A 144,179-nucleotide genomic window follows, 5' to 3' on the forward strand; every position below is an offset into this window, starting at 1 on the left:
GAATGAATTTATATTACATTGGAATACTTTTGGAGGCTTATAGTCAATATTTTGTAAAGTGTGCATAGGCTGATATCCTAATGTGACAACCATTTGAAATGGCTCAAGTGTGAGTAAATGATGACAGAACTTTAATTTTGGGGTGAAATGTTTCTGCTAAATATTTAAAAACACATCTCCTAATTTGTTTTCTGATGCAGTCTATTGTGCTTGCAGCTGGTTTTTAATGCAATAACGCATCTATGTGAACACCTCCTAAATCTTGCGAATGGAAATATAACGTCCCATGCGCTTAGGCCATGCTTATGTGGTTATTTCGATAATTGATACTTCAGACCCTGTGCTCTCAGGTGGCTGTATGTCATTTCTCCCATGGCATGCAGTCAGCCAATCAGACGAGAGTATGCGTGTGCCTGCGTGGCTGCAATCCTCTCAACAAACTCAGTATCACAGACTGGAGGGGAGGTGTATGTTTGCTACCACGTTACTTTACTAGGCATATACACACAATGCCATGTGTAAAAACTGAATTTACAGGCAGTAGTAGAGTGCATGTAAAGGCCATCATGACGGATTATCAGGACCTTCTGCAAACCATCAAAAGTTTGCAGCACTCCAGACTGAGCTACATAGAGCTTCTTCAAGAGGAGGTGAAGAGAAACCAAAATGTGAGTTATCTACTGATGGCTCATTCATCTCAAACCTGGCATCTTCATAAGATTATTTGGGATTTCTGTTGCTCGAAGAGTTATAAGGAGAGGTTAGAAATAAACATTTATATCTTTACTCATGTTGTCTAAGTAATATGTATACGTTATGTTAGAAAATATAACAAAAATATTAGATCTAGGGCTATTTTGATAATCAAAAGTAAAAGTTGATTATCATCGGATAAAAGTGAGATTTTAAGCAGTTTACGGAAAAAACCTTGTTACTTCACATCTGTGTAGGCCTCCCCTTCAAATGTGTAAATATAAAATATCAAATTTGGATATAACCTCTACATAGTGTACACTTCCAGTCAAAAGTTTGGAATAATTAAGAGCAATTAAGTTTTTATTTTATTTTATTCTTTTGAAATGAGTTTTTAATGCTCACTTAAGTTACATTTATTTGATCAAAAATACAGTAAAAACAGCAATATTGCAAAATATTATCACAATTTAAAAGAACCAATTTCTGTCCAATATATTTTAAAACACAATTTATTCCTGTGATGGAAAAGCAGAATTTTCAGCAGCAATCTTTATGCTTGAAATATTTTTAATCTTGGTGCTGCAAACATTTTTTGCTGCATTAATATTTTTGTGGAAACTGGCAAGTTTAGGGTAAGCTTGATTGAGTTATTAAAATGAAATGAAAACTTTTTTCAGCACAAACATATAAAATTGATTAAAACAGACAGTAATTTATAATTTTTTTAAAACCGATTTTAAATGCAACATTTTCAAATATATTAAAACAGAAATGAGTTCTTTTAGGTAAAAGGTATACTGTAACAACTGTAACATTTTCACTTTATCACTTGTATAGAGACCTAGTGAGAAGATCAAATCTGAAGAGGACAGTGATGACTCTTCTAGACCTGCCACCTCGGCCCATCACGTCGGAGCACAGATTGACCGGTTCACAGCACCCTACTCCGTTCCTCAAACCCTCACAGTGTCTCCGAGTCTGGGTGGGCAACCGCTGTCACCAGAGCTGGCGGTGGTGAGTCGTGGAACATGACCCTGTCACTTGACCCTCTCTCGCTTGCCTCCCATGTGTCTCATAACAGACTTGATCTGTGTGTGTATATGTGTGCCCCGGAGACAAAAGACAGCATATGGACTCATCATTTATTTATTAGAACTTTAAGCAATAGATCAGGTTAGTCCCATATAGTCATAACTACTGTTAAATCCACTAAATGGGTGAAAAAATCCACCAGAATGTCATAGGGAAAAAAGTTAAATATAATGATACAATAATAAGATTGCAAACCTACATTTCAGTGTTGTTAGCTGGATCTGGGTGTTGATTTTTATTGTAAACAAATAAAAAATACCCCCCCCCCATGATTTCCCACATTTATTATTATTTTGACATATTGTATTTTGCTTTGTCACTCATACAGAGTTTAAGAAATATTTTATTTGGGAACACGTTCCATATATTCAACTATGAGTGGAAGAAATCATTCTTCAAGTTTCGGGAGCCTTTCTCTGACATGGCATATGCTCTGGAGACCGAGAGGGTGGTGAGTATAAGAAAACTTCTCATTAACAGCCATCGTTTATTGTCATAGTTTTGGGTATAAACCCTTGAAAATTGGATTTTGTGACATTTTCTAAAACATTAAACATGAAAAAAAATCATTTAAATTACTGAGACAAATGTGCAACTTTCTTGTTTATGCATAAGTGAAGGGAATGTGTATATCTTAAGAAATGACAAATGTAAAATAAATGCAATACATCATGAAATGAAATTGGAGATCTTATAACGGAAATGGTAAAAAGAATATGTGGTGATACGTTTGCACTAATATACAGGGCCCTGCACAACGTGAGGAAGAAAAAAATATATATATTGTTGTTGCTACGAATTAGTTAAATTAATTCCCCGGTGACTTATTAATGTGTTGAAATTAGTTTAAAAATTGTGGCCTCATTGTAGTAATTTTTCCCCCCTCCTTTTAATTGGTAAATCATTGGCAATCGTGACATGTACAGGGCTCCATACTAATATATTATAAAAAAAAAATGCAAAAATCATATTTGAAATTAATTATGTGCTTAAGCTTCATTGTACAGAAACTGTGGTGGTTGTGAGTTACTTGTTGTTTGAACTGCTAACAAAGAACAGGCCAGAAACACTGACAACAAAGTAACAACCACATAATGATTTAGGGATGCTGTTTTTCTGAGTTGGTCAATTCTGTACTTAGTTCTTTGAAGGTCAGAATCCTTGTCATTCTGAAACTGAGGGCATAGCTCACTCAAAAATGAACATTTTATTATTCACTCACCCTTGTCATTTCAAAACCACCTTATGTCCCATGAAGCATAAAAGGACAAACTAGTTGACATTCTCATCTTGAATTCAAAACTGGCATATCATAACTTTTTTGGGGGTGAATTACCTTAATTACCGTATCCTTGAATCAATTTGATTTGTTATTGCATTCTTAACACTTTAACAGATTTAACAGTTCTGAAAATGCCTGCTTTTAGAGGAATTGGAAAAATCCTTCTAGTGAAGCACAAACTTGAGACAGTTGACCTTATGTTTGATCACGTTAATAAAGTTACTTCCCCTTTGCCAGAACTGCAAATTATATAAGTGAAGAAGGATTGTGTTACAAGCTTTAGTAGATAACTTCTCGTGCGTCTTTTTCGTAGAAGCCATGACTTCAGATTGATTAGCCTGACACCATTGTCTGAACACTGCATCACTCCCGCCACCTCATTATTGTGTAATGAGCTTGAAATGTTGGCCGTTTTCTTAACCACAGATCATTGGTACGCTTAAACTAAGGCAGCTAAGCGAATATGCTTCCCATTATCTTCAGGTAGTGAAGTGTGGGGCATGTCATTAGCTAATTACACTGGCATTAGGATAGAAAGCACAATTATATTAAGAGCACTCCAGAAACTGATTCAAAGTAAACTTTCTCCACCAAATGATTTCCACTCATATAATAACAAAATTAATGTCAAATCTATCATGCATGGATTATGAATAGTTCATAAACTGAACACTTTGTGCTGGATTCCATTAAAACTGTTATTTGATTTGATTTGATTTTTGTTTCACCTCTGATACTTTAGAAAAGGCAAACAATTGGCAAGTGGAATTTGCATGCCATTGCATTTCCCTGGACATGCAACAGGGTGTATAAAGAAATGGCTTGCTCCACTCATTCAAATTTGTTTTGTCAAATTTATCGCACACTCTCTCACACAAGTGGGTGCTCAAGGGTCTCACCTCTGTCATGGTAATGATGGTGGAGAGAGCGCTGCACATTCACTCCCCCCACTGACAATCCCTGACCAACCTGGGACTCGAACCCGCAACCTTTGGATTACAAGTCCTATACATTAGGCCACGACTGCCCCCTCCCCTCCCCAAAATTACTGCTTCCTAATTTACTGATAGATTTACGCTGGAAGGGAGGACTCTGGCACTGACATAGCCATAATGGAGAGGTCTCAGATGTGATATCATCCAGGATGCCCCTTTACCAAAAAGTGAGAGCAGTGAGGGAATTTGCTGCCCAATAATAATGTTTAAAATTGGGAAGGCGCAGAATCGTCTTTTTAAAGATGTAATTTCGTCAGTGTAATTATGGATGCAGTTGACACCTCTCTTTACTACCAGGCTCATTTCTCATTGTATGCCCCTTTTCAGGTGAGCCTTTGTATGTGCTGATTCCCTCTTGGAAATCTCATACAATCTATTTTCCACTGCTCAGTTTCCCTGTCGGTAAACCTTCCCTTGGGCAGGGCCTCGCTCTGCCAATAGTCACTGTGGGTGTGAGTTTTTCCCTTCTTATGCAGACCCCGCCACAGAGACTGCTTTCTGTATGTGGCACGTCCCACTAGGTAAGTCCATGTACGTATTCTCCCCTTGTCAATCTTCAGGTAGGATGTGCTCTCTGCAGTGTCCTTTTTTCTGTATAGTAAAAAAGAACACTTTCCACAGTAAAAACTCAGAAAAGATCAAGAAATAGCTGAAGTGGCCTATTCCCATTGTAAGCACAGTCCTTACCACCCCATCATGATACAGGGGACTATGGCAGCTTACTTAGTCATTGAGAAAGTTATGTCGTGGTCTAATATTGGGCACACAGCAGCCTGCCTGCATCTGCTCCACCAAACCTCATAACACAGTTCAGCTGGTTGGGTCATTTAGTATAGGGATCCCTAGTCAATGTCAAGTGAGCAGCAGATAGGGAATATCTTGGTTACTACTGTCACCTCCGTTCCCTGATGGAGGGAACCAGACTTGGTGTCCCTCCTTTCACAACACAGAACAACCCACTGAAATGACTGGGACACCGTCTCGGCTCCTCAGCACAAACCTAAATGACTGGAGCACGGCATCACCTTTTATATATACAGGTCCTTTTAAAAAAATTAGCATATTGTGATAAAGTTCATTATTTTCTGTAATGTACTGATAAACATTAGACTTTCATATATTTTAGATTCATTACAACACAACTGAAGTAGTTCAAGCCTTTTATTGTTTTAATATTGATGATTTTGGCATACAGCTCATGAAAACCCAAAATTCCTATCTCAAAAAATTTGCATATTTCATCCGACCAATAAAAGAAAAGTGTTTTTAATACAAAAAAAGTCAACCTTCAAATAATTATGTTCAGTTATGCACTCAATACTTGGTCGGGAATCCTTTTGCAGAAATGACTGCTTCAATGCGGCGTGGCATGGAGGCAATCAGCCTGTGGCACTGCTGAGGTGTTATGGAGGCCCAGGATGCTTCGATAGCGGCCTTAAGCTCATCCAGAGTGTTGGGTCTTGCGTCTCTCAACTTTCTCTTCACAATATCCCACAGATTCTCTATGGGGTTCAGGTCAGGAGAGTTGGCAGGCCAATTGAGCACAGTAATACCATGATCAGTAAACCATTTACCAGTGGGTTTGGCACTGTGAGCAGGTGCCAGGTCGTGCTGAAAAATGAAATCTTCATCTCCATAAAGCTTTTCAGCAGATGGAAGCATGAAGTGCTCCAAAATCTCCTGATAGCTAGCTGTATTGACCCTGCCCTTGATAAAACACCAGCATCACTGACTGTGGGTACTTGACACTGGACTTCAGGCATTTTGGCATTTCCCTCTCCCCAGTCTTCCTCCAGACTCTGGCACCTTGATTTCCGAATGACATGCAAAATTTGCTTTCATCCGAAAAAAGTACTTTGGACCACTGAGCAACAGTCCAGTGCTGCTTCTCTGTAGCCCAGGTCAGGCGCTTCTGCCGCTGTTTCTGGTTCAAAAGTGGCTTGACCTGGGGAATGCGGCACCTGTAGCCCATTTCCTGCACACGCCTGTACACGGTGGCTCTGGATGTTTCTACTCCAGACTCAGTCCACTGCTTCCGCAGGTCCCCCAAGGTCTGGAATCGGTCCTTCTCCACAATCTTCCTCAGGGTCCGGTCACCTCTTCTCGTTGTGCTGCGTTTTCTGCCACACTTTTTCCTTCCCACAGACTTCCCACTGAGGTGCCTTGATACAGCACTCTGGGAACAGCCTATTCGTTCAGAAATGTCTTTCTGTGTCTTACCCTCTTGCTTGAGGGTGTCAATGATGGCCTTCTGGACAGCAGTCAGGTCGGCAGTCTTACCCATGATTGCGGTTTTGAGTAATGAACCAGGCTGGGAGTTTTTAAAAGCCTCAGGAATCTTTTGCAGGTGTTTAGAGTTAATTAGTTGATTCAGATGATTAGGTTAATAGCTCGTTTAGAGAACCTTTTCATGATATGCTAATTTTTTGAGATAGGAATTTTGGGTTTTCATGAGCTGTATGACAAAATCATCAATATTAAAACAATAAAAGGCTTGAACTACTTCAGTTGTGTTGTAATGAATCTAAAATATATGAAAGTCTAATGTTTATCAGTACATTACAGAAAATAATGAACTTTATCACAATATGCTAATTTTTTGAAAAGGACCTGTATATATATGGGTGAGTGGCATGCAAATACCACTTGGCAAGTTCTCATCTGTCTTTTCTGAAGGTTTTTGAGGTTCCCAATTGCAGTCCCTAGTGTCACTCCATCAGAGAACAGAGGTTACAGTAGTAATAACCAAGACGATTGGTTATAGTGTCTTCAGTGGAACATGATTTTCCTTCAGAAATCATTCTAATATGCTGATTTGGTATTTCTTATTATAAACAATTTTTAAAAAACCGTTCCGTTTTAGTTAGCAAAAAACTTCAGCGATTTAAGTCTCTGATTTAATGAATGGTTCCTTTTAAATACACAAAACCTTCTGGCACACATTGTTTTAATCATAGCTTTTGGATTAATCATATTCACATTTGTTGTGTTTCATCATTAACATGGAAGTCCTGAATTCTGAAATGGGAGTTAAAGTGAAAGTATATTGTCATGTGGAATTTTTGAGAGAAATGCCTGACAAATGCAAGCTCAAACAGTGTTTCTCTTTCTGTTCTCTTGCAGGGAGGAGCCTGTGCTATTCAGATGGTGGTTCAGGCTTATATTATTAAATATTTGCTCTTCAACCGACCAATGAACTCAGAGTGCACAATGCAAAGGTGATTAATTAATACATTTTTGTATATGTGTATGGGATATAACCATGGCAGAGTGGAAGATTTAAGATTTTCAGCCAGTATTAACTTTTACATTTCTATCAGAACATTTAGGGTTGGGGTAGGAGTGGGGTTAAGGGCTCCAAAATATTGCTATTTCTATAATCTAATGTAAAATTAATAATGTATAATGATAATATACATACAGTATATTGCAGTTGAAATCCCTTGTGTCATTCAAATGAAAGATTTTTGAGGTTTCGACTGGATGGTCTGAACTGAAATGAGAATGTTGTCCACTGTTTCACAGCTCAGACAGACTCTTTCTTTCTCTCGTTCTCAGTATGATGACGGTAGGGGAGAAGGAGCAGAGGAAGGCGCTGGCAGCCGCTCTAACTGACATCTTGTGGACAGCTGGTGAGGAGCAGACAGCCTCCGTCTGTTTGGTCACGTCAGAGCGCTGTTTCACCCCCCACATGGACTACAAACTGGACAACTTCACAGAGAGGGTACATGCAGTTTATGAGAACATGTTAACATGCAGCTAAAACATGTTGTAATTGTTTAATGTCTTTCTTTTTTAATTCCACAGTTGCAGCTTTTCACTTTTAAAAAGAAAGACGATGTTAGATCATTTATATGTGAGCACATCCAATGTGTAGGTACATTTAAAAACACAAATTATATATTATTAGGAAAATCTGTGCCATATATTATATTATAAGACCACGATAATTCTACTTGAAATATACTTTCTTTTACTTGCTCAGATGTTTGTAAGAATGAAATACTGGCTGTATAAAACTGCATTTGTGTTGCATTAACTTTCACCTGAATGTGTGTAGTTTAAGGAAGAAGGAAGCCATGGAATCATACTTTTTCTGTATAGCCTTATCTTCTCCAGGACTATTGACAGGTAGGGTGACAGGTTGTCTTGAAAGAAAGTAGCACTTCTATTCTGCATGGAAGCATTAAATTGAGCAAAAGTGACAGTAAAACATTTCCACTGTTCCAAAAAATTATATACACTATATTGCCAAAAGTATTGGCACCCCCTTCTATTGAACATGTTTGACTACTTTAGTAATTTCTATGAGTACAAATCTTAATGTTAAAGCATATAATGATATTCTAGGGAATTGTGTGCTTCTGATTTTATAGCAACAGTTTGGACAGAACCCTTTTCTATTCTAACATGACAGTGTCTCTTTGTATAAGACACGGTTCAGAAAGACATGATTGATTGAGTCAATGTGGAAGAACTTGACTGATCTGCAGAAAGACAAGTCCTGATCCCAGCTGAACACCTCTGGTGTAACTTTATATGCAGAGCTTGAGCCGAAAACTCATCACCAAACACCAATGACTTGTATAGACACTATAAGGACAAACGTTTTGGGACACCCGCTTCTTTAGAACAGAAAAGGGCACTACTGTGGCAACAAAGATGGAAACATAGTTCATGTATTTAAAAACTGTATTTCCATCTCTGTTGCAACAGTTTTGGACGTGTCTGAAATGACAGTACTCTTATGTACAAGTCATTGGTGTTTGGTGATGAGTTTTTGGCTCAAGGTCTGCATATAAAGTCACACCAGAGGTGTTCAGCTGGGATCAGGACTTGTCTTTCTGCAGACCAGTCAAGTTCTTCCACACTGACTCAATCAATCATGTCTTTCTGAACCGTGTCTTATACACAGAGACACTGTCATGTTAGAATAGAAAAGGGTTCTGTCCAAACTGTTGCTATAACATTAGAAGCACACAATTCCCTAGAATATCATTATATGCTTTAACATTAATATTTGTACTCATAGAAATGACTAAAGTAGTCAAACATGTTCATTAGAAGGGGGGTGCCAATACTTTTGGCAATATAGGGTGAGTGTATATATATATATATATATATATATATATATATAATCTGAGGGATTATGTATAATATACTAATTCTGCTTTGCCATGACAGGAATAAACTACATGTTTAAATATATTAAAAAAGTTCATTAAAATTTTAATTTAATTGTAATTAAATAGTACTACTTTTTCTGGACAAAAAATGCAAACAAACATTAAAAATGTTACCAACTGGATCTGCCATAAGAATAAATAAAGATAATTTGTGTATTGTAAATGAATTAAATGAGTGACTGAATTACTGAATTAAGTCTCTAAATTTGTAGGATACGGGCAGACTTCGACTGTACCACCACTCATCTTTTGCATGTCAGCTTGGGGAACTTTGTTTGTCGACAGGTAAGGAAGGTTGTTTGAGGGTTTTTTGTTCATGTGACTTGTTAGTGTCTGATTGTGTCAGATTATCTCTACATTCATTAGGCTTTATTAAACCTGCTGTTGACCGGCCGTGCGACCCCTCATGTCTTCAATGGTACATCACTGAGCGATGAGCAAGATGAAGCACTCGCCCAGCCTCTCCACGGGGTCCTGACTCGCAGTCATGTCGGATATCTGCTCTGGAACAGAGAACAAGTCCACCATGCACAGCTCCCCCTGGTACTGCACTCATCCTGTGTGTTTTCTGGGGGTTTGGTCTTTCTCTGTGTCACTTTCTCAGAAAATTGTACAGTAGGTCAACAAGCAACAAATGAGTAAACACTGTAAAAACAAGATACTTGAGCCACCACTTGTGAGATTGTTATACTGATTTGGAGAATCTCTAGGCACTGAGAGAGAGAGAGAGAGAGAGAGAGAGAGAGAGAGAAAGAGACTATTTTCATATTACTTTATTTTAAAAGGTTATGACATTTCAGTTCTCAGAAACATGCGTTCTGTGTCCTCACATTCTTCTGAATTTGTTCTATAGACTGGTCCTCGTGCGAATCTGTGTCTGTTCCCTAAAATGGTTCCCTAGAGGTTCTCCAAAGTATTCTGCTAATAGATCAGCGACAAGCCTTGTTAAAAATTTAGGATAATTTTTTGAAGGGTACTTTTGAAAATAATATAATGACTAATGATTTCAGACACTTAATTGAATGTAAATTGCAATGAAATGCAAATATATTATAGTTAAAATTTTTATTAAATGCATTTATATAGTTGAGTGCTTTTTGACCCATTTAAGTAGCTTTTTCTTTTTCACAAAGGAAACAAAAGTGTCAATGATAAAAAGGAAACACACTCACACAACATATTAAAATTCTATATGAAAATTATACAATTTGTAGAAATATATTTATACCATTACAATAAATGACTCTAAAAATGTCACGTCGTGTAACCAGCAAGTAAACTTAACATATTTTTTCACTCATTGAATATATGACTGTACACAAATTAATCATAATTTTAAAAAAATGTTGTAAAATATTTTTTAAAGGTAGGCCTATAGAGTATTTTTCGTTTTACAAATATCTGAAATTATGTATTCACACTTCACACCTGATATATAACTGATATATTACACTCTGTACTATACTTCCCTTGTTATAAAAACGTCAAACGGCGTTATTGACCTTCACACAACGTTATGAGGGGTCCTTTCTTTGTTGTAATTTCCTTTTTTTAATGTTTTTTTCCTGCATGTTGTTGCTTTATGTGATTTGTTCTAAGCTAATAATGAATAATAATTAGTTACATTTATATAGCGCTTTTCTGGGTACTTAAAGCGCTTTACATGTGAGGGGGATCTCCTCAACCACCACCAATGTGCAGCATCCACCTGGATGATGCGACGGCAGCCATGAACGCCCACCACACACCAGCTTACTGGTGGAGAGGAGAAAGAGTGATGAAGCCAATGGGGATGTATGGGGATGATTAGGAGTCCATGATGGTCAGAGGCCAATGGGCAAATTTGGCCAGGATGCGGGGTAACACCCCTACTCTTTTTCGAAGGACATCCTGGGATTTTTAATGACCACAGAGAGTCAGGATCTCGGTTTAACATCTCAGCCGAAGGATGGTGCTTTTTACAGTATAGTGTCCCCGTCACTATACTGGGGTGTTAGGACCCACATAGACCACAGGGTGAGCACCCCCTGCTGGCCTCCCTAACACCTCTTCCAGCAGCAACCTAGTTTTTTCCAGGAGGTCTCCCATCCAGGTACTGACCAGGCTCAACCCTGCTTAGCTTCAGTGGGCAACCGGTCTTGAGCTACAGGGTGATATGGCTGCTGGTCTAATGGCTAATACCCAGAGTGAATTAATGCTTTTCATTTTGTAAGTCTTTCCTTAAAGTGTGCTGCTGTATCTACTCCCACTTCGTCAGCTTCTTAGCTTCTGTATTACAACACTCTAGTCTATTATATTTTGAACACATCCATGTTGAGTTGATCCTTTTTTCCTAAGGTGGGCAGTATGCTGAAAACCCCCAAGCTGCCTATCTGGGTGTGCAATATCAATGGCACCTACAGTGTTTTGTTCAGCCCAAACCGTTCGCTGCTCTCTGACTGGAAGATGGAGCATCTTTTCCAGCTTTACTTCTACAATGGCCAACCAACTCAGCTCAACACAACAACGCTCACCATAGGTACAGACATTAGCTTCTGCCTATGCCTGTTGCCGCCTGCCTGGTATAATCGTGTGAACCAGACATTTTACAATAATTGGGGAAGTCGTGGCCTAATGGCTAGAGAGTCGGACTCGTAATCGAAAGGTTGTGGGTTCGAGTCCCCGGCCGGCAGGGATTGTAGATGGGGGGAGTGAATGTCCAGCGCTCTCTCCACCCTCAATACCACGACTGAGGTGCCCTTGAGCAAGGCACCGAACCCCCAATTGCTCCCCGGGCGCCGCAGCATGGCTGCCCACTGCTCCGGGTGTGTGTTCACGGTGTGTGTGTGTGTGTGTGTGTGCATTTGTTCACTACTCACTGCTGTGTGTGTGCACTTGGATGGGTTAAACGCAGAGCACCAATTTCGAGTATGGGTCACCATACTTGACAATACGTCACGACTTTCACGACTTTCACATTTCAAATGTATATATTGTATTGCTCTTTTGTATTTCAGATACACATTCCCATCACTGGGAGGCTGAAAATAATGATATTCAAGGAGACCCAGAAAAAAAGTTTCCGTCTGTAGAGATGACCATTAGGACCAAGTGGGAGGGTTCTGTTATTGACTGGAATGGGACAGTGCCTTTTTTCTGAAGAGGTTTAAAGCAGGTCACCTGATTTGTAGCATACCTCTCCTGGCCTGCAATAAAGAATATGTTATAGACATATATTGGTTTTGATTTGTGCTTAATTTTTGACTTTCATTTTGGCTGGCAAACCTTAATGACATTACCTTTCACAACCTGCCCATTTGACCATTTCAGCATCTGAGCATTGAACAAAAGTGAAAACCTAAAATATGTAACATGGCAAAAAAAGCCAAAGTCTTTTTTTGACAGTTAGAAATATAATCAAACCTGGTTTACACATGTCCTGCAGATGTTTAAGTCTATTCTAGTGCTATATAATTTAGCCTCTATACTGTTTTTGTCTTTCTATTTAGATCCGATACGGGTTCAGATTGCTAGTATCAAGTCTCAAGACTTAATCGCTTAAGTCTCAAGTCATGATGGAAAAACCTGATGTCTCAAGTTACAGGGTTTAATCAATTTAAGTCAAGATCGTTATTCAAAGCCTTGCAGTCTTTGATTCCTATCTGGTATAAATCATGTATGTAGTATTTTATCTTTATATTTTATTTTAATTACTGCTGCATGCCAGTATTATTAACTAAAGAAAGGCAATACGTTACAATAAGGTTCTGTAGGTTAACCTTTTTACAGCATTTATTGTCTCGATTTATGTTAATAAATAAGTGATATTATTCATTCTGAATTTGTTATATCATCGTAAATAACTGAAATCGTAATTAACTGTGAAGCATCACAAACATAAGTATGTAAAAATGTAAATTAACCAATAATTAAATAAAATTGTTCATGGTTATTTCATTGTTACTTTTCATTAACTAATGTTAACAGAGCCATGATGTAAAGTGTCAGCTAAATAACTATCTAATAAAAAACAAAATGTATTTTTGAATGTTTATAGACTGGTCTCATGACTGTGATATTTGGTGTTTGTGAGAATGGGAAAACAAAAGATGGTAAACTTATTTTTATAGTTCAGAATTAAAAATCATCTTGTGAATTTAGTGAGTTATGGACTACAGAATAATTACAGAGTAAAGCAGAATGAAGACTGCATAGATATTAAGGATAATCCAATATTAAGAACTTTATAAGTATCAGTATTGTATAATTGTTGAGGAATCTAACAGGTGTTCAGTGTAGAAAAAATGGATTACTGCTGATTTGATCAGATTTTCTGAATCTGATAAAACAACAGAGGGCCTAAGACAGAGCCTTGTGGTGCTTCACTTCCATTTGACCTGAAATATAAGAAAACAAATAGTCAAAATGTGCTGTAAAGGTTATTTTATGTTGTTTATTATCAAAGGCTAAATTGACATAATAGGATATACACTTTTATGACAGAATTATAGCGCATTATAGAAAAGAAATAGCAAAAAATATTATTTTATATACTGAGATACAGGTGTATAAATACAATATTACCAATAAGAACTTATAAACTTAACGTGTCTTTCTAAAGAAGGTCGACCTTATCAGTTAACAATAGCATCTAACATTCTGAACATATGTGTAGTCCCTTTACAGATTTTCTCTTTTGGATGTGCAATAAAATGATACATAAAAGGCTCTTTTTCAATACCCGTTGATATGTAATTTCAGAATGGATAGTCAAAACAGATCTGTACTTATGTTAGGCAACAGCATTTCAATATTATAATATTCAAGATGTAAAACCTTGACCTATAAGAGCCAGAACAAACAAAGTATTAAAAAAAAAAAAACCTGCTTCTTAAGTGCCGATGTCATGCTCAGTGGCTCTATCATGGCAGTCGAATCACAGTTTCTTTTACATTAATCTCTGTGCTAACGGATTAGTAACAAAAGCTCTAACTGAAATCTCACAGCATTTGAATGATAACTGGTATGGATTTGGGGGCAGTGTGTGGTGGAATTAAAACACTGAAGCCATGAACATTAAACTGTACAACATGTTAGTAGATGGTATGAAGAATCAACCGAACAATATAATGGAACATATTATACATTTGTTTTCCACACAAATAGAGGGATAATACAATAATAAAATTAACAGACCTTTCACGTCAGGCTCCTAATACAGTCAGTTCAAACTAAATATCTCATGCTTTGAGTCTATTTTATGAATGTCCACCTAGAATTTCCTCCAGGTTGATGTCTTTCATCCAGTCATCATTGCCTGAACCTGATTTAAGCAAGGAGTCGATGAAATCTGAGTCTGCATTTATTCCTGGTACCGTGTTGTCATCCTCTGGTAAGAAATCAAAGGTCAGCCGGCCTGCCCGGTTGTTCTGATAAGTTGCTGGGCTTTGGCTCATCTCTCCAAATGTGGTCGGACAACCCTGCTGTTCGGGGGATGACTGTGTCAGGCAAGTCACCCCAGGAAGAGGGGGTATCCTAGGCTGACTGGCTCTGGGAGCAGAGCTTCTGATTGCAGGGTTTATGGGTAGCAGACTAGAATGAGGTGCCACCTGGTTAGGTGGACAAATAGACCTCGGAGGAAAATGACTTTGGGGCATCACTGTATTGGGGAGCCTTTTGACATCTAGTCCTGTTGGAGCTCCGCTCTGTTTGGCGCTGTTTGCCCAGTTCAAAGCAGTGTCCATCCTGCTGGTATTGGTGCTCATGTCACCCAATCTTTGCCCCAGTAGGGAATCTTGACTGATGCTCGTCCTCACATGCTGAGTGCTCAATTGAAAAGTGGCACTCTGATTGTTTGTCCCATGGAACTGAGGCTTATTTTGCTGAAGCCCCATTCGGATCAGGCTACTGGGTTGCTGTCGGAGCTGGTTTGCGCAAACTTGAGCACCTGTGGGTCCTGAATTACGGTCTTGTCCAAGAGGAAACCTTCTCTCTCCTGAGGTGGGCACCATCTTGGTACCCTGTCCATTAGGCAGGTGGCATGACAAGGGTTGGATGTCACTTTGATCTGACCCATTGCCTGTTGCATATGCATAAAAATGATCTGTGATGTAAAATACTGATTTACCAAGCAGTAGCGTACTGATAATGACTAATATCTAAGTCAAGATTTGGTGTGGTTTCTTAAAGGAGTCATATGATGCGATTTCATGTTTGCTTTGCCTTTCGAATGTTACAAACCGTTCGTGCATATATAAGATCCGTAAAGTCGAAAGATTAAAGTCTCAAACCCAAAGAGATATTCTTTCTAAAAGTTACGACTCATCCACACCTTCCTAAAATGCCTCATTCAAACACGCCCCCACAAATCTACATCACTATGTGCGACGATTTGCATAACACCGCGCTAATGTATACGCAAAGTAAGGCGGCATCATTTTTATTCTCGCTGTAGTATAGATGCCGCTGTTGCCATGTCGTGGAGATGCCGTGTCTTTCCAAATATGGTAAGGGGCGTAACATTTCCGTCACGCACTTGAGGTATTCGGCCAATCACAACGCACTGGACAGCTGGCCAATCAGAGCTCACCTCACTTTTCAGAATAATGAGTTTTGTAAAAATTGATGCGTTTCAGATAGGTGGGGCAGAGAGGAGCACCAATATATGGAAAATAATGTTTTTTGAAGCTTAAACCACGTGAACACATTGCATTAAACCAAATACACAAAATAATGTTCTTTTTAGCAACATCATATGACCCCTTTAATCCAAACCTAGGTTCAATTAACCGTACCATAACATCAGTGCGAGTATAATTCATTCACTTCATTAAATATAGTTCAATCATGACAACTCTGAATAGTTTTAGCATGTTGATGGATTTAACAACGTTAATGTATTTCAGGGGTTCTCAGCTCTGGTCCTCTAGGTCCATTTTCCTGCAGAGTTTAGTGCCAGCCCTAATCGATCACACATGAACAAGCTAATCGGGGCCTTCAGTATTACTAGAAAGTTACTGGCAGGCCAGTTTGATCAAGGTTGGAGCTAAACTCTGCAGGAAAGTGAACACTGAGGGCCAGAGTTGAGAACACCTGATCTATTTTGTCTTAGCAGACTAGATCTACTACGCATCCTGCTGCTGCTAAGCCAGTATGGACTTGCTGTAGACAGGTGGTTCCGGAGGGTTTTAGAGGAATTCTGATAGTGTGCTGCAGGAAGAGCTTATGGTGAACACTCAACATTTTATATTTTACATTATATTTTAAATTTAAATGTTGTGCAAGAAATCTCATTGGCTGCAGAATCAGTAGAGGCCAATCAGCATGTGTAGTAAATGATGTGATTGAACAGATAGCATGTGAAGGTCCTATTAAAACGTGCCATTTAGAGTTTCATGACTGAACTAGATATTACATTCCCATATTATAGGACACTGAAAATACATTCCACACCTGCATATAAGCTTGGCTGTTGAGCTCCAACTCCATTGCGTGGTTGTTTGTAGTCTGGTGGAGGCCGTGTTAGATGACGACTGAACTGATCCTGTGTGCTCAGTTTCTCCTGAAACATGTACAGCAAAAGCACATTGTTTAGTAGTTTTGGAATAAAAGTTCCATAGATTACAACTGGCCAAAATGTGAGTGGTCAATCACAGGGGTGCCGCTATGCTATGCTATCAATCAATCAATCAATAAAAGCAGGGTCCAGTGGTAACCTACTTTGTATAATCTGACATACATGTAGGGTATCTTGTAACGCAATGCTAAATGAACAGTGGAAGAGATTCAATAGAGTTTTGTGGCCATGACTTTAAGGTATGTGCCCATGCAGAAATTTACTTTATTGAAAAATAAACTTACCCTGAGTAAAATGTGTGACACTTAAGTAGATTAAAGATAATTCTCTTTCTGTGAGCAATAAAATTCATTTACCTCTCAGAAAACATTTATAAAACCACCATATTTAGGCATGAAGAAACGGCAGCACTCACTGTATCAGGGATGATGAGCTGCGGTTGACCCAGTGGTCTTTGAAGGTTCTGGTCTTGGCCGGGGTTCTTCTGCTGAGAACTGAGAACCGAAGGCCTCTGCTGTTGGGTCTGGCCTGTTACATCTACAGGACGCCCATTCGCTGGTAAACGAGGTCCTGGCGACATTCCCTACAAATGCAAAGTGTGTTATTATTATAACTCGCATTTAAATGGCACATCAATAATTGTCAGACCAGCTACTGCATTACATCCTGCTGTGATTGAACGATCAGTCCACTAGAGGGCAAGCTTTGTTTACAGTGAATCTGATGTTACACAGTCCCTATTCACATGTGACTTCCTGTGCGTGGTGATAGGGATTTTCCATAGCCTTTCCCACACTGTTCTATCACTTAGAGAAAACACATCCATGGCTATATCCATAATGGGGATGTAATGGTACCTAAGGGAGAACAAATTAGTCCAAAATTCTCAAAACATCCTGCCATTTTAATATGCCTGCAGTGACACTGTAAATAAATGCTTGCTCTAATATTATTTAGAAAGCACTGTCTTACAGACTGCTGTTTAAACGCTCCCAATCACTTTAGCTTTACATGCATTTATTAGAAACCCTAGTCAATGAGGCTCTCTTTTTTTTTTTTTTGCATACAGTAGCACGGGTTTTACTGTGTGACCGATAGCCGCGCTCAAGCCCTGCTACACTCTTATGAGACTGATCCTATGGGGCGCAACCCAATTGCTGCCAGCAAAGGACAGATTTATTCAGCCACAGGGCAGAGGCACGCAATAACAGAATCTCATAGGCCTATTTATCCCATTTTTTGCACTTTTCCTGAAATGCACTCTTATTCAGGCTGTGATATTTCATGTTAGTTGCTCCTTTAAAACACTGATTACATGGCTGTGCGCTGCTATTTTCGCCATAAAGAACTTAACTTGCATGACAGCCGGACATAATTATCATCAATTATTAAAAAAGACACAGTTATCAGTTTCAAGTTAGTCACGTACTAACTATTCACTTTAAATCAAAGTATGGTTACACTTTATTTTAAGGTGTCCTTGTTACAGTTTAAATATACATTTGAGTACGGAGTAATATTAATTAATTACATGTACTTTAAGGTTAGGATTAATGTTTGTCTTAGGGTTAATTGCATGTAATTATGCATAATTTATTGTTATTACAATAAGTACATACAATAAGGACACCTAAAAATAAAGTGTATTACCCAAAGTTATACTGTTTGCATTACTATATAACGAGGTCTGAACAGAGTGCAGAATTTTTTTGGTGCACAATTTGAAATTGCATTAATTAAACTAAACCACAACGCAGTTACACACATGCACTCCTGTATACACTGATATGAAGAAATAAAAAAAATAATCAAAAGAGCAATTATACTTGCAACAAATTCATTTGGAGAAAGCATTTACTTCATGCCCAAAATGAGCCTAAAATGCAAAATAAAATACCTAATTAGACATACTAAAAATCCAATGCCTACTAAGTCTTTTTGGTCTATTATACGGATAAAATTGTCCATATCTGCCTGAGTTGTTTACTTGAAACGGCTGAGTATTCTCCAAAACAGAGAGCGCAGGTAAGTTCCAAACAAAATGCATGTCAAAAACTCATATTTGTGAGGTGGTGTTATCCAGACGTCCTTTAAACTTCTTAATTTTGCCAATTTTCTGTAACCATTAAACAATAGTTCACCTCAGAATTTATTTCTCGTCATGACATTCCTTAATTGCATTCCTGCAGCTCAAACAGTAGAGCATACATTATATAATACATTAACTGATAAAATGTATATCTTAAATGCATAGCAAGTTGCTTTAGATGAAATGTAAAATGTCAAAAATAAACTCCAAACCTGTATGCCACTGTTCCATGAAAAGCAAAACGAGATGCTTAATTCAAATCCAAAAAACATGATAGAAGTATCACATCAGACCAAACTACATGCCTCTCATAGCCCTGCAGTATCTTTGAGTGAAGCACAGACTGAAAAGTTAGTAATTTTTAGCTGAGAACCCACCATAGGTCTCATTTATGCTCACATATAATGCAAATATGTTCCAATTTGCTTTGGTAGGAATGCAAGACTATTACAAGAATTATAGTAATAACTCACATAGCTTCAGTAAAGTGAAGTACTGCTAAACAAGCCTGAACCTGAGAAACGGCTCACGCGCCCTGATCTCGCATGAGCGTCAAATCTTGCAAAACAGCAGAGGATGTAGGCTTCTGTCCTCAGCAAACTCTGTTTGAGAACATGTCAACCTGGATGGCCAAACACACACTGTGTATACATTGTCAATCACAGTGTTGACACGAAACATTTCCCAGGGCAGAAAGGATTTGACTGAAACCCCACTGTGTTACGCGAGGCTATTAATTTGAGAACAGATGTCTTTAGGAGAGAAACTCCTTCTAAAGCCCCACTCGAGAGGTCCAGAAAGGAAAACACTCAAAAGAACTGCTCTGTCATGGGAGGAATTCCACAGCCAACCACAGAGAAGCAGCCATACGAGAGCATGTAACACTGAAACCGTATCTCAAGAAAGTGTTCTCTTAGTGGAGCTCTAGATGCCTCATTCCCTGATGGATCAGCTCTGGGACGTCTGATAATTAATGAGAGGGCGAGTGAGCTCTGTCTGGACCGCTGATAAGCTCTTTTCACCATGCAAAGATCAATCTCTTCCTGAGACTATTACTATTTAAAAAAAGGAATGTGACAGTAAGAAAACACTTTTGAAGAGGACAGGAAGGTGGTTAGAAATGTGGCATTGTAAATGGTTGACAAGGTGTTGATATTCAGTTGCTAATGTGCTCTATAGTTTGTTTTTTCAACGTGAATATCAGAAAGTCAAACTCCTTATAAAAAATTGCACATTGCACAATAGATACCGGATGAGTTATGCATCTAAATAAAATATAATCCTTATGTACAGTATAAGGGTGAGCAGTGACCAATTAAAGTGAACATTATAAAGAAAATAAATTAATTTAAAAAAAAAAAAAAATTAAAAACCTAGTAATACTGTACATATTCTAAGAAATGTTCTCTTTCTATGCCTGTTAGTATCAGGGTTGTTATTATTAGTCAATTAAAACTTAAACTACGGACATTTTTGTTGTCATTTGAAATAAAATAAATGTTGAAGTATTAAAAAAAAAAACATTTTAATAAAAAAATAAATAAAGACATGTGTAGAAATGACAAAAACACCAACAAAAGTGATAATTCAAATGAACACTGAAACTATAAAAATATCCATCAATTCAAAAAATAATTAAAACTATAATAGTTCTTCAATGATACTATATAATAAGTTTACATGTATAAAAACATTTCTTTTTCCAATTGTATAAATACTTTAAATCCCCTTTTTTTTTTTTTGAGAGAATTGCACAATTTTACAGTCTGAACTAACCTTGCTTTTTCATAAAAGGTCAAATAACATGATGTTTTAAGAGACATACTGCACTGAACTTGACACACAGTCAAGCTCTATATGATATAATTTCCCTTTTTTCATGTTGGTCACACCACATGACCTTTGGCAGGCAAAAGTTGTTCTAATAAACTGTGAAGAAAGAAATAATGATTATGACAAACTGCTTAAGGTTATCATTAATCATGATTTGTTTTCTTCATTATGATATCATACAGTCGTACCAACCTGACATTTTTGACTCTATACCCCCAAAAATTAATTTTAAACATACGAGTAATAGAAGAGGCTCTCAGGTCAATGTGTGTATGAATTGTGTATTTACTTTGTTGTTCAAATTTACTGATAGGCCAAAAAATAGCATCACATTATTGTCCCATTACGCATGAGTGGTGCTCGCTAAGGCTCTTAAAGAAAAAATGCCACATATTTGAATAACGTAAAGCCTCATCACATTCCACACATGCTATCATGGTTAAAGTTTGGGTCACACTGTTGTAAAATTCTCTGGTGATGATGAAAGTACGGAAAAAAGAGGTTATTCACTTCTGTTCAGGTCTATTCATTACGTCTGAAGTCGCTCCACTAGGCGATACCGTGAGAAATTCAGACCATTCTCATAAGTTGTGACCACAAAGCCAGATTGTGTTCACATTTGAGTGAAATCGGCTGCCTCAGTCAAACCCTTTGTTATGTGGGGGAGCTAAAGCCTCGTTAGTGTGGCCGTCTCTGTAATCCACTCTTTGTGATCCTGATGTGTCATAAAGCTGTTTTCCATCTCTCTTTCCCTCCTCGTTCTTCACCAGTGCATCGTTAAATGAATACCACATGTGTCCGCCGAGTCCATAAAGGAGAGATGTGATTTAGGCTCCCATTCCACCAGCATTACAAGCAGTTGACAGGAATCCAGGCCCGGGCCCCGCTGCTCTCTCACAGCACTTCCTGCCGACTGGAGGCAAGGCGCCCTCCCCAGGGAGCAGCCCGGCATCTGGACTTGGCCCCATATCGTTTTCCCAGGAAACATGCACTCTTCGTAGCATGGCTACAACAGCCTGGCACTCTACAGCAACCCCCACAAACCAACTCATTCCCACTCACAGTAATGAAGAGGCTACGAGAAGCTACGAGCACCACAGAACACAAACCTGAGCCTCATACTCTCATTTTCCTTCCATATTATATATATATATATATATATATATATATATATATATATATATATATATATATATATATATATATATATATATATATATATTAATAAAAATGATAAAAATGAACACTTTAATACCTGACATAAAAATATAGAAAATATATAATAAATAAATTACATCTTTTTTTTGAACAGAACAGTTTACTAAACAAACAAAATTAAAAAAAAAGTTTGAGTATCATATTTCATACATCAGGATTGTATGGCTCATATAGCGTGATATAAGAGAATATTGGGCTGATACTCGAAAATGAAAAAAAAAAATTATTTGTAAATCTTTTAATGCAAACTGATTCAATTCTTATAACAGTATATCAGAATATGTACATAAAATGCATACAGCTGTTGGTCTATATCTCCCAATAATGCGTCTTGGTAAGATGATATTTAAATGCTTATTTTTGTGATCTCTGTAGTTTCAAAACATATAATGCAATGTAATACAAAATTGATGGATCATTTAATGCTCAAATTTTGATGTATACTAAAATGTTTATCTTCAAATTAAATTTTCATCTTGAAATATTATTAATAATACAGAAGTTATTCTAATATTGATTTTTTTTTTTGAGTAGAAAAAAATTTGAAATAAAGCAACTTGAATATTTCATACTCAATATTTGGTAATAATATAGCATAAGACAATAAGACATTTTTGTAGGCCAGACATTTTTGACCAGAAAAACACACAAGTAACAAAATGGGGGGATAAAAAGTACAAAAAGTATTTATTTTTTTTTGTCATACCCTTTGTGAGCATAGTCTGTTTTAGTCCAGTGCTATAACACCAGCACTTTCCAAAAAATTATATCTGTTGAAAATGAACATGATGAAAATGAACACAACATAAAATTCAATCTTGGAAAAGGAAATTTCAAAAAAATATAAAAAAAAATCAGCTGAGCTGCTGCCTTAAAACTTGATTTGTATAAGTCATTTCAACTTAAATTACACTGAACTGACAAATCAACCTGAGATATATATATATATATTTTTTTTTTTTTTTTTTTACAGTGTATGCACTGTTCCCTTCATTTAAATCAGCTGTGAGTAGAGTCTCCTGTAGGGAGCGCTCTTTGTGAGATGCACAGCATTGCTGCCTATGTAAGGAGTGTTTTAGTTCAGGCACTTAAGTGCTTCCATTACTGCCTAATGCATTTATAGTTGTTGCTATGTAGGCAGTGAGTATCTAGGCAGTTCGCTAGGTTTTGGAGCACAGCTACAGTCTCACTTCAGAGCCAGAAATACTTGAATTGCTTCTCCAGATACTGACTAGTCTGTGTAACAGCACTTTAATCAGAAAGTATCAGACGCTGCTTGAAGTTTTTGGGGCACGCGGGTCTCTCAATGTGATATTACACTTGTCTGAGGGTTTTGTTTTTGTCTCAAGTAGTGCATGCAGTACATTTTTTTTTTCTCCACATGCAATAAAATAGATTTCCACTCGACAGTCTGTGATATCGCAGATACCCGGTTTGCCATACTTAGGCTGACAACTGATCAGCAGGCTGTGAGAACAAGAAAACAAGAAACAGACTCCACAATCTGGTCTCTTTACATGCATTGTGTGCATTGCACCCAGTGGGAGAACATTTAGCTTGAACAAAAGTTCTCGAGGGCTCCGGTGGGATCACGGCACCATTTCGGAACCTTTATTTCCATTGCATTACTAATTCAGTTCACTGTGGGAAGACTGTCCATTGCCTATTTTTCTCCCTGTTGGAACAGACATTCTGGCTTCATTTCCACTAGTGCAGCATATTTAACCCCATCAATGCTGAATTATCTCTACAATCCCAAACCGCTCTACCACATGTCAAGTTTTTATTTGAATATATTAATTATGAAACCAATTTACTGTAGAATGCAGTGGTGGTCAGTACCTGCACAACTCATAGTTGTAAAACTTTTCTTTTAGAACTTTTTCTTAGTTGCAAGGTGGTGTATATATAGGTAACACTTTAGAATAGGGACCAGTTTTCACTATTAACTAGTTGCTTATTAGCATGCCTATTATTAACATACTTGCTGTTTATTAGTGCTTATAATGCACATATTCTGCATGACCATATTCTACATATCCCTAATTCTACCCAATACCTAAACTTAACAACTACCGTTCTATTAATAAGCAGCAAATTAGGAATATATTTAGGCAAAGGTTGTAGTTAAGGGTTTGTTAATACCGAGAATTGGACCTTAAAGCGTGACCATAAAATATGAAGTAGCTTACATGTAGTGTGCTAATTCTGCTCTGTAGCTTGTAATTAGAAGGAGTATACTTTAGCATATTATTAAAAGGAGTAATTATTACAGAATTTAAAAAAAAATGAAACCTGTATGTCACATATTTAAATATATTTGTAACTACACATTTTTAATGAAAAGTTACAATTACTTCATTATTAGTATATTTAAAATGTATTGAAGGGAACCTATTATGCCTCTTTTTACAAGACGTAATATTGGTCTTTGGTGTCCCCAGAATGTGCCTGTGAAGTTTCAGCTCAAAATATCTTGAAAATGTCATTTTTGGGGCGTGTCTAAAAAAAGAGCTGTTTTGGTGTGTATCCCTTTAAATGTAAATGAGCTGCATATTCCTACCCTGTCTTTAGAAGAGGCTGTAGCATATATAATAATAGCCGATAGAAGCAACATAAATGAGAGCATGAGAACCGGTGTTCAGCCAAACATATGGGAAGCCAAACACACCAAAAATGGGACAAAACAGTGCGATGTTACAGACCCGTCATAGGCGCGGCTCATTGGACCGAGCTGTGTGACAGACTCGACAGCTCAGGGAGGACTTGTTTGCTAGCGCTACTGAATGGACAGTGCGACACGAACTAATCTCACCAGCACGATACCAATGAATTAAAATACTTTGATAACGAATAATAAATAAAATAAATAAGAAAAATCTAATTTACACTTTAAAGTAGTCGGCACGGATAGCCTTGTGGGCAGCGCGCAGATATACACTGCTGTTGTGCTACAGGCGTCCTGAGTTCGAATCCTGACTCGAGGACCTTTCCCGATCCCGCCCCCTATCTCTCTCCCACTTTGCTCCCTGTCAGCTCTGATCTGTCCTATCTAGGGATGTAACGATTCACTCAACTTTGATTCGCGATTTTTTTTTTTTTTTTTTTTACAAAATTAAATTTAAGACAAATTATAAATTAAATGTGTCCTTTTATTATTGCTTGGACAAAATGCTGCATGTTTCGTTGTGAAATTGAAATATAACACTATAATAATATACTAATATAGCACTTGATATAGCACTTGCATATCATTGCTCTTTTGTTGGTTTTGATTGCTTCTATTGTCCTCAAGTCGCTTTGGATAAAAGTGTCTGCTAAATAACAAAATGTAAATATAATGTAAATGTAAATAACAAAAATAAACTGAAATTTTAAAACAAGGCCCAAATCAAATAAATAAGTAACAAAAATAAATCTCTTTTTTTGTGTGCTCTTTCCATTTAAAATTCGAGGTAACCACTGCATTTTAATCATCATCCAAACAAAGATGCTGCATACATGCAACATGAGCAGTTTTTAATCTAAATTAGATTGTATAATTTCGAAATTTGAAGCAAAAACAGAATGGTCTGACTTCAAACTATACACAAATATCTGCATGAAACAGAAACAGCAGACAAGCTGAATGCGACGCAGATTCACTCTCTGCCAGCAGGTGGCGCTTTAAGCGTTTCCTTTAAGCGTTTGCATTATACAGAGGTAAGATGAAAAGAAAAGAAAACATACCATATAAACTTTTCTTAAGATAGTAATTTCCCCTCAGACATACATTCATATAAACTCCTACCCCCTAATGGATCGCGATTTGTTTAGCATCACAACCGATTTGAATCGTCACATATTTGAATCGATTTTCAACCGGCTCGCGGTTAATCGTTGCATCCCTAGTCCTATCATAACAAAGGTGAAAATGCCAAAATAAATCTTAAAAAAACAACAACAAACAAACTTTAAAAGTGAAGCATTTAATTCAACACCACAAAGTGTACTTTTAAAATTGTACTTAAATTTGACTCTTTAAATACACTTAAGTGACCATTTAGTTCATTAATATTACATCAACTGCAAGCACCTTTTTAATATATATATATATATATATATATATATATATATATATATATATATATATATATATATATATACACACTTTTTAAGATTTGAAGTACACTAAACACAATTAAGTGCACTTTTTCACAATGAGCTACTCAATGATACAGTAGCTATCAGTTGTTAGACTAGTTGTTAGCTAAGTTAGCTACACTTTTTGAATAGCTTCCCCAACAATGTGAAGGTGTCTGGCGTCATAGTTCTGATATGCAAAAGATGAGCTGAGAATATCTATGAATATCTATCTGAGATAGCAGAATATATATGGTTGCGCCCACTGAAGCTAAGCAGGGTTGAGCCTGGTCAGTACCTGGATGGGAGACCTCCTGGGAAAACTAGGTTGTCCTTCGAAAAAGAGTAGGGGTGTTACCCCGGCATCCTGGCCAAATTCGCCCACTGGCCTCTGACCGTCATGGCCTCCTAATCATCCCCATACACTGATTGGCTTCATCACTCTGTCTCCTCTCCACCAGTAAGCTGGTGTGTGGTGGGCATTCTGGCACACTATGGCTGCCGTAGCATCATCCAGGTGGATGCTGCACACTGTTGGTGGTTGAGGAGATTCCCCCCTTGTATGAAAAGCACTTTGAGTGCCTTGAAAAGCGCTATATAAAATGTAACAAATTATTATTATTATTATTATTATTATAATAATATTGAACTAATTGTAAAACAAACATGCAAACAGTTTTAAACTATTGTGTAGGTCCACTGAGCAAGGTCCACTGAAAAAAAAGACCTAAACAACCCTAACAACTTTCCCATCAATGGCTGCAAAAAGAGCTATGTTCATGTAATTGAACTACATCTTTGTGTCAAAATCAAGCACGTGTTTCCATGCTCCCCTCCCTCTTCCAGAGAGCCTAAAGACGACGACTCTTGTGCGGTTCTCGTTATCGTTTCCCACAAAGAGAGTCAAGAGATACTGTTTGTATGAAACCCAGATGGGGGATGTTCTAAAGCTCCCAAATCATAACAAATCAGTGGTTCAACCTCCGGCACTGGGCTAAGCAGATTACTGTCATTTTTCCACAACTTGTCCCTTGCAGCTAACAACCTCCAATTAGCAAATCCCGCTGTGCGCATCTATGCCCTGACGGCGAGCGACTGTGACAGGCGGAGAAATTAGAAGTTTTGCATGTTAATCCACCATGCTCTAGCAAGTCGGGGCTACCGTCGAACTGCTTTGAGGGGATATACAAATTCAAGGCACCTCACCCCCGCCTAGACACAAAAAACAATCGTGAAAAACAAAAGGAAAAACAGGCCTACAGCAAAGTGCAGCGCCGTTGAGTTTAAAGTAGTTGGCAGACTGCTAACGGCTAACACAACAGGCTGACAGATGGAAAGAAAGCAGGGTGTGTGGTTTTGACACTACGACTCCATTGTGTCGAGAACAACCTGCTCTGCTCAGCAGAAATGTGACAGAGTGTTAAATGGAAAATGTAGCAAAGCTAATTATTGGACTCAATACTTGACATATCATGCAGTCTAACACAAAAGACAGTTAATGTCACACAGTGGGTCTCTTTCACTCACAACGGCACCAAACTTCTCACAATTTTATTTTTAAATTTAAAACAGAAACACAACCAGATGCTCCACCTGATGACATCCATAAAGATGTGCTTTGGCCTGAGAGTCCACTGAGAATATTAGATTTTTTTATTTGTGGTTTTATTTGGATGACCAAATTCAGAATGAAATGCAGATTTATTGGTGAATCAAGAAAATGTGAAAATGTCCGTACACATTTTATGCAGAAATCTGTGTATACACACAGTAGGGGTGTGAATCTTTAGGCAGACGAACAGATTTGATGCACGGTTCACAGGTTTTTGATTCAATTCAGGAATGATTTTTGTAAATTTAGAATTCAATCTGAATCACAATGAGATTTTTGAATCACAATATTGATTTGATTTTGTATTTTTAAGTGCATTTTGTAGAATTATGTAAAAGCTTCTGATTTGTCTTAGAAAAAGAAAAACAAAAGGTCAAAGAAGAGAAGAAATAATTGAATAAAGTCATTATTTTTGTTTTCTTTGTGCACAAAAAGTATTTTTGTAACATCTTAAAATTGCTGTTTAACCACTGATGTCACATGGATTACTTTAATGATGTCCTCCTTACTACGTTTCTGTGCATGCCTTGACCGTAGTAGTACCCTTGCTGTCTATGGAGGGACAGACATCTGTCAGATTTCATAAATATATATTTGTTTGTGCTCCGAAGATGAATGGAGGTCTTACATGTTTGGAACAACATGTATGTAATTAATGACAGAATTTTCATTTTTGCGTGAACTAACCCTTTACAGCTGTTTACTGCAGTGAGGTGTTCACACAATGCAAGTGTTTTATCTCAATGGAAACGGCCATGCAATGAATCATCAATGGTTTGTCTGCATTTGACTCAAGACTATAAAGCTATTGTGAAAGGGCTGACATTTGCTCATGTGATAGTCAGTGATCGTTATGTTTATATATTTTAAAATATTCAACAATTCTTCACTGAAGCGTATAGACTCATACGACTATTAGAATTTTACATTGATTCTTGACTGAAACAAATGATTTGCAATTCAACAATCCATGTTTCAAGAAAAATGCATGCATCGGCAGATTGTAAATCAATGCAACAAGGAAACAAGTGAATTATTACACCCCTAATGATTAGGGAATGCGACCTAGTGTCTTTCGGCTTTGAACCAAGATCACATCATACAGTTTGACAAGCAGCAACTGTTAAAAGGACCATAAACACATCGTCTTACCCGTCTCTGCTGTGCCATTTTGAAACTGATTCCAGCACCATGTTGAATGAGTGGAGGCCTTTGACTTAGAGGCTTTGTTTGTAGGCAAGCGGGTGGCTGCAGCTGGCAGTTCTGAAAGCGCATGCCCTGGCCTGCTGTAGATGGCTGCTGTTGCATGGTTGTTTTGTTTGGTGGAGCAGCCATGATTGGTATTTGTTGGCTCATGGTGGAAGGTGGTGCTTTAGGGCTGAAATGCAGCAGGGGCTTAGTGCTGAGAACCTTCGTGTCCCTGTGATGGGTTGGGTTGAATTCATTGGGTTTGAGAAAGCAGTTTGACATGCCTTTGGCCTGACCAGTACTCTGAGCGTTGAGTCTCTGCTGAGAAAGGGAAGCATTACCTGGAAGAGTCTCCTGACTGAAAGAGCCAGGAGTTTGGTGGACACCTAAGGCGGTAGACCAGTTCCTAACCCCTCCTGCTTGACTCTGCTGGTGGTTGTGGAGCATAGAGTTGGGCTGTTGTTGGTTCGCGGCCATTTGCTTTAGCTGCTCAGCATGTGACATCTCAGGCCATGCTGGAAGACCTCGAGAGGGACCGCCAGTTGGTACCTGAACATGGTGTCCTGAAGTGATGGGTGAGGTGGATAAACTTGTGTTGGCCATGGAGAAGGAAGGTCCAGCAGAGGCTGATCTTAGTTGTGGAGAGCTTCCAGTGGCCTGGCTAAAATCTGGTGAGTACTCTGTCTTGATCGGCTTATCCAGGTGAATACAAGGAGGAGCCGCCCCAGCTGAACTGGGTCGACCAAGATCCAGGCCGAAGTCATCATCTTGCTTTAGCATCTTCTCCAGCTCTAGATCATTGAGTGATGGCACGGTCTTGGTGAGCTCATCGAACAAATCCTGGAGCTCTGGGTCAATCTGTCCACTTACTTCATCTTTGAATTCAAACATCAACATGGCAGGATCTGTGGACGACTGGCCACAGGTCTGAATTTCAGTTGGTTCCTTCTTCATATCCCTTAGAGTTATGTTGAATAAATCACTGCTGATTCCGTGAGGCATCATGAAGGTGTCCTTTCTTCGAAGGATGTTACCTTGGGTGGCATCACCAACCAATCTTTGAGTCTGCCCTGAAGCCAAAGCACAGGAACCAGATCGAAAAGAGCTGGGATCCATGCGGAGGCGCTTAAAGTCGGACCCTGACGCCCCACAGGAGAGGCCATTCTGCTTGGATGTATATCCAGGAGACTGTGCTTCAATCTTTCTCCGCAGTCCCTGCTGAAAATGCAAAGAATGTAAAGTTAGTGAGGCATTTTATTGATCTCAACTTGTTTTACAAGTCAGGTGAAAAAAAATTCTAAGCAGACTGTTTGATTGACAATTAAAGGGATACTGCTCTACAGATTTGATCAAAAGAATTCTTCAAAAGCCTTACGCTAGCTTTCTACAGACAAAATTAACTAATGTTCTGCCCAACTGGGAGACAAGGGCACATAATGTAACAAGACCATCGCCATCTAATTAATGAACTGTTATTAAAATACTCTTTGATGTTTCAAACCAATTAAAACTATGATGGGAGTTCTAAATATTAGTGTATAAAAATGTGTTCTGTGGGTGATTTATCTCTATGAAAATTGATAGAGTTTTGGAATATACTCTTTAGCTTTGTTCAGATGTCCATTTTTGAATTTAAAACGAGACATTAGATTTAATATAGAAAGTTTATGATTTCCCACATGGCCCTAATAGGGGAATGTCTGCACATATAGGTCAAACTTATTAAGAATGCATGTGCTAGACATTTGGTTTAATTTTCTAATAATTCCATGCAAGTTGTGCACATAGAGCGTTCTCATGGATTTTTTTTTTTTTTGTTGCCAGATTCACAACAGGTGCTAACATGCATACATTTGTTGAAATCTAAGTTCATTTTAAATTAAGGAGCTCATGCCCACAGTTAGTAATAGTAATTTGCATAAAACATGCACAAACCATCTTCTGTACAGCCATTCATCATTCCCTGCAGGCACATTGCTCTCTAAAGATGTGCTTTTGGCCTGACAGCATGCATGGCAAGATCTCTGAGAAAAGCGAAGACTGCCAATCTTAAAACCAGCTGAAACACAATAAACCACTTTTATAGAAGCCTAGACTACGTGTGATCAGCTATATTTTTATGCAGCACCTGTCACAGCTATGATCTTTTTTGTTATTTGGAAAGACTTATTTTGGGGTCGCTTAGTTATTCTGTTAATTATGGGTTGTGTTAAGAAAAAATGTATATGCATGTTTCTAATTCCACCACGAGTGATTTCTACATTTGTCTTTCTTGGTTGGTTCTTTTCTTAACCTAATTTTACAATCTGCAAACTTGCTGATAAATCAATTTCTGTGGAAACTTTCACACATAGGTTTTATGCACACATACACTGCTACAGTTAATGAGACCCAGTCTTAATCATATCATGCATATCCCCCCATCTTCACTAATCCACCTGTTTTACTAGCAGCAGGCCTGTGCTCCCTAACAACATATTTTTTTTCTAAAAACTGTTGTCTCAAAACCTGGTATTAACTGTGTGGATAAATTTAGCCATTAGATTGATGTTGTTAGACAAAAGAAGGCTTTATCTGTGTCCCTCATTTGCATGAATTACATTTCCCACTGTTGGCTTGCTGTAAAGATAGCAACATTTTCCTTGTGTAAAACTGTTCCCTTTGTTCCTCAAGTCTTAATTTATGTAAATTGTGCTTGAACAATGACTCATAAATAACATTTAAAAAGCTGTATAGAGGCGAATGTAGACCAATACATGTATATAGAACTTTTATTTTAAAGATACAATATTAGTGTTAAAAATGTTTTATCAGGTAACTTTAAAATGTACCTCCCTAAAATAATTGACTGTACAGTATGCCGGTGTAGCCTAATGTAACAAGGAATATCCACATATATAAAAATAAACCGGACTACATTGTGTTACACCAACAAAGTAATTTCAGTTCAGGTAGAAACTGCTCCAACATCTGCACATTTTCAGTTTTACGATGAAGCATGATTAATGTAATTTAACAGACAGAATAATCATGAAGTAGCAGCAGCATTGCCTGCACATGGTTATGCATAGTTATTTAAACACCATCTGACATTATTGCCTACAGAGAGAGAGAAGTGACTTCATTATCAGCGCAGGGACGGGTGACTGTGGTGCAGTTTTCGCTGTAGCGGCAAATCAGAGGCATTTCCATTAACTGGAAATATTACTGGGCTGGGATGTTTTATGCCTTCGGGACTGGGAGTGATCACAGTTCTCCACACTCCACTCCCATCTCTGTGTCTCAGTAACCAGTATCATATTTAAATTAGCAATAAATGGCATGCTGACATCAGTATCAAATAGCTTTTCCACTGTCTGACTCAACCAGGTTACAGATAACATATAACATGCACTTGTGTATGTTCAAACAAGTTAACAGGGATAGAGCGAGATATGAATTAGGCTGGACATCAATGGGTGTGTGTGTGTGTATGTCAGCGCTTGTGTGTTGTTATGTGGTTCCTATTAGGTTTTTAAGCCGTTATGTGCACCCCAAGACCCCTCAAAAACAGTTATGGTTAAGATGGTCTCACCTCCCATTGATTGAACCATGTTGTTTTCCTCACATTTACACATATGCGAAGTGCACACTCGTCAAAAACACAGCTAATTGTTGACATGCAAAAATATAGAGAGTGAGATATATATTTAAATGGAATGAATGATAGATTATACTGCATGTTATCTTGCTTACTGTGCATAATAACAATCTATGTAAGTTCACATGTCATAATGACATGAAACTATGCTTACTGCTAAATAAATGTTGTCTCTTGCACATTTCACATCACTTTCAAATTGAGTGGCGCTAAAAGCATATAAAATTTTCCCCAAAACAGATGAATGTGAATTAACATTAGTTGTTGTATGTATTGTGGCAGTTCGGAAACTAAATGTCTGGCATCAAAAAAGATTAATGCTCTATTGCATTTGAAAATAATGTACCACATACACTAAACCTAACCAACAGCAAAAGCAAACGTGAGGTAAAAAATACATTTGCTCTTTTACTGTATGTTGTGACTTGCATCTCCCAGTTTATCGCAAGTGCATTTCTGCACCAGGTGAGATACATAGCAAGTTTACAATGTCAATATGTCTTATTTATCGAGCTGGTTATGTGATGCACTATAGTAAAAATTTTTTGAGGTCATTACATAGTATTGTGCAAGGAACCATGTGAAAATAAGTCTTCATTAATGAATCATGTCTCCTTGTAATCATAATTTGTGTAAAAAGGAATAAAAGTTGCTGGAGTTGTATTATTATTCCAGCTAGAAACTGCAGTGAATTGGAGTTTTGCAAAAATGTAGGTAGAGGCAGGCTTTTATAGTAATGCAAAATTGGGTTGTCAGCCATTGAATAACCAATACTGGTGGACCACTATATTTTTTCCACTTGTTTTATTTGTTGGCTAGTGCTTAGCAAAGTAATAGCACACTTCTCTACACAGTCTGAGCTATCATTCATCATTCACACACAGTGCAGGATAGATTACATGCAAATGTAATACTCAACCATAAGTAGGAGCAATACTGATGCTTGCTAAAATGATACAACACAGAACAGCACTTCACAATCAGCCAGGATTTTATGCAACATCAGTGAATCTTTCTATGCTTTTACAAAATCTTTGCCACCTCCTCCAACATTATTTATATTAGTGGATGAAACAGTATTGCAACACTCCAGAATCTTTCTTCATGTCCCTTTCTTCATGTAAACAGGCGATTATTTCCCAAGCTGAAATTTCATAAAGAAAGAGTGTTGTACAATTATAAATAAAACACAATGGAACAATGTTCTCTGTGCATCTCTCAATACCCCAAAGGCAAAGCCAAACATTAGCCAGTGAAGAACTGTGTCCCGTTTTAAAAGAAGACCCCAGTAACAGCCATGTGCATCACTACCTTTTACAGTCCCACGCTAGATTAAATAAGACATTTTTTATAAAATATTCACATGGTGACACAGATAACTGCCACCAACCAGATGCAGCATATTAAGGCAGAGAGGAACCTGATGTTTCTTGTCAGTATGCCAACCACATTTGAGACGGTCTGATAATACTAGCGTGTTCATTTTGGCGAGGGGCTGCAAAGAAACAGTGCCCTCTATTCATTGGAAATCCTCCTGACAGAGCTACAAGTGACCTGAAAATAGATTTTCTGATTAAGCTTTAATGAGCTCAGAAGCTCTGGATCACTTTGAAAGTGACTCCTGGAGGGAGGAGAAGAAACGGCTCTCAGCACAAACTGTGCGAAGGCTTAAAGGCATCACACGCGTGACATTGCTCTTGCTGACAAACGAACACAATGGCAGATTAATATTGTAAAGTAACATCACTCCATTGGGGCGCACAAGGAAGTGTGCTGTTGGCCACGCTCATATTAGACAAGAATCCTCTATCTTAAGAACAATGGAAATTAGTGACTATAAACCATTTCACAGTAGGCCACTAAAAATCATGAGCTGTTGGTTTAAAGCTTAAGTGCTAAAGCTTTTCGATATTTTTCTCATTTCCGTTTCAGAGTAAACACAATTGCGATTTTATATCTCCCAAATGCAAAATAATAACCCATTAATAATCAGATTAATAGCGCAATTGGACAGAAAAGGTTGGTTAAGAACCTGAAATAAGGTCTGGTTAACCCAAGCTCAGAATATTTCCATGTTTTATTAAAATAAAATAAAATACATCAGTAATACTTCACTTGTGATTTCTTTAAAGCTTTTACATGTCTTTATAAAGGCAAGTGGATAAAATAAAATGTATTATAGTGAATTCTCTTCAGTAATAGCAACCAGATTCTGTTGTAAAGATGTGGGCTTTCAAACATAATCACAGTGTACAGTATATGGCTACAAACTGGAGTCTAGAAACCTTTCATGCAACGAGCACCATGTGCATGTCTGCTGATAAAGCGTTAGTAATCCAGCGTGACCATTAATTTAAATGTTTTATGACAGCTCTTCAAAGGTTTTGCCCTGTTGCCACCATCCTCACTGAATTATAGTATGCCGCAGAGGTTCTGGTTCACTTCAGGATTAAGATTTACAATAAGCATCGATGCTGAACCAAACACACCAAAATTGCTTACCTTAAATGTAATAAAAAATGCGAAACATTAAAATTTTTGCAAAATTAAAAAATTAAAATTCTTCAACCATAAAGTTGATCCAAACCTGTATGACCAGTATGAACACACACACACTTACATGTGTGTGTGTGTGATTAAATGGTTAGCTGTATTTTATTAATAGCATTTAGCATTGTTTTCCCCTCTGTCTGCGGCCGTAACAGACCTGACCCATTTTTGGGCCACGACCCATCACTTGAGAAGCATTGGTGTAAAGCACATCTGTTATTATCTGCCTCAGAGTGCGGCTGTCACTGATGCTGCTGACCAAATACAGGAATCTTGTCCTGTGAGGTGACAGTGTGTGTGTGTGGTCTTAGCCACATGCGCTGCTAGCAAGAGGAGCAGCACTGATTTTCAGCGCGATTGATAGAGAGTAAGGGTGATCAAAACGAGAGGATGTGACAGTCCTGGAAGCAGCTGTCAGACCTGTGGCACATCCTACAGGCCCGGCTCTGTGTGTATTTGTCTTTGTGTCTGCCTGCCTGTGTATACATCAAAGAACACATATGAAAGAGTCACTGAATATACTGCATTACACTGAGGCTCAGCGTGTTCTGACCTCTTGCAAAACAACTAATATCACATCACTTTCATTAGTTATTTTTGTTACATTTTCTCACAAACAAACTAAATTCAAAAAATAATTTACTCCACTCAATTTAATTACGCATCACTTCCGTAGACAAAAGGCAAAGCAAGCATGTAATGTGATTAAAACAATAAAAACCCATTAGGCATTGGACATTTCAGTTAACTCTAAAACAAAACAAGGGTAAAACACCCTTTAGCAATACATTAAAAATCTTTCAGAGCCCTAAACCTAACCCAACCACACATCAAACACTATAGGAACCACCCAAAACACCACAGAAGCACACATCAATCTGCTAAAAACCACCCAGAACCTCCAAACAACCACTTAGCAAACTAGAATACATTTTAATTTAATTATAAATAAAATGGATTTAAATGTCTGAAAACACTGCATGTAGATCAAACGTAAGTGCATTCTTTTCAATTGTATTATTTCCATAAGTTTCTAATAATACTCTTTTTTTTAAAAATGCTAAAGTGTACTACTTTTTCAAAGGGATGTCACAAATTTAATTACTAGTGACCTAGTCTCGCGTAGCCAGACCTTTAGACTGACGGCTGAAGGTCTGGAATAGATGTCCGCTTTCATTGGCCAAGGCCCGCCCATGAGGCCGTTTGACCGACATGCTAAATGAAACGAACTATGATTGGTTGTTTGACGTCACGTTTCGGGGCATGGAAATGTCACCACAATAACAACTCCTACAACTAGTGAAACTCCCGGATATATTTTAAAGATTCTATGCCGCCAACTTTAAATATTTCACATACTTTCGAAAATCCAGCGTTCCGATAAGCGTTCGTCGTCACATTTATAAACACGACGGCTTTCTTCTTTCGTGAGGGGGTTTGGCGCCTCGGCATCTTTGTTTCCCGGCGGACCAAAAATAAACACGACACTCGCGTCTCCCGGAAATTCGGTTTAATTTAACCAGTCAGATGACGACTTCGACATTCTTGAAGTGTTTCCAGAAAAGTGTGCCATATGCATCAGACGTTTAGCCAATGTTCCATGGGCGTGACGTCTGAGGCTGAGACTACTAGTGACCTAGAAAAAGTGCAGAATGTGAAACATTTCTTTATTATTTTACATCTGTAAGTGTTCACTGCTACTAGACCATCGATTGTATTTAAAGAGACGGCTGCGGCCCGTTTGACAAACAGACTCAATATCTTTGTGTAAGAGTGTCTACGCTCTTCTGCTCTTTAATCTATTCTACAGACCCTTCAGGCATATTGTAATCCACTCCTGTGAGAATATGAAACCCTCTCAAATCCAACCAGGCAAAAAACATGCCCAAATTAAAAAAATAAAATAAAAATAAACACCACTATTGTGTTCCTAGGGAGACATAATATTTATACGGTTACACGGGATGCAGAGCACAGAGAGGTGGAATTTCAATCGCAGAGAAGCGAGAATTTGAATCCTTGAAACCCGTGTTTCATAGACCCAACTGCCTGCTACCTGTGCATGAGAACTAATTACATTCAGCCTCTGATGGGAGAGAGGAAATAAAAAAAGAAAAGAGGCAGAGAGCACTTATCACAGAGATAAACACGATAAAACCTATTAGACCAGCAGCTTTTGTCCCTGTGTGTGCTAATCGCTCCCTCAGTTAGTGAGCCTACACACAATGATTCAAGCACGGTGACATTCAAATGCCAGATGACAATGGCTCATAACTGTTGATATTAAGATGATTAATTCTGATTAGTGTTGGATCACAAAAAAGATTAGTGAAAATTGTTTTAGATGTTATTTTTCATTTGATTTTTATTTCTCTTCAAAGTCTTCATTCATTCCAGCGCTGAATGATTCTCTCATAGGATCAGATACACCGCTATTTGGGCTCATTTCGAATCAGAGTAACTTGCAGTGCTGCTCGAGACACAAACGGTTTCAGACAGTTCAGTCCGATTAGAAAAACTGGTTCATCTAGTTCACCAAAAATAACTGGATCAAAAGAATGATTCGTTTGAGAACCAGACATCACTCCAGACCGTTTGCCTGAGGCTCTGGATTACAGGTAATAAAGCTGTAAATAATATTTGGTTTATTGCAGAGACTGATCGTTTTGCTTCATAAGACCTCAATATATTGTCAGGAGCCACAGGTATTAAAGGGATAGTTCACTCAAAATTGAAAATTCTGTCATTAATTACTCACCCTCATGTCGTTCCAAACTCGTGAGACCTCTGTTCATCTTCGGAGCACAAATTAAGATATTTTCGATGGAATCTGAGAGCTCTCTGATCCTCCATAGACAGCAAGGGTCCTTACACGATCAAGGTCCAGAAAAGTACCAAGATGATCGACAAAGTAGTCCATGTGACCAGTCTGTAGTTTTACGAAGGCACGAGAATACTTTTTGCGCAAAGAAAACAAAAATGATGATTTTATTCCACATTTTCGATTTCAATTTTATTACACTACTTTGTCGATCATCTTGGTACTTTTCTGGACCTTGATCGTGTAAGGACCCTTGCTGTCTATGGGAGGGTCTGTGAGCTCTCAGATTCCATCACAAATATCTCCGAAGCTCCGAAGATGAACGGAGGTCTCACGGGTTTGGAACGACATGAGGGTGAGTAATTAATGACAGAATTTTCATTATTGGTTGAACTATCCCTTTCAATTTGTGTTCCTTGATATGCGTTTTTCTTATTTTTAAAAATGGGCAGCTGCTGACTTGCATTTATGAATCACCAGGGAGCACAGCTTCAGATAAACATGTTCTTTACTGTTCGACTAAAAAAAAAAAAAAAAAAAAAAAAAAAAAAAAAAAAAAAAGAAAAAGTCACCTACAGCTTGGATGGCCTGAGAATAAGTTAACAAATTTTCGTTTTTGGGTGAAATATTCTTTTATGACAAATTAGATGACAAAAATGTTGATTTTGAAGATGCATTGCTTAGCAGAAGCGATTCATACAAATAAATAAATAAACACAATGACGCAACAGAAGACCAAACATGGAATGCTGTAACAGACACCATGCTGTAGATTATGGTGCTAACAATGCCAACGTTAGTTAATCATTACACATTTGGCAGATGCTTAGTCTAAAGCAATACACATTGTATTTAAAGTATATATAGAATGAAGTATGTTTTAGATAATATGCTTTATCAGTTCATCCATTTTCAGGGAATTGAAGACATTATGACGTTGCTAGTACCATGCAGTACACTTTGTGTTATTGTCTAGGCCTAATTAAACTTTAAAGCAATTTCACGACACCAGGAATGCATGCAGATTCATTAAACTACAGACAGATATTGCAAAAAAATGTTAGTTCTGCTCACATTTCCTACCAGTGTCATTGATGCCACACTAAATGCATTTAGATAAAAAGAATCAGGCATGTCCACAAATGGACAGAAAAATGGTTCTCATGAAATCCAATAAAATTAAAGTAATCAGATCAGTGGGTGTTTTAGCCAGCATTCTCACCGCTTAATATCTCAGACAATCCACCAGACCAGAAGGAAGCAGTTTATAACCAGCGTCCAATGGGAATTCCTCAATCGTTTGCACTTTGTTTTTGATTAATATCTCAACAGATGTCTGTTTTACATCCTCTATAATGTGTTTAAATGACCTTAATGAAACACATCATTCCCTTTATGATATACAGATGACTGACCTTCAATTACAAAACAAGTAAGAACCAATCATGTTTGGCATTAAACGCAAGTGTTAAAATGCGCATTGATGAAATAGATAATGGCAAAATTGAGTTTCAGTGACAAACAACTTATATTTCTGATCTGTTCCTTGTAAAACGCTTTTGTATGGCTTCAGAAGATTTGGAATATAGTGCAGACGTCGTACAGGTATGTCTTTTTAGCATCACTTTCAATGTTCTTTCATTGTCTCTACAGTCTCAACAACCCATTTTAAGAGAGAGATATGAAAGAAAAAAAAAGTTTTCATTCCACTGGGAATGAGGATGAAGGAGTGATGAGGGAGGAGAACAGAGAACATTTATTCACAGTCTTTGTTGTTATTAAAGTCTGTATGCTGTTTGAGTTGCCATGGTGGAAATTACTAGTGGAGCTCACTGTTCTTGCCATCATTTTATGGCTCTGACAGATTGTCTTGAACCAAACATGTCCTCCAAACTATGTTGAAACATCATCAATCATTACTATCCTACTTGTAACCTGTAGAAAAGAAATATCACAAATGAGAATTCTTTAATATATCAAATGATCTCAGTCAGCATCGTAGAAACTACAGTAAACAGAGCAAATTCAGATTTCTGATGAAGTCCAGTTTTTCTCTTGAGAAAAAGTAATGCGTCTTCTTCAGAATTTCTGGAGAGGTGTGCTCAGATTTGCCAAGATACCAAAGTCAAAGAGTTCAATATGAACTCCAAATCATCTGGGATTGTATGTCCACTGTTGATTTTAAAGGGCCACACTCTTAAAAATAAGGTTCCAAAAAAAGAACATTTGAAAAATCTAAAGAAGTTTTATCCACTACAAAGAACATTTTGTGCGATAGAAAGGTCCCATGAATGTTTTTCATGGAACCGTAGATGCCAAAAAAAGAACCTTTATTTTGAAGGAACACCACTTTTTTTGGAAATAAGCTCATTTTACAACTCCCCGAGAGTTAAACAGTTGAGTTTTACCATTTTTGAATCCATTCAGCCGATCTCCGGGTCTGGCGGAGGCACTTTTAGCTTAGCATATATCATTGAATCTGATTAGACCATTAGCATTTAGTCATCAAAAATGACCAAAGAGTTTCAATAATTTTCCTATTTAAAGCTTGATTACTACTCCAGCGTAATAATCAAGGAACTTTCCTGCCATACTATGGGTGCAGCAGGCGCAGTGATATTCCGCAGCGCCTGAAAGTAGTCCCCAGGTAGGTAACTAGTTATGATATAGCTGAGGACTACTTTCAGGTGCTACGTAATATCATTGCGCCTGCTGCACTCATGGTACGGCAGCAAAGTTCCTTGATTATTACGCCAGAACGAGAGTATAGTTCCTAGTCATATCAGCCTAGAAAATCACAACTTTTCATTTTCCGTCAGTCTTAGTGCACGATATAACAGAAGAGTCAAGCTTTAAATATGCTAAAAATGCTAATGGTCTAATTAAATTCAATGATCTATGCTAAGATAAGCTAAAAGTGCTACCGCCAGACCCGGAGATCGGCTGAATGGATTAAAAAACGGTAAAACTCAACTGTTTAACTCTAGGGGAGTTGTAAATTGGGGAGTTGTTACTTTAAGAGTGTAAATAAAATTTGGGAATGGGAAGGAATCGTTCACACCATATTTGTGAACCACTTCACCAATAAGACATTGCTTCTTTTCACATGAACTTAGAAAAGCTAGAATGGTTGTCAAGTAATTAGCATTTTGCTCCATTCCTCTCAAAAATCATAAAATATGGGATACAGCACATAAATTAAATGATTTTATATTTTTCAAGGTTCATTATAATTGCATGGAAACAAATGTTCTCCTTTTGAGTTCTGTGGAAAAAGAGAACATAGCATGTTGAGGGTGAGTAAAATGACAGAATTTTCTTTTTTTGAGCCAAATATTCCTTTAACAGACTGTCGGATACAAGCGCGGATGATACAGATCTAGCACTGCTTTGCTTTGTGGGTGTCTGTGTATGTGTACGTGATTTCATGTCTACGATAAAACGATTTGATGTATGTACGTGTGCATACTAAATAAGAGAGATGCCTGCAGCGGCACACAAAAAGAGCAGAACGTTCTCTCTCAGAGATTGAGGCAGTTCCCTGGAGAGTAAAAGGGAGGAAAAGAATAGAAAGATCAGCAGCATATGAAAAAGGGAGAGGAGGAGAGAGATGAGAGGCATGCAGCTCCATCACAGAAGCCTCGGAGGAAAAAACGGAGAGCAAGAGAGACAGAAGGAGAGGGACGATCATACGGCTCTTCGAAGAAGTCAAGTATCCATTATGTTTACTATGGGCCATGTGTTATTAAACAGTAACTCACAGCATCTCATTTCCCCTGTCTGTCGACGGCTGTGCTGAATCGCACAAATGCACGGCGGCCCACTTCAGCAGACCCTCTGCGGCAAGAACCCAGAGATCCAGAGCTGAGCTGACTGCATTTACAAGTCAACAAAGCAATGTGTGTGTCCACAGCATCTCTTTTTTTCTGCACCTGACAGATTCGTAGTGTGGAAAAGAAGAAATTGTCAAATAATGTGTGCAGGGCTCATTGGGGTTCCCAGCACTAGCCTGCTCTGGGAATACGGCAATGATTTCAGGAAAAGTTTAACATTTTTGCTGTCATCTTGTCTTCAGTGTCTGCATTTTGTGCATGGGATTGAATGGGATTTCAAATGAATGATAAAATAGCATTAAAACTGTGATTTAAAATGTTTTTTCAAGTAAAACTTTTAATTTGACATTATTACATAGCGTATTTTGAAAGTATACTCCTGTTATAGTGCGTTTAGAAACATTAATGAAATTGTGCTCTTTTTAAATATATCCAGGTGTATCCAAGTACTGTTGTAATTTTTATTTTATTTCAATTTTTGTTGAATTAAACTGGCTAGCTCCACCCACAGTGAAATCATATAACTGTATGCTCCACATAACTGTATATATTAACCATCAAATGTTTTCTGAATGACTGATTTTGATGCCGCACGCAGTATTTCACAAAATTATGAAAAATGATGGATTATGGTCCATCAAGGCTACTTTCTTATATCTTCAATTTGTGGCTTAACATTTCACAACTGCAACTTAAACTGGGTCTTGATTGCGAAACAAGAAACAAAAACAAGAAATGACCTTTGTAAATATAAGAAATGAAACAGTTGTGAGAAATACAGTCGCAATTTACTGTAATCAATACTAAAAATATAATACTGAAAATGTGTATTCCCATAAATCCATACTTAACATCATTTTTATTTACTTGTATGAAACATATCCATGCATGCATTATAATACTAGTTCATTCACAGAGCACAGCAAGCTGAGATCTGAGTTTAATCCATACCAATTACTGAAAGTAAAGTTATCATGTAAAATTGTGGTACACAAAGGCAGTGTGTGTGACCTGAGGTGCTCTCTAAGAGCCACCAAGAGAAGCACACAACATTAACATGCCAAGACCCCACAGCAAGACAATGTCATGGCACCAGCCTCCCAAAAACCACACTCACACACACACTATAGTCACTAAGGAGTCCATCAAACATGACAGGCCGTCACATTCAATGACCATATCTGTACTGCTTTTTTATTATTATTATTTTTTATTTTTTTTTGCATGCCCTGGATATGACACTGTTGTCACCCTCGATCTTTACTTCACCTTCAACTCTAAGGACAGTCAATGAAAAATCCCTCCAGCACTGAACCACATATCCAAGCATCAGGTCACCATTGTGACTTGATGAAACATGTACAAAACAACAGTCACTTCACTATTTCTGAAAAAAATTAAAATAAATTGTGTGTGTGCATATATATATGTATATATATATATATATATATATATATATATATATAAGGGGTATAACGATACACGTATTGATCCATACGGTACGAGGCTTTCGGTTGGACTAATCCTATTACATTTGGAAAATATAAGAGCTTAAAGTGTGTGAAATATAGTTTTCTCAGTGCCACTGCGCTCCACAAGACAGCCTAAACGACATAGCAGGCAACGTGTTGCACCAGTGGTGTAGCGGACGGGCACACAGGGCAAGCGTTGCAAAAGCAGCTGTTTCTGCATAGTGAATTGACTGAGATTAAGACATTCACTGGCATAAATCTTGCACAACTTTTGCACGTTCATGGTTTAAAACTGAAATATTTCCAAGATTGTGACGTAATTACCCCGCCCCCATATCGAAAACGTACCGAACTGTGACTCCACTGTGTCATATTGAACCAAACATATATACATATACATATATATATGTACACATACAAGAAAAAACAACAAACATATTTATTGATTGATCTTTTTTTGTACTAAAAACGTTGAGATTCTTGTCCTTTGTATGTTTTCAGCAAACGGAGCAGTCCATCGTGTTACACCTGTTTCACACATACTCCGTTTGCAGTGTGTATGTGGTGCATATTTTTTTTCCACACCCATGTTAACAAATGAAGAGCAGGGCAATTCAATTAGCTTCATTTGAGGGCAGGATTATCGAATTGAAAATTTGAAGGGGGTCGGGGCCGTCCTGATCTCTTTCTGGGGGACCTATAAAATTAGAAATTAAATTTAAAATCTATAAAAAGGTTAACAGTGCTGTCTGTCAATCAATTAAAAAAAAAATTATCACATTTTTCTCTGTAATTAATCATGATTAATCGCATATTTATATTGTCGTAATTTCACATTGAACCTCCAAATTAATGGAGAAACAACAAAGATAGTATACTTTAAATAGGTTTTTAATGGCATCTTTTTTTTTACAAAGTAGCCTATTATTAATGAAGCATTAATACAAATACTGCTACTGGTGTCTCTATTAAATGCATTTTCCATCAATTTTACCTATTAATTATAGCCATTCAACATTACAATATAACTGAAAGCCATTATTTTTAACATTTAATAGGCTCTGAAATATGACGTGATTTTAAAACAATCTTCACATAAACTATAATTTGTATATGCATAAACTATACAGATTAATCTTTATAAAAAAAAAAAAAGATTTAAGCTACAAAAGTTAATCAGCGACTAGAGCAGTCTAGTGATTTCTATACTTCTTTTGTTCTTTGATCGATTTACATCAATGACAGACTTCAGCAGGTTTTACTTTAAAATCAGCACTGTCTCTTTTAAACCTGATGCGCATGACGCGGATCTGACACGTATCCTATTTTTTCCAAACTCTTTTCGGTCATTAAAGACTACGTTTACGAGGTAACTTGCCAAAACCGCGTATTTTGGCAATTGTGTGTTCCTTTTCGTCTGTTGGTGCGCTAAAGCGGCTGCGTCTGTGTACAGCCAAATGAGGCAAGCAACCTTTCAAAATATAGCCTACTTGGTATGTGTCGCCATATTCTCGGGTTATGAAGAATAAAGAAGAAAAAAGGTAATCTTCCGAAATGAAGCAGTAATATCTTCTCAGGAAAAAGTTATTAAAACCGACAAGCGGGCCATCACACTGCGCTGACCTTATCAGTCCGTTTGTATCTTATTTGATTCGCTCTTGTCGCTTATGAACAGCTATTATCACGACGATCTTGTCTTCAGAAAATATTATTTTATTCGCTTGTGTCAGAAACAGCGAATCTCTTTAAAAACTGGCTGTTGTTCTCACTACATTGCATTGTTATATTTCGTAAAAGTTTTACCCGCCAAATGGCGACTGTCACTGTAACATCTACTCGCCAACGCCGATTTTTACTCGCATTTGGCGCTTGGCGAGTGTTCATTTTAGGGCGTGTGTAACAGGGATGTGATGAGATCTCGGCTTATGGTAGAGAAATGAACATTCAATTCACGGGCAACAGCTCTGGTGGACATTCCTGCAGTCAGCATGCCAATTGCACGCTCCCTCAAAACTTGCGACATCTGTGACATTGTGCTGTGTGATAAAATTGCACATTTTAGAGTGACGTTTTATTGTGGCCAGCCTAAGGCACACCTGTGCAATAATCATGCTGTCTAATCAGCATCTCGATATGCCACACCTGTGAGGTGGATGGATTATCTCGTCAAAGGAGAAGTGCTCACTAACACAGATTTAGACAGATTTGTTAACAATATTTGAGAGAAATAGGCCTTTTGTGTACATATAAAAAGTCTTAGATCTTTGAGTTCAGCTCATGAAAAATGGGGGCAAAAACAAAATTGTTGAGTTTATAATTTTGTTCAGTGTATATACAGTACATATATACATATTGCGCTAACCTTTCATTGTCATAAAAAGACTTGATATTTTAAAAGACTTGTTGACCTTGATACACAGTCATGAGGGTGTGCAGAGGTCCTTTATGATATCACTTCCTGTTAAGGCTTTTTTTTAACTGCATCACTTGACTTTGTTCTTCATACCACATGCCTTTAATTTAGTGGGCAGTTGCTGAATATAGTTACTGAATAGAATTTGAACTAGATATAAACAACTACAGTCATGACCAAAATTATTGGCACCCTTGGTAAATATGAAGGCTCTGAAAAGAAGGCTGTGAAAATTAATCTGCATTGTTAATCCTTTTGATCATTTATTTTTTTAAAAATAACCCCACAAAAATCTAACCTTTCATTGGATAATAAGAATTTACAATGGGGGAAAATATCATGAAATAAATGTTTTTCTCTAATAAACACTGGCCACAATTAACGGCACCCTTTTATTCAATTCCTTTTGAAACCTCCATTTGCCAGTTTAACAGCTCTAAATTTTCTCCTATAATGCCTGATGAGGTTAGAGAACACCTGACAAGAGATCAGAGACCATTCCTTCATCCAGAATCACTCCAGATTCACAGCTCCATGACGGTGCTTCTTCTCTTCAGTTCACCTCACTCATTTTCTACAGGGTTCAGGTCAGAGGACTGGAATGGCCAGCAGAAGCTTGGTTTTGTGCTCAGTGACCCATTTTTATTTTATTTTTTTTAAGATTTTTGTTTGGATTATTGTCTGGTTGGAAGATCCAAACATGGTCCATTATAAGATTTCTAACAGAGTCAGTCACTTATTGATTTTTTATCTGTTGGTATTTGATAGAATCCATGATGCCATGTGTCTAAACAAGATGTCCAGGACCTCCAGCAGAAAATATAGGCCCACAACATCACAAATACAGCAGTATATTTCATTGTACACATGGGGTACTTTTTATCCCAGTGTGCACCAAACCCATCTTGAGTGTTTGCTGCTAAAAAGCTCATTTTTTAGTTTCATCTGAGCATAGAAGCCAGTCCCATTTGAAGTTCCAGTCATGTCTGATAACTGAATATGCTGGAATTTGTTTTTGGAGATAATTTTTCTTGAAACCCTCCCAAACAACATGTGGTGATGTAGGGGCTGTTTGACAAAATTTTTTTAAGGTTTTCTGACCCCGAGACTCAACTATTTTCTGCAATTCTCCAGCTGTGGTCTCCAGCCACTCAAACTCTCCTCCTCACCGTGCATTAGGACGATATAGACAGACGTCTGTAGGCAGTTTCATAACATTTTATGTTGATTGGAAATTCTTAATTATTGTCCTGATGGTGGAAATGCTCTAGCTCTTTTCTTAAAGCCACTTCACTAGTTTGTGAAGCTCAATTATCTTTTGCTGCACATTTGTAATATATTCTTTGTATTTTCACATTGTGATGGATGATTAAGGGAACTTGGGCTTTGTTGTCCCTCCTATTTATATTTCTGTGAAACAGGAAGCTATGGTTGGTATATTTCATGTTCATAATCACCCTGGAGTGCTCAAAGTTGTGAATATGAATGGGAATATACTTCAGAGATATTTTACTCATAAGAATTTCTAGGGGTACCAATAATTGTGTCCAATCTGTATTTGAGAAAAACATTTATTTCATAATGAGATTTTCCCTCATTTTCCATTGTTTTAGTTCAATGAAAGGTTAGATTTTTGTGATTTTTTTAAAATAAAAGATTAAAAGGATTAATAATGCAGGCTTATTTTCCGAGCCTTCTTTGATCATATTTATCATAGTGATATTTTTCATAGTGATTTGTTTTTTTTTCAAGAATTTAGTTTTTTTCTTCATTATGAACCTTTAAGCATTAAGACAGAGAGATTTGGGAATATATAAAAATGCTGGAATACAATAACTACTACAGCTTTGAAATTGAGTATCATTATTATTTCAGCTAGGTAACCCAAATCAAGCAAGTGCAAAAGCAATAAACGCTTGAATCTCCTAATGATGGATTTGTATCTTTGGTAAAAGAGATGCACTGATGTGAAATATAGGCGATGTGCTGCTCCACTGGCTGGAAAATGCTGCTGGGGAGGTGGGGGTGGTACAGGCTGCTTGACTGAGCTGTGCTGAACAAAAACCCTATGGTATCTCCTTCACAATGGCTGCTACAAAAGACCTCTGTTCTCCAGGTTCAGTGGGCATTTCCTGCCCTTGAGTGCTAGTTGGGTGTTTAATTTCATTGTTTCTATAACACACAACAGCCACCATCTTCTTTCTCGCTCGCTTTGCGAACCAGATTAGGAAGGAGCGGTCGAGAGAAAGACCTCCCACTAGCTCTCAGAGCTCTTCTCGACTGATGCTCTTGCAGTGATCTGTCAGGCAAGCACGGGATCCTTCCACTCGGGCTGAAAAGGTTTAATTTAGTGGCAGATCCGACACTGACGCTCATTTGCCTGAATGCACCTCAGCAGGCTTGAGAACAGAGTTTAATCTCGTCTGCAGTCTTGTTTCGCTCTCATTATCCAGCGCAGAGATGGTTCTGACAAATGTGTGAAAACCACATCAAACGTGGGCCTACCTACTAGGAAGTGCAGATACAGTACTGCTGTGTGCGTTTAGTCACGATTTGCCCATTTCAAAAGTTCCTGAAATTATACTAAGGTCACTAGGATATTGATAATAAGTTGCTAAGGTGTTCTGGGTGGTTGCTAGGTGGTTATTTACTGGCACAAGTCAAAAGAGTCCTATTGTAAGTCTATGGTTAGTCAAACAATACCCTATGAGTTGTTCAATGACTCATGCCGACACGCATCTAGAGATCAATGCAGATTACATTCTGTTTATTATACACCACATTACATCCGTCTTAACTAATTTGCATTGGTTGTCCAATAAGTACAATATATTAAGATTTATTTTAGTTTTTGAAGGTCTGAATGACTTAACCCAGGGGTCTTCAACCTTTTTTACACCATGGACCAGTTATGTTTTGGAAATATTCTTGCAGGGGGGGGGCAAGAAACAAGATTTCTTTTTTTTTTTAAAGAACCGTGAAGGGTTTTTGACAATTTAATGTGTAGCCTATGTATCTTAAATGCTGGAAACGGGAAAGAGGAATCACCTCAGTATTTCCACGCTGTCTGAAACACGTCTCTATACTTGTGCGCGCTTTGGCTGTGTGTGAGAACAGTGCATGGTTAACGAATTGAGTTCTCTTTCGTGTCTTGTGCTTTAAAATTGCTTGATAGTGTAAATTGGCAAATTAATCTCGAAATAACATGCGTGCCGAACAGTGGGGTCTGGTCTGTACGAATCACAGATCAACTGTGCTCCGTTTAACCTCTAATATAGACAGAGTTCAGAGCAATCTATCATATACTAATTTATCATCAAATCATCAAATTTTGAGAGAAGCCTATACGATTGATTGTAGCTCCATTGGTTTCAATGGGTCTACGATGTACTTAAGCTAATGATGCTTTTGGGAAACGCAACCCAGCTTGAGCTACTTATGCTTAAAGTCACATATTTTGAGTCATATATTTTACATTTCTTTAGTTATTCTATTGAATTACTAATTGTTATTATGTCCTACCTAATAATAATAAAAAAATAACAATATTATCAATTTGAGCTGCATTATGCGTGTAAAGGGAGTTATATCAATGCAATGTATAATATAATTAGCATTATTATCGCATTTAATAACAATAAATGAGCAACACAGAAATCTGCTGAATTTAATACTTGTTTTCTAAAAAATTCTGAAAACATAAAATATAAGCATTGGTTTATGCTGACAATTTCAGAGTGGCCAAATATCAGATGATTAACTGTACAGTATAAAGGATAAATTGGTCCATCATTTTTATGGACCCTAAATATTTAATGTATGTTCATAGGATTTCTTTACCTGCTTTATCATCCAATATACAAAAATCTAATAATACCACACTTAAGCTGTTGATTGAAGGTATCAATCATGTCAGGAGCACAATGACTAATATTAACACTATCAAAAACAGGGATGATACACTTTAGGTTCAAATATATACATTTAATATATTAAAATGCACCCTTTAGTGGTAAATAAGGTACAAAGGTGTACCTTTTGAAAGGGCACAATCTCAGTGACTGATTTTGTCCCTTTTTTCTCAGAGTGAAGTGTCTGCCTGAATCCCCAACCCTAAATATGAGCGATATTAGTGGTGATGCTAGGCTTAGGGAAGTCTTCTGGTAACTGAGTCGTGTACAGAAGAGTAGAGATGGGAGACAGGAGGAGAAAGAATCTGCTAGATGAGACAGTCTGAGCGTGTAGGAGGGGAAATGAAAATCATATTTTAAGCTGCACCCTGATAGGAAGTATAACAGATTACTCTACTAAAGCTCCAACCGACGGCTCATGCCATGCCAGCAGAGGTCAGTCTGTTAAGCTGCAGGAACAGCTGTGTTCAGTCTTTCAATAGTGAGAACTTGACGATAAACCAAATCTACTGCTGACCAGGCTCTAAATTGCACCACAGAACTGTAAATTACAAGCACAATAGAGGTGCTGTTATTCATCCCAGATCTCTTGCCCTGAAACACAGTGGTCTTAAAAAGTGGAAACTTTAACACAATACTACTAAACTAACACAATATCAAATTAAATGGCATCTGCAAACAAATGATGCAAGAACATCAACTAAAAAAAGTGATGTATTTTTTGTGTTTGTCTTCATTCTAAACACTATTTCTGTTGTTGCTGAATTCTTCCACCCCTTTATTATATTTTGCATCTTAATGTTTTGTTAAAAAGTGTGCTCATGCATCTTTTTAAATGCTTGATGTGGTATTTTTCTATCAAGTGCAATGGCATTTCAAGGGTGACATAAGCATTAACATACTATAAAGGAGCCATGTCACTGTCAATTAATGATTAAAAACAAACAAAACAAAAAAATGGTGCAGAAACTATTTTGTATCGACTTTCCCAAAACGTCAGTGGCCAAGTGGCCAGTCCACCTTCCTCTATCCATAAATGGTCATTTCCAGTTATGCACCTTCTCAGTAAAATGTCAAAGCCCACAGTCCCCCCCACCCCAGTCCCTTGCCACAGGAAACAGCCCATAAGCAGGGAACAAGTTGCCTTCCTGTTTTCAAAGACGACTCCTGTGGCATGCAGAGCTGTTTCCTGCTCTCTCTCTCTATCTCTCTCTCTCTCAACATCTGGCTCTCCCTCAACAGTACAGCTGCCTCATATGGCTCAGATAAGCCATGCTATTGACCACTAAATGATTTCAGGCATATAGCTTGGCCCAGCAGGATTGTGTGGGGAAAATCCTGATTGAGGTTTTTTTTTTTTGTCCTGTTGTGCTGATCCAGGACCAGCTTCCCCCATGTGAATGCAGTCAGAAACAAGAAAAAAAAGAAAAAACGCTGCATTGCTGATCTCAAACGAGCCACAAAAAGCTGTACAAAGTGCAGTATAAAGAGATGCACTTAACTAAATCTCATTAAGCAAACCTGATTTTTAAATATGCATAATATACATTGAAAAAAAAAATATATCAATATATATACATTTATTAGGCAATCACTTAAAAAATCCTAATAGTTCCAATTTCAAATAGTTCCAAAAGCTTGTAATCAATGTTTATTATGATTCTGCTCAAAGTGCCTGAAATGCATCCCTGAACGCTTCATTCAAATCAGTATGCAGTTAATCTCCCGTGGGAACATGGGACGCAGGGGTTAATTCTGGGCTCAGACACTATTGTTTATTTCTCTAAATCGAACAAGATCGCTTGTTCAACAAAACATCTTTTCATATCCAACAGGAGAACGATAGACAAGTTTGTGCGCTCAATGCAAAAAGCCTGAAAATTGAGAAACACTGTGCAAGCTATTTTTGGAATACACTCCTCTCCTGAGTCACCTCAGTGCGGATCTCAGCCGTAAAATCCTCTCCTGTGCTTTTCTTGCCTTCGCAACTAAAAATGCTTACTGTCATGAAACACAAAAGTCCACTGTTGCTGAAGCTTACAGTGGACTCAGCTCACCGTATGGTGTGGCTTCACTCCCAACCATTTTAAACAACATTCAAGCAGGTGACTGACTTTAGGACCGCACAACAATTCCTTCTATGCACCACATATGGGCTAAGAACCCCAACAAAGGAGCACATTATGAGATGATTTCACAATGCGAGAGAGAGGGAATGCAGTAGAAACTGAACTCTACTCAACTCCCACACACTTCTGACATTCCGACTAAGGCCTGTAGACCAATATTGGCAACGGCATGCACAAATCCAGGCTGAGGTCCCACAGCCAAGAACATGGGAAAATATAGGCACGCATACAAAACAATTTCTAACCTCACCATCTATCAACAAGCGGCCATTTACTGCGCTGCGCTCGGAGTGATAGTGTGTTTGGAGTGATTCAGTGGTTGTGACCCGCCATTGTTGTGGCTAGCAAATTGTTGGGTTTCTGGTGCTGTCACGCAGCCAAAACCTCTCTTTTTTGACAGCAAGTGTGAGAATTTAGCAGAGGACGGATTGGATGACACCAGAAAATATAGGGATTTATGAGTCCTAAACTCCATGTGTTTACCATTGAAGCTTGTGCAAAAGTGCAACACATTGGCAAATGTTCACACAAATCAGGGAGACTAAATCAGTGGAAATAGCATGCGGCTGAGGAATAACTTCAGTACGTTTTCAGTAGCATTAAAGTATTTCAGTTGTTTTCAAAACAGGTACTTTTAGAGGTCTTCATGGAGGACCCGAGACCCGTAAGGGTTCGTGTCTATTTTAAATGGTCAGCCGGGTCCGGGTCGGGTCCCAATCTATTACTTCGGGTCCTGGGTCTGTTTAACATTGTATGTAATACCCGAGTCGATCGGAGAATACCGCACCCGCCAGTGATCAGGGTCAGTCAGCATGCGTAACTTAAAGTTTGTAAAATTAGGATGAGAAAAATGTGAGCGGGAAATAAGGTGAAAAGGAAAAAAAAAAAAAAACACGTGTTACCTCAGCCGCCAGAAGCAGAGCGCGGGCAGAGTTAATGTAGTACTGCAAGCGGACAGCGATCATAGATTCCTTCATGAGTGATGTGAGAAAAAAAAAAGCTGAAACAAAACTGAAGATGTTATCGAAACCGCACGCAGTAGTGTAAAGCACTTCTTGTTCTGTGCGGGTTTTTTTGTGCAAAAAAATAATTGCTCCGATTCTACAACCAACAAAAAGTTATGTAGGTTAAACGCAACAGTCGAAGTTGACTCGAGAAAAAAAAAAAAAAATGCGAAGTTGCATTAGTCATCAGTCACCGACCGTGACAGCAAGTAGACTTTCGAGTAATGGTCAGGTCCGCGTCGGGTCCGGGTAGTACATTAAAAGCATTTCTCGGGTCTGCACGGGTTCGAGTCCCACTTTCAAATAAAATACGGGTCCGGGTAAGTTCCGTGCAGCAGATTTACGGGTCTCTTGGGGTTTGGTTATGAATTTTTGGACCCGTGAAGACCTCGACCTTGATGCCCTTAACATGCCTTATCGTCAAATTAAATTAAATATGACGACTCATTTCTGTCATCAAACACAAGAACAATATTGCTGTTGCATAAAGATGTCAATAAATCTGTCAAACTCAGTGGATCTAAGGATACCACACCTTCAAAAACTTTGTGTAGTCCTGCTAAAGATGTAAAGGAGGCCATTGATATGATTGTGCCAAGTTAGCCAATCACAGCAATGGGTGCTTTACTTCCATTTCTGCGACACCCCTTGAAATTAAGCATATTTTGAGATACTGGACTTTTGACTTTCATGAGCTGCGAGCTCTAATCATCAAAATTAAAACAAAAAAAAGTTTTGAAATGTTTTACTTTACTAGAATATATGACAGTTTCACTTTTTGAAATGTTACATAAAAAATGAACTTTGTTACAATATTCGATTTTTTGAGATGCATTTAAACATTTGTAATTACACATTTTGTAATATTGAAGCTGCAGTGCAGTACATGTAATTCTATACATTTACTAAGAATAATATGAAAATAATATGCTACAGTCAAAATTATAATCAAGTACTTTGTATGTGCTTTAGTATGTTAGTGAACACATCAAAATAACGTTACTTCTTTAAAGCATAAAAGACTAAAACGGAAATGTTATATTATCTATATTAATAAGATATACATCTATATTAACATAATGTAATATTATCTGCAAGTACACTTTTTTTTATTTTTTTTTTTTAAATATGCATTTCAGATTTGAAATACTCTATGAGTGCACATTCAGTTCACTTCATTTCACAGCTTAAGTTTCCAAGTAACTTCTCCAGCGCTGTTAGCATGCGTACTGAAGTTTAATCGCTGCACAGCTGCTGTCTCTTTACTGATAGCTGCACGGAGAGTTCAAGGTTGCAGCAAGTCTCCATATCAGCGCATGTTTGTACATGCGAGGCTGGTTGCGTGTGAGCTGTGTGTGAAGCAGCTTTCCAAAGTGGCTTTACACTGTACAGCTGAAAGAAAGGCAGAGAGAGAGAGAGAGAAAGCAAGGCAAGCGAGACAGGGAGTGGGGAAGAAGTCATGTGATCCTGCTGAAATCAATCTCCACTGTAACAGTCACTGCCCATTTTGTAAAGCAGCTTTTCCCTTCATTTTGTCCATATAGCCATTAATACATTAAAAAAGCTCAAAGGCATGAACATATCAGCCAGAGGTTTGATCATTGGAGAAAATGCACAGGATTTTTTCTTCTGAAACCTGAACATGCACACTATAATCAGCGTGGACCAGCTTGAATGTGATTAAAATAAGGCCTTGGACTTTTTGAGACATAATCGTGTAAACTTCATGACAAGCACGTTAATGTAAGCATGCACATTCAGAAGCGAGCGCTCATACAGTATGACACATTCATCTCTGGATTAGAGGCCTGAGGGAAGTATGCATGTGTTTTGCAGCAAAGACCCAACCACTTAAGGTACTTCCTATTTAATCACACTGGTTAGAATATATCCCACAAGGCCACAACCTTGACAGAAGCGCAGGGAATTGTCACGAACAGTCTATTAGCAGTGTGTCAGGATGGCTTCCTTATAGCTATTATGGAGCCCGGGGTAAAAATGACTGGTGATCCTAAAATCAGTCATTTCTTTGCAATACATTTAAATTTTTTACAATTTAGTTGTGTTAATAAGTAACATTCAAGATAATTAGATTCAGTTATTTGTATCAGTTATGTAGCACATCATACAACAAACTTGTAGCAGCCATTCAACTTCGGATCCTCTAAAGCATTAAGTTTTATGGATGATTCATATTCAGATTGTTGAATTTATTATTTATAAAGTCATGTAATGCAGAATTGCAGACATTTAAAGAACTATATGCCATCAACTCATTTTAGTATTTTGTTCTAAGTAGTAAGTAACTAGTAGTTCCACTATTACCTAGATCTCCTATCTGTAGTTTCTCTCTGTTTCAGCACACTGGATATGATGTGGAATAATTGCAGAATACAAAATGTTCCTTTTTTAAACATATAAAGCTGTCTTATTATTATTAAAATCATTGAATATTCTTAAAATGAATATCGGAGCAGTTGTGTTGTTTGTTTTTATGTAAACAAGAATCTAATTCTGAAGGCAACAGTTACAATGAGTAAAAAGACAGGGATTTATAATCAACATCATACAGTAATTGCAACTGGAACATTAAATATTTACAAATTCTGCTGAAAAATTCCACTTCAATAGCAGAAAATTAAATATTGATAAAGTCTAAATGACTTTTGCCTAACCTTAGTGTTGTTATTAGTTGTGAACACTTAAATGCTCTGAAATCATGGAAACCTGGTAATGATCCTCCACATTTACTGGCAATCTGTTATTTGAGAACACAGTTTCCTTTGCTAATCTTCTTTACCAGGCTGATCTCATTTGTATTTGCATACAAATATAGATATATATGCACACAGTATGCACATATATTTTGTGCGTTTGTTTGTTTGTGAATCCTCTGAAGACAGAACTGGATTTGGAACTAAAGCACCAACGGAGGTGACCGAGTTTCACACGCAAACCCACAGCGAGACTCTCATTTATCAATAAATGGACACTTTGTCCAAGAACCACTTTTTCATAAGAAAAAACAAATGTATTTAGAAATGAAATCCACATGGGACTAATAAAAATAAAGTCATTTGCACTCTCTGTATGGCTGAACTTAATCAGCATGAAATAGAAGCAGGAAATATAAGTGAAACACCATGGAAACCAAAATAAATTTGCTAACTGAGTCATATAAATATGCTGGTGTTAAACATTCAAGTAATCGTATTTATTAAAAAAATAATCAAACCAACCCTTGAATTTACAAAGATTCAAAAACCTTTATAATATCTCTAAAGTTGGACATAAATGCGTATGTAAAAAAAAAAAAAAAAAAAAAATTATATTTAGAAAACAATGGTTTTGACTGAAGTTTCCTCTGTTCACCAATAGGGCTGTGTATTGGCAAGAATCTGGTGATACGATACGCATCACGATACAGGGGTTGCGATACAATATATTGCGATACAGTAAGCAAGGCGATATATTTCTTATTTTAGGAATAGGATATATATTTTTTAGGAAAGCTGTCATTAAGAACACCCCACCATATGCAAACCTTAGCAATAAATAAATAAATAAAAATAGTTTAACCAGAACACACTGGGATCTGCATTTGCAATAATCAGTCCCTATAACATTCAACATTATTGAACCACTTTTTGTGCAGGACGAGTAAAGGGGGAAATATTCAAGTGCTTGCATGATTATTTAGTTAAATGTATGTATAAAATGTATTTTATAAAAATATAAAAATATATATTTATAGACTAAGTTTCACAGTTTAAGTTTACACTTGTGACATGCAATATCATAATTGAGCTGAACAAAAAATGACATCTGCTTAATATCAAAAGCTGCAGCTGCACGGCGACTCTACCGCCCGCCGCGGCCCGCGCAAAGGCTCTTCAACACGGGACGGCAGAACTGAGGTTGCGCTCGCGCCGTGGAATGACCCGGAGCGGACATTACCACAAAAACCCAAATGGCACCACACTTCAACTTTGTACATCGAAACGAGAACTGGAACAATTCTTTCATCCTCCATTACTGGCAGCGAACTATATTAACGCTAACATTAGTGGAGTGCCCTGATGCTAGTATTTCCTGTCACTGTTTAGGTTCAGAGATGAAGACTAGCGGTCGGGATATGAACTCAAAACGAAACAACTGCCATGAATCTTGTATGTTTTTTTTTTTTTAAATATCGATATTCCGTTTTAGAGAATTGATACAGTATCGCCAAACAAAATATTGCTCGATATTTTCTTACACCCCTATTCACCAGGGCTATGAAATATATGTAATTATTTGTGTCTTTGTTATTCAAACAAAAATTCTGTATTTGAGAGCAAAACTATTTTGTAATTAAAAAATAAAAAAAGTTAGCAAAAAATTATTTTTAAGGTTCAAAATGAAAGTAATTGAAAACAAAATAATTTGCAGTGCGTGTAAATCTTTAAAAAATATATATTTTTCTTTGTGCACTTCAAAAACTTTTCATCAATAATCCACAAATGTTGCTCTCTTTCCTGACTTCTTTTTTTGCGGGTCTAAAACTTTTGCTTGCGAGTGAAGCTGTGTGTCAGTGGGCGGTCTCTACGCACCAGGATGAAAGGCCCTTTTCTATTGGCCACTCTCGATTGAAGTGACAGGTTGACCACGCCCACTACGCTTTCCCGCCACGGACGCCAGTCTGACAGAAGAGCGCGCTTCTAGCAGCAATGGCCAACAACCGCTCCGTTACTGGGTAAATTAACTAATGTAACATCTTAAATTCAGTGACTAGTGAACTGAATTATTCTCTCTATACACACACACACACACACACACACACACAACAGCTAGCTAACCAAAGACTATAGAAACTTGTAGCTAAGGTACTGTTGTCTAATCAAATCTATTCAGCGGTATCACCAACTACAGACAGGCGTAGCTAACGTTATGTATTTAGGTGAGGGAGCATGAGAAGAGAGAATAATTCAGTTCACTAGTCACTGAATTTAAGATGTTAAATTAGTCAAAAAGATATTACTATAAAATTATTATTTTATAGGAAAATCATTTTCCCTTCCTAGCTTCTGTAAGCAGAAATCCAATCACATGCAGAGAGCGAGAGAGAGAGAGAGAGAGAGAGAGAGAGAGAGAGAGACCTACAGACAGACTAAAGAAACCTTCAGCAATTTTATGAAAATATTTGTTTGTGCACTTGAATGCTTGCCATGTGTGAACATGCTGTTGGTATATGGCACAAGCTTCTCTTTGTTGCCGGATGTGGGAAAAACATCCAATAGATGCTAAAATAAGAACAGGAAGGAAGAAGGGGGTGGAGTGGCAGCGGGGGAGGACGAGAGAGAGAGAGTGGGAGTGAGAGAGGAATGTTCCCTTTTCACTACATTCTCTCTCTCTCTCTCTCTCACACACACACACACACACACGAGTCTGTACAATCACTATGAGTGGAATGTAGCATTGCAGTTATTTACCGTACGAGCAGCGGATACAGGAGTTGGAAACTTTAACAAGCTTTATGATTAATTTAGCCATGGCTGAGCCTCACAGACAGACTCTTCGCACAGCCTCCTCCTCAGACATTTAAGAGGCCTGACAGATACTAGATAGAACAAGTTCTTCTTTTTGATGAGTCAACAAGTCAAACTGACACGGCGCTCCAGCCGAAGAAGCCCAGGGCAGAACACACTCGTTTATCACAGTGTATACACACTTCTGCTGCTGATCTCAGAACAGCACCAATACAGACTCAAACACAATGTACCTGGACAGGTTATAAATACGGAGTCATTAGTGCTGGATGGGAAAGTGTGGAGCAAGACTACACCCTTACAATGCTTTAAACTGGTGGTACTGTGGTAAGTGATATCACATGCCAATACCAAGGTATTTACCAAGGTTCCTCAAAGAATTATCATCTTATCCAAACACTATGGTATTACCATGGTAGTTTTCAGCTTTTATATAAAATAGGTTCATACCAAATAATATACCATGGGATATTGTTACTGCTGGTACTATTTAATACCTTGTAGTAGTACCTTATTGGTATAAGCAGTGCTATATCTCAAAATATATTATGGTAAGACCATGCTACTTTTTGTGAGCAAGTACATACGCACACAAAAAATGAACTGTTGTATTATTATGAAAATATTTTCCATGGGAAGAAACATAGTTTTGTATCTCATAGTATTTCATAGTTTTTGGAGACTGAAATGCATTAGATCATAATTATCATAATTAAACCGTAACAAAGTATATATAAAAAGTGCAATGGTATTTTTAAACATACATTATCGTTCAAAAATGAGCCTTTCATGCTCACCAAGGCGGCATTTATTTGATTAAAAATATAGTAAAAACATTAATATTGTGAAATATTTCAAATGAGCGTTTTCTATATGAATATATTGTAAAATGCCATTTAATCCTCCGATGCAAAGATGAATTTTTAGCATCATTAGACCATGGTACTTTTTTGTTTGCGTTTTAAAAAATACTCATACATCCCCTTACAATTCTATGGTTTTAAAAATTGTGCAATTTCATGGTATTTTAGACACAAAGAAGTCGTTTTTTATTTTATGTTTTGGACATGGTATCATGTTAATAAAATGGCAAATTAATTTTAGTAACATGGCTTTTCTCAAAGTATCACAGTTTTACCATGTGCTACCACTGCTGTACCATGGTACCATCGTAGTACTTTCAGGGGTAATAGCATAGTATTCATTGAAGATCCTACTGACATTTAAAAATGTCTTCGGTTACGTATGTAGCCCCAGTTCCTCGAAGGAATGAGACGCTGCGTCCAGAGACGCTTTGGGGAATGCCTTCAGCATGACCGGCTCTGAATACTAATGAAATCTGTCCAATGGATGTGAGGGACGTCACGGGCGAGGTGACGTAATGACCAGCTGATATAAAATCACATGCAGTGAAACCGGCGTCAGCTTCTAAAATGAAGCAAGCGCTGGCAGGGATGCCTGAAGTGTGGCCTCGCGACGCAGCGTCTCGTTCCTTCGAGGAACTGGGGTTACATACGTAACCTAAGACGTTCCTCTTCAGGAACTCGAGCTGCGTCCAGAGACGCTTTGGGGAGCGAGATAGCCACGGCACCATACTTCCCAATCCCTGCCCTGTATGTATCCGTACGGAGCACAACTAGGGCGAGAGAACGGAGGGCCTGGAGTGACTCGCACTGGACACATACGGTTAAGTTTTTGCTGGTCAGGCTCCCGAAAGGGAGGAGGACTAAAGGCCTGCAGTACGACAGGCTGTGGCGTAACCGAAGGAACTTTGGGGACATACCCTACACGAGGGTATAAAAAGGGTTTGGCCATACCAGGCGCAAAGTGGGTAGGGGCCACTGACAGGGCCTGCAGATCCCCAACTCTCTTCAGAGATGAGATCGCCAGAAGAAACACGGTCTTCAGGGTAAGGTGGCGATCTGAGATCTCCTCAATAGGCTCAAATGGAGGCCTACAGAGAGCATTCAACACCACAGCCAAGTCCCAAGGGGGGACACGGGACCATAGTGGAGGCCTTAGCCTCAGTGCACCATGGAGGAAATGCGTAACTAGGGGATGGCTGCCCACTGACTGTCCACCAAGAGAGGTGTGGTAGGCCGAAATCGGCGCCACATAAACCTTCAAGGTGGAGTGGGTTAACCTGTTAACCTTTGCCAGAGCGACGGTGCACTGAACGCTCTTTGTTTGCAAGTGTCATTGTTTTCTAATCAAATAAATGAAACGGGACAAAGTTAATCTTTACAAACTATATATCACATATATCTATATATCGGGGAGAACCCCTTGGTCTTGAGCCACCACTGTAGGGGTCTCATGTAGAGCAGGCCAATAGGTATCACGTTGGGAGCAGCTGCCATCAGACCCAGCAGGCTCTGAAACTGCTTGACAGTGAGTGACTGGCCTTCTTTCACCCTCTTTACTTTCGTGAGGATTGACTCGATCCGAGCAGGAGACATACGTGCCTGCATCGTGGTTGAATCCCACACCACCCCCAGATAAGTGGTCCTCTGTAATGGAGAAAGCACACTTTTCTTGGGGTTCAGTCTTAACCCCAACACTTTTATGTGAGCGAGAACAACATCTAGATGTTGAGTCGCCCTCCGCTCTGATTGAGCGAGAATCAACCAATCGTCGATGTAATTGAGTATGCGGACGCTCTGTAGCCGCAGCGGAGCTAACGCGGCGTCCACACACTTCGTAAAAGTGCGGGGTGAGAGTGCTAGGCCAAAGGGAAGTACCCGATATTGGTAAGCTTTGCCCCCGAAAGCAAACCTCAGGAACTTCCTGTGAGAGGGAAGGATGGAGACGTGGAAATATGCGCCTTTTAGATTGATCGCGACAAACCAGTCCTCAGACCTGATTTGAAACACGACCTGCTTGAGAGTAAGCATCTTGAACTTCAGTCTGCTGACTGAGCGGTTCAACTGCAGCAGATCTAAAATGGGAGGCAACCCTCCATCCTTCTTTGGAACTATGAAGTACCGGCTGTAGAACCCGGACTCTCTTTCATGAGGAGGAACCACCTCGATGGCCTCCTTCCTTAAGAGAATATCTACCACTTGTTCCATTACCAGAGCCTGCTCGGGGCCCACTAACGTGGAATTCACCCCTGTTGAATTGAGGCGGATGAGAACCGAACTGGATTCTGTAGTCTCTCTCTACAGTGCGCAGGACCCATCGAGACACATTTGGCAGTAGCTTCCACGCTGTAAAATAGTCAACTAAGGGAACCAGTCTCTCGAGACTGGCCTCTGGTGTAATAGCTGCTCCAGAGACCCCCGAAGGGGTGGCGAGTATCTCAGCTCCGCTACCGTTCCGGGCGGAAGAAACTGAGATGTGTGCTCGCTGGAGTCCGCTGCACCCTGGAACACCATATGTGGCAGAGTTAGCAGATCGATCTCCTGAGGGCGCTGGGGGGCGACGATCACCGTACGCTGCGGTAGCGCATGGGCGGCAACGCTCTCTTTCTGCGACTCCCTATGTGAGGAGCCAGCACGCGGCAGGGGCTGCTCTCGCCCAGCAACCCCGTGAGCTAGAGAGCGCGCGAGGGAGAAACCGCTGGAACGCTGCCGCCTGCCTCCCGGTCTCCTGGTGCCTGTTGAAAACGGAGTCAACAGCGTCACCGAAAAGGCCGGAAGGCGACAGCGGGGCGTCCAGAAGGAAGACCCTGTCGAGGTCTTTAATATCCGACAGGGTCAACCAAAGATTCCTCTGCGCCACCACCAGGGCTGCCATCTCCTTGGTGGCGCGGAGAGACAAATCAGCGGTTTTTCGGAGTTCACAAATGTCCTCCGCACAAAATCCCTCTCTGAGGTTCGACCGGACACTCGGCCGGCCAGTCGAGACTCAACTTGGCTGCAGCACGAGTGATCACCTCCACAAGCTCCTCGTATTGTGGTGACAGAGGGGGTGCAACATGCTCAACGTTTCCCATGTCAACCTCCTCGGAGGAAGACACGAGAAACACAGAGGCCGCTGCCCGAGGGGAAGTATCCGCCAGGCGGGCTTCCGATCTTGGGGAGTGGTCATGAGATCTGACAGGTAAGGATGGAGATAGAGACTCGCCCGTCTCCGATCCCTCCATCAGATCCCGTTGTGAACCCCACGAGCGCTGCCTCAGCGGAAGCGGGGCCAGTGCCGCGGGGAACGCCAATGAAAGAGCCATCCCCGGAGAAGAGGGCCTTTCGGGAGCGAAGCACACGCAGAGGAAGGCCCCCGCAGTGCGGCCAATCAGCCCCCTTGAGAGCCGCCTCCGCGTGTCCTGCTCCCAAGCAAAGCACACACAAGCTGTGTGTATCCCCCGCACACAAAAAACGTTTGTAGGGAGGAAAACACAGCTTATATTGCGCTTCTCTCCCATGCTTTGCCTTAAACTGGCTCTTCATTGACATTGTAACAGACAGACAATAAGCCTGACAGAGACACAGAGTGCTAGCCGAAAGACAGAAAGCTGATGCCGGTTTCACCGCACGTGCTTTTATACCAGCTGGTCATTACGTCACCCGTGACGTCCCTCCCATCCATTGGACAGATTTCATTAGTATTCAGAGCCAGTTACGCTGAAGGCCTTCTCCAAAGCGTCTCTGGACGCAGCTAGAGTTCCTGAAGAGGAACATTATATATGAATATATGATAATCAGTAGTACACTGGTACCCTTCATATTTATATTATCACTCAACTATAGTACTGCCATAATTTATTCTGTAAAGAAAACATACAGCTTAGATGTGAATAACGGGAGCTTGTGACATACAGACAGAGATTTTAGTTTGGTCTGAAGAGGTAGAGAAGAGCACTGGAACAGCAGTCAGGTGTTTTCCTCGGCTGACCTGCAGTAAAACAGCGGTGGACTGTGTCTGTGTGAGGGAGACTGAGGGCACCAGGCGCCAGGGATCAGATCTGACAGGAGCCAAAACTGTCACCTCTCAACACAAACACCAGTCCTGAGTCGACACACACACTCCACATTTATCTTCCTCGCTATCTTTTTTTTTTTTTTTTTTTTTTTGCATTTTGATATTATTTTTATTAGAATTAAACACATTTTTAAAATCTCATTCCAATTAATGACACTCAAAAATAATATATTTATATTTAAATAAACAAAAATTGTTCTACAGCAATTTTACTGTAAAAATACTGTATTAAATTAATAAGAATTTAATGAGAGCATTCACTGAAAATAATGACAAATAAATGGCTTTATGCAAACCTTATGCAACATTTTATTTTAAAAAAATGAAAGCATATCTTTTTTTATATTTCATAGGGTGAAATGTGACTTAGATATCCATCACCATGTGCCTGAGTTCACATATTTAATATAAATTTTAAATTGAAGACATTCTTATTGGCAATATGGCAAGCGGTGGTTAAATTAATGTGGTTTGAACATCCTGTCAAAAACAGGAAATAGGTTGTGCAACTCCAATAACTTTTACATTATCTAGTCATCTGATCTTTATTTGAAATAAGTTCAAATATCAAACTGTATACATGGCCAGTGAATCATGCACATTTTAATATGAAAAAAAATGTTGAATTTAGCAGTAACACATGAGATGTCTCATGTAAAAATTTGACAATTACGTCTTGAATTTAATCAAATGTGAGTGCTGCTTGTCTATTTTAAAAAATAACAATAATAATCTAAAGTGTTTGGGGTGTTTGCCAGGGTGTTGCTGTTATAGATGTTCTGAGTGATTTAAAGTGCAGTGTTATGCAGTTGCTAGGGTTTTCTGGCTCGCATTTCTTAGAAAAGTGACATCACACATTTCCTGAACAAGATACACAATTTGAGGCGTCATTCATGTTCGTACCCCAAACAGGACAGGGTGGGTGATAAAAAGTGAGAAAATGAATTTGGGGTTAGTAGTTTGCTTAAATCCCAAACCCTAATCATGAGCAGTAGTAGTAGAGATGCCTGGCTTAGTAAACAGCACTAACGAAACCATACAGAGCTCACAAACATGAAATACATGTCATGTTAGTGCTCAGCTACGGAAGTTCTAAGCGGCCATGCATTATTATAATTTTTCTGTCTTGTTTTCTCGTGATCACGACTTAATTTTCTCGTGATCTCGACATAACGAAAGTTGTTTTGTCGTTATCACGACTTAATTTTCTCTGTGTATTCGGCATGAGAAAATGCTATAGAAGCAGCATCATCGCAGCATCATGGATGATCGTATTCGCTTTTACTTTGATCAGGGACTCACTCAAACTGAAATAATAAAAATAAAAATATGGTATAAGTACCATCCCAAATATTGAAGGTGTTGTGTGTGTGACCGACTACATTGATCCATGATAGAATACTTGTCATGCATATTCATACTCGGACATTTTAGCTCTGTGTCTGTCAGTGATTGACGACTTACACATAAGTGTTCGACACTTGAGAAGGAGGCTGTCGGGTCTGCAACTTTATCGTCGAAGACAATATAGCGACCCTGATTTTCTCACTATAGCTACAATTACGTCGTGAGAAAACGGTTTTTAGGTTGAGATCAACAACTTTCGTTATGTCCAGATAACCACAAAACAAATTTCGTTATGTCGAGATCACGAGAAAATTAAGTCGTGATAACGACAAAACAACTTTCGTTATGTCGAGATCACGAGAAAATTAAGTCGTGATAACGACAAAACAACTTTCGTTATGTCGAGATCACGAGAAAATTAAGTCGTGATCACGAGAAAACAACTTTCGTTATGTCGAGATCACGAGAAAATTAAGTCGTGATAACGACAAAACAACTTTCGTTATGTCGAGATCACGAGAAAATTAAGTCGTGATCACGAGAAAACAACACAGAAAAATTATAATAATGCATGGCCGCTTAGAACTTCCGTACTCAGCTGTATACTTTGCAAAATGGAAAGTTACATGGTTCACAGCAGATTTTTCTAAACATGGCAATTTTGGGAAGTCGCACAATGGTTTGTCTCCATGTGACCACAATTTTCTTGTAAATGACTGAAATTAATTCTCTAATTTATTCTCACAAAGTATCAGCAGAGATGAGTGCCAAAGCAGTGTCAGAAAGGCTACAGCGAGCATTCTTTAGTCAGCATGTCATTCTCAAGAGACATAGAAAATGCTGTCAGTGTCACATTTCATATTTTAAGACTTCTGTGAATATGAGATACGATGTGGAGATGCAAAAATGTTTTGCACTGCACACTTCTGGCAAGCAAAAACCTGAGTTAGATAGGGGCAAAAAAGTGAAATATACATTTCATTTTGTTGCTTTATTTCACTTTATATATCATCCACTAATAAATAAATATATATATATATATATATACAAAAATCTTTGAAAAACCTGGGCCAAGTTTAAACCAGTAACCAGGCATCTCAGCTGGAAAGGGGCATGTCTGACTTTGACATGTATATATTGCCATTCTTATGTTTTATTGCTGGTCTTCAATGTTAATGTCTAGTTACTTTAATGTATTTGCACCATAAAATGATAAGGATTTATGCTGATATCGTTCAAAACCACACTTTGCCAGGGGTGTTCCCAAACTTTTGGAGGGCAATATATATATAAAGCTAACTAGATGCAATCAACAGATCAAATAAACAAATCTTTTGAAATCCCAAATATATTTGGCAGCGAGTCAACAGATAAGAACTTTATGCAAAACCAACGTTGCATCTTTGTCAAAAGGTTATTCTAAGGTCACTGTGCATAAAATTCAGAGACAACAAACATGACCTTAAATGTACCTTTCTAAACAATCTCAGGTCTGCACATTTTTGTACATTACATGACCTTTGTGCTGCTTTTTGGAGCTTGACAGTCCCTGCTCTCACCCACTTTCATTCTACAGAAAGGAGCAGCTCAAACTTTTTGCCAAACATCTTTTTTGTTCCACATTCATTCCAGGTACAGGCAAGCAAATAAAAAAAATAAAAAAGGATGAACTATACCTTTAACCAGTGAAGGCTTTTAGTTTACACAAACAGATTAGCATCTCCATAGATATTTTACTACAAGCAAAAAACAGCAGAAGCTAGCAGAGGTCAAAAGGTTACATTGTTTGATTCAGTTAATGAAGCTACAGAGATTTTGTTCAGTGAATGACAGGCAGGTCATGTTTCATGATAGATGCAACATCATACAAAAACCAGAAGCAACTAAAGTGTAAGCGTGTGGTGTTGGGTTACTTTACAAGAAATGAAAGTTGAACTCAGAAATCCGGTTGCAGAGTGTATAGTTTTATACCAAACGTTATCTAACAATAACTAACTATTCAATCATAGTGACAAGTGACTCAACATATCCTACTAATTAGGGCCACTTGATGTTTAACTGTATTCACAATTAATTGAAAATGAAACAAAATTGTGAATACTGCAATGTCTGCTTAACATTAGACTAATCATACAGGTTTGAAACGACAAGAGGGTGAGGAAATTACTATTTTGGGGTAAACTGTGTGTAAAAAAATAGTATTGTATTATTTATTTATTTTTATTCATTTACATAATTTTTACTCTTACTTGTTGAAAATCTCAAATATTGTGAAAAAAAAAAACTGCTCCCAACATTCTTCCTCTTCTGGTTTTGTCCTCACTGCGTTAACTACAATATACTCAAAGTAAGGAATACGTTTTTTTCACGTCCCACTCTCTGCTGAAGCTGTACTTTGACTTGACCCTGGAGGCAGTGAAGGGGGGAGAGAGAGAGAGAGAAGCAGGAGGGAGGGACAAGAGCACGGAGGGAAAGGAGACATAGAGAGGGCTTGTGCTCCTTTTGAGGGCTGTGAGCGAGGAGCCTGGGAACGTGGATCAGTTTGGCCAGCCTGATAGAAATATCCTGAGTTAAAATGTAAACAGGCCTGATCTCTGATCTACCCGGAGAGCCCCAGATCTGACCCGGCATCCCACTCAGGGGTTCAGCGCTGACATCAGGAGCCCACTTTCTCATTTCCTGGGCCGGACGCTGACCCCTCAGGAAAGTGGGCTGTGATTGAAGTGTTTCCAATCAAATCATGCTCCTATGCCCAAGACACTCCTACTGTCACTTATAATTTGGGAAATTTCAGATGAGCTGGTTAAACTGTCTCTCTGTAAGTACTGTATTTGTTTATTCCAGAACATAATGTTAATCATATTTTAGTTTATTTATGACTGTCCTGTCCTCCTTGACCTTGGAATTAAAAACCTCTTTTTTTTAAAAAACTGGCTTAACTTTTCACTTTTTAACTTCACTTTTTTCTGGCAGGTATGAAAAGAAAACACAGCCAGTTTGTTATGGGCTGCCAGAGTCATCGAGTGAGCTATTTCAATTAGCAGCCGGTTTCAAAATAGATAACTAGCTATTTGAATAAGCCCACCTCCGAGCCATATACAGAGCCTCCTTATATGTCTATAGAGTGCCTCCTTCCCACCTGTTTGTACACCGCTAGCAAAGCTTTAGCAAGCACTGGCCACACATCGACAATGAAGTGATCCTGGCATGCAAGCTGTCCTCTACTGAAGTTATTCATTCAAGAGCAGTGAGTGATTTTCTGGTTTTATTTTATTTTATTATATTATATTACGCTGCTGCCACTTAATACACAGATATAACTAATAGACTAATACTTTACTAATATAAACATGCTATTTCTTTCCCAGCTGACTATCTTCACAGTCATAAATGACTGTTTATGTTTTGTTTTTTTACGTATCCTTGTGTGCATGACAGTTCAAGAGCAATAAGCCATGAAAAAACTTAGTTTAGTACTCACATGCCGTGTGACAGCCGCTTTCTGTGCGCATGTGTCGGATGTGTGTGCTCAGAAAACCATGTATCAGAAGTTTAAACTGACACAGCTTTAAAATGCATGAAAATAATAAGCTTTCATGATTAACAACTGCTACGCCACGTAAGCACAATAGACATGACAATCAAAACCAAACAAATGTTTTTTGGCATCAGAGGAACGAGCTGTAAAGGAACAGCCCTATTCTGGAAAAGGGGGCAGGGAGCCGCAGCTTATTTGCATTTAAATATATGAAAACAGCATGTTTTTACTTCCACTCAAAATGGGCATTTTCTAAATGGTAAATGTATTTTGAGCTGAAACTTCACAGGCACATTCTGGGGATATCTGAGGTTTATATTACATCTTGTAAAAAAAGCCTAATAGGTGCTCTTTAAGAAATGCCTCTTCACACACCAGCTGAGTGTCACATGTCGGTTTCCTTTCAGTTCTGTTTTGCCCTTATTTGGTAGTTCCTGTCCTTGTTTAATTAATGATTCAGAGCGCCCCAGGAATTAGCGCCTCGCAAGTGCCCTCCAGTGCCTGCTCCACGCAAGTGCCCTCCAATGCCCGCTCCTCGCAAGTGCTCTCCTGAGTCTCCGCTGGTCCCGTCCAGCCCTCCTACGTCTCCGCTGGTCCCGTCCAGTCCTCCTGCGTCTCCGCTGGTCCCGTCCAGTCCTCCTGCGTCTCCGCTGGTCCCGTCCAGCCCTCCTGTCTCCCCGCTGGTCCCGTCCAGCCCTCCTGCGTCTCCTATGTCTCCGCTGGTCCCGTCCAGCTTCGCGCCTCCAGAGCGCCATCAAGTGTCCACACCTCCAGAGTGCCCTCAAGTGTCCGCGCTTCTAGAGCGCACTCCTATATCTCCGCTGGTCCTGTCCAGCTCCGCGCTGCCCAAGCACCCCCAAGAGTCCGCGCTTCCAGAGCGCCCTCTAGTGCCCGCTCCTCCCAAGTGCCCCATAGAGCCTGCTCTTCCTCAATGGTTCCCAGAAGGGAACTTCCCCAAGAAATTGTTTTGGGGGAGGGGGGGGGGGGGGGGGGGGCATATACCCTCTGCCTGTGTGGCCGGGCCTAGAGCCAAGGCCACAGAGCCCCTTGATCCGCCTTGGCCGCCCGAAAAAATAAGGCCATGGCTCCCCGAGTCCTCTGATCCGCCAGCTTCCCGTGTCTCCTCCCTGTCCTGGCTCTGCTCCAGCCTCCAGGGCGCCCGCCCCTATTTGTATGTTATGGTGTGGGACGCATCTTCCGGGAGGGGGGTGATATCTGTCATGTGTCGGTTTCCTTTCAGTTCTGTTTTGCCCTTATTTGGTAGTTCCTGTCCTTGTTTAATTAATGATTCATCCTATTCACCTGTCTTGTGTTAATTATCTAGTTTACTCCTTTGTTCCCATTCCTTTTATAAGCATTCAGTTTTGTGGTTAATACGTTTACTCGATTAAAGAACCTGTTTTTCCTGAATTCCTCATCTTCCTGCCTCCTACTTCAGCAACACATAACACTGAGGGTCCAGTGTAGTTTTTAACTGCTCCATTCTTCAATAAAAGCCTCTATGCCAAACCTTTACAAAACAATTTTGCACTGAAATGTGCGACACAAACTGACTGAAATTATTAGGTATCTGCAGGACATGCAGAACAGCAGGGGGTATTCCAGAAAGCAGGTTATGTGACATACCCAGGTATGGTTAAGGGTAAGGAAGCAGATAAACTTTCAGGTTATGCAAGTAGCCATAGCAACTTATTCTCTGAACATAACCTGCTCAGTGTTAAATGACTTGGCACAAGCTGATTGGTTCATGTTGCATACACGGCCAATTAGCTTACTGCTTTACATTTAAATGGCTGGTTAGCATCCACTTGAGCATTTTGCAGTGCGCTTTCAGAGTTCTTCTGAATCCCTCCACCTTCCCCAGCTCCACCTGTATAGATCTGCTACAGGTTATTTTATATGCTATTTGTGCAGCAGCAGTATGTCTTAATACTCACAGCACCGTATCGCCATATGCATTGGCAGTAGCAAGATCCTGTACTTCCTTGCAGTAGCAGTAGTAATCTACAACTACAGCAATAACCAACAGCAGCAGCATAGCAGATCCATTCTGCCAAGACCAAACACATTATCACTGTCATATCCATTACCATGCTAAAATCCTGATAAAATTGACATGATAAAATTACATACAATTTTTATATTGGTCATTTATCATTTTACCACGTGAAAATAATTATCAGCTTATTGGTACTGGTCAATGCATCCCTAATGATAAATTTAACACTGATAACACCATGTTAATTAATCTTTTTATCTCAAAACTTGGAGATGGAGGTAACAGAATGTAATTTGCCTTGTCATTTTTACAGAGGTTGTGTGTGAAAACCAATTAAAATCACTAACTATATCTGTGAAGCAAAAATTTATCTAAAGCTCTCAGGGAGAACAAGCCTTTTTACCAGTTTGTGAGGGTTTCATTAAAGGCAGATGCTAATGGTTAGAGTATGATAAAAACCTTCATATTGTGGCTAATCTAATGTTGTTTACAGTTAAATTGTGTAATAACAGAAAGTGAAAAGGTTAACTGATAACACAAGGGAGTGTGGATATTTGAGTCATATCGTTCATTTATGCAACTCCCACATACTGTGTGTGGAACTGAACATTAACAAAGGCATATATTGTGGGATGGGTTTGTGGATTGTTGTTTTTGCAGGAAAGCGTCACAGATTTTTATCATCCACTCAGGGCCCTTGCATACACACCTGAGGATGCAGTTTCCCACAAGGGTTGGATTTCAGGTGAGTTCAACAGAGCACAAGACTTGTGGAAAGATATAGTGAACCACCCCCTCTAACGCTTCACCTCCTTATTCTGCTCTGTTCTATTTAGTCAGGAAAAACATGACAGACATCAGAGTGCCCCGTGTGCTTTCTCTGTGCTAGGGAAAAATCACACTAAGCCTGAATGTGTCTCACAATTCACAACCACTGGCTGGTGCAAAGAAACACAGCTCTTCCCCACCCTGCATTCCTGGAGGAATACAAGTATGTAGCAACTACAATAAATTTTATTATTAATAATAATTGATAGAATTTTGTAAAAAGATCATGTGAAAAAGTTAGGACACCCTCTTGAATTCCATGGTTTTCTGTATCAGGACATAATAAATAAAAAAAACTAAATAAAAATCTGGTTTTGTTTGCTGGTCTGGAGCCGTCAGATGTGTGTTAACACAATGCCAAGGAGGTAAGACATAGCAATAATTTTAAGGAAGCAATTGTTGCTGCCATCAATCTGCAAAGAGTGACACGGCCATTTCCAAACAATTTGAAGTCCATCATTCTACAATGAGGAAGATTATTCACAAGTGGAAGATGTTCAAAACAGACACCAATCCTGCCAGGAGTGGACGTCTCAGCAAATTCACCCCAAGATCAGACCGTGTAACACTCAGAGTAATGGCAGACAACCCAAGAACTTCACTGCAGACTCTACAGGCCTCACTTAACATGTGAAATGATAGAATTCACGACAGTACAATTAGAAAATATGGGACAAATATGGCATGTTTGGAAGGCTTGCCAGAAAAAAGCCTCTTCTATTTAAAAAAGCATGGCAGCACAGTTTAGGTTTGCAAAGTTGCATCTAAACAAACCATAAGACTAGAACAATGTCCTTTGAACAGATGAGACCAAAGTAGAGAAGTTTGGCTATAATGCACAATGCCATGTTTGGTGAAAACCTAAAAGAGCATATCAACACAAACACCTCATCCCAAAAGTCACACATGTTGGTGGAGGGCTGATGATTTTAGGCTTGGTTTGTAACCACAGGACCTGGGCACCTCACAGTCAATGAACCAACCATGAACTCCTCTGTATTCCAAAGTATTCTAGAACCAAATTTGAGGCCATCCGTTCGACAGCTAAAGCTTGGCTAAGATTGGGTGATACAACAGCACAATGATCTCAAGAAAAGCAGAAAATCTACAACAGAACGGCTGAAAATAAAAGAATCAAGGGATTACAATAGCCAGTCAAAGTCCAGAGCTCATCCTCACTGAATGCTGTGGTGAGAGCAATGCATAAACAAATACCCACAATAAACTGAAGCAACGTTGTAAAGAAGAGTGGGACGCAGTTCCTCCAGAATGATGTGAGAGACTGATTAAGTCATACAGAAAATGATTACAAATTATTGCTGCTAAAAGTGGATCTACAGGCAACTGAATCATAGGGTGTCCTAACTTTGTCACACATGGTATTTTCCATTTTGTATATATATATATATATATATATATATATATATATATAAATAAAATGACAACTCCAAAGAGCGAAACAAAGACAATTACAATAAAAATTTACAAATAACAATATTTTGGTAAAGTGTTCCACATGCATGAAGAGGGAAAGTAATGTAGCAATGTCAATGTACAGAGTTCAAAAGTAATCACTCCATATCTTCATCTTTGCTGCCTGTTCAACGACAAGATAAACAAGAAATTGAAAACGTTTGAGACAACAATCAGCACACATTCCAGATTAATAACTGCTATACCACACTATTAATACAGCCTATTAAAACTTTCCTTGAGCTTTGTGACACAGGTGTGCATTTCACAGCATGTTTTCAACTTGTACGGAATGGCCTAGAAAGTGCTTTCAGTTTCATCATTTCCCTTGGTTAACTAATAAAATACAACTCAGAATTTGGGAAACAGAGGCTGCTACTAGACGCTGAGGGGGCGATTTCTGCCTGCAGCCATTATGTTGTGCAAATGGAGGTAGGGATGTATGTGCCGAATGGTTTCAGCACTCTTCAAAGCCCCAGTCATGTCTCAGGCGGTGAATAAAACATGAGGTATACACAAGGCGCACCTCACAAAGAAACCACTAGGAGAGCCAGCGCAGATGAGGAGGGAATGCTTTTGATTTAAGCAGCATGAGCAATCCTACTTGAGTTTCCTAAAGTTCTCTTCTATTTATGCCTCAACCTTCCACTTGTACATTTTTATCTTGTTTTATAGGTCACATTTAATGTGTATAATGCATTTGTTGCTGCACATAACTCAGATTAAAATGATCAACAAGCACCCTATCCTGCAAAATCCTCCGACTTATCCGCACCAACAGATTACCCGCAATCTGTCTGCTGGCTGTCGGAGGCATAGTGCACACAAAAAATGGCAATCTGACAATCCACTTCCATAATACGGAATGCACCAGTCCGTCTGGAAACAATGTCATCTTTATGAAGTATCTGGTTGATAAAATGAATGCTGTTGAGAATTAACCCATTGGCTTGGCTGAAGATTGGCAGATTAGTGGCATTAAAGAGTTTCACAAAATCAACCCAAACACAAAACAATCTTCGGTTGATGATTTTACATGTCAGTCAGAAAACACGTCCTGTCAAAGTGGTTTTTGGCCATTATAAACTGCATACTTTCTAACAGTTGCTTAGGCTTTCTGCCAGATTGTGAGTATGCTCATGTAGGACTAATTCATTTGCATGTCAACATGAACGTTAACCATGGGACAAACTGTCCAGGGACCCATTCATATTCCCCAAGTAGTGGCCTCCAAGGAGCCGGACTGATTGTTCCACATTCAGGTGGAGTGAGCCCAAGCCTGGGCCACCTTCAGCTTCCACTCCTAAAGCACTATAGACAAGAAACACTTCGACATTTCCTTTTTCCACCTAATATTTGTAATGCCTGTCTGTCATGCTTAATTATATCCAATTATGTAGCTACATCCTTAAACACCGGTTTAGCTGCTTAATCTTTCCTGTAAGGAATTAAGGGACAGTTCACTAAAAAATAAAAATTCTGTCTTTATTTAATCACCATACACTCTTAAAATTAAAAGGTGCTTCACGATGCCATAGAAGAACCTTTTTGTCTAAATGGTTCCATAAAGAACCTTTAACATCTGAAGAACCTTTCTGTTTCACAAAAGGTTCTTTGTGGCAAAAGAAGGTTCTTCAGATTATAAAAAGGTAAGAAAGAGATGGTTCTTTAAAGAACCTTTGAGTGAATGGTTCTTTGTGGAACCAAAAATGGTTCTTCTATGGGATCACTGTGAAGCACCTCTATTTTTCCAAACTTCCACAAAAGAAAGAAAGTTAATCAGGTTTGGAACGACATGGATTTCAGCAAATGACGACAGAATTTTCACTTCTGGGTGAACGGTTACTTTACATTTTTATAGTTTATCTTGTTAAAAGTACATACTCTTTAGTATATTTTTAAAAAGGGTACTTAGTATGGAAATAATACACTTTAGTGCAAATAGTATTGAATGTTTACAGACACTTAACTGCATTTAAATTTCATATGCATTATTGTTTCAAGATCAAGATTTTTATTCGTCACAAACACAATTATACAGAGTATAACCAGCAGTGAAATGTAGGTCAGGTCCGCTCCAAGGGCAGTGCAATTATAAAGTATACAAATATTAAGAAAAAGAAAAGTAGAGAAAATAAAAGAATAAAATATTCATATTAAATCCAATTAGCTAAAGTGAGTGCTTTTTATTCAAGTAGGATGCAAGTACATCTTTAAACATTATGTAATAAAGAAAGTGTACTGCCAAATGTACTGACAGGCATTTATGGTGAACAAAAAATTATTATGATTGTAAATAATTGTATTTTTTTGTCACATTTGCAGTGGCGGCTCATCGGGGGAGGCAAGGGATTCACAGCCTCCCCAAAATTATCAGGTGAAAATGTAAGGAGGAGGACGATTTAATGTTAATATTCACGTTCATAAAAATAATAATAATAACAACAAAAACAACTACTATTCACAATTCACTTCAGTTCATGTCTCAAAATGTGTATTTTTTGTTTGTAATTTCACAGATGTAATATAACATGCTATTGAAGTTGGAAAGCGCCACTTTTCTATCGTGAAACGCGAATGTGTCGAATCTGTTGATGTAATTACAACCGCTAAGTGATAGAGAAGGGGAGGGGGAGGCCGGGGGAGAGCTGAGCTCTCGTGCCTCCGTTGGTAAAAAATAAAATAAAATAGCCAATCGGCATCGAGCGTTCACTTTCAGCGCTTTCAGGTATATCAACCAATCATTACAGACACGTAGATTACATGATATAAGTTTGAACGTCTCCCGCTACGTTGATAATGTACGAAGTAAGTTATGATGAATAGCGATATTGAATATTTGATCAACATATTTACCAAGCTGTCATTCAAATTAAAAATAAAGGGAGAACACGCCTAAGCTGGATATTGTTTGCAGCAGTCGGCTTAATTAAATGGCACAACAGTCAGCTCTCTTTTAACACAGACTTTTAAGAAGGGATGGATATTTGCTTCAAGTGATAGGCCAGGTAAGTGAAATTATATTGTCTTGCTGTACGAGTGCTTTTCTTTACGTTTTCTGACTTAAAGCATAAGTCATTTTAAAGTGGTTAAGCAAATACGTTAATAATATTAATCTGCAGGGATCTCCAGACTTTTCCACCAAGTCAGTTCCAGTGCTAGTTCGGAGCTAGAGCCAAGTTTCAAACCGGTTCTTTGTCTTACGACACCCAAAGCACCAGCTCCAAACCAGGGAAAGTGCTTTGTAAGTAGCACCAAAACATTGCTGGGCTAGAAGGAAGAACCGCTTGCGTCAGGGGCTGGGGGCGGGGTTACCGTGACCAACAAGACGACAGAAACTTTGAACCGCCATATTTGAAATAGCAGCTAAACACGAACACATTGGATTCGCCGTGTTTGGATGCCGAAGTAGGTTCACGAAGCCATGAACATCAATAGCAATGCAAAATCCACCATTGTTGATAGTTTGTTTAGGCTTTTTCGGGATGGATCGGCGCTGCGCGGACCGGTCAGTGCGAGGCATCGGGGTGCTGCGGGAGTGAATGAAAAGCAGAAGGCTCTTTATGCTTCTGGATCGCTCTCGCGGTGCTTTAGTGTGTTGTGTGGCGATCGATTGATCGATTGGTCTGCGTGGCATGATGCACCTCGAACAAGCCTGTTGTGCTGCGCTAGTGAACCGAAACATGAAACGTATTCAGTGACGTAAGATCTGGCTCTGTATTGACTCTCTAACCTGTAGAAAAGCAACCGGGCTCGCCAGTTGAACCAACTAAGAACCAACAATAGCACTGGCTCTGAACCAGCACCTGGTTCCTGCTGGTGGAAAGGGGGTATTAGTGTGCCTCCTCTATTTTAAAACCCACGAGCCACCACTGCACATTTGCAATGATAAAGTTGCAGTTAGTTGCATTTAGAAAAATATATTAACTTTAAATGTAATATTGAATAAAACACTACAGTTGAAATTAAGTGCTTTAGTGCCATTAGTATGTTAGTTAACACATCAAAATAAGTGTAATTCTTTAAAGGGCACCTATTATGCCCCTTTTTACAAGATATTAAGATATTATAACAGCTGGAAAATTTAATTTTTGGGGTGTGTCTAAAAAAAGTGCTTGGAGTCTATGGTCAATGGCACAGTCGCAAGCCTCTCGGCTTTCATCCAAAATATCTTAAATTGTGTTCCGAGGACGAACGAAGCTTTTACGGGTTTGGAACGACATGGGGGTAAGTGATTAATGACAAAATGTTCATTTTGGGTTGGAGTATTCCTTTAACTGTGAAGAACTGAATGAAGAGTGACTGAGTCAGTTATGCTGAGTTGACATAAAAGCTGATCTCTTTAGATAAGCAAACATAGCATTCATAATAGCCCACTTTCTCTTCCGTGAGAGGATATTCCACAATCCCGCCATGTTCCCAAGTTGGCATAACTCTGAAATTAGGAAAAAACTATTTCATCCATAACCCCATAACACTTAATTACTGGGCAGTCCACTGGCAATCGTGTTTTCAAGGCCTGTTTGACTTTGAGTAAGCAAAACCAGGACATGTATTGAATAGCTCTAAACATTTATTGCATGCTTCAAATGACTTTATGGGAAAGCCATCATTCAAGAAGGTGCTTTGAGAGCAATTTATCAAACCTTTGATAATAGAGCAAGACAATGCATGGTATGGAACAAAACACAAGGCCATTCACGCAGTGTTTGCGAGATTTCATCATCCAGCAATTTCTGCTTGTGCGTTTGTTTTGTTGGATAGGTATTGGTGTACACTTCCAAAATCGGCAAAGCTGAAAGGAAAACCTGATGCCTTACCTTATGATTCTGCATTTTGCAAGAATATCTCTATAATAAACAAGACACAAACTAGGTCTGTTTTATTCTATGTCTAACATGTTTTTTACCTAAATGCCTACAAAATGTGTTATTTTAAAAGTGGGTTTCAGAATTACACTAAAGTACTCATCGGTGTCTATATATGAACAGAGATACTAAATAGATGCATCGACCTCAAGTGGTGTCAAAGAGTGAAGTCCCAAGAGGCAAATATAAGGGTGGAGAACAAAGAACCACAACTGACCTGTTGACCACAAGTGTTTCCTCTGTTACAAAAGCTGAGGCTACAGTACAAAACATGTTTTTTTTTTTTTCTATACTGAGAAATCTCTTCAATAATTATGAAAATGTAAATATATAAAAAAAATTATAAAATGGTGCTACAAAATATTTGGAAACGCAAGCAACAATTAAAGGAATTGTTCACCCAAAACTGAAAATTTGCTGAAAATGTACTCGCGCTCAGGCCATCCAAGAAGTACATGAGTTTGTTTCTTCATCAGATTTGGAGAAATTTTGCATTGCATTACTTCCTCACCAATGGATGCTCTGCAGTGAATGGGTGCCGTCAGAATGAGAGTCCAAACAGCTGACAAAAATATCACAATAATCCACAAGCAATCCAGTCCATCAATTAATGTCTCGCCAAAAAGCTGTGTGTTTGTAAGTAACTAGTCCATCATCAAATTTTGACTAGAAGCGACAGAGTCCATAATCCATGAAACGCTTCCTCCAGCGTCATCAAGTCATCCCCTGTTCCACCCACATATTTGTTTAGAGCCGTTTTGTACTATTATTGCTTGTTAACAGTGCTTGATCTGTCATCCTGATTGATCTGATTTCTCTTCTGATTTAGGTAAAAATACTTTTTCACTGGAGAAAGCAATATTATGGATAAAGGACAAATTTTAGCCGTCAGCAATGGATTGAAGTTAAAATTGTCAGATTGATGTATTTGTTTATTACAAACATGCAGCTTTTGTCTTCAGATGTTAATTGCTTGATAATTAATTTAATTAATTGAACGGACTTGTGTGGATTAGGCCTACTTGTGGATTATTGTGATGTTTTTAACAGCTCTCATTCTGACGGCACCCATTCACCATTGGTGAGCAAATGATGTAACGCTACATTTCTCCAACCCTGTTCCGATGAAGAAACAAACTCATTCCAAAATTTTAAACAAAGTGTCATTTATGGATGAATTATTCCTTTAAAAATAAATATCAATATCAATAGATAGCAAAATATCACACTAATTCCTGTGCAAAGCCATGCAAACTTTGTGAAATGTTTTGCTTGAAACGTGTGTATTCGATCTTTCTTTAAATTAAATCCCATGTGGTTTGATATTTTATCAAATGCAGTGGTTTTCTATAATTTTCCACTGTGAATTATGCGTGAAAATGGAGGGGCTGTATTGTATAATGGACATCCGCACTGTTTAAAAAAGTTGCTGTATCACCACCTCTTTTAAAGTTATATTTTGTTTTGTTATATTTTTTAAAAGACCTTTAAAGAATCACGTGCCTGCCTGCAGGGCCCTTTTTAATTAAACAGACGCCCCATCTCTCCCTCACACACCCACAGTAATCACATCATATCAGTGTGTTGATGTCATTCTCTGGGGAATTGGTCTGACATGTGTCCCCATGTGCATTAGACAGATTATAAGATTTATTATGTGGGCCTAGTTAATACAACCCATAAAACTTACTGCTATTTGCGAAGAAATTTTGGATTCCGCCTCCGATGAACTGTGGGCTTTATGTTCACCATTCACTCTGCTGTATTCAGGAGGCTGCTGAGAGGCCGATCTTGAGCCCTTGCCCTTCTTGGTCCCGGGGCCCTGATGGACGATGTTTAACAGATGGAGTGTGCTCTCGTGCTCCCGGTCCGAACTTTCCGCCTGACCGCGCACATAGCGGTCCTCGCAGGTGGAGTGATGGCGCCGGCACAACTCTATTCTGGCACGCAAGCGTTCCACTATGGCACTGTGGAGCGGAGGAACGGCTGATCCTCTTGAAGTGGCGATTGGTGTGACTGATCCTCCCATCCCGACGCCCAACATGGGTGCAAAACCACTTGGGGTGGCCTGGGTCGGAGCCGCCTCTCCCATGACCTTCAGTTCCCCTCTTCGTTAACCCTTTAATGGTCACACCCAGAAAAACAAGGGACAATTAATAATTCATTCAATTTATTTGGCCAATATTTTTTTTTTTTTTTTAACAAAACTAAATTTTTCATTTATTTTAATGCGGAATAAATCAAATTTGCTCACAAATTTACCATGAAAACTGCAGATTCTGCAATATTACTATAGACATTATAGCATATTTCAAGCATTTGGACATATAAAGCATTTGGCTGAGTATGCTTTCTAAAAATGATTATCCTTTCACTAAACTTTTGTAAGCATACTCAGCAAACCATCTAAAGCAATATTACATGCTTGCCTTGACAAAATCTTGATAAAGGATATATATCTCCCAGATGATTATATCCAAAAACGTTAGCAAGGCGCAATGTTAAGACCACGCGGTTTTTATATAACATCCCTATGTAATGCTTGGGTTTGATTAAAGTTAGCACAAGAGAAAACGTTCCTAGTGCGACGTTGTTTCAATTGTTACTTAAACATTATTTAAACAACAGATGTTGTAACAAAGTCCTAGAATGTTGCTTAAAGTGCGTCCTGCTAAACGTCAAAAAAGAAACGATTTTTAAAAGTAGTTACAAATTAAGTTTAGTGAAGCAAAAAAAAAAAAAATGTCAGTGTTAAATAGTGCATGCTGATAAAACGATTTTGGGAACTGTGTGGTAAATGGCTCTTTTTACATTACATAATATAGCAAAATATAATGTTTGGGAAGCGTTTTAAACAATCACTTGTTAGCTGGGTACACAAACTCAATGGAAGAACGCAAAATTACCAATGTTGCTATTCCTTATACAGCCTGTGCTCAAAAGGTATGCTCAATAGCACCTATGATGAGATTAAAATGTGCTTTCCGGATCGCAACATTATTAAAACACTATGCATTATTACTTTCCAGTGCAGTGGGGTGTCTTGCAGCTTGCCAGGTTGCCAAAATCGCAGCGTGCGCTCATTCAACTCCATGCAAGGTGTAACAAATCCACAGTGTGCTATCAGAAGGCTGAACACAGTCCTGCAGCAAGGAATAAACGCAATCTCGCTAATGCATGCGGTTATTAGTCGCTCATACCCTGAACCAAGTGTTCCCGTCAGCTGACAAATAATACACGCAATTATAATCCATTTACTTGAAGGCAGAAATCCGCAAACTTCCAGAGAGTTCAGACTGTGTACGAGCACTTCCCATCCTTGTCATTTAAGAGGCTGTTTACGGTTCCTTGCGGTGATTCCCAAACAAAGTAAAACACAAAAGTGTCGTTGCAGCGCGCCTGGACTGGCGCTCTCCGCGCGGTGGATTGTCAGCAGTCCGAGCGCGTACGGGGTTAGTCCGGAGAGGCTGGTTTACCGCAGGCTGACTACAGACTCTCATTGTATGAGAAGTTGCCTCATGCTCGAAAGCGGTCCTGAGATTGGAGTCATTTTGCGGGCTCTAGTGGTTTCTGCTGCGAACTACATGAGAGCAACTCGACTGGACAACATACGGGGATTGAATGCGAGACACAGCTGGACCATGAGTGCAGGAGGCAGGCTTGTTCATTTGGTTATGTTGAATGTTACATACTTTAATAGACCGGCTAGCCGGCACTCTTTTCTTTCCAGTAATAATGATATGATATAGAGTATTATAGATACTCTAATGAAATCCAATTATACAAATATACAAATAAGGCTTACAAACATGCAAATAAATATTATAAGAATTATGCTGTCATGTAGGCCCACACATTAACAAGCAGATCAGCATGCAATAACATAAATTTAATTTAAATATCTTTGTATGATTGTATTTGTTTCATGTATAATTCATTGGTTTATGATTGGTTCATTTGTTGATCTAAAAGCTGTTGATATTTGCTGAATTTTTGCCTGATGAATACCGCTTGTGGTCAAAACATTGTGCTGGCCTTTTCTCATTTCAGCCAGCTTTCTATTGATCGAGCACCTGTTGAAGTGATTTTTGGATGTGCACATGCTACTTTGAATTCATCTCAAACATGTTGACACTGTTAGACTGCTATTGCAGACCAGTCTGAAAATATACATTTTCAAATTTTTAAAACAACACATTGAGTCCTAAAGGATTACAGTGATTAGGCCTAAGTGAAAGCATTAATAGGCTACTGCAAAAGAACAATAATCATATATCATCAACAAGAATCACACATCATTTTAGTGGATTTAGATAATTTAATAATCATTTTCTTTCTTCTTAAATGTAAGTTTTTAACACTGTTCCAACCAACACCACGTTGCACGCCACATCCACTACATGAATTTAACTACAAATCAAAATTCAGGAAATACTTTGTGTTATTGAATATGCCTGCTTTATAAGATCCTAAAGGTATAGTTCATACAAAAATGTGATTGTCATCAATCACTCAACCTCAGGCTGTTCCAGAACTGTATGAGTTTCTTTCTTCTGCTGAACACAAAAGAAGATATTTAGAAGGGTGTGTGTAACCAAACAGTTGATGATCCCAACTGACCTTTCTTTTTTTGGGTGAACTGTCCCTTTAAACTGCCATTTGCATAGTTGGGTAATCTAATTATATAGAATAACAACTCTTTTTATCATTTTTCTGAAGAATCCAGTTTAATTTTTTAACTGATCCAGTATTATAGCATCATTCAGATACTATTAAAGTTTATATTAATATTTTTTATTTTTAAAGTTTTAGTAACGTTTAATATTTGTAATCAGCACAATTAAATTAACATTATGATTTTAATAAGTAACTGTATCGCTCAGTGGTTGCTGTCTGTTAGCTCAGGAGAATTAGCTGTGGTTTTCATCTCTCATTTTAGTATCAACAGCGTTTCAGATGTTTCTTCTAAAATTCCTTATAAATAAATAAAAGTAGACACGACTGAGACATGAGCAATTTTTGAGAGAAAGGAGACCAAAATGATAATGGGCTGTGAGAAACATGGGACGTCTCTTTATTGTCTTGCAAGACACTATAAATAAATAAACACATAAATAAATGTTCTTTTATTGTTTTGGTTATTTTGGGGATTTTCATCTTCAGTGGTTAGGAATGTAGAAGGAGAGACAGGGAACAATGGGGCTCTTATTTTTGGAGAAACATTAGATTTTAAAATTTTACTAATGTTGAAACTATAATTTAAATAGTATTATACATTTTAGAATATCAAGGGTTAGTAGTTTAAATGTATCTTAAATGCCCAGCATGGTATATGCAGGACATTTTCCAAACGCAATAGAATTGAATTATAAAAGTGTAAGATGTCTAGTATAAGATCAATACTTTCTTTTAACAAATATAACACTATAGTGTGTGAACCAGTGTTTCATGGTTGTTGCATAATTTTTTCTTTGTTTAGCATTGAAAAATTTGTCTTGTGCAGGTGCATCTCCAAAAATTAGAATATCATGAAAAGGTTTATTTTTTTGGTAACTTTTATTTCAAAAAGTGAAACTTTCATATATTCTAGATTCATTACATGTAAAGTAAAACATTTAAAATATATATACATATTATATATAGAACGAAAAAAGTATCGTTTAGGAACCGGTATCGAACTCAAGGTATCGCTATCGAAAATGTTTAAACCTTAGCTGTAAGCTCTAATCATCAAAATAAAAAATAAAAAAATGTTTTGCCTTACATGTAATGAATCTAGAATATATGAAAGTCTCACTTTTTGAAATAAGTTACAAAAATAAAATAACTTTTTCACGATATTCTAATTTTTTTAAATGCACCTCTATAGCTCATTTTGAATGCATGTAAATATAGATGATTTTCTCTGTTAAATCACTGTGCATCAAAACACTGCCTACACTAAACAGCTTCAAATTTGACAATGCATATATTGTGTTGGGTTGAAATGGTGGTGATGAATGAGATTGGAGAGATGAAAAAATGCAGATGAGATCTCTTTAACATCTCAAATGTTTCTGCTAGATAGAAATTTGGTTACTTGAACATCAAATGGAGCCTTTTGCTTGAGTCTCCTGCTTCTCACACTTGTCTCCCGAGACAAAAACTCTAACCATTTCACAACGGTCTCCTTTATATTCTTAGAAGACATCTTGAATCTCGATCCTAATTTATTGAAACGGTTCTGTCCCAGTGACAGCTTTGCACCTTTTTTTTTCAGAGTGAGAAATGTCTGAGCACAGTGTGATATTGGTGAGATCTCCAACCCAATCCGGTAATACACATAATGTGGCAAGAAAAATGAGCATGAAAGTGTGATATTTGTTGTGACCACTAGAGGGGTCATGTGTACCTGAAGTATGATATCTAAATTCAGCATAGCTGAAAAGGAAGTGGTGTGTGACCAAGTATGGTGACCCAAACCCAGACCCAGACCCATGCTCTGTATTTAACCCATCCAAGTGTACACACAGTAGTGAACATACACCCGGAGCAGTGGGCAGCCAATGTGGAGCAGGTGGGGCGAGACTGTTGGTTATTCACTCCCCCACCTACAATCCCTGCTGAACCTGAGACTCGAACCCACGACCTTCAGGTTACAAGTCCAACTCTCTATCCATTAGGCCACGACTGCCCCTATAAGGCCCCTATAACATACAGACTGCTGTTATAAGGTGTTCCTACTCTTCCCTGTATAAATGTGTGGTAGTTTTTTAGTTGATATTTTCACTGAATTAATATTTTTTGATCTCACTGTATGTGAGATTTGTGTGTTGAGGCATATCTCATTGAAACGGTTGGATTAAATGTAGATATTTGTCAATCAGGTTGATATGTTTGGCTGTAGTTTTAGGAGGCAAATAATGGCCGTAACAGACTATAAAATCAAATGTAAACATGAAAGAACAAAGTTTATATAGCTACTTTCATTGCTTAACTCCAAACAATATTTAGTTGACTTGACAATAATTTTTACATTCAGTAGGCTACCTGTTACTCATTAGGTAACACGTATTCAAGCTGTCGGCTGTTAGAAGAGTTAACTTGATTGTAATAGGTTGTGTTTTTATTTAAATCATATATGGCAGCTGGTCCAGTTTTAATTTCAGAAATCTGGTCACTTTACATTTTGTGTACAACAATGAGTAATTACTGAAAAAATAGAAGAAAAAAAAATCAGTTGTTCATACAGTTTGACTATTCTTTAAACTAGTAAATAACGTAAAGCATCTGTCTAAATCACCTGTTGAGAAAAACAGGACAAAATGATTTTGATTTTGGCCTCGCTGCTTGTGGTTTGAGGTTACTGGCCCCATCTGATCTGCTGATAGTATTGGTAAAGTCTTTATTGATTTATTGAAAGCCCTTTAGTCACAAATCTTACTACTGCTCACCACGAGTACTGACAATTTCCCATAAGCCCCGTACCTGGAACTAATTACTGACTCACCTGTTTCTCCTTACTGGACTATTTAAAGGTGCAGTAAGTGATTTTGGAAAATGCTGTTTGAAAAGTGGATCGGACTGAGCACCAAAACACACTAGTCCTCATGGAAGTCTCCACCACTCAGTCCAAGACACTACACAGCCACAAAATATTTACTGTAAGTTAAGTAAATAAAGTCCCTCCCTAGAGGAGATCATGAGCATGGGTCCTGTCAAATACAGAACATAACCGTCCCATATAAATCGCTCCTGTCCCCTCATTTGTCATTTCCTTATGGATGTCGTAAAGTAAAGAAGCTAGCTGAGTCTTTCTGGGGCGCGTTCTTCGTACCTCGCTTATTACATCTGAGATGATCTGAAAGATGCCAGATCTTCTAATCCTGATAACTGATCTCTGGCTAATTTGGTTCTTCAAACAAATTTGCATATTTGATTAAAATATCTGGATTAAGTTGTCTATGATTACTGCGCGTTCTCGTGTTCCCTTAAAAGGGCAGATGTATCGATACTCGAAACCACGATCAGCAACGCAACGATTGTGTGCCAAGAAAATATCCCCACACCATTACACCCCCACCACCAGTCTGAACCGTTGAGACAAGGCAGGATGGATCCGTACTTTCATGTCCTTTACACCAAATTCTGACCCTACCATCTGAATGTCACAGCAAAAATCGAGACTCATCAGACCAGGCAACGTTTTTCCAATCTTCTATTGTCCAATTTTGATGATCCTGTGCGAATTGTAGCCTCCGTTTTCTGTTCTTAGCTAACCTATTTTATTTAATTTTTACTGCAGAGGTGAAACTGTGCTGGACCGAAGGCTGGCCAACAGTCCAGTCTATTAGCGGCTGGTCTGGTTGGCCAAAGGTTTTCAGCGAGGGGCAGCTCTGGCTTTTCTGGAGCAGTGAGCAGGGGGTGGTTACTCCAGCTATGTCAATGACGTGTGTGAGTGCAGGTGCTGGAGAGATACAGTGTGGATCAGTAGGAATGTCTCTGATGAGTTTCGGTCAGTGCAATGCCAGTACACAGTGGACTATATGTGACTCAAATCGGTAATCTGATAAAAGAGCTGGAGATGATCAGTCAAGCCAAGTGTCAGGAGAGCTACGGATCACTGTCTCATCCGGAATATCAATGACTGGAAACCTGTATGCATATGAGGCTGAAACAGTCTTGTTTTCCTCTGTGTCATATATTTTGCTTAAATTATCTACAGTTGTGAATATTTTAACTTTAATTTTAATTATATGTTACTGTAAGCTAAGCATCTGAGACCTGTCCTTGAAGTTTCTGTTATCTTTGTCAGTGGTTCTGAACTTGTTGTGCTACCAAAAAAACAAAGATGTAGCTCAAATTAATCACTTTAATGTATTAATAATTTATGAAGGGACTGAATATTTGATTTTCAGACAACCACTGCTTTTCCAGGGAAAGCAAGAGCTGGTAAAATGTAAAAACTGTAACTTGAATGCAATGTAAGTCGCTTTGGATAAAAGCGTCTGCTAAATGCATAAATGTAAATGCTGCAACTTAACCCATATTAAATGTATTGTAAGTCGCATTTACTTTTAACTTTCATAATTCAGTTAGTGATTTTTGAACATGAAGGCCTGCCATATAACCTATTAATATCCATAATAGCCTGATAGCATAATAGAGAAATTTACACCAAAATACTAAATTTGACGGGATACACTAATGCTTATCAACAACCAAAGACATAAGGAGTGTAGTGTTGTCACCTCCCTTTTTTAGGAATTTTTCATTTTCTAGAGGGAAAATCAACAGGAAACTGACAAGAAAAACAAAAAAACATTTATTTATCCATAACACTATAACAGTGCAGATATATTATTTTCTTAATGGCACACAGAACTGATACTATCTGATACATCAAAGCACATGGACAATTATTCATTCCTACTGTCAAGTGTATCATACCTGTAGCTCTTTCTGTCCAATGTGTGCCTAATTTTACCTTCCAACTCTTGCATGTATACAGTGGCTGCAAAAAGACATTTAGACCCTCAAATCAAACTTCACATCTCAATGTCACTGCATTAGCTGCACTACTAGAATCTGCAAACACAAGTTGGTAGATATTGCCTCAGACGTTGTTTAATGGCTTTTAAACAACTGGTGTAAAGCATACTACCACTTTCCTCAACAGACATACATGATTTTTTTTTCACAAATTTTTAATACTAAAAATACACTAACCAATCTTTACACTATTAAATTTATAAATGTGTATATATAATAGATAACTTTTTGCGCCATTGTATACGCAGAATATCAGATTCCAGGACTATCAACTTTTAATAGATTGAATATATTGTGTTAAAATATTAAAAATTACAGTGTCAATCTGTTGTTTGCAATAAATGCATCAACTCATTCCACAGAAAACATGTTTTCTCGACCAAACACACTTGCACCAGTCCCGAGGTCAGATGTTGGGTAGATGATGGTCATGTTTGTGTCGGCTTTTATTCTTCATTTCAGGTGCTGGTGAGATGTTACTATTGGTCAGCTGGGGAAAGTATTGAGGCTGGAAAACAACATTTATCTCAATGAATAGCCAATTAATAACCAACTAATGTTAAGTGAGCAACATGTATAACAAGGTTAGAAACCCAATTTCAAATTCAGTTTCTGTGCTGCAGTTCTAAAATCTTAATACACACTTTTAACTTGTGTGGTGACTGTTTTTATAACTTAACATCAATAAATGTTTCCCTATTTCATGCATATTATGGGCCACACACTGGAAGATTTTAAACCCCGATTTTAGCGATCTGGGGAGCGTGGCCTGATTCAAAAAATCCTCAAGTGTGTGGTGTCATTACAGTTTTTTAACTGCTCCCCATCGATTCGAAGCATCCCCGATCTCAAATCGTAAATATAAAACGTTTGATATTTACGACTCTTGATTGGGCTGCCCTTCAATCCTTATTTATTGGTTGCCATGGTTTTTTGAGTTGCCCTCATGTGTTACACCTGTGTCTTGTTAATTATTGTTTAATGTTTCCCTGTGTATTTAAGCCCTGTATTTTCTTCAGTTCACTGGCGACTTATTGTCATGTACTTAGTGGTTGTTCTGTTCTTCAGTGATCTGAGTTTTGTTGAATAAATATCTACATTGCTACGCTTAGATCCTTTCTAACCTTTACTTTGCAACCGTTTGCAACACAGGGTAAATTAGCATGAGACCGTAATCCCATAAAAGCATGATTTACTAACATTTGACCACTGCACACCTGTCCTTTTTTAATATTTTCCTCCCATAAATGTTGTATCTGATAGGGAAACTTGTACAAATGCATATGCAAAAAAGCCAGCCGCATAAATAACTGTCTATGCCTTTTCGTTGCTAATTTTTCACTGCGTGTCTTTATTAGTCCTGACAGATGTTTTTAAATGTTAAATGAGGGTTTGTGCTGTGCAAGCTTTTATTAAATCTGGCCCCTTAATGTGTCAAATGTAAGTTCCAATTAGTTGTGTGCTGTTCTCGTCCGATCATCAACCTCTTTAAAGCTTTAACCAGAACATTAAACCAGTTTTTGTGATCAAGTGTTGCAAGAGAAAATGACCACACATTCTCATAGAAAATGTTAGATTTTTAGTGTTTATGATATGTGAGGAAGTGTTTCTCCTTCTAAACCTGAAGACTTTTTCACAAGTCCCTATTTTGTAATACAAGTCGATTTGTGTGACTTAACTGAGTGTCTTAAACTTGAGTCTCAGAATTGATTTTCCATTTCTTGCTATTAACCTTATTTTTGTTCAATGTAGATTCATACCGCGGGAGCTCTGCGTCTCGTGCCTTTCTCATAGCGTCTCGGGAGACGATCAGTTTCTCTGCCCCATCCTGTTCCCCCATCCTCTTGGAAGTATGGCAGCTCTAAAAGCTCTTCACATGACAACCTGCCAGCTGGATCCATTACTAGGCAGGACTACAAAGACATACACACAAATGCAAACATATAAATTTCTTCAGACCTTATGTACGACATCCACCTGTATTATTACACAAGTAGCCTACAAATTACAAGGTTACACTTTATTTTGATAGTCCACTTTAAACATTCGACTAACTATAAGTAACTTTTTAACTATATATCAACTACATGTCAACTAATTCTCATTAATTTGCAACTACATGTTTACTAACTCTCAGTAGGGTAGGTTTGGGGTTAGTAGAATAAGTTGACATATACTTGCAAAGTTTCTAATAGTCAGTATGTTGTATGTTGTGGATCCATCAAAATAAAGTGTTAGAAGATATGAATCAGACAGTCTACTAATACTCTAATGACTGCTTGTTGACGTAGTTGCAAAGTTACTTACTGTTAGTAGAATGTCTAAAGTGGACTATCGAAATAAAGTGTTACCAAATGTAAATTTAAATACAGAAATACATTGCCATTTTACATATTGCATTGCCATTTTGCATATTACATTGCAAATAGAATTTTGCTACACATATGCTTCCATAGAAAAGTGGCATGTGAGATTTATATAATAAGCCTGTACTGACATCTCACTCACCTTCATCACAGTAATAGCATGAGGAGAAACACCATGGAACCTCTTTTCTAGTGGCTCCTACAACAACAACAACAAAATCAAATTTAGCTACATTCCACAATGATTTCTTTACAAGTATTTGTGTATTTGTGTGAATATTTGTGCTACCATGGTATCAGGCTCAGGGATGCTGACTCCACTAAAGAAGACATTGGAGCGGAACACCTGCTGATGCCGAGGGATCAAGTCACCTATCAGGGTCAAAGTTCACAGGCTGGCTGTTTAATGAGATTTAGACTTGAAATATGCTCTTAAAGTGGTGAAAGTAATAATAATTATTATTATTCCCTGCATTTTGCAATTTTACAGTAAAATTATTATCAGTGATTACAACTGATAACTTTGGAAGCTTGTTTCCATCACTGAATCACTTGTTTCCATCACTGACTTTTTTCTAAGAATTTTGTGATATAAATTATATTTTATATATTTTTTTCTATGATATAAAGTCACAACTGTGTGTTATAAATTCTGTCATAATTCTGAGGTATAAACTTGCAATTGTAAGAAAACAGTCGGTCTTTGTCCTCAGATACAAAGTTGCAATTACCTTTTTTTATTTTTAATTCAGTGGCGGAAACAGGCTTCCATAACATGTAAACAGGACAGCTTCTAATGATTAAAACTAGTGCTGTCAAATGATTAATCGCACATGTGTGTATTGAGTATTTTTATTATGTGTATACACACGTGGTCAGAATTGTTGGTACCCTTGGTAAATATGATCAAAGAAGGCTGTGAAAAAAAACGTGCATTGTTAATCCTTTTGATCTTTTATTTTAAAGGTGCTGTATTTAAGTTTTTGTCTCTACTAAAGCATACAAATACCATAATATGTTTGCAGATATTTAAGAAACATGCTAAGTTGACATACTTGTTTATCTGAAAAACAATGCTACAGTCAGTAATTCTCCTTTGAAATTGTGCGTTCCGGCCTGGAATGTCAGTCTGTGTTTTGGTTTGTGAAACCCGCCCACTGCCAGTTTACCCAATTGTATTATGGCACGCCGGGTTGCCAGTTGGCAGAAAACACAGCATATTTCATCGTAATGTTCGTTCGTTCCTGTTGGTGTCGTCAGTTTGGCAACCTGCGTGTGCGTCAATTCTGAGGAGGAGGGGCCGGGTGAAAAAAACCCTCTCCGATATTTTGAATTTGGACTGCAATCCTACATACACAGCACCTTTAAAAAAATCACAAAAATCTAAATTTTCATTGGAGAATAAGAATTTAAAATGGGGGGAAATATAAATAGGAGGGGAAAAAAGGCCACATTCCAAATTAATCACCCATCACAATGTAAAAAAACCAAAGAATATATTTCTGATGTGCAGCAAAAGATAACTGAGCTTCACAAATTAGTGAAGTGGCTTTAAGAAAAGAGCTAGAGCAGTGAAAATCCCCATTTCCACCATCAGGGCAATAATTAAGAATTTCCAATCAACAGAAAATGTTATGAAAGATGACGTGTGTCTATATCGTCCTAATGCACGGTGAGGAGGAGAGTTTGAGTGCCTAAAGACTCTTCACAGGACCACAGCTGGAGAATTGCACAAAATAGTTGCGGGGTCAGAAATCCTTTAAAATAATTATCAAACAGCACGTACATCACCACATGTTATTTTGGAGGGTTTCAAGAAAAAAAAATCAAGAAAAGAAAATGCTTTCACCAGAAAACAATCTCCAGCATATTCAGTTATCAGACACGACTGGAACTTCAAATGGGACTGGCTTCTATGGTCAGATGAAACTAAAAATTTGGCTTTTTAGCAGCAAACACTCAAGATGGGTTTGGTGAACACAGAGATAAAAGGTTCCTCATGTGTACAATGAAATATACTGCTGTATTTCTGATGTTGTGGGCCTATATTTCTGCTGAAGGTCCTGGATATCTTGTTTAGACACATGGCTGACTCTGTTCGAAATCTTATAATGGGCCATGTTTGGATCTTCCAACCAGACAATAATCCAAAAACAAACCTCAAAAACAACACAAAAATGGGTCACTGGGCACAAAACCAAGCTTCTGCTGGCCATTCCAGTCCTCTGACCTGAACCCTGTAGAAAATGAGTGAGGTGAACTGAAGAGTGTCAGGTGTTCTCTAACCTCATCAGGCATTATAGGAGAAAACTATACTATTTTGGCAAATGAAGGTTTCAAAAAGTATTGAATAAATGGGTACTGTCAATTGTGTCCAATGTGTATTAGAGAAAAACATTTAATTCATAATGATACCCCCCCCCCCCATTTTAAATTCCTATTCTCCAATGAAATGTTAGATTTTTGTGATTTTTTTAAAATAATAGATCAAAAAGGATTAACGATGTATAATATAAATTATATGAATATAAATGTATGCGTGTAAATATTTTCAATATATATACTGTATGTGTGTGTATTCATATATAATAAATATACACAGTACACATGCATATATTATGTCAACAAAAACTTTTATTTTGGATGCAATTAATCACGATTTTAATTTAGTTTGAAAGCAATAATTAAAATGTTTCAAAATGTTTGTTAATTTCCAGGATTAAATTGGATATTAAATTCTACATTTTAAGTGGTCTCAGACTTTTGGAACCTTTTGTATATAACCTTCAACATTCAAACTTCCTCCTTTTTTTCTCTTTTAGTACCCAGTGTTTGACGAATGAGGTGCAGCTGATCCACGTCAGAACGTCCCGGCCAAAGAGGATTTCCAGAAAGCAGCTCAGCAAAGACACAACCAAGGGCCCACACATCCACTGGGGGACCGTACTGAGTATCTCCGACCAAGAGCTCTGGGGCCCGGTACCATCGTGTTGCCACATAATCAGTATAATCATCACTTGGACCAGCTGTTTCAAGCACACACACACACACACAAAAACACATACACAAATATAGACTTTTTTTTTTTTTACTTCCACAGAATTTCTTCCATAGACTTCTATTGTTTTTATATGCAGCTAGTTATACAATAACACAACCCTAACTCACTAACCCTAACAGAAAACATGTTTACATCTGTTTACTTTATACCATTTTTACAAATGAGGACATCCTCAAAAAGAGGGTTTTGGAAGAGCTCATGCCTGGGTACAAATGTGACCCCAAAACATGGATAAGTAGCTACACACACACACACACATAGATTCAGAATTACATGTACATCGTGCAGAAAGGATTACAACATGCTGATGGATAGACCTTGTGTTAGCCTATAGTAACAATACGCTGAAACCCAAGGATGATGCACGTAAGCAGATCCTGACTGGCTGACTGCACCTGTGAGGCTTCACGCTGCCCTGAAAGTGAGCTCAGGACACATGACAGCTGATATAGGTAGGAAGTGATATAAATAAGTCATTAATGAAGTTAAGATGCTAAATGCACATAAATGGCTAGAGAGTGAGTGAGCGGGGCATAGGCACTTACTGAGGATGCGAGCAAAGCCAAAATCACATAGTTTGATCACACCGGTCTTGGTCAGAAGAATGTTCTCCGGTTTGACGTCCCGGTGGATACACTGGTATACACACACAAAGACAGACACTGTCAGAGATACACAGGCAACAGCACCAAAAGAGCTCAATAAGAGTCATTCCTCGTGTCCAAATTTGCAGTATTCATAAAATAGTAGGCAATAAAATACCCAGATGACCTACTATTTCCACAAAAATTCTGTAGTTTGCATTCAGTGGATGCTTTACTTTCCCATGAGGCAACAGGAGAGGATTTGTAAATGCACAGAAGTAGCACGACTTACATTGCCAAGATGACAGTTGTAGTTTGTTTAGATTGCATTAATATTAATATTAAACTATATAATATATCTACCCTTAGTAAGCTTATGATCAAATGTATTTTGCAGCGTCTCCCTCATGATACAGCATTCTAAAACATAATGCTCAAGTTAAAAGAAGTTCTACTTTTAAAAAACAAATCTCTAGACCTTGTATTTTTTCCCGTTCCACTGCCCGAAAAAGCAAAAATATTTTGTGTGAATCGCCCTTAATACATACTCTGACAGTTTCAGACACATTGACTAGGCACTGAACATGCATGCCATTTTACTTTGTTTTAAATGAGATGTTTACGTTTCACAGCTAGTCATATTCCCTTGAGCAAGATCATAATAACAGCTCAAAAAGGTAATATTCAGTAACTTACATTTTACATACAATTTTGCCAATTATTTCTTTATGAATCAATGTTTTTGGCAAAATCTGTTGAAAAAATGCAATTATTTCCAATACTTAATCAAAAGATTTTTATGACACAACAAAAAAACTCTTTCGTTATTCGAATTATTCGCTAAGAATTGTGCTTATTTTTACCACCATTATCCACAAATCCCAGTGTACATTACTGGTCGCTGTTTTAATCTACTTGTGTCAAATGCAAAACTCATTTCTGTAGACCTACAGGAAGGTCATTTGGTACTGTAAGGGATATCAAAATGTGCTTCAACTAGGGTTGCTTATGCTTCCATCGTGTTCTTCACACCGTCTCTGGATGAGGATATGTAGCATAGGCTGGTAGCAGCAAGTTGTTGACAGTGCAGTGATCCAATTGGAGAGATTTTTAATGAAGTTAATTTAGGAAGTATGAGCATATGTGCACTTTGGTCAGAGTAGAATGCGATTAAGGTGTTTAATATTAAGGTGTAAAAATATTTATATATTTGGCGCCATGCTCGTGGAAGAAGCAGGATTTTGGGTGCACGAGCACCATTTGCTTACTGCCTCCACGCTGCCAGCGAAACTGCCCGTGTTGCATATCTCCCATTGAAAATGAACTAGACACTCACAACTGCCATGTCCCATGTCCCATGTCCCTGCCATGTCACACTTGCAGGACCACTGAAAAATCCTCACCTGTAATATAACCTGAGAGTCTGCTGTAGGTCGTGAGAATTTAACAAACTTATTCCAAGACTTTTTTTATTCTTAGTTGTCTCATTCTCATTCCAAAAATGAGGTTCTTCAGTAGTGTGACTTTTTCATAAGTGACACTAGACAGGAAAAGAGAAGCTGGACATACTGACATTGTGTTTGTGACAGAAGTTCACGGCCTGTAGAGTTTGCCACACAATACTCTTGAGTTGTGCCTCAGGAACCCTAAAGAGAAAAAAGGACAAATGATAGATTCTGCTAACTTCAGCAGGATCTAACATTTCTGTCATACCAACAGTTCTCTAAATATCAATGCAGCTCCTATATATCTGCAGTAACCATGGGCCTGTAGTCACTGGCAACCAGTTCCTTTGTTTTGAGAAGCAGCTAAGGTTACGGCTGAAAGGCCTTCTGGGAAAGAGAGAGAATGCTGGGCAGCCACAGCCTTTGTGGTCAGACCAGTTTAGGAGCTTGAAAAAACAACAGCTAGATACAGTCTATAGAAGTCAGCATGAAATAACATTCGAGCATCAAGAAATCCATCAAAGAGATTGCATTGTGAAAAGTGGGCATTGCAGGTGGTAGGAGAGGAGGGGTTGAAAAGAAAGAGCGACTGGTGAAGTCAGCTGAAACGAAAGTTGTTTCTAGGGTGAGACAAGTTATTGCATTATGGGACATTTTTGCAAGAAGAGTAGAAAGCAAATAAATATGGTCAGTTTTAATTTCATGGTGATTTTAGAGATAACAGTATAAACATAATATAGTTAGGGCTGTTGAGTGATTAATTTTTATTTATTTTTTCTAATTACATGTGTTGATTGATCTAATGAATCACAAATTAATTGCACATATGTTTTGGCTGAGAAATTACCTCCGAAAGATATTTAAAAAAAAAAAAACACTGAATAGACACTACAAAAAGGAGCTTTAGAAATATTTATATTTTAATTCACTACTGCATAAATACTACAACAAATATATACAATTTAATAGGAAAATGGAAAAAAAGAAAAGAAAAGTAAAGTTCAAGGGAAGGGGAAAAATCAAGAAAAGCTCGAAATATCTTAAAACAAAAACCTACTGAATTGAAGTTTCCTGTCATTTTTAATATTTTGATTTGTATAAAAAAAATAGTCTACTGTGGATATTTCTAGGGGCTGCATTTGTGAGTCAAGTCCCATTATTTATCTTAAAAGTATATTTAAAAAAAAAAAGGAAACGTGACTGACCCTCTGGGGTGTTTGTCCAGTTCATTTAGAACAGTTTGCTCACAGAACTCAAAGACTAGATGAAGACGTCTCTTTCTCCTGAAGACCTCGAGCAAGTTCACCAGATTCACATGCTTCAGCTGCTACAGGGATACAAATGAAAATGTTTATGTAGAAGTGTGCAAATGTTTGAGGGATTTGCAATAAGCATCTCCATATCTACCATCTACCTTCAGCATGCGGATTTCTCTCAGTGCGATCTTCTTGATGACCGGGTCATCCTCAGACTCAACAAACTTTTTAATGGCCACTATCTGACCAGAGTCCCTGTGTCTGCATTTGAACACCACTCCGTATGAGCCCTCGCCGATCTTAGCCAGTTTCTCATACTTATCCATCTTACAGAGAGCATGAAGAGTTACATACTGCAAACAAACAAACACACAAAGTTATACTGTATGGTGTGGAACAGCTAAAAGGTCAAAAAATTAAGAAACATATGGTCAAATGCGCCCTGAACACCACTTCCACGCATGCTATTAATTAAAAGTCCACAGCCATTAATAGGGAGATTGCTACAATAACAGCTCCATTCTTTCAGAAAAATTTTAATGTTGGAACTTGGCTGATTTGCTCTCATTCAGACAAAAGAGCATCAGTAGGTCAGATGCTGCTGTTAGAGTATTTCTATATGAACCTCTGTGCACAAGGGCTTTCAATGGCATGCTGAAACAAAAAAGGAGCCTCTCCAAACTATTGCCACAAACTTGGAAGCACAACATTTTCTAGAATGTCACTGAATGGTGTAGATTTATTTTCACAGTAGCACTTTATTTTGATGCCCCATACTGAAATTCAGTTGACTGTAAAACACTTTGCATCTAACTCTCATTAGAGCATTAGTAGACTGTTAGGTTAGGGTTAGTAGAATAATTTCACATGCACTTGCAAAGATAGTCAGTAGAATATCTGTTGGGGGAAAATGAAAATAAAGTGTTAGCAGATATGAAGCAGACACTAATGACTGCTAGCTGAGCTGCAAAGTCACGAAATATCAAAATAAAGTGTTACTTTAAGTGAAACTAAAGCTAAAGTGAAACTAAAGCTAAACTAAACTAATATATTAGTGCTGCCAAACGATTAATCGCATCCAAAATAAAAGTTAATAAAACATATATTAATGTATATACATGTAAATATTTACATAATATACGTCTTTGTACTGTGTATATTTATTGTGTATATATATACACACACACACACACACACACACATACAGAATATATTTTGCAAATATTTACATGTATATACATTAATATATGTTTTTCTTATATTTTATGTTATATACAAATATATTTAATATATAAACAACATATTTTTCTTAAATATACACATGCATGTGTTTGCATTTATATACATAATAAATATACACTGTATACATATATTATGTAAACAAAAACTTTTATTTTGGATGCGATTAATCACATTAATCACAATATTTTGACAGCACTAATACATATATATATATATATATATATATATATATATATATATATATATATATATATTATTATTATTTTTTATTTGTCTAATTAATGAATACCTAAACATTTATAAGAATGATGGGTTATTAAAAAAAATGCGGACTATTTATCATCTAAAAGACTTACCATGATACAAAATAAAAATCGCAATATTTCATATAGCCTATGTCTAATTCAAAGGCTAAAATGTGAGTGTGAATTAGAAGCACAACAGAAGCCTGGTCACCTTACCTGAAGAACAGCTCGTGTCAGTTACAGTTTCAAAGCTTTTCTCATCTCCTCTATGATACAGAACAACAGTACTTCCTCTTTGGCTGTGGACATTATTTCACTGTTTATTACAGTCGCAAATATTCCTCGTGAGCTCCAAACACGCAGGTCTTTTAGCTGAGTGCCTGCACTTTCCTGAGGCATTGTCTTCCAGAAAGCTGCATCCTAGTAACCATAAGCCGTCATTCCGGTAGAACGGTATATGGAGGCGTCACTGGATATTCGTGGATTTATTCACTCCAGCGAGTCGTTGTAGAAGCGTAATTACGCGCAGACGGCGTGAGGAAGTAAAGGAGAAGAACTGGCAGCACCTGTCGAACAGCAGCTCATAGTCAGGCTGAGTCAGGATCTGAGCTCTGGCTGGTGTAAGTGATCGCTGAGCATTGTGACACAACCCTTCCACCTCTGCGAGGCTCATCTGTGTGCACTGGGGCTCTGTTAGATATAATGTTACATTACAGTTATTTACATTTCTTGTCGTCTCTATATTGGAGTTTTCCAACTAGGGTTCACATTTTAAACCCAGTGGGCCGCCAGGGGTTGATAATTCTAACCCTAACCATGCCCTTGCTCCTAAACCTAATTATACCTCAGAATGTGGGACTATTCCAGAACAGCATGTGGTTGCATAGTAAATCCACAATCTTGGATATATTTGATTTAATTGTTGAATAAAGTCATTATTTTTGTTTTATTTGTGCACAAAAAGTATTCTCATAGCTTCATAACATTACGGCTGAACCACTGATGTCACATGGGCTATTTTAACACGTCCCTACTACCTTTCTGGACCTTGAATGTGGTAGTTACCTTGCTGTCTGGAGGGTCAGAAAGCTCTCAGATTTCATAAAAATAAATCTTCATTTGTGTTCCAAAGATGAAAGGAAGGTCTTACGGGTAAATTAATAATCAATGAATTGTTGTTTTTAGTCATTTATTCATTCATTATGTTAATTAGTAATGGTAGAATTTAAATTTTTGAGTGAACTATCCCTTTCAAATGCTCCCAGTGTTACTTACTCTTCATAATTGCATATTTACAAACTATTTAATTTCAGTAGATAGCTCTACAGGTGAATTCTTCCTAAGAATTGAATTAAAGAGCTCTCTAATTGTGATTGTTGAAATCTTGTTCACTAAACAGAGACATAAGACATACTAAATATATGAGACAAGTTGTTTTCTATTTATTTTTATGAATTTTGCCCTGTTTCAGACATTTCTGAATATAGTTTAAATCTCTGATTTGTGTTATTTAGTTACTTGCTAGATATATCATTTTTTACAATTATTAAATAGTTAATCATAGGTTAAAAGGTCTTTAAAAAAAAATCGAGGTCTAGCAGAGTTGAAGAAATTTCCAGTAAGCACTAGCTTTGTCGTGCGTATGAAAATAATGGCACACGGTTCTGAGACTGCATGTCTTCAGAGTCACACTGCTGTTTGAGTTTGTGGGCTCTAGAAGTGTGTGCTCGCTCAGGATCAGAGCCTGGTCTCTTGACTATAGTTTGTGAGAAAGTTTGCAGGTCAGTGTTGGCTGTACAAACACACAAATGGTGCTGGACTGAATATGACCCTGTCCCACAGTAACCTCAGGGAAGATTGAAGTATTACATCCATATAGTGACGGATGTATTATTTAGAAAACGGAAGATGCTACTGTTTTGTTTTTTTATTATTCTGAATTTCTGAAAAGAAGATGCAGACCTATATGCCAAGAAAAAGTAGAAAATATTTTGCATTAAATCTAATACTTTCTAAAGAGGTTAAAATACTTAATCTTAAAAACTGTCTCTATGCATGTATGCAAATGGTGATGTTAAATAGCATAGTAGTAGTTAAATAATAGCTACTTGAAACTGCAAGAATTAAGACTTGAAACCTGCAGATCATTTCACTGCTCTCATTTGGTCCACAAGAGGGGGTCAGAAACACATGAAAATGGATGCTGTCAAAACATTTTGAAGCTTTATCAGCTATATTTTAAGAACAATATATCAGTTACACCTTACCAAAGCATAGAAAAGACAATATATTTCATTATAGAGATTGATTTCATTTTCTTGCTACACACATTTAAAACAAACCAAGCAAATCTAATTGAAAATCACATTGCAAAGTGAACAGTGCTTTGCATAATGTTTATTGCTTTATGGAAATGCATGATGGAATTATTTTCCAGCACAGTGCACTACACTGTAGATTCCCTTTGACGCAATGTGTTTTCCTAGGGCAGTGAGGTTATCTGAGAGCATGCAAATAACTGGTTGCTATAGTGTTAATTCTGTTTAGCTCTTTAGGTACTGAGATGACATTAAGCTCCCAATGCCAGCCAAATGTGCATTTGGATCACGTGTCTAACATTTCAGCTTCACATCTATTTAGCTGCTTCAAAACATTTGATACAGACGCCAGAAAATAAACAGCAAAGTGTACATCAACTCACCGCATGACATAAATGTGGCCTTGATAACAGTGCTCTGTTGTGCAGCTCGTCAGGTTCGGTTTGGGAGTGTGTTTATGCAATAGAGAGCATTCCAGTGTGGCTCTCATCATCTTACCTTGGCAGTCATTTAAAAAGGTGTGTGGTTAGTTTGGCCAGACGCTAGTGCCATGCCCATGTTATTTACCTGTCTGTCCTTTCTCTGTGTGTGTGTGGGTGTGTGTCTTCCAGAAGCTGCTAAGGGCTTCCTGGCCAGTATAAGAGAAGCGCTGTGTGAGCAACAGATTTCAGAGAGTCTGTTAGCCTCATTTCCTGGGCGGAGAGCACTAGTGAAGCAACAGCAACCCTAAAGGAGAACGAGTGAGTAAGCTCGAGTGGGATAGAGTAGTTATTGGAACCTAAAGCTCTCACAAATCATTTTGTCACCAGCAAGCTCTGACAAGCGAGGAGAGGGAGTGTGTTGCAAGAGGGAGCTAATAAAAAGAGTGCTGTACGAGGGAAGGAGGGTCTGAAGGACTTTTTTTACTCAAGACTGGGGTCAAAAGGCATAAAAGTGGACAAACAGAAAAGAACAAAGGCAAGACGGGAAGGAAAAAGGACATTGGCTGTCACTGCTGTGGTTCTGGCGTTTACAGCCTGGCTACTCATGGACACTTAATTTGTTTCGCTCTTTTTGTTTACTCCATCTGTCACTCGAGACTCGTGGGTTGGACGTGGTTAGTTTGATTTTTCCTGACACGTTACATCATCGGGGCCAAAACGTCAGGGTATTTTCCGAGAGGATCTGTTTTCCTTTCAATTTTTCTCAGTGAAATGTGTGTGTCGGGGTGGGGGGGAACCAGCGTGTTTGGTTAGCCGTGTCAATGGATCTTTCCACTTGTCTTTGTAGTGGGAAAAGCCCTTAAAAAGCCATCTAAAAAAACACTGGTACTTATTTTGACTGATCTCTTGTGAAGCCTTGGCTCTGAATAGAGTTCCTCAAACTTGACTGAACTTCTATATTATCATTTTGGGTGGTTTACAGAGATTCAAAAGCAGTTTTTTTTCCCTAACACAAGGTTTGCATGTTAAATGAAGAACTATCAAATTCTGCAAGTCACCGTTACTGTTATCTGATTATCTGAACGCTTCCGGAAAATCAGTCTGACCAGCAGAGGAAACCTAATGTTGTAAAAGCAAACTTTTGAGGAAATCTGAGCTGGACACGTCCCTTTGTCTTGTTACGAATACAGGATGCAGCTGGATGGGGTTGTCTGGTTTAGTCCAATAGTTAACAGGGCTTCTTTAGTGGTTTTCTTGTGAGATGACAAAACATCGGCTGAAGCATCAAGAGGGTTGGAAAGCTGTGAGTAGTTAGTGAGCAAACACGCTTACAGACGTGTCATTGTATCTGCACCTCTGCGTGTTTTCACAGCGGGAACTATCCAAGACCAGAGGAGAGAAAAAGAGTCAGTCCAGACGCATGGACTCGAACAGGCATTTCTGTGTGCGACTGCCAGCAGTGAGCCGGCGGTAAAGTTGTGCCGAAAGGAGAAAAGCTTGTGTTTGTATGTGAACGTGGGAATTTTTTACTGAAATTGATGCACATGTAAAAGTGCATGTCAGTGCTCGGCACCGTTCAGGTTGTTTATGTGGGAGAGTTGTTGTTCCATTTGGCCAATCTGCACCTGGATGGACCTCTGAAACAGGTGAGGCATCAGGAATTTCCCTTATTAGATATCAGCTGTTCTGTCAGCTTCATTATTCAAGGTGCTTTCCAGAATCATCATCAGGTAGCATCACCTCCATAATAACAACACTGCAGTGTCTGTTTGATCCATACGCTCTGCATCAATCACAGACTCTTGGTGAGCCTCTCTTTTTACCGAAAGACAGTTTGGACTTAGATTTGGCACCATGAGGTTGGTTTGCTTGGTACTGACAGCCCTGTGCATGGTGGCTAGAACGGGAGGTATGTCCACGTGCAAAACTCTGGACCTGGAGGTGGTGAAGAAGAAACGGATAGAGGCCATCCGTGGTCAGATCCTCAGCAAACTGCGGATGGCCAAAGAGCCCGAATCGGCGGTAGATGATGTTAGACAGAAGATCCCAGATACCATGCTTTCTCTGTACAACAGCACTGTTGAACTGAGTGAAGAAATGAAGATGAAGCCCGTTTCTGTGCAGGCTGAAGATGAAGATTACTTTGGCAAGGAGGTGCACAAGTTCGTCATCCGGCAAGGTAAGAAGTGTCCTCCGAAGTGTCCATGTTTAGAGACATAATTTCCTAAAGTTCCCTTCACAGTATACTTCATATATAGAAATGTAATACATATGCTGATTTGGTAAGTAGCAATTTAATTAAGTGGAATAGTATACAGTCAATCTTTAATATTATTTATATAAACATTAGTGTCATTCAAGTATCACAAGTCTTGTTTCTTCAGCTCTGTGAAAAGCAGGCCAACATGTCCAGTTCAGATAATTAATGTTAGGTTCTCTAACGCTGTAACAACTGGTTTGTGATAAATCATGCTCTCTTAGGTTTGTGTTCCCCTGAAACCCCTCATGCAGCCGCTAGGGGAGCTAGGAAGCATTTCATCCCATTTCAACATTGCCCTCAGACTATCTGTGGTATTTTAATAGCCTAGTTGTTGTTGCTGTTGGCTTCATGTGTTAGATTGTTAAACTCGAAGCTTTAACAAGTTCTTGCTAGGGGGTGAACATTTTGAGCACACTTCTGTCTGTTCGTTTTGAACAATCAGTTTGTTTGATTGCGCTGATCAAGCTGGGTGTCTTTCACAATTTTTGTCTTGTGCCTGTTAGATCTCTTGTTAATACATTGCTACATCTGTTTTTTTGATGGGAAATAACTTTACATGTGATGCTTACCACCACTTGCTTTCATCCCTCACACTCTTTACCTCATTTAACCACTTCAAACACTTCAGACATAAACATCAGGCCTGTGATCCGATACGCACGGGGAATAAAGACCTCCATGGAGATGGGGCTTGCTCGAAGGATGAAAACCAAGGACAAAGAGACAGAGAAATATGGGCGAGAAACTGTTTATAAGGGTAGAGGAGTCAGATCCGCTGTCCTTCTCACTAATTCTGTTTTCTTTTTGTGTATTCCTCTGGGGTTAGGGGCTTTCCTGTAACTGAGCCGTCTATTTTGTGTCCCATACTGCTTCTGTCTCTTTGCTAGATTTCTGACAGGCCCATTTGACAGCAAAGAGGGTTGCTTGTTTCTGAGGTGTGACTAAGATTTAGAGGAAATAGTCCCAAATAGCAACATTGAATTCCCCCTTTTGTGGTTTCCCTCATGGGACAAAAGTCCACTCTATGTTCTTGTGTTTGTGTAAGGCTTCTTAGATTTGTTTAAGGTGGAATACATTTTAATAAATAAGTGCAAGGCCTCCCACGCTCAGTATTTACAGTCTGTAGTACTGTAGTAATTGCTTACTTTTGCAAGACTACGTTACACAATAATTAATTGATGCACAGTATGTGAAGCAAGTCCAAGGTTGGAGCCACAACTGTAAATGATTATTACATTTGCTGAAGAAATCTGTGTTTACACTTCATTTTGATAATCCACATTAAAAATTAAGTAACTTTGCATCTACATGTCAATTAACACTCATTGGGTTATTAGTAGGCTGTTATGGTTATGGTTACCCCATGCTTAAACCAAGCAAATGTCGTAGGGTGTAGTGTGTGGTTTCCTGGGTGTTTCATTGAGTTTGTAGAGTACGTTTTTAGAACATTTCTATGTGGTTGCTAAACTGTTGTGGGATGTTGCTAGGTGGTTTCAAGCAAAATGGCATGACTTGAGGTATAATTCAAGTCTGTAGCATAAACATTGTTGGGTGAGTTAAGGCTGGAATACACTAAACAAACCTCTAAAATCTAAACAGATTTTGGCATCATACACTCTGACTTTGAAAATTACAGAGGAAAAACTGGACATCACACACTGGATGACTGAGGATCACATACTACCAGACTTTTCAAGTAATTTCAAACAGCAAACTGACATAGAAACATGTGTCAAATCTTTTCTAAAATCAGATCAAAATATGTTTTGATCAGTGTGAGTAATGCATTACAGGAAATGTAATCAGATTACTTTTTCAAGTAATTAGCAATGCACTACTTTTTCAAATAAATAACACAGGTTATTTTGTTTTTTCCATTTTTTCAGACAGAAAATTGTCAGGGTTGACAGAAATTGGCAGTGAGGTATTTCCTTCAGCCTGAGGCTTATTCATTTCACTTTTAGTGTGAAAGGGCCTTTACAGGTGCCAACAATATAACCTTTGGGTTTTCTGATATTAAAAACAAAGGAGGCAAGCCCAGCCCAGGTGACAAAAAGTAATGCAAAAGTAACGTAATGCATCACTTTCCATAAAAGTAACTAAGTAACGCAATTAGTTACTTTTTTATGGAGTAGGGCAATATTGTAATGCATTACTTTCAAAGTAACTTTCTCCTACACAGGTTGTGATATCCGATGACTGGATGGAATCATAGCCTAAAGGTAAAGAAAAACAAAATCTATGAAATCTGTCAACTCAAATCTGCAGACTGACTCTAGCATCAACATGTCCAGACTGTAAATTGGGGAAAAAACTGGGCAAAAGTGGTGTAATGTATTCCAGCCTGTACTGTATGTGAAAAAGTATGAAAGAAAAATGTTTGTTCTAATAGTAGAAATAATATGCTTGGGACACCAGTAATCATTCATATTGTGGATTTTTATTGTTGCAATACTTTGAAATGCATTCAAGAAAGCAGAACAATCCTCTTGACTTGTTGAACACAGATCTTATGCTTAGTGTAATAGATAGAACCACTACTTTTAGCAATGAGAGTGTGTTGAAATATTTTTCTTCAGGATTAAAGATTTGTTTTTGTAGGATTGTGGATGGCTGTCATCATATAATATGGTGTTCGTTCTTTCCACTAGGTTTTCTTTCAGTAGCATAGATGTTTAAGTTGCTACAATGCAGATTTTGCCACATTGCATTTTATTTGGAACATTTATTTTTCCTTATGGCTTGCTAGACTCAATAGTATCTGTTGAAGGTATATGAAAGAGATATTGTTTTCTAGGTAGTACTGACTGTGCAGTTGTGTATTCATAAATTATGCTGTCAAATCAAGAGTGCTCAATTTACAGCCATGCCCTGCAGCAATGCCCAAGTTTCCATGTCCTTCTTCAGGCTAATCAGTCATGCATGTGTGCTATTTTTCATTTCATGTTATCACATGTCAAAGATTGTGCTGACTGCACAGCTCATCTGCCGGGAAAGAGTGTCATGTCTCAATATGATTGGAGCAGCACAGATAGTCGAGGAAGCAGAGAGTTATGATTCTATGGATGGATAGTAAGAGGAGAGGAGTGTAAAGCGTGTGTTGGAGAGGCAGATTTTTAAGCCTGCTGGAATCTGGTTGCACCCATTACTAATGATAGGCCTGTCTCAGTGCCTGTTAGGACAGCTGTCCTGGGTTTACCTGAGCACCATCCTGCGTAAACACACACAAAGAAATCCCTCTCCACCCTCATCTGATCCACCATACACCATCAACAAAGAGCAGTCCTTGACATCTTTTATATATGGCCACAGGTGTTGATAGATGGGACCCATTATAAAATAGTTTCCAAACCAATGTGATATATCCCTCAACAGTGAATAGAATGTTTCCAAAATGTAGCAAGCTAATGGGAAAAAAAAATCATTATAGCTTTTGGATAAATCTTATGAAACACGTACACTTAAAAATAAAGGTGCTTCACGATGCCATAGAAGAACCTTTTTGTCTAAATGGTTCCATGAAGAACCTTTAACCTTTATGTCTCACGAAAGGTTCTTTGTGGTGAAAAAAAAAGGTTCTTCAGATTATAAAATAGATGGTTCTTTTAAGAACATTTGAATGGTTCTGTGTGGAACCAAAAATGGTTCTTCTATGGCATCGCTTGAAGAATCTTTTGAAGCACCTTTATTTTTAAGAGTGTATTTATGGCTTATTCTTATTCTGCATCGCTTAATCCTACACCATACCTACACTTAACAACTACAAGTACTTTTCTTACTCAATAAGCAGCAAATTTGGAGTTTACTGAGGCAAAACTCTTAGTTAATAGTGAATATGTGTTCCCTAATTGACAGTGTTTCTGAAGATTATTTTCTGCGTGTGGATGGATGGTTAGTGGAACTGACCACAGAGAATGTTCCACCCATCCTCCTACATCCTCCATCAGATGTCTAGCAACCTCTGATAGATCTCAATCATGTTGTCTGCTGTCAGGCTGTCACGGCACTCAGCTCCAGCACAGGAAGTCCCCTTTCTGACAAACATTGCGTTTAAATGCCAAGCTTTAAATGTCAAAAAATAATGTCTTGTTTTAATGTCATGTGTGGAGTTGGTGTAGTTGGTTTCCTGCATAGCATGTGATATACAGGTCCTTTTCAAACAATTAGCATATTGTGATAAAGTTCATTATTTTCTGTAATGTACTGATAAACATTAGACTTTCATATATTTTAGATTCATTACAACACAACTGAAGTAGTTCAAGCCTTTTATTGTTTTAATATTGATGATTTTGGCATACAGCTCATGAAAACCCAAAATTCCTATCTCAAAAAATTAGCATATCATGAAAAGGTTCTCTAAACGAGCTATTAACTTAATCATCTGAATCAACTAATTAACTCTAAACACCTGCAAAAGATTCCTGAGGCTTTTAAAAACTCCCAGCCTGGTTCATTACTCAAAACCGCAATCATGGGTAAGACTGCCGACCTGACTGCTGTCCAGAAGGCCATCATTGACACCCTCAAGCAAGAGGGTAAGACACAGAAAGAAATTTCTGAACGAATAGGCTGTTCCCAGAGTGCTGTATCAAGGCACCTCAGTGGGAAGTCTGTGGGAAGGAAAAAGTGTGGCAGAAAACGCAGCACAACGAGAAGAGGTGACCGGACCCTGAGGAAGATTGTGGAGAAGGACCGATTCCAGACCTTGGGGGACCTGCGGAAGCAGTGGACTGAGTCTGGAGTAGAAACATCCAGAGCCACCGTGTACAGGCGTGTGCAGGAAATGGGCTACAGGTGCCGCATTCCCCAGGTCAAGCCACTTTTGAACCAGAAACAGCGGCAGAAGCGCCTGACCTGGGCTACAGAGAAGCAGCACTGGACTGTTGCTCAGTGGTCCAAAGTACTTTTTTCGGATGAAAGCAAATTTTGCATGTCATTCGGAAATCAAGGTGCCAGAGTCTGGAGGAAGACTGGGGAGAGGAAAATGCCAAATTGCCTGAAGTCCAGTGTCAAGTACCCACAGTCAGTGATGCTGGTGTTGGTCCACTGTGTTTTATCAAGGGCAGGGTCAATGCAGCTAGCTATCAGGAGATTTTGGAGCACTTCATGCTTCCATCTGCTGAAAAGCTTTATGGAGATGAAGATTTCATTTTTCAGCACGACCTGGCACCTGCTCACAGTGCCAAAACCACTGGTAAATGGTTTACTGACCATGGTATTACTGTGCTCAATTGGCCTGCCAACTCTCCTGACCTGAACCCCATAGAGAATCTGTGGGATATTGTGAAGAGAAAGTTGAGAGACGCAAGACCCAACACTCTGGATGAGCTTAAGGCCGCTATCGAAGCATCCTGGGCCTCCATAACACCTCAGCAGTGCCACAGGCTGATTGCCTCCATGCCACGCCGCATTGAAGCAGTCATTTCTGCAAAAGGATTCCCGACCAAGTATTGAGTGCATAACTGAACATAATTATTTGAAGGTTGACTTTTTTTGTATTAAAAACACTTTTCTTTTATTGGTCGGGTGAAATATGCTAATTTTTTGAGATAGGAATTTTGGGTTTTCATGAGCTGTATGCCAAAATCATCAATATTAAAACAATAAAAGGCTTGAACTACTTCAGTTGTGTTGTAATGAATCTAAAATATATGAAAGTCTAATGTTTATCAGTACATTACAGAAAATAATGAACTTTATCACAATATGCTAATTTTTTGAAAAGGACCTGTATATAGCTGCAAAATTACTAATAAATAGACATGAAATACTGATTTGAAGGTAATGTATTATATGGGAAGAAAGAGCGAGTGGAGTTATATGAGAGACACTAGCACATTATGTTGGAAATCAGTTTACTGGGACAATGGACATTTGAGGCAAATAAATAAAATAACTCACATTGAAATAGAGCAGAATAAATATCTCATAAATATATCCATACCATTGTCTAGAGCTATGAAACTATTCCACAGTAGCCCCAGTGCTCTGAATGTAACACTGGATGGTGTGACTAACGTTGTATCGATCTCATGTATCAAGACTGAACTGGTTAAACTGATCCCAGTATCAGATGCATACAGCAGTTAGTGCCAAGCTAATTAAAATTTATCCCTACAAGCTATCTGAATAAATCATCCAGTTATTCCTTCTTCTTCAGTTTTATTTAAGCCTACTGATAACATTGCTTTAATAGACTCAATGGGAGATGGATCATTCAGCGTCTAGCGTGTGTAATTAGATTCTTACAGTTAGGATTAGGATTTATTTCAAATTATATTTAAATTAAACCCTAAGTAATAAACTACTGGCAAGTCTAGTCAAGTCACCTATGCTTCTATAGTGCTTTATACCATACAAGTTGTGTCCAAGCAGCTTCACGGTAATATACAGGAAAATAACAGAATCAATGATGCAGACTTCATCCAATATGAGAAATTCAAATCGCATCGTTCAGTTCAAGTCAGTTCACTTCAGTAACTGTGTAAAGTTCATCAATTATATACGTCATTCAGTAAGCAGCTCTACAGAAGACAATAGTGTCATCATCCAGCTCAAATTAGTTCAAATTTCGTTCTCATCCAATAGTGTCAGTGCAGTCAAATCAATAATGCAGTATACTGAATATTAAGTGTCTCTTAAACCCCAGCTAAACAAAACCCACGGCGAGAGCGGTAATCACCCAGGCTCTGTCTCATCTGGCCGAATGAACGAACACGGTGGGATTTATGATTCCAGGGTCGCATTTGGGGATTGATATGTACTGGATTGATAGTCTTGTCATTTTTTTCATCAATACTGGGACGAATTGCATAAACATAGCCACCATATTAAGACCGTGTCTAAAAAAGTTTGACTAGCTAGCAGTTAACCAAGTCTAACATTTAACCAGACTTCATTTTCAGATTCAAATTAGACCAATCTACCTTTATATGTAACTGACTAATGACCAGTCTTGTATATATATATATATATATATATATGACTAACTTTTAAGACCATTCTAAGCAGTTGACACTTGGCCGTATCATTTTTTTAAATGGTAAATTGTTTTTTTTAATAATAAATTGGTATCATTCAAATTTGAAAAGAAAGATTTGGCTAACTGCTAGTTGGTCAAATAGTAAGTAAGTATGTTTATTCAACTGGCCTTTAGCTTCTTTTGCTTGAAGACTGGGATACGTTGCACCGGCGTTAGGTGCTAGAAGAGTTGAAGTCTATCCAGCAGGTTGAAAAATCAAGGTAGAGTTGACGTTTAGCCAGTAGTAGATGGCTGGCTAATCAGTGGCCGTAAACATAATGAGACTGAGGTAACTCATCCCACACTATAGGTCTCCTCCCCACGTTAAACATCAGCAAAACCAGTTATAGCAACCTTGAACACAGGTTAATGATAGCTTTCTCTTTAAATTACACAGCTACAGCCAAAATACAGGCAATGGCAGTATAAGCCTCAATAAGCCATACAACACAAATGCTGCCTTGACAGTATTATAAAGGCCAAGAACTACCATCTGACTGACTTAAAAAGCAACAAATTACAGTCCAATAAATACTGAACAATTCACAAACAAGTCAAAACAAAGCCGATCATACAATTCTGCTTATGGACAGCCATCTAGTTTATTTAGTGCTTCAAACTAAACTCTAAATATCATTCAAAGATTTGGCTCATATTTGGCAAACTTTGGTTCTTTTGTGCGTTAATGGTTCATTTGACAAAAGAGCGATCTGTTGTCTGAGCAACTTTTCTGTCTCTCACTTTCTCTCTAGCTCAGAATGGCACAAAGCATCAAATGACTTTTAACGTGTCAGAGATGAGGCGGAGTATTCCGGACCACCGGCTGCTGTCTCAAGCCGAGTTACGGCTTCGGATTAAGAATCCTACAATGGACCAGGAGCAGAGGCTGGAGCTGTATCGTGGAACAGGCGATCAGGCTCGGTATCTGGGCACTCGCTTTGTCTCCAAGGACTTGTCCAATCGTTGGCTCTCGTTTGACGTGAAACAGACGATGATAGAATGGCTGCAGGGTTCAGGTAAGGCCATGCCAGCATTCAGCTAACATCAGTTGTAGTTTCCTAATTGCGATTGATGAGCTCATAAGAATGCATGCTCCACATAATCTGTTTGGTTTAAACAGTCTACCATTTCTCATGCATCTACTTAATGTTGTGATAACCCAAAACCCACAATAATGCAGGATTCTGTTATTGGTGCAGAAATGAGAACAAATAAGAACTTGCAGACCACAGTACTTAAAAGAGCATAATAATCGTGATGGTACATGTTATACTTAATAAAGAAGGAACAAGAGGCTTTGCTATATTATGAATATCGCCTTAAGCACCATAATTTGGATGAAATGTTACTTGTACTAAACTGTATGTTAGGCAACTGAGCAAATCTGTTTTATTAGTGGTGTTTGCTAAAGCATTATTATTACTATTTCTCATACTTATGATTAGGGATTTGAATAAATCTGTAATACTAAGCATTAAATGTCAAATGCATCCTTTGTGCAACAGGCATCAATAATTCTTGAAACTCTATTGAGAGGTGTACTGTTGCTTTACTTATAAGTGTTTGGATCTGGCTCATAAAAATAATTGAAAGGAACAGCACGATCTTATTTATAATGTCATGATTTGTGGGTGGTCTTTTTCCAGAACACTATAATTATAACAAACAATTTTTGCATAAACAAACAGCACTTACATTCAGAAAATGTAAAACTCTAGCAGTAACGTCAGTATGTTTATTCAGGGAATTACAAACATTGTAGTTCGTCAGAGCCATAAACTTGTGGGCAGCCACTTTCAAATGTCCTTTTCACAAAACTTTTAAATGTCTTTTAACCTGTTAACTGCTTGACTCTCTTTGTTATTGCCTTTTCCCCATCACATATATTAGTAATTAGTTGCCATTTGAAAGATTAAACTCAAAATTCATCAATTTTGAAATTGGAGTTTGCTTTACCATGGAAATGTTATTTTAAATCCTTTTAGTAGGCTCCTCCCCCTAGTGGGCGGTGTCAAAATTCCAAATTTCCAAATTCCAAAAATTACAATTCCAAAAATATGCACGTTAAATGGCTTATACAGTGCAAACCCCAAAATAAACATGTGTGTGTGTGTGTGTGTTTAATAGAGGAGGAAGAAAGTTTAGAGCTGAGGTTATACTGTGGCTGTAAAACAGACCAGCAGAGTACTGATAAATTCCTCTTCAGTATATCAGGTATGATAATCTCAATAATCTGAAACCTAGTGCTGGAAATGTATGCCAATATAATCCAAACTGATATAATCTTTGATGTAATCTTTTTCTCTGTGTGCTGTATGTGTGTATTTTCAGGACTAGACAAGCAGAGAGGTGACACTGCTGGTCTGGCAGAGATGATGGCGAAGCCTTATATTCTGGCTTTATCTTTGCCTTCGAATGGCAACTCCCTTGCATCCGCTCGCAGGAAACGAGCTGTTGGCACTGATGAAACTTGTGATGAGTAAGTCTGTTTGCTCTCTTTCACTTTTTATGTTTTGTTTATAGATACAGTATAGGAGTACAGATAACAAATACGTATACCCCCGGATTCAAAGACAAGGCTTAAGATTAGTCCTAGACTAAAATGTAAGTCTGAGCTGTTTCAACTGAAATAAACTGGACTGGTATTAAAACATATCAGTGCCTTTGTTTTGTCTCAAGATGCACACCATTAATGCTTTTTCTAAGGCATGTTAATAAAAAATGACTTAAATGTCCTAATTAAAATATGGCCTAATCCTGGTTTAGTCTAAGCCCTGTCTGTGAAACCGGGCCATACTCTTCTCATTTGGACCAAATTTGAATATCCTTTATATTGTTAAATTCTTGATTCTGATTGGCTGGTTCTGGACTTCTGGGGGTCCTAAGCACAACTGCTTAGACGGTCCTATCAGGGCATCCATAAAAACTCCAAAATGACCCCTGACCCCTTAATCTGTTCTTTCAGAGCAGTTTCACTGTTAGATAAAAAATAAATAACTAAAAAAGAAGAAAATTACAAACAATATGACAAATTTAATAGATAAAAGATACGAATTAAATAATCAATCTAGCCTACTAAAAATAATAGCCTACCTTACAGAAATTAAATGATGTTATACATCTTTAAATATACAATGATTGTTATTAAAGTTATTCAGTGAAGAACATTAAATGACTGAGACAGTAGCATGTTTATTAGGCTGCTGTCTCTTTAAGAGAATGCATTGCTCTAATGTACAGACGCACATTCGATTGCTTTCCCAACTATTGTTCACCTAAGGCATAACTGATTGCATTTAAGTAAGAACTCACCAAGATGGACCTTTGACATATTTTTTAACAGGACTTCAGACATTTGGTGGACTGCCACACAGAAATAAATGGTTAAAAACATAAAGTTATGCATGGAAATTCCAGCAGGGAAAAAAACGAATAGGGCAGCTGTAATTCAATAATTCACCATCCCACCATCAAGTATTTCTATATCTAAAACTGGTGTAAATTGTAATGCAAGTTGGCACCACTGAACACAAAATAAAATAATCCCTCTTTCCCAACATTCTCTGGCAGAAAAACTGAGACCTGCTGTATGCGGAAGCTTTACATTGACTTTCGTAAAGATCTGGGTTGGAAGTGGATCCACAAGCCGAATGGATACTTTGCCAACTACTGCATGGGCTCCTGTACCTACATCTGGAATGCTGAGAACAAATACTCTCAGGTAGGGTGCTGTTTGACCAGTGAAGCTGACACATAGGTATTTAAAAGTACTGTATGTACTTCACCAGTGACGGTGTAACAAAAGCTACAGTATGTCTGAACATGCTCCTCGCTGGTTTTCTTCACCTGGACAAGTTGAAAGGAATCCTTAAATTCTTCTTTGGTGCTGTGCAAAGGCTCATGCCAATATTAGCCTAAAATTACATACACAATGAACACTATCCCAGAACACCAGAACCTTTATGGGTTAATATTTTTAACATGATTTGGGATATGCTATTTCTAATCTGTTTACAATTGTGACCCACTTCTGTTTTTTTTTTCCTCCCGTGTGGCACAGATCAAATGATCTATGAATGTGTATGCAAGAAAAAAGCAATTTCAGGCCTTATTCATATGTGTAAACAAGTCTGATATGAATTGGATTTGTGCATTTGCATCTGCCATGTTAGCGCACTGATCGGATATTCCCATTAATGTGAGTCGTACATCACTGAAAAAGCAAAGGTGGCGAATGACGTCAACTCTGAATGCTTTTCCGGGCACATGCTCCACAGTTTTCCAGTGGAATTTAGATATTTTTACACTAGCCGTGTTTCCATTACCCTTCAAATTGCGCAAATTGAAATTGCAAATAGAAAATATGCCCATTGGAAACACGTCTATTTCGCAAAAAAAGTTTTTGCGCTCACATGAGGTGGTTCTTTAGGCAATTCGAAATAGAAATATTTTTCAAAACTGCAATGAAAACAGTTAGTTTTTTTCCGCATTTACAGCTAACTTGGCGTACGTAAAAGTCAGATGATCATTCTTTAATGCACTATAACCTCCAAGAGAAACTGCTCAGTTTTTTAGTCTGCAGGTTAAATCGATTTCTCCTTCAACCATGGATTGTTCTGCCAAGTGCATAAATGCAGATATCGGATATAGGTCACTTTTAAAAGAAAATGTAAGCTAGTCATCAGAAAAAATAATCGGATACACTCCAGAAAGTGGAATTGGGCATCAAGAACTGCAGTGTAAATGCCTTACATTTCCTGCCTGCAATATTTGCTTGCTCTGGTTGGTTCCTGTCGTTTCTAGAGCAAGGATACACAACACCATCCTTAGAAACTGATGACAGATTTCTTTGAGTTGGAATCTATGTAATAAGTATGCAGTGTTGCACCTGTGGCTGTGTACAGTACATTAGTTCATTTTCAATGCAGAGGTACAGTATTATCCAGAGGGGCATTAGAGAAGAAGTGCTAAAGCTGTCAAAAACAAGTTTTGAATGACTAGTTACCCCAAGGGCTGAAATGCCATACAATTTATGTCATTACATCTTGAATTATAACAGTGATGTTCTTTTTAGCTTTGTGAGTTGTACCTATGCAAGCTTCAAATTTTCAAGAATTCACAATGTTGTTGTTTTTTTTTTTTATGCCCATAACATGGAGGTCAGTGGGGTTCAAAACACTGGACAGAGAAAAAAAAAACACTTCCATTGTATGGACAAAAACAATGAAATATTTGACAAATATCTTCTATCGAAGAAAAAACAACTGATACAGGTTTGGGAATGCATGAGGGAAAATATATGATGACAGGATTTTCCTTTTTGGGTAAACTTTCTCCTTCACAGCAGTGCAGTACTTTAGTTCATTTACAGCGCAGATAGTATCCAGATGGACATGTGAGGTACTTAGAAGGCAATATCAGTGTAACAACTGCATATAAGTAATAGGGTGGACAAAACGGCACTGTGAATCAAAGCTGAATCGAATTAATCTGAATAATGACTCTTTATGTTTGTCTTTTTTGAGCTGCTTTACAGCTGACCTGAATAATATTTCCATCAAAACATGTTGTTTAAAGCGCTGTATATATAAATAAAGGTCACTTGACTTAACAAAACACAAACGATTATTTGAAATTAAATAGACATACAGTGTGCCTTCAAGCTTTGTGACGCATGCTATGGTCAACAGAAGTAATGAAATTCTGTTTTTTCAAATGCTGACACACGTTTAGCATTGTTTCCTATTATTGTAAAAACGATTTGATGTAAAGGCTTTTGCATAAATCTTTAAAATAATTTTTGTACAGAAATATAAATATGTTGGACTATAGTGACGGGAAAGCAGTCAACATACTTGACAAATGCTTCAATACTGTTTAAAAAGCACTCCATGAAGTTGTTTGAGAGAATGCCAAGAGTGTCCAGAGCTGGAATCTATGGACTGCTAATTTGAGCTAACTGAGGATAATTTAATGTTATTTTGGTCACTACATAGTAAATTCTTAAAATGCAATAGTTAGCAGGGGATTATACGAAATTGTATAATGTGTGTAATGAATATTTTAAAATTTAAGTGAATCCGATTAACAGAATAAATTCATGCACAAAATTTAAACACATGTCTATGTTTTCTAATGAATGTTCCACCGATTTTAATTGTGTTTCATGGTGCAATTTTACACCTTTTACCATTTTTTTTACGTTCAAATAGTTTACCAAGTACACAGCTAAACTCATGATTAAAATACGCCATAATATAACTTTCAGCCATCCGTTAATCATGTGCAAATCACTCTATGCTCTATATTTGATCAGTGGTCTCAATGCATTTCAATGTGAGTTCACATAACAGTTTGCTCTTATGAACACTTATTTTACAGGGTGCAGACACTGTTTCATTGCAGTATCAAATGGTATGTGTATTTGTGTCTCACAGATATTAGCCTTGTACAAACACCACAACCCTGGTGCATCTGCTCAGCCATGCTGTGTACCTGCAGTCCTCGAACCTCTGCCGATTCTGTACTACGTAGGCAGACAACACAAGGTAAATGCCTCTTTCTGACTCTTAATTGCTTCTCAACTTAATGCATATCTATTATCTAAAAATACGTTTATGTGGAAAGTACTTCATGTTATGCACGAAAAATATCTGTATCTCCCTAGTCTCTTAAAATAGCCATTTTTGCCTGAATTAATTAATGTGAATGAGTCATTTTGTCTTGGCTCTGTTTCTAGGTGGAGCAGTTGTCCAATATGGTGGTGAGGAGCTGCAAGTGCAGTTAGAGTTCATCTGACTGCATAACCTTACGTTTTCTTCAGAAGTGCTCCGTGGCTTTATCTCTCTCTGGACGATAAGTAAGCAAACGCACAGAGAGATAGATGTAAAGTCTCAGTGGGAAGGAAAATCAGGAGCTGAGACAACTGGCGTGGACAGGAGAACGGAGAAGAGACAGTCGAGCAAAAGTGGAAGCAAAAGGAAAGAGGGCAAAATAAACTTTCTCAGCGATGTCCCTCTACACAAAGACATTTCGTTAAAGCATTTCATAAAACAAGCTCAATATTAAACCAAGTATATGCTTTGTTATCTTTTTTTAATGTTTATTTACATGATTAATTCCCATTAATTTATTGTGCCTTCTCAGTTCATAATTTGATTGTACCATGAAGGCAGCCGTGTAGCATTGCATGCCAAATGTACAATGAAGATTTCTAATGGTGCTGAACTGATAAAGGAAATCATGTCAAAGGAACATTTCAAATTTCAATTAAACGTAAACACCTAAAAGAGAAGTGTTTGCACTAAACGATGGAAGTGAAGGCTCATGGCGTGCAGTATGAGACTTAATGGGATTGGAGCATGCAACAACAAACTGCTTGAATTATTATTATTATTATTATATGTGCGCCGTAGGTTTTATTGTCATGCACAGCTGTGCTCTGAAGCCTGTTTCTGTGAACAGGGTCTGAGTGGAACACTAGGATTTAATGGTGAACATTTCAAACTTCATATTGCACACAATACCGAGTGTCACGGGAAAATGTCTGCCTCTTCAGGTCCTCCTGTAGTCAGGGTTTATTAGTCCTCAAAAATATCTACAGCTTTACTAAAGGAATGCATTGGTCAATCTCAGCAAAGCATGTCTGGGACACATTTCACATTTATTAAATGATATTATTTCATTATTTTTAGGACCATTAAGATTGTTTGCATTGTGTGAGTTCCTGTGTCACAATTTGTAATTTATCTATTCGATTCAGTTATTATTGTTTTACATTAAAGGGACAGACAGTACAACAAATACATACATGATCTGTAAATACTTCTATTAAATTATTAAATTAAAGCAATGCATATTTTTAGAGAATGTGAAAGAAGAATGTGCTCAGTTGTCAAAATGCAAAGAATCTACTCCTAAAAACAGGCTTAATTTTCTTGTAAAATATACTTCTTTTTTTTTCCTGCTGGTTTTGAGGTGAAATTTCAGCCATGTTTGTGCAAGTGATGTGTTAGTGAGTCTGTATCTATGCGTGTGTACTGTGTGCTTGTTGTGTGGTGTTCAGCTGTGTTGGCCTCGTCCTGACATCTGTATGAGGAACATTAGTGTGTATATTTATAGAGGCTTCATGTTTTCCTCTGCCCTGTTTGACATCGGCGGTGTTGAGTGATGGGAATTGTGTTCTGTGTGTTAGTTTAAACACGGCTGAGAATACTATGCTCGCAAAATTAATGTAGTGTCACTCTTCACTGAAAAATATTAGCTAGTTAATGTAAAACTACAGTCCTTTGTAGATATTGTCCTCTTTTTTATGACATGTTTAAACTGCAAGTGTTTTAAATTGCTACAGAATTCCTTTGACAAACATTTCACATCCATGCAGTGTTTTATTATACGATTACATTTCCTTTTTTGCACTTATTTTATGCCATTGTGACACTTGAATTGTTTCAATAAACAAAACTCACAATTCAGTCCACAATACCTAATGGAACGGTGAAATAATGTACTGTACTACTGTAGCAAAGAATCCCAAATACAGTAGTACAGTAAAGAATCCTGTCCAAAAGTTAACTAGAGGAGAACGGGGAGTGTTGGAACACATTTTGTTATATAACATTCCCACATTTAGCCTTTACAAAGCAGTTTGGCAAAAAAAAAAATCATATGACATACATTAATCACCAAGTAGCAGATCTATACAGGTGGAGCTGGGGAAGGTGGAGGGTTTCTGAAGAATGCTGCTACAGCAAGCACTAGTTATATTTTTGAATGTTGAGCAGCGAGCTCATTGGCTACCGATACAGGAGAGAACCAATCAGCTATGCCATGTGATAATGATGTCATTAGGTCAGATTTGAGTTAGACCTATCGGACTGCACCATCTAGAGTTTCATGCCAGAACTCTGTAATTCAGAATTCAATATTTGGTGGAAAAACAAAGACAAACACAGATTTTCAAACTTTCATGTGTCTTGGCATGCTCTTCGCTAGTCTTTCACAATGCTGTTGGGTGACTTTATAGCCTAACACGCCAATTTATGTTTCTGCCGGTGGGTGCTCAACCCCGACTCCATCACCCCACCCTCCATCCCCCCTTTCCATGACTAAATAAAAACTGGGATAAGTTATCATACACATATGCAACAAATTTAATATTTTCAAATATTTCATTCTCTCTACTCAGCAATTATACTGGATTTTTAGTTTTTTTCTGGAGTAGGCCGATACCCTGTTGGATTGTGCGTTTGATGAATTCACTACACAAAATGTATCTTGCGAAGTGAAAAGCACAGACTGCAAATATATTATTTAGTAATCAGATAATACACACATTCTTTCTATGAGGGCTGCGCTTCATTAAAATAAAATGATTTAATGAATACCTGTTTACCATAAGCACTTATTCGCGCATACACAGGACAATTTTTTAGGGCGCACACACAGGCTAATATCTGAAGGAGCGCAGAGCCATGATCTCTTTATGCGAGAGCAAGCCCGCTACAAGCCAAGAGATTCGTACTGGTGCCCTCTCGTATTACAATAATGCACTCTTGACATTCGCCATTAAAATAACGCAAAAAACTGCCATAAATGAACTATGAAAATGAGAATAAAGTCGAACAAGCTGCAATCGATTTCTTATTGGTTAAAATGAACGGAGACTATCTTGTGTTTTTCCGTGGGTGCTCGAGCACCCACGGGATCGGCGCCTATGCTCCTGGTGCAAAAATTCAAGCAGCTCGGCTTTGTTTAATGGCTTGTGTCCATCCATCTTCCTCTTGATCACATTCCGCAGGTTTTCAATGGGGTTCAGGTCTGAGTATTGGGCTGGCCATGACAGGGTCTTGACCTGGTGGTCCTACATCCACACCTTGATTGACCTGGCTGTGTGGCACAGAGCATTGTCCTGCCTGATTCAAGTCTTACTGAAGTACCCCAGATCACCACTGATCCGCCACCAAATTTCACACTGTGTGTGAGACACTGTGGCTTGTATGCCTCTCCAGGTCTCTGTCTAACTATTAGACGACCAGGTCTGGGCAAAGCTGAAAATTATAATCCTTAGGGTGTTTTGCAATCCTCAGCCTGGCTCTTCTTTACTTCTCATGGATGAGTTTTTTTTTTTTTTTGTAGCTTTGCCCTGCCCCAAGGAGCCTGTTTCGAACCATCTTCACCATGCACTTCACCCCAGCTGCCATTTGACATTATTTTTGTAGGTCACTTGATGTCATCTTATGTTTTTTTTATGAGTTGGCAGTCATGCCTGTCAGTGGAGAGTTGTTTTCACCCTCTACCGGTCTGTAGTTGGTTGTCTTGGTTGTCTTGTTTAAGGATGGAAGCAGCCTTAATTTCAGTGTTTCCCAAGCACATTCACTGGCTTGATGAAATGACCAATCGTTAATTGGCTGCCAACTGTCAGCGTTCTGAGACATGCACGTGCACATTGGCTCATCAAGCCTTAAAAATAAGCTTTTTAATGCTATTTGGGCATAAGAATCAACATTTACGAGACAGTTGTTATCAGATTTCATTCGTGTTTTCTAATATGAAATTTAAGTTTGGCGAACAGCTTTGGGAAATTTGATGTTTGTTTCAAAGAGTTAGGAGCTGTACTTGCATGATTGAAATGACTGCCAGCCAGAGAGGCATCTCAAAGATGGCCACAGAGTTAAATGACTTGCCTTAAAAGGACTTAAAAGGAAAAAGAGAGTTGCATCACTACCACAGACTACTGGAGACTGAGAATGTGGAAGTAGCATGCACTGGGGCAAACAATAGTTTCAAACCCTGAACAGTTTCAGAGCTAAACCCCAAAAATTCCATTGTTTCCAAAGTATCCTGTCAAGTTGAAAATGTATCTCATATATATCTGTTTGTGTGTGCATGTGCATATGCGTGTGTGTGTGTGTGTGTGTGTGCAAAAAAAACCCCCAAAAAACACCTTTATTACCCCAAGGAGCATATTAAAATAATAAGAAAAATCCATGTCATGACCCCTTTAATTTTAACTCTATGGTCCTTCTCTGTTTTCTTTTGTTGTTGTTTCCCTTTTTACTTCGTCCTTTCTCCACTTCCCTCTGGGAATTATTGACATGTGGTTGCTCAGGCTTTGGAAATGACTGATGCGTGTCCAGACCCGCTCTTAAAACTTGTAGTGATGACTATATGGAAAAGTTCACAAATACAAATGCTGGCGAGCCTCACACCACAACATCCATGCAAGCCTTTACATAAGTTGCATGCAGGCTGCAATGGCTAAAAGCTTCGTTCATCTACTGCACGGTTTTGTTCATAAACATTCTAACATTTTTGCAAACTCTTGTCATCGGGTATCCTCACACAGATGCTTCTCTCCAAACACCATCAGTATTGTTTCATTGCCACCCCTTGAGGTTTTTTAACAAGCACACATTAACCAAACCATTAGTTTCTGTCTTTGCCAAGGCACAGAATGTGCTGGCAGAGCCCAACAGAGCTTTAAACAACTTTCAAGTCAACATGAAATCAAAATTGATAACATTGCAACACTCTCATAAGGAAGCGTTACTCTTTTATCATGCACCGCTTAAATGTCTATGGAAGCCTGTTTCCATCATTGGCTCTCGTGTGTTTTGGGACCAGTTGCGACATGCCAAAGTTAGTATTTATCTTTTTGAAAGATGTTACCCTTATGAGACTAGCATGTTCTATTTGCTTTATTAACACATGTTCCTAATCTTATCATGAATCATACATAAGTGCACAAACAAATTTGACCTTACATTTTTCTGTCAATTATACCGCAACCCTTAGAAATGAGTCACATTACAGAAGTGCATGTGCTTTTTACCATAGTACCGCTGATGATGAACTAGAGTGGCGTAGTTGTTAAATGTCATGTAAATCTTTCAGGGTGCTAATATAAGAGCCCCAGTGGGCCGATAAACAGCAACATTCTGTGTTCTCAAACGAGCTTCATTCAACAGCTGCACTGGAGTCGACAGCTTCAGGGGAGTTTAAATACACTGTGAATTCTCCTCAAGGTCTAAGCCATTGTTCCTACACTGACATGTGAAGTGGTTACGCTCCATGTTTCTGCTTGTAGAACAAACAAGAGGTCTGTCATCTGAAACACTCACACATCCACAGATGGCGTGTTCCAGTGGTGTCTATAGCTCTTTGATGAGGTCAGACTGAAGCCAAAGCAGGTGTTTTATCTGCCATGTAACACGTTTCTTAAAGGGGCATGGATTTCTTTTTTATATATATATATATATATATATATATATATATATATATATATATATATATATGTTTTTTGAGGTTCAATTATAACATTTTTCACAATAAACAGAAAAATTGGAGAAAAAAAAGACTTGAAAAAATATTATTTGCAACCCTCATTCTGACCCTTTATCTGAAATTATCAGTTTTTAAGAGGAAGCGTCTTTAAAGGGATAGTTCACCCCAAAATTAAAATGCTTTCATCATTTGCTCACCCACCTGTATGAGTTTCTGTCTTCTGTTGAACCCTAACGAGATATGTTGAAGAACATTCGTAACCAAACGGTAGCCATTGACTTTCATAGCATAGAAGTCAATGGCTTCTGTCAACTGTTTGGATACTAAAATTATTTAAAATATATTATTTCACATTCCACAGATGACAGAAACTCACACAGGCTTAGAAGAACTTGGGGGTGAGTAAATGATCACAAAATTTTCATTTATGGGTTAACTATCCCTTTAAGGCTTGTTAATAACAGTCCACTGTTATGATTGGAAGTCATTGCAAAGAAAACAATATCAATGTCCTCTTGCTACGGCACGCAAGTAAAACATTATCAATTTGAAACTGCCATTTACAGACAAAGCACTATGAAATCATTTGCTTACAGTTTGCAATGCAGCTGCTGTCAGATCCATTTCTGTTTCATCTTTTGCTAAACTCTCCAGTATAATGTGCCTCATTCTGCAGTCAAATGCTCTGAACAAACATAGTCCTCTGACATGATCCAGAATGCCATTAAAGCAATTCATCCACTTGTTCCTGACACTGGAATCCATCTAAAATATGTACAGAGATGCAAAGGACATGTTTAAGGCCTACACTAATCCGTATACATTTGAAAAGACTATCTTTTCCGTACACAATAAAACTGAATTTTGCTAATATACTGAGCTTTTTGAAGACATTCTTCCAATTTTATAAATTGGAGAATGCCATTTTCAAATTATAAAATCAATATAAAAAGGGAGACTTAATTCTTTTCCATTGTTGGGGAAAGTTACTTTTAAGTCAAGTCAGTTCAAGTCACCTTTATTTATATAGCACTTTTAACAATACAGATTGTGTCAAAGCAGCTTTACAGTATTAAATAAGAAAATAGCCTGTCAATAATGCAGAAGGACAATAGTAAGCACTCAATGTTTTCAGTTAAAGGCAGTTCATCATTGAATTCAGTGATGTCATCATCCAGTTCAGTTCAGTTTAAATAGTATCTGTGCAATCAAGTTGACAATATCACTGGAAATTAAATGTCCCCAACTAATCAAGCCAGAGGCGACAGCGGCAAGGAACCAAAGCTCCATCGGTGACAGAATGGAGAAAATAACCTTGGGAGAAACCAGGCTCAGTCGGGGAGCCAGTTCTCCTCTGGCCAGACGAACCAGCAGTTTGTGCAGAGGACTCATCTGGTTATCCCGTGGTCTTGTTCCGATGGCCGTCTAGATGACGAGGTCTTCATTGGGGATCTGTCTCTGGGGCTTATGTAGTTGTCCTGATCTCCGCTGATATTCATTTAAAAGCAATGCATTACAAATATTACTTTACTCTATAAAAACCACACTCCAGTGGTTTGAGTCTTACCTCTCAGATAGGTCCATCATGGTAACTTGGAGAGGTGGGGTATCCAAGTTGCAACATCTAACTACTGGGGTGCCTCTGGATTCAGTTCTTGAGCCACTTCTCTTCTCTGTCTACATGGCATCACTAGCTTCTGTCATTCAGAAACATGGCTTTTCCACTGCTATGCTGATGACACTCAACTCAACCTCTCATTCCATCCTGATGATCCGAAGATAGCTGCTCGCATCTCAGCTTGTCTAACAGACATTTCTTGCTGGATGAAGGACCATCACCTTCAACTCAACCTTGCCAAGACAGAACTGCTTGTGGTTCCAGCAAACCCATCGTTTCATCACAAGTTCACCATCCAGTTATGCACATCAACCGTTTCTCCTTCAAAAACAGCCAGAATCCTTGGAGTTGTGATCAGCTGACGTTCTCAGACCACTTTGCTAAAACTGCCCGGTCCTGCAGATTTGCTTTATTCAACATCAAGAAGATCAGGCCCTTTCTTTCGGAACATATTTCACAACTCCTTGTTCAAGCTTTTGTTCTGTTCAGGCTGGATTATTGCAATGCTCCCTTGGCAGGTTTTCCAGCCAGTTCTATCAAACCTTTACAATTAATCCAGAATGTGGCAGCAAGATTAATTTTTAATGAGCCAAAAAGAATGCACGTCACAACTCTGTTTATCAATTTGCACTGGCTACCAATAGCTGCGCGCATAAAATTCAAGGCATTTTTTTTGCCTGGAAAACCCTCTCTGCACCCTTTTACCTAAATATCTTACTTAAGACCTATGTGCCCTCTAGAAGATTGCGTTCTGCAAGTGAACATCGCTTTATTGTGCCATCCCAAAGAGGCACAAAATCACTTTCACGGACTTTTAAATTAAATGTTCCCTCCGGAACGACCTGCACAACTCAATCCGAGTCCTTAAACGTCTTCAAGAATCGGCTAAAACACATCTCTTCAATCTTTATTTGACCCTAGCACTCTCTATTCTAATTCTATTCTTAAAAAAAAAAAAAAAAAACCTAACACTAGCTTGCTCAATCCTTTTCCTATTCTATCTGTTTTCTTTTTATTAAATATTTTTTTCAAAACCTTGCTACGTGTGCTGGGTTAAGCTGAGACTTAGCACTTGCATATCATTGCTCTTTTGTTGATTTTGATTGCTTCCATTGTCCTCATTTGTAAGTCGGTTTGCTTATTTGTTTTTTAATTAAATTAGCCCTTTCACACTAAATGACTGAAGGAAGTGCTGAAGAGAGGTGTCAGTTAATAAATGGAAAAACAAAATAACTTGCATTACTTATTCCAAGAAGTAACCCAGATATTTTGTTGCAATTTAAATAACGCAGTACTTTACTAGTTACTTGAAAAAAGTAATCTGATAATGTAACTTGCATTACTTGTAATGTGTTAACCCCTCTTCAGATAGGTTAGTTTTGTCCAACAAGCACTATTTTAAAGCTATACGTATCGGGTAACATTCACTCATACACCCTTGTAAATACAGCACAGGAAAAGCGATCTGTTTTAAGTGTTCACATCAAAAAGAACAGTTAAAAATAAGTAAGTTTTCATATGTTCTTAAATCCACCCTTCTGTTTAACTAATCAAGCTCTTGTAAAACTAACCTAAAGACGAAAAAATTATGTTTTACTGCTAAACACATTTGCACTGTTTTGGTTTTACAAGAAAGCACAAAGTGAACATGTGCTTGTCATGCTAAGAAGTGATTGTTTGTCTTCCTTTGTTTTTAATCATAAAAAATGTGACACCCACAGTTCCATCATTCTAAATCACAGGCCACAGAGGATAATGAAAAGCACAGTGGTGAGGACACTACACTGGAACGGAAAGGGAGTATGTCCTCATTTCACAAACCCACCACAGAAAAACTGATTTACTACAACACTGCTGCAATACAGAAACACACAGCTTCTTAGACAAACACATTTACATGCAAACAGTTTAACAGTAAGCTTTTACAGTTTTACATTTATTTATTGATTATTAAGTGAACCCATGCTGAAATCCCTTTTATGAGATAAGCTTCTGTAATTAAGTACTCTACTTTCCTACACTACAACTAATTTTAAATATGGTCAAGGTCCTGTGACCCGAAAGTTAAAATTTTGCTTCATTCCTGTCCAGTGTATCCAACTTTCGAACCAAACCTGCAACCTTGGTCTAAATTCAATTGTCTTGGTTCCTCCTGAAGTATTTTTCTCATCCACATAATATTCTATAGGGAGTTTTATTTTGTCACCTATGACTTACTCTCTTGAAGAATCCATTATGCAAGCATATTTCCCACGTAGGGTTGCAGATGCTGGATTCTATCCCAGTTTCTCAGTCCAAAAGGCTATATTTTTATTTACCGATACTTTCCTTTTGACATACTATTGTTATACTGTCTTAATGCTGCTTTGGAACAATATGCATTGTAAATACATCTCAAGAAATTCTCATATACACTCAGTCAGTGAGAACTTTGTGTACTCTAGTGCCACTTAAAACAAGCAAACAAACAAACAAAACAAAACAAACAAAAAAAAACACTAAAATTAGGACATTAAAGTCAAAATTTTGAGAATAGAGAGAAATTAGTATTATTATCTACAACTTTATTCTCAAAATATTACAACTTTAATCTCATATTACAACAACTTTATTCTTGCGATTTTGACTTTATTCTCAAAATATTATGATTTGAATCTTGTAATCTTAGATTGTTTTATTTAATTTTTACATGGCAGTAAAATGGCATTGTAACTCTAAAACAAAAAGAAATGTCAAAATTACTAATTTCAAACAATATATAAAAGCAGATTGTTTATGTTGAGAGTCAAACCTCTATTGTCATATATTCAGAGTACAGTCTATGCAGAACTACTGCAAGCTACATCCATTTGTACATCCATTTGTATATTAGCAAAATCTAAAATTGAATAACTATAATAAAGATAAACAAACATCATATCCAACATATAACGAACATCATAGTTAGACCTACAACCCTGTTTTTTTTTGTTTTTTTTTTCTGGATGGATCTTCTTCCCTTTTCTCCTTTTCAAACCTGGAAGATAACTATCACAAACCTATTCAGCAGAGCAAAGCATATCCTTTTATTACCCTTATCTGTCTATGTGCCTGTCTTTTTCTCTTTTCAAATCATAATGCCACTTTAAAGATGCTCCCTAACCCTTTGTCACCTCTACAAAACTCTGTATGATAGGGGAAGAACAAAGAAGAGGAATAGAGAAAGCGATATAAAATGGGGAAAAAAAACAAGACCACACACATACAGTTGTTCATTGGATGACCATAAAAAAAAAAAAAAACAGGATTTATGCCTGTTAAAGAATTAGCCTGTCTCACTCACACAACTATACTGTGTTGGTCATAGAAGATCTTAAGGATTCATATATTAAGGTTCAAAGTGATATATCTTTTGATCTTTGAGAGAGGAAACCACAGTTTTCACATCAAAGGAGCGAACCAAGAGGGAGGAATGTTTTTGAGAGTAATATGTACTTGAGATCTTCACACACACACACCCACAGACACACTCGCCATTACTGTAATGTGTATTTTTTTTTTTTTTTTTGGAAAGTGAATGACTTTATATTACTGTTTTAGGTTTGAAATGTGACCTGGACATGTTTTCCCAAGATGAATCCGATCCTAGTCACATCATTTTTTTATTTATTTTTTTAAAAAAGGAGGCTTGATGACACATTGCAAGCTATTTTTAGTATGCAGACATTTGTCTAAATTAGTACATTGTGTCAATGTGTATTTGGGTCAGTCTGTGTGTATGGTATTGATGAGAGTGTTTCAGACTGGAGTTGTTGTGAGTCAGTGTGTGTGTGTGTGTGTCTGGCTTGTGTTTGAAGGCATGGTCCAGGCTGACTCATCGTCAGTAACTCAATGAGGGATTTTCTAAAAAGAAAAAGACCAATTTGATTTTTGGAAAGCTCTTCCATTCACACTACCCTCCCTTCCTGCCCAGGACTCTTACTGTCTCTTGATGTCACTTAGCTTTCAAGTTGCCTGAAACTTTAGTCGTTGTGTCTAAATCGGTATTGGGGAAGCTACGTCAACCAATTATGAAAATGGGAAGTATACACTGTAAAAAAATGCTGGGTTAAATACAACCCAGCACTGGGTAAAATATGGACAAACTCAGTGAGCGGTTGGGATACTGCCCAGAAGGTTGGGTTAAACATTTAAAGGGGTCATATGATGTTGCTAAAAAGAATATTATTTTGTGTATTTGGTGTAATGCAATGTGTTGTATGGTTTAAGGTTCATTATTTTCCACATACTGTACATTATTGTTGCTCCTCTATGCTCCGCCTTTCTGAAAAGCATCGATTGAAACGCGTCGATTTTACAAAGCTCATCGTTCTAATCAGCAAGGCGTGCTCTGATTGGTCAGCTATACAAAAAGTACTGCTTTTTCAATTTTACTCAATTGAAAGTACAAAACTACTCTTTTTTTTGTACTTAAGTAAAAAAGTACTGATAGATTTATTTTGCAATTTTATATAGACTACTTGATTTAATTTTATATTAGCGCATATTTTTATAATCCTTCTGTTCAAAATACCTGGGATTTTCCCAAAATAACCACTATATGGAGTCAAGATATATATATATATATATATATATATGTCGTAGTTCACTGTGAAGCTTACATTGTAATGTACCTGAGAGAAAACTGATCTGACCATCTCATTTTCACCAGTAAGAAAAAAGTGGGTTAAAGCTTGTTGTTTTGCAGAATGTCACAGATATATATGACATGAGAATAAGGCTGAGTTAGGAAGAAAATTTTAAGGAAAATGTAATTATATTTTCATAATGATTTTGTTCTTCTCAAACCTTGTCTGTGGTGTAAAAACACCCCTCGCCAAAATGCCCCTAGAAGGCATCACTTCCCACTCTGATAATTACTGTAGTTATGTTCTGAACGTCACATCCTTTCTTCTTCCTTCAGATGTAATCTATCTAGGTGGTTGAATACAAATATTTGGACTTTATATCTAAAAATGTCCTCAACTTAGCACCAGCAAGCTTGCTAGCTAGACAGTTAGCATCAGCTAACAATATTAGCTTATTTTCAGTATGGTTATGAATAAACATTCATATCTGTCTACTCGGCTAGTTGATCTAAACAATATAAAAAATTATACTGTTGATAAACAATATAAAAACAGACGTCACATAGGGCTAAATGCGTAGCATTTTAATAAAACTGCTAACGATACAGCAGCAGTTTGTTCATGAACCAGACATCGCTTCTGCGTCTCGGTTCATAAAAAAGATGTGTTTTATGAAATGCAGTGAAGTAAAAAGTACAATCGTATGCTTTGGATTGTAGTGAAGTAAAAGTAAAAGTTACTCAAAATAAAACTACTCCAGTAAAGTACAGATACTTGACAAATGTACTTAAGTACAGTAACAAAGTAAAGCTATTTACCACTGCATTGGAGAAACTAACCAACCAGTCATGATTGTTTCCTGAAATCCTCATAACATGACTTCACTGTCATTTGAACTGCACTGGTTTAACAGTTATATAGAGCAATATAGGTCATTAATGACATCACACACAGGTGTTGGAGCAATCACTTCTGCTAATTAATCGATTCGTGATCTCTGAGATGCTACTGTAACAAACATGGCTACTTCATTATTTTAGACGCCTGTCATTTTGTATTATTTGATGTCGGCATGCACTGATTGATTCTGATTGTTATTTTTTTACAAGCAAACAGCCTGATTGCAATACTAATTGCTGATTTTTTTTTTTCTCCATTAAGTATAAAAAAAAGAACTGGCCTTCAACAAACTGTATATGTTAACACTGCATATTAATCACAATCTAAGCATCATGTGGCATAAGCAGTTATTTTTTTTAATTTAGTAATTGGTGTCATTTGTGTGCAAATATTAGGATCAATGGGCAGTTAACTGGCACCATCTCTATTTGATGTTTGAGTCACCGCAGGTTCCTCATAGAAGCTGTGACTGCACAGAAAAATGGCTGTTGCTGCTGTTGACTGGCTATTTTAGACAATCAAAAAGATGAAATAAGAACTGAATTGACACCAACAACCCAGTTCAAAACTTTACATGCACTTTATTCTTTATACTGAATGATGAAAAGCTGCAAACATTCACTGATGCTCCAGACAACAAACTAACTTAAGGGTGTGAACATTGGTGAAAATTAATCTTATTTTGTTTAAAGATCTTATTTATTTAGTAGCCTACTGCCCTTAGGAATGTACATGAGATATTTTCCCAGAAGACAAAATGCAAATAATTTACCCCGATCATTCTGTTCAAAAGTTTACACCCCCCAGCTCTTAATGCATTGTGCTTCCTTCTCGAGTGTTAGTCAATGTTTGCAATAGCTGCATACCTCAGTTGTCCTTAGTGTGAGAAGATGGATTTAAATGTCACACAATCAGCCACTGCTGGAAAGAGTTCAAGTATGCAGAAGATGCTGGGAAACCAAGAATGTGCAGGAGCTGAAGGAATTTTCTGAAGAACAGTGGGAAGTTTGCTCAGGAGAAACTATATTTTTTTATTATTATTATTATTTTTTTTTTTTGGCTTGCGGATTATATACAGTGCCTTGTGAAAGTATTCATACCCCTTCATTTTTTTTCACATTTTTCTATGCTGCAGCCTTAGAAATTTGGAATAACCAGGACTCTTCCTAGAGCTGGCCTCTTGGCCAAACTGAGCAGCTGATGAAGAAGGGCTTTGGTTAGAGTTGTGATCAAGAACCTGAAGGTCACTCTAGTTGAGGTCCATGATCATATGTGGAGAAAGGAGAAACCCACAGAAGGACAAACTTCACTGCAACACTCCACCGATCCAGTCTTTATGGTGGTTTGGCCAAACTCAATCCTCTCCTCAGTGAAGACACGTGAAAACACACTTGGATTTTGGAACAAAGCACCTAAAGGACCCTCAGACTCTAAGAAACAAGATTCTCTGGTCTGATGAACCTCAATTCTAAGCATCATGTTTGAAGGAAACCAGCTCTTCTCATCATCTGCAGAGTACCATCCCAAAAGTAAAGTGTGCTGGTAGCAGCCTCATGCTGTGGGGCTGTTTTTCAGTGGCAGTGACTGAGGGATTCATCAGAGTAGAAGAAAAGCTCAACACAGCAAACTACTGAGCATTAATGAAAACCCAGTCCAGAGCATTCAGAACCTCAGCCTGGGCAGAGGATTCACCTTCCAGGACAATGACCCTAAGCACACAGCAAGATTGGCTTATAGACAACTCTGTGAATGTCCTTGAGTGGCCCAGCCAGAGCCTGGGCTTGAACCCAATCAAATATTTCTGGAGACACCTGAAAATGTGCGTCTGCCCCCATCCAACCTGACAGAGCTTGAGAGGTGAAGAGGTGAGGAGAAGAATGACAGATAATTGCCAAATGCAGATGTGCAAAACTTGTCACGTTAAACCCAAAAAGACTTGGGGCTGTGCAGGTGTTTCAACTAAGTACTGAGTTAAGGGTATGAATACTTACAGTATGCAATGCACTTATTTCAGTGTTTTATTTTTAATAAATTTGCAAAGTTGTCACAAATCTATTTTGTGCTTTGTCATTATGGTGTATTGATATGGGGAAAAAAGTAATTTAAAGTAATTTAACATAAGACTAAACCATTATATAGCCCTTTTCTGGGTACCCAAAGCACTTTTACATTTTAGCCATTATCATCAATTTGATTGCACAGATACTATTTAAACTAAACTGAGCTAGACAATGGCATCACTGAATTCAATAATGAAATGCCTTTAACTGAAAATTGAGTGTTTAATCTTATTATTATACATTACTGACACTCTATCCTCCAATTTGATACTGTTAAGTGCTTTGACACAATCTGTATTGTTAAAAGCGCTATAAAAATAAAGGTGACTTGACTTGACATGGAAGGGAGGAATCTCCTTAACCACCACCAGTGTGTAGCATCCACCTGGATGATGCGACGGCAGCCATATTGCATCAGAACACCCACCACACACCAGCTTATTGGAGAGTGATGAAGCCAATCAGTGTATGGGGATGATTAGGAGTCCATGATGGTCAGAGGCCAATGGGCAAATTTGGTCAGGATCCCGGGGTTACACTCCTACTCTTTTTTGAAGGACATCCTGGGATTTTTAATGACCACAGAGAATCAGGATCTCGGTTTAACATCTCATCCGAAGGATGGTGCTTTTTACAGTATAGTGTCCCCATCCCTATACTGGGGCGTTAGGGCCCACACAGACCACAGGGAGGGCACCCTGTGCTGGCCTCACTAACACCTCTTCTAGCAGCAACCTAGTTTTCTCAGGTCTCCCATCCAGGTACTGACCAGGCTCAACCCTGCTTAGCTTCAGTGGGCAACCAGTCTTGACCTACAGGGTGATATGGCTGCTGGCTAAAAAATAAAGGGGTATGAAGACTTTCGCAAGGCACTTTATGTAATCCACTCCACTGCACTTGTATGTAGTGTAAGTGGTAGCACCAATCATCTGACATTTAATTCCAGAACTGCCACAATATGTACAATTATCAACCTGACAAAAGGTTGCCCCATTTGATAAGTTTGCCATTGATGTATGCTAGGATAGGACAATATTTGGCTGAAATATAACTATTTGAAAATTTGAAGGTGCAAAAATATCTAAATATTGAGAAAATCGACTTTAAAGTTGTCCAAATTAAGTCCTTAGCAATGTATATTAATAATCAAAGTTAATTTTTGAAATTTACTAAATATATTAATGGAACATGATCTTTACTTAATATCCTAATTATTTTTGTCATAAAAGAAAAATCTATAATTCTGACCCGTAGTATACTACAACCCGAATTCCGGAAATGTTGGACTTTTTTATTTTATTTGAATAAAATGAAAACTAAAACACTTTCAAATCACATGAGCCAATATTTTATTCACAATAGAACATAGAGAACATAACAAATGTTTAAACAGAGAAATTGTACACTTTGATCCACTAAATAACCTTGATGCCCAGATGTCTACAAACTCTTTTGAAAAGAAGAGAAGATGCTACACCATGGTAAACATGCCCCTGTCCCAACTATTTTCTGAATACAATACTTTCCTGTAGCTCAAATAGTAGAGCATGGCGCTAGCAACGCCAAGATCATGGGTTCGATTCCCAGGAAAAGCAAGAGCTGATCAAATGTAGAAACTGTAACTTGAATGCAATGTAAGTCGCTTTGGATAAAAGCGTCTGCTCAATGCGTAAATGTATTTTGAGACCTGCAGCAGGCATCAAATTTGAAATGAGCTCATTTTGTGCATAAAATTGTAACATTTCTCAGTTTAAACATTTGTTATATTATCTATGTTCTATTGTGAATAAAATATTGGCTCATGTGATTTGAAATTATTTAAGTTTCCATTTTATTGAAATTGAAAAAATGTCCCAACATTTCTGGAATTCGGGTTGAATGTATTGTTGGCTATTGCTACAGATATATTTGTGCGACTTATGACTGGTTGTGTGGTCCAGGGTCACATTTACAGTCGTCTGTTTCAGAGAAATTTCCCAACACATTTTTCTTTGAAACTGTAACAGATTCCACTGAGATCAAGTAGTCTGAACCCAAGTGCAGTTTATTGAGTAGAACCAAGTACAAAACAAACACAACTAAAACATTACACAAACATGAGAATTTGACTTAAACGTGGAAACATGACCAGAAACAGAATTGACTACACTCACCAACAACAGGTTACATTAACAATACATAACAACCAAACATTAAGGCTTAAATACATGGACATTGGGCACGACATGATTGAAAACAACCAATGACAAAGTAGAACTAATCAAACAAGAACCAATATGTTGAGGAAAAAGTAACAAGGCTTCATTTTTAAGGCTGTATATAGTTCAAATTTTGTGAGAATAAATGCTTATTTGACTCTCCTAAAAGCCCATTCCCACAGTTGCATGAAACTACTTTGAGGAAGGGGCAGAGAGAGTGTCATGACATGGGTCAGGAAATTCCCTAAGCTGCTGAATGTCATTTCTGAACTGTATTACCCCAGCCCTTCAGGTTTAACCCTGAACTCCATCACCCCATTACTCACCGCCTGCCTCCAGCACTCACCAGCAAACAGCAGCACTAGTAGCAAACCACACTAACAAACCAACACTTAGAAATCTCAAAACTATGCATTTTATGAGACCTACACCACATTCACACAGCAGCAGAATACAGTTGCCAGTCCAGAATTTGAGTCCTTAATATAGTTAAGTGTACACGCAGTTCAGTTATTTACGGTAGGTTATAAAAACAAAAAAAAACAATTCTTCTGACAGTTTTGTGCAACACTCTATTCTCATTCAGGAATAAAACCTGCTGTCAGTTAGTAAGATATGTGCCTCGACTGGCTTTTGTCGTCTCAAATGTGATATGCTTTTACAGAAATTACTTTAGTTACTGATGCACATTAATTCAGATCGTTTCCAAGCCGCTATTGTGAGCTACTGTGTGAACAGGACATTTCAAGACTCACACCTGTACGTATAACTGTGGTTATCAATCCCAAACACTGATCGTGTAGCCCTAATGCTTGACTCATTTAGAAAGTGAGTCTACAGTAGTTGGCTGAGGTCTCTTCCTGGCTTCTTTGTGTAATTGTGCTCTTCATAGTAGCCTTGTTGATTAGCCCCACTAGTATATTTTAATGGCGTGAGTAATCAAGTTTCCAGCAGGGCCGGACTATTCGTAATTACATTAATAACAACACAAACATTCCATTTTTCTGTCACACTGGTTTTAAAACGTAATGAACAGATTTAGTCATAATTACTCTATTAACATAATGACTATTTACAACACGATTTCCTGGTACTATGCATCTGCTTTCATTTGGTGTGCTTGTTATACACGAAATACCCTTTTCATGCAACTAGTCAGGGTCAGGTCCTATAGTCTGTTTTGGTTTTGTTCTCTCTGTTTCCTATGCTCACTTCGTTCATATCATTAGTTTTCTTGGTTGTTAATGAATTAATACATCTCTGTTCATTATTCTCCGTTTGTTTTTAAGCCCTCAGTTTCCCCAGTGGGTGCGGTCTATGTTTTATTCATTATTTTGGCTGTCTATTTCAACTCAACTTCTTATGTGTTCCTGTTGGATTATTTTTAAAAGACTGTTATGTTACTCCTCTTCCTCATGCATTCATCACAGGCACCAACTTGTGATTAAAATGCAATATCTCTTTAAATTGCATCGATCAATTTGTGGCAGAACTTTGAACCCACTGAGAAAAACAAACCAAACTGATTTTAAATCAAGAAAGTATGAGGAATTATGATTATTGCTTGCTTGCTAAATTTGAGTCATTCCCCGATCAGTCAAAGGCTTTATGACTTTATTTCTCCTTTTGCAGACTGTTTCTTCTCGATCTTCTAGTGCTTCTAGCAAGTTCTCGACAGTCTTGAAGTCGATATTTTAATAATATATGACATAATGATAATAATCTTTTTGGAGACTTGTAGCCAAGGTTCCTGTTCATGCACGTTGTATGGAAAGAGCCACTTGTCATTTTGGGCAAATCATACTAACAGAGATGTTTACATGCTGCAAAGCATTTTCAAAGTGCATACATCTTTAAATACTGCTGTTTCTTATGTGTGCCTCCCATAGTATCAGCTACTGAGGTTACATATGTAACATTTCTTCTGTTTCTATTAGTCTCACTGAACTGCAGTATGTTCTGCAGTATGTTTGGATGCATATTTGTACTGCTGTGACATTTTCTCCTCTGTTCCTGGGCTGCTCAGAAACCCCCACTCTCACTGGACGCCACATTCCTTTCTATTCCCAGTCCGGTAATGCCAAGCTGTCCTTTGAACTGTCCACACAAACATTTGTGTCAGTGTATGCATGCTTGTGTTATTTTGCTAACATCTCCATATTTGAACATGTCAAGTATGTGTGGGTGTCTTGGAATGTGTTCTAGAATGATCTATTTGTGGATTCATTCATTTAATGTTAGTAATTTATTCCATTATACATTTTTTTGTGTGACAATTAAGCACATTTTCCTCTACATCAGTGATCCTCAAATCTGACTCTTCAAGATCCACTTTCCTGCAGAGTTTAGCTCCAACCTTGATCTAAGTGAAGACATTAATTAGCATGCTCAGGTGTGTTTGATTAGGGTTAGAGCTAAACTCTGCAGGAAAGTCTGCAGATTTGAGGATCCCTGCTCTACATCATTAATGTGATGCAAAAAATAAGGCTAGTTTGTTTGCATGTTACATCTTTTGTATTGTTAAGAAATAGAGAGGTGCTCAAAAATATCTGTATAATAATGTCACAAAAACCATTGAGACTATAAATGTACCCGCCTGTTAGATGTTTTATATTGTTGAGTGGTTTCATTTAGGACTTGGGTGGGGTTAGAGGGATCTAAAATATTGATATTATAGTATAACATAACTAATATATTTATATAATACACACAGTAAAAGGTTACACTTTCCAACAGTCCACTTTAACTAGACGTACAACTGGAAGTAATTTGGCAACTACATGTCAACTAATTTTCGTTTACGTATTAAGTCTATTCTATACGTATTTTAGTATATGTATTAGTAGACTGATAGGTTAGGGTTAGTAGAATAAGTAGAGTTGTACTTTCAAATAGTCAGTAGAATGTCTCAAAATAAAGTGTTAGCAGATATTTAGTGAACAATTCAATTGGTAACCAAACAGCTGATGGTAGCCATTGACTTGGTTACCGACTTTGTTCAAAATATCTTATTTTGTGTTTAATAGAAGAAAGAAACTCATACAGGATTGGAACAACTTGAGGGTGACGCAAAGATGACAGAATTTTAATTTCATTTGAAAGTGAATGGGCTGTAATGGCAAAAGAAAAGGCTGAGGCACCCCAGACACCCCCATCCTTTCACGAGGGTGCAAAACCCCAGAGTTATGTGTATATGAACGAGCGCACACAGGGTCAGACAAACAAAAACGCACATGTGTCACTCGTAAAGGGATGTGGACACAAGCTGTGAAATGTTTATTTATTTTTGGTCAAGAAAATGACAGTTCCTTCTCAAATACCGTTGGATACCAACATGTACATAACAGAAATGATATATGTACACACACACATGCTGACTCAAGGACAGAAAATGAGACTGAGTGGAGTAGCTAAATGGACCCAGACGAGAAAGCACAGCCCTAATTTAAGACAGTTAGTCATTTCCTCAGCAAAGGCTGCAGCTGTCCTGAAACTGCCGTCCACTGTGCTCTACTGGGCCAGCGCACTGCTCTGGAATGATTCCTAACACCCCAGGAAAACATCCATAAATGCACAGACTTTCCTTGCAAACATAACAACAATCTGCCATCCGTGTGGTAACTTGGTAACTTGCACTATAAGATCTAAGCCTAGTACATATAAACAATCTTCAGTTGAGTCCACTTTAGACATTCTGCTAACTATAAGTAACTTTATAACTACATGTCAACTAATTCTCATTAATTTGCAACTACATGTCTACTAACGCTCAGTAGGGTAGGTTCGGGGTTAGTAGAATAAGTTGACATATACTTGCAAAGTTTCTAATAGTCAGTATGCTGTATGTTGTGGACCCATCAAAATAAAGTGTTAGAAGATATTAAGCAGACAGTCTACTAATACTCTAATGACTGCTGGTTTTCATGTAGTTGCAAAGTTACTTACTGTTAGTAGAATGTCTAAAGTGGACTATCGAAATAAAGTGTAACCAAAGATTACATACAGTGTGTTGACAGACAAAATGCGACATGCGGCAGAACATTCCATGCCTTACCAGCCACCTGTGGACACACCGTGGACCGCCTACAGCCAGTTAGATGTCAAGGTCCTTTTCGAAAATGATGGACGAACAACAACTTATTTAATACTTCATATTTCTTTAGGATAATTAATATCGCAACTCTTTATTACTACTTTTTCCACTAGCTCATGTACAGTATATGTTGACCTGTTGGATATTTAAGATGACATTAGTGATTTTAATGTCATCATAGCAATTCACACACTGGCCAACATAACACAACTTTCTGATCGGATGGATTTAGAATGTTGGCAAACTGTCATTGGCCAAAAATAAAAAACATTAACATGCTAAACACACTGACCTAAGAATTGTGTTTATTGGAATATTATTGTGGCAGTGTGAATTGGCCTTATTAATGTGCTATGTGTTTATCATTTTCTACTCATTTCTTTGATGCGTTATTTTAAAAAAAAAAAAAAAAAAAAAAAAAAAACCTCTCTGGTTACCCATGTAACCATGGTTCCCCGAGAGGGAATGATACGCTGCATCCTGGTGGACACTTTGGGGAATGCTGTCTGCATGACCTTACCTGAAGCATGTGTAAAACAACTCTAATCCTATTGGTCGACGTGGCCCATGACATCATAGGCGGTTACCCGAAAGTAAAAAAGGGCACCTGCTGAATATGTCACCAACTCAGTTGTCTGAGGAGACATAAATGGGCAGGCCGAAGGCATGGTAATGGGACGCAGCATCTCGTTCCCATGGTTACATGGGTAACCCAAGACGTTCCTCTTCTAGGAAACTCAACACTGCGTCCTGGTGGACACTTTGGGGAACGATATCCAATCACGCCATGCCGACGTGCATGCCTGTCCACCTGATTAGAGAGCACCAAGGAGGTGACAGACATACACGAAACCTTTCCTCAGAAAGGGGCCAAGCCACTGACACCTCGTGCCACTCACATAACTTGGTAAAATGAGGGAGCCCGATACCAGATAAGGGGGAACACCCTAACCAAGCCAAGAACACAACCATCTTCAAATAGCTATGCTAAGTGAGCAATAGTATCCAGATACAAAAGACCACTGAGAGGCTGGAAGCCTAGAGGAGTTTTCAAGATTGCTACCAACAATCCCAGCTACCCGCAGATAGCTATATCCAAAGGGTCTTATGAAAAAGAACCTTCCTTTCTAGCACTGCCTAGGCAAGGGCTCAGGGAGACCGCTACTTAAAAACCCCAAGAAGGGGAGCAGTCATATAGCTATCCTCAGATAACTATATACTTAGGAAGCAGTTACCTGATGGGACCAAAACCAAGTAAATCTTCATGTGAAGCCCAGACCACAGAGGGTGGGCTATCTACTTACGACCCTAGCAGGGGAGATAGCAGTGTCAAGGCAAGTGCTCAGGGAGAGTGCAACTAAAAACCCTAGGAGGGGAAGCAGTCCCTGAGCTAGCACATAGATATCCTCAGATAGCCATGCACCTAGGAAGGCTATTCCTAACTACACTCCACGCTCAGGACATCTTGTAAGGAGTCTCACCTAGAGCCTACAACTGCGGAGGTCTCAATAGATAACTCTCTGTAGCAAGAGGAGGCCTGACGACACTCGCAGAAATGGCCAAGCTTTGGGAGCGGAGGCCTCAGCATGAAAACTCTCAAAAAACGAGAGGAGGCCTAACTACACTCCATGCTCAGGACATCTTGCAAGGAACCTCACATAGCCAAAGGCACATAGCAAAGACAGCACGCGGAGACATCAAACAACGATCTGGCAAAGGAGAGAGAAACTGGTGAATCTTTAAAGGTGCATGAATGAGCTGCAGCTGGCACTGCAAATGAGGCTCAGCTGAGCGCTGATCAGTGGTGATGCCTCGGTCACGCCCACACACACATCAACACACACGCACATGACAATAACACGGGACGACAAGGAAGCAATGAATTAGTGAACCGTGACAGATACACACAGGGCAGGGACTTGGAAGTCTGGTGCCGTGGGTATCTCGTTCCCCAAAGCGTCTCCTGACGCAGCTCGAGTTCCTGAAGAGGAACGTCTTAGGTAACGTATGTAACCCCAGTTCCTCGAAGGAACGAGACGCTGCATCGCGAGGCCACACTTCTGGCATCCCTGCCAGCGCTTACTTCATTCTAGAAGCTGACGCCGGTTTCACCGCACGTGCTTTTATACCAGCTGGTCATTACGTCACCTCGTCCGTGACGTCCCTCCCATCCATTGGACAGATTTCATTGGTATTCAGAGCCGGTCATGCTGAAGGCGTTCCCCAAAGCGTCTCCTGACGCAGCGTCTCATTCCTTCGAGGAACTGGGGTTACATACGTAACCTAAGACGTTTTGCTGCACTAGCCATTGTTTAACCATGGTATTTGTAGTAAAACTCTGATTATACACATTCATGTTCAGCTGTTTTGACACAATATGTCTTGTATTCAGGGTATTCACAGGTCACCTGACTATGAGTGTATAGTAACTTGCATATAGATATGTTTTTTAAACAGGGTGATGGTCATGAGTCAGTTATAATGTGTGTAAATCTCTTTGGACACGAGACCTTGTAGTTTTAGGGGATTTCAGTGTGTCTTCTGAGGGTAAATAGTCTTTTCTTTGTCTTAAACAGTTCCACGGACAATGTAAACAGAAGCTCCAGAGAGCATAAACATGAGTGTGTTAACTTCTGCTTTCTCTATGAATCCTGTTAGGTCTGAAGACAGACTCTGTTTTCAAGCAGGTATGTGTTCGGTAGCTTTTTCCACATAACATTACATAATCATTTCCATTCCATAATCATTCTCAAACATATAAACAACTCCAGTGATCTTATATCTAATGAAGTACCATTTCAGAGAACGTATGTAGTGTCTGCCCACTAAATCTGCTAGGAAGAAACAATTTCTTTGATACACCACATTAACTACAACACATCCAGCCACTATGATTTATTCTAGTAATAGTCAGAATGAAAAAAAAAAAAAAAAATTGTGACATTATTTTCATTTCAGATATGTATGGTGGCCCAGTAGTACACAACACAATGGAAACAAATCACAAAACAATAAAATTAAGATTTGTATTAATCTTACAAAATGGAGACAAGACGCAACACAAAGGAAACAAGCCACAACACAACAAAATTAGCACAACACAACGGAAACAAGCCACAACACAACAACATTAGCACAACACAACGGAAACAAGCCACAACACAACGGAAACAAGCCACAACACAACGGAAACAAGCCACAACACAACGGAAACAAGCCACAACACAACAGAAACAAGCCACAACACAACAAAATTAGCACAACACAATGGAAACAGGCTACAACACAACAACATTAGCACAACACAACGGAAACAAGCCACAACACAACAAAATTAGCACAACACAACGGAAACAAGCCACAACACAACAACATTAGCACAACACAACGGAAACAAGCCACAACACAACGGAAACAAGCCACAACACAACAACATTAGCACAACACAACGGAAACAAGCCACAACACAACAAAATTAGCACAACACAACGGAAACAAGCCACAACACAACAACATTAGCACAACACAACGGAAACAAGCCACAACACAAAGGAAACAAGCCACAACACAACAACATTAGCACAACACAACGGAAACAAGCCACAACACAACGGAAACAAGCCACAACACAACAACATTAGCACAACACAACGGAAACAAGCCACAACACAATGGAAACAAGCCACAACACAACGGAAACAAGCCACAACACAACAACATTAGCACAACACAACGGAAACAAGCCACAACACAACAACATTAGCACAACACAACGGAAACAAGCCACAACACAACGGAAACAAGCCACAACACAACGGAAACAAGCCACAACACAACGGAAACAAGCCACAACACAACAACATTAGCACAACACAACGGAAACAAGCCACAACACAACGGAAACAAGCCACAACACAATGGACACAGGCCACAACACAACAGAAACAAGATGCAACACAACAAAATTAGCACAACACAACAGAATCAAGTCACAGCACAATGGAAATTTTTATGTGTTGTGGCTTTTTTCCATTGTATTGTAGCTTGTTTCTGTTGTGTTGTGCTAATTGTGTTGTGTTGCGACTTGTTTCTCTTGTGTTGTGCTAATTTTGTTGTGTTGTGACTTGTTTCTATTGTGTTGTAGCTTGTTTCTGTTGATGAGTCCTTTGCACAATCTGACTCTGCTTTAGCCTAGATTTAAACTACAGATTTTGTCTGGCCAGAGGAGAATGACTATTTCTATACACTATTTCCCTGTCTAAATACTTTAAAGCTGATATAAAGCCACCCAGCTTTATATCAAGCTGATGTAAAGCTGCTTTGACACAATTTGCCTTGTTAAATTTTGGCTTATCTTCAGTTTCTGTTTTAAATGTGACTAAGGTCCGCACACACATCCAAAAAGCACATGTGGTTGCAATAAATGCCCCTGACAGACCTCCAGTGGACCTCCTGCAGATAACCCTCCATCCATCCCGTAGCCTCTAATTAATTCCAGAGAAAGGGAGGCATAGTGAAAGACAACGAAAGGAATTTATTGAAGGTTGTTGATTCTTGAGGTGTACAGAAACGCTAGATTTTTCTGAACATTATGTAAGTTGTGCTTTTCTGTTTGTAGCTCTCTTACACAGTGCTAGGGTATTGTGGTGGTTCACATCTACCACATTCACCACAAAAATGTACAATCTTAAACAGAAACAGAAATCTTATTGGTTTCCCAACTGACCCAAGATCTGTTAGAAGAATGTAAACTCACCCTTTTCTCTTGTTTCTTCTCCATTTCTCTTTATTGTTGTTGCTATTTGCTTACCCTTATTTGTTTTGAGACCCTCTTCCAAAGAACACAAAAGGGGAACTTTTAAAGAATGGTGATGCTTTTTTATTGATTTTTTGTTTTGTTTTACAGTGTACGTTTTTATGTACAATATGATTCCTAAGCGATTGGAAAAAGCAACATGAACATTCTGCTAAACATCTGTTTTTGTATTCCACAGATACAGGCATATGTAGGTTTGAAATGGTGACACAAAACATGACCAAATTTGTTTATGTTCTGTTTTTGAGCTATTCCTTTAAGCTCCCTGACATTTGTGCTTCATTAATTGTTGTGTGCACTCTTTAACAACACCCCACTGCTCATGTTCCAGAATGTCTGGCATTCATTTTTCCATTTCTCTCTCTCTCTCTCTCTCTCTCTCTCTCAGTAGCTGTGGATTTACAATTCCCTCCCTGAGTTTGTTTAAACTTTCTCAGGACTTTAAAATCCCCATACCAGTCATCAGTCCACCCATGAGGCTGCTCCTCTGTCCCTCCCACAGCCTTTCTATTCCCCGTCTGTCCACCCACTCTCTCTCTCCCACTTCATTATTTCAGCTCAGTAGGGGTAAATAGCCTGAATAAAAAAAAGGTAATTGCGACTTTTTATCTCACAATTCTTTTTTCCCCAGAATTTTGAGGTAATATTTTGCAATTGTCACTTTTTTCTCAGAATTGCAAGTTTATATTGTGCAGTTTTTACTTTATAGTGCAATTGTGAGTTTATATCACAAATGCGATAAAAGAATTGCAAAAAATAAGATATACTTGCAATTCTGACTTTAGAACATGCAATTGCGACTCTATATCCTACAATTCGTACTTTGTAACTAGGCAATTTTATACAGTATATGACAATTCTGAGAAAAAAAGTCAGAATTGCGAGACGTAAACTCACAATTGAGAGAAAAGGAGTTATAAGATGGAAATTCACAATTAACTTTTTTTTATTATTTATTTACTTTCATAGATATGTCCTATTTTTATTTCTTAAAAAAAAAAAGTCCAAAATGTCTGAGTTTTGGCTTTGTGTTCCTATGGTTTCATAATGATTGCTTTCATGATTGTTTTTAATGATACTTGCCAATTACTGAAAAGCGGTTTAATCGACCAATCGTGGTGCGCCAAAAAGTGGAATGCAGGTCGAATGGAACGGTTGAAACATTACATATAATGTGTACATAATCAGGACTGTAGGGAGTTTGTCAATATGAAAACAAATGCGAAACCCAGACATTTAGGCAATTTAGACATCCTGGCCAGGACATGTCGGAGAAAAAGGGGATGTATGGTCACCTTATATCATTATGTGGTATGTTTCTATGTGACCATATGTATATGTAAGACTGCTGTTCTTTTGAATATACGGACGGATGAGATTCAGGTTTGGGTCTTTAATTTCCTCATTAGTGAGATAAACCCACACACTAATGTTTGCTGGTATTAGTTTGTTCCTTCCTGTCTGATAAAATTACAAAAAAAAGCTGTTTGCCCTTCACTGAGCAATGTTTTTTTTTTATCTAGTTTTAATAAACTTATAATTAAAAAGTGCCTGAATGTGACAACATCATATTTCTGAAGTAAATATTTTTTTCTAGCTATATGTTCTTAAGTTACAGTGTTCAAAATGGCTCTACATTACAGCAATCCCACACACGGAGTGAAAGTAGAGATCAGAGATGATCACACACATTCACCTCCTAAACATGGGGAGTGAAAGTTCACACACACTAGTACCTTCACTCCTCCTGGAGCCGCTTCACAGCACTGCTGATTCATCCTGCTGCCTGTGTTTCCTCACGGCGTAGCGTCCTTTGTGAATCATGCGGCCAGATGTTTTAGGGAAACATTCATGTAATCAACTTCCCCCGTCTGCACGAAAGGCCATCTCAAAGATATGTTTGTGAGTTTCACACATAACTGACCAAGACTTTTGACACTGAATCATGATATTATTCAGGTCCAGGAATGATGGGTTGTCTGTGTCACAAAGAGGCTGACTATTATCAGGAAAAAGAGACATGCTTATAAGAGTCAGCCACCATGAATCAGTCCGTGAACGAGCCACAGGTTTATGAATCCCAAGATGTCATTCGTATACAGACAGAAAACTCATAAAGGTCTGTCCATCCAGTCTCATAAACTGCTGCAGGAGGTGCTGTAATCATGGATAAGCAAACATTCAGAGATGAGAGTCCGTGTGTCAGATATCCAGTGTGTGATTAAGATAAAAGATCCCCATGTGAGCCCCACAAGATCGTTCCTCACCGCATTTCCCGCTGTCAGTAAACTTACCATCCAGAACGTCATATCTTTGACTCCAACCACCTTTACAACTAAAATCTGAATCATTTCCACCCACTTCGTCTGAGTTTTTTGTGACTGTTCTCCATCATATCCTCCAAACCCTGTTCTGTCAGTGTCTAGCTGTACTCTCACCGACCCATTTTCTGTTAGTGATCCATAGAAATGATAAAACTAGCTCATCTTCCTGGTAGTTAGATCCAGCAATTATTATCTGTACTCTCCTCTCCTGATAAACTGCTTTACTTCCTCTAGGTCTGTCACTTTAAACTGCTCTTATCTCTCCTGTTTTAAAGAACCTATGTCTAATCTTTCTGTTGTTTCTAAACTGCTGGGAAAAGTTGTTTCTCAGCTGCATTCTGTTATCTATTTGATCCTTATCATTCTGGTTTTTACTCAGACC

The 144,179-nt window shown here is 38.2% G+C and overlaps 4 protein-coding genes across 7 annotated transcripts; 2 read left to right on the plus strand and 2 right to left on the minus strand.

Annotated features, from left to right (window-relative positions):
* Positions 1-566: 566 nt before the first annotated feature.
* LOC306851765 (inactive ubiquitin carboxyl-terminal hydrolase MINDY-4B-like) lies at positions 567-12,463 on the plus strand (the record flags this gene model as incomplete). Its single annotated transcript, XM_079388201.1, has 11 exons — positions 567-668; positions 1,534-1,710; positions 2,117-2,239; positions 7,189-7,283; positions 7,624-7,789; positions 7,873-7,938; positions 8,126-8,196; positions 9,464-9,536; positions 9,618-9,794; positions 11,589-11,769; positions 12,248-12,463. 11 exons carry the CDS (start codon positions 567-569, stop codon positions 12,388-12,390), a joined length of 1,374 nt encoding a protein of 457 aa, XP_079244327.1. The 3' UTR covers positions 12,391-12,463.
* Positions 12,464-13,659: 1,196 nt separating this feature from the next.
* Positions 13,660-80,655, minus strand: LOC306850940 (mastermind-like protein 2). Of its 4 annotated transcripts, none has more exons than XM_079386919.1 (6): positions 80,165-80,655; positions 78,833-79,261; positions 28,833-30,086; positions 17,222-17,389; positions 16,683-16,791; positions 13,660-15,309 (listed from the first exon to the last, which is right to left on the minus strand). In XM_079386919.1, the coding sequence occupies exons 2-6, from the start codon at positions 79,232-79,234 to the stop codon at positions 14,489-14,491; spliced, it is 2,754 nt and encodes a 917-aa protein (XP_079243045.1). In that variant the 5' UTR covers positions 79,235-79,261; positions 80,165-80,655; the 3' UTR covers positions 13,660-14,488. The 4 variants fall into 4 exon arrangements, with proteins under 4 accessions (XP_079243045.1, XP_079243046.1, XP_079243043.1 ...); XM_079386920.1 differs by having other exon boundaries at positions 80,401-80,602; XM_079386917.1 differs by having other exon boundaries at positions 13,666-15,333; positions 80,165-80,647.
* A 5,777-nt stretch (positions 80,656-86,432) lies between these two features.
* LOC306851694 (cyclin-dependent kinase-like 1) lies at positions 86,433-97,466 on the minus strand. Its single transcript, XM_079388128.1, has 10 exons — positions 97,089-97,466; positions 95,544-95,738; positions 95,335-95,456; positions 94,258-94,330; positions 92,646-92,736; positions 91,865-92,065; positions 89,329-89,411; positions 89,182-89,238; positions 88,434-88,586; positions 86,433-87,181 (listed from the first exon to the last, which is right to left on the minus strand). The coding sequence occupies exons 2-10, from the start codon at positions 95,709-95,711 to the stop codon at positions 87,080-87,082; spliced, it is 1,050 nt and encodes a 349-aa protein (XP_079244254.1). The 5' UTR covers positions 95,712-95,738; positions 97,089-97,466; the 3' UTR covers positions 86,433-87,079.
* A 2,297-nt stretch (positions 97,467-99,763) lies between these two features.
* LOC306851446 (transforming growth factor beta-1 proprotein-like) lies at positions 99,764-117,376 on the plus strand. Its single transcript, XM_079387680.1, has 7 exons — positions 99,764-101,791; positions 109,649-109,912; positions 111,024-111,110; positions 111,228-111,375; positions 112,467-112,617; positions 115,334-115,444; positions 115,636-117,376. Exons 1-7 carry the CDS (start codon positions 101,467-101,469, stop codon positions 115,681-115,683), a joined length of 1,134 nt encoding a protein of 377 aa, XP_079243806.1. The 5' UTR covers positions 99,764-101,466; the 3' UTR covers positions 115,684-117,376.
* Positions 117,377-144,179: the final 26,803 nt, after the last annotated feature.

Source organism: Barbus barbus (genome assembly GCF_936440315.1).
Source record: "Barbus barbus genome assembly, chromosome: 31".
In the NCBI taxonomy this organism is placed as follows: Eukaryota; Metazoa; Chordata; class Actinopteri; order Cypriniformes; family Cyprinidae; genus Barbus; species Barbus barbus.

Coding starts and splice junctions, on each gene's coding strand:
- LOC306850940 (XM_079386917.1), bottom strand. CDS start 79,234: ATGGGAGAGGCGGCTCCGACCCAGGCCACCCCAAGTGGTTTTGCACCC. Junction 30,087..78,832: donor AAATTTCTTCGCAAATAGCA/GTAAGTTTTATG, acceptor TTGCATTTTCAG/CAGGGACTGCGGAGAAAGAT. Junction 15,334..16,682: donor ACAGCCAAGCTTATATGCAG/GTGTGGAATGTA, acceptor TTTACATCACAG/ATCATTTTTATGCATATGCA.
- LOC306851694 (XM_079388128.1), bottom strand. CDS start 95,711: ATGGATAAGTATGAGAAACTGGCTAAGATCGGCGAGGGCTCATACGGA. Junction 95,457..95,543: donor GAGAAATCCGCATGCTGAAG/GTAGATGGTAGA, acceptor GTATCCCTGTAG/CAGCTGAAGCATGTGAATCT. Junction 88,587..89,181: donor ATGCTATTACTGTGATGAAG/GTGAGTGAGATG, acceptor ATGTCTTTGTAG/TCCTGCCTAGTAATGGATCC.
- LOC306851446 (XM_079387680.1), top strand. CDS start 101,467: ATGAGGTTGGTTTGCTTGGTACTGACAGCCCTGTGCATGGTGGCTAGA. Junction 109,913..111,023: donor AGAATGGCTGCAGGGTTCAG/GTAAGGCCATGC, acceptor TGTGTTTAATAG/AGGAGGAAGAAAGTTTAGAG. Junction 111,111..111,227: donor ATTCCTCTTCAGTATATCAG/GTATGATAATCT, acceptor GTGTATTTTCAG/GACTAGACAAGCAGAGAGGT.